This window comes from Zalophus californianus, chromosome 4 (assembly GCF_009762305.2).
Source record: "Zalophus californianus isolate mZalCal1 chromosome 4, mZalCal1.pri.v2, whole genome shotgun sequence".
NCBI classification, from domain to species: Eukaryota; Metazoa; Chordata; class Mammalia; order Carnivora; family Otariidae; genus Zalophus; species Zalophus californianus.
The window spans coordinates 69,499,669-69,643,847 of record NC_045598.1 but is presented as its reverse complement, the minus strand read 5'-3'; the positions used below and the strand labels follow the sequence as shown (position 1 = coordinate 69,643,847).

Sequence of the window (144,179 nt, the reverse complement as noted above, 5' to 3'; positions counted from 1 at the left end):
GTAAAACTCTATTTCCAGATGACATGATACTATGTATAGAAAACCCTAAAGACTCCACCAAAAAAACTACTAGAACTGGTAAATGAATTCACTAAAGTCACAGGATACAAAATCAATGTACAGAAATCTGTTGCATTCCTATACCCTAATAATAAGTTAGCAGAAAGGGAAATTAAGAAAACAATTCCATTTATAACTGCATCAAAAATAATAAAATACTTAGGAATAAACTAACCAAGGAGGTGAAAGACTTATACTCTGATAACTGTAAAACACTGATGAAAGAAATTAAAATGACATAAATGGAAAGGCATTCCATGCTCATGGACTGGGAAAATAAATATTGTTAAAATGTCTATACTACCCAAAGCAATCTACAGACTTAATGCAATCCCTATCAAAATACAAACCACATTTTTCACAGAACTGGAACAAACAATTCTAAAATTTGTATGGAACCACAAAAGATCCCAATAGCCAAAGCAATCTTGAAAAAGAAGAACAAAACTGCAAGTATCACAATCCCAGATTTCAAGACACTACAAAGCTGTGGTAATCAAAACAGTATGGTACTGGCAGAAAAGTAGACACATAGATCAACAGAACACAATAGAAAGCCCAGAAATAAACTCACAATTATATGGTCAATCTTTGACAAAGGAAGCAAGACTATGCAATGGAAAAAAGTCTCTTCAACAAATGGTGCTGGGAAAACTCTAGAGCTATATGCAAAAGAATGAAACTGGACCACTTTCTTACACCATACACAAAAATAAACTAAAATGGATTAAAGACCTTAATGTGAGACCCGAAACCATACAAATCCTAGAAGAGCACAGGCCGTAATTTCTCTGACATCAGCTGTAGCAACATTTTTCCAGAGATGTCTCCTAAGGCAAGGGAAACAAAAGCAAAAACGAACTACTGGGACTACATCGAAATAAAAAGCTTCTGTACAGCAAAAGAAACAATCAACAAAATAAAAAGACAACCTACTGAATGGGAGAAGATATTTGCAAATGGCATACCTGATAAGGAGTTAGTATCCAAAATATATAAAGAATTTATATAATTCAACACCACAAAAACAAATAATCCAGTTGAAAAATGAGCAGAAGACATGAACTTCTTTTCTCCAAAGAAGATATATACAGATGGTCAAGAGACACTTGAAAAGATGCTCAATATCACTAACCATTACGGAAATGCAAAGCACAACCACAATGAGATATTACCTCATACTTTCAGAATGGTTAAAATAAAAAACACAAGAAACAACAAATGTTGGAGAGGATTTAGAGAAAAAGGAACCTTCCTGCACTCTTGGTATGAATGCAAACTGGTGTAGCCACTGTGGAAACAGTACAGAAGTTCCTCAAAAAATTAAAAATAGAATTGTCATATGATCCAGTAATTCCACTACTGGATACTTACCCAAATAAAAGAAAGAACAGTAATTCAAAAAGATATATGTACTCTTATGTTTATTGTACCATTATTTGCAATAACCAAAGTATGGAAGCAACCCAAGTGTTTATTGATAGATGAATGGATAGAGAAGAGGTAATACACACACACACACACACACACACACTAGAATATTACTCAGCCACACAAAAGAAAGAAATCTTGCCATTTGCAACAACGGAGATGGATCTAGAGTTTATAATGCTAAGTGAAATAAGTCAGTCAGAGAAAGACAAATACCATATGATTTCACTCATGTGGAATTTAAGAAACAAAACAAATGAACAATGAAAAAAAACAAACAAACAAAAAGCAGATTCTTAAATATAGAGAACAAACTGGTGGTTACCAGAAGGGAGGTGGGTGGTGAAATCGGTGAAGGGGATTAAGAGTACACTTAATGTGATGAGCTCTGAATAATGTCCAGAATTGCTGAATTACTATATTGTACACCTGAAACTAATATAACACTGTGTGTAATTATAGTGGAAATACAATAAATAAATACATAAGTAAAAGGCAGCCAATAGTATACATATTTTTAAAAGTATCCAAACCTATTTAATAATGGCAGAAGTGCTAAGCATTTACTTTCCAAAATGGTTCAGGCCTCTGGAAAGGGCAGAGATTTTCTAGGAATAGTCACTTTAAAAAACAAAAAAATTGCACTCTAGACTCACTTGGGGGTAGGAACCTTAATGACTCGTTAGATAATTGTAGCATTGCTTCCAGTGCTCCATTGAAATCAAAAGGAGAATAGCTGAGTCTGACTAGAATCATGTAGATAAGTAAGATATGGTCTTTTGGTTAAAAGATCTTCCAGGATGCATTTCAGTGTTATGTTTAACACAATACACTATTATTTCAGAAAAACTTGTTTGTGAGTTTGGGCCATGATATTAAGAGTTCTGTGATATGGAACAAGTTACTTGGCCTCCACAAGTCTCGGTTTTCTCATATAAAATGGTCCTGGTTGGCTACTTTTTTTCTTCAAATGTAGAAAGATGTAAGAGAATGCCATTTTACCATAACATTAAGAAAAAAAAAATCTATGAAGTCATTATTCTTCCTAAAATCATTAGAGAGATGAGAGTTCGAATCACATGAACTGACTTCTAAAGGCTGAGAAACTCCCTCCAAAAAGAGATGAAGCAAATAAACTGTTTGCCCTTCAGAAGAGCACAGAAAAAGAGGTGATTGCTGACTACAGCAGGTAAGGAGAAAAGCTAAGTATGAGTTAGTACGACAGAGTAAAATCCCCAAGAGTTGCAGATACAAGTGAAGTTTGTACATTCTCAAAAGTGTTCTTCTCAGGCTCCCACTGATGCTCTTAAGAAATATTCAGGGAAGAGGAGGAAAACAGAATGAACTCCCCTCAGTGGTGCATCTTTACATTTCTCTCACATGAATTAAAAGTCATAAACTACCAATAAAAGGGCAGGTGATCCCCTTACACCCCATCCTTCAAAAATAGGAAATACTTAAGGATATATCTAACCATATATCTGCAAGATCTGTAAGCTAAAAATGACAAAATGTTGCTAAGAGAAATTTAAAAAGACCCAAATAAATGGAGATACATACTGTGTTCATGGTTCCAGAAGACTCACTACTTTTAAAATAGAGATTTCCCCCAATTAACCTATCAGATTCAATGCGATCCCAATCAAAATCTCAAGGCTTCTTAGTAGAACTTGTCAAGCTGATTTTAAATTCTATGTGGAAAAGCCAAGGGCCAAGAGTAGCCAAACAATTTTTAGAAAGTACAAAGTTGGTGGACTCATGCTACCTGATTTCAAGGCTTTATTTACTAAAAGAGTGAATAAATTATATTTTAATAAATCTGACTTTAAAAAGTGTGCATAATGAAGCACCTATGTCAAAGGGTTGTTTCATGAATTAAATGAGGTGACAGTACCAAGACAGGGGAAGTGCTCAATAAATGGTAACTGTTGTCACTGGTATTGTCATTTGTTAGACAGTCGTAAATTGTAATCCCCGGTTCCCTTCTGTTTCCCCTCCCCTACCAAAAAATGTTCTGGAATTGAAAGAGGCCTTTTTATGTGTGACATTATAAGCTCTTTCTTTTCCTGGGTACTCTCTACAGATTTAAGCCATTGCTATATCTTGGATATGTATTCCAATGTATCAGCCTCAGAAGTGGGCATCCCTCATTTTACCTCATGAGTGCAACTGTGGAGGCTTGGCGGCAAGCATTGTTTTCACGGTGAGATAAGTATTTTAAAAGTAGTGAGTCTTCTGGAACCATGAACACAGTATATATCTCCATTTACTTGGGTCTTTTTAAATTTCTCTTAGCAACATTTTGTCATTTTTAGCTTACAGATCTTGCAGATATATGGTTATCATTTCTCTCTTGTTAACATGTAGGCACCTTGGGGGTTGAAGCAGATTTACTTTAAAGAAGCCTAAGCTTCAGATCCCCTCACTTGCACTGGTTTCTTTCAAGGTCCCTGGAAGGAGCCCTAGCAAAATATTTACCGGGTCACGGGTTGCTGTAAAATTTGTAAAAAGATAATATTTTAACCACAACTGTGAAAACCCATCATCTCTTTCCACTCTGCCCTGCTCTCTGTCATACTTGCCCTCATGTTGGGTAGGATTACAGTGGCAACAGGTCTTTTCTCCCTCCCTCCCTTTCTCCTGCCTTCTCTCCTTTTCTTTCCTTTTTGCATTTTGCTAAGGGGAAGTTGAGTTGGAGGCATAGTCTGACATGTTTAGTCACTTTCAAGTATAATTAATATAGTGTTAATCTGAGCTTGAATGCCTTCCAGGAATACACCTGCAGTCCACTCTGCTGACTTATCTATATCCTGATATAGAGGTACGGGGGCAGGGGGGAGATCATGTTGTGATATGGGCATGAACTATAGAGCCCAGAAAAAAATATTTGGGGAGAAATAAAATTTAAAATATGTGGAGCTAGAAGCTAGTCTTTGAGAATTCTTCTGAACATCAGATATGAAAAATTGTGGGATGGCGGTTGGAATTAACTTTTTGTAGATAGCTAGTCAAAATGGAGCTTCTCTCCTATCAGAAACACACATGAAGTGCATATAATTATATTCTCTGTATATATATTTTATAGGAATTATGTAAAATAGAATTTCAGATTTATTTGTAGGCACAAAAAGTGTGCAAAATTGCTATAGACACAGTTAAGCAGCCTGAAAAAACAAGTGTCCCTGTGACAAAACATCTGTATACATTCATCAATAAGTCAGTGAAAGTAGTATATATAAGAACAATTTGATTACATAGTTATCTAGCTCAATACAATACAGAAGACATTTAAAAATGCATTTGAATTTCTCTTATGTATGTCAAAATTTCAACTAATTTTATGTATTTTCAAAATTATTGGTCATATTATTAAGCAAACTAAGGAGTAAAGATAAGGTATGTATACTATATAGCATGATGCTAGGCACACGGTGCTTCATAAAAAGCAACTACTAATTATTATTTCAATACTGTAAATTTGGTGCATCAATAGATAGCGACTGTTTATTCTGGATAGTGCTGCCTAGTTGATTATTAAGACTCCTTTGGGGAGTTCCAGTGGAAGGTGGATGGAGTACACTGGCATGAGCCTTTGAGCAGCAGACATTTATTTTGGTAGAAGACTTCTGCATCCACAGGAGTACCCTTTCAGACTTGCCCTGCTCCAAGTGTAGTCCACAAACAACCCCTCATTTCTTATGGCTGCCAGCCAGATCAATCTACTTGCTCTTGTCAAATCCCTAAGGGATTTCCAAATGCTTAGATCTGCAAAAGCATTTCTTCTTAATTATTTGGAATATAGGAGAAATGCCGGATGCCATTGCAATTGGTGGAAAGAAAAACAAGAGCAGAATCTCTCTCTTGTTTTCTTTTGCTGGCCAAATACTAGGTCAACAAATAAATGATACTTAATTGTGCATCCTTAGAACTCCAGATATTTTGGCACTGCAACATAACAGAATGGTTATGGAAGTAAATAGCTACTGGATATGTTATAAAAAAAAAGAATGAGAACTATTTTATATTCCCATAACTCTTCAAATTCCTTGATAACTTAACCCTGAAATATCAGAACTGAGTATTCTCCAGCCTTCACATGTCCTCTTACATAAATAATTCCAGCCTCATTAAAGCACACTAGTAATAAAAATGATGATGGAGACACTGAATTATCATTTATCTTTTTGTTTTGTGGCACTTTACATATAGTAATTCTGCATTTGGCTCTATGCAGCCAGGTATAAAACTTAACAATGACTTAAACATTTGGGGGGTTATTTTTCTTAGCAAGAAGTTCGGAGATAGTCCAAGTCTCTGCAGTGGCTCCATGATGGCATTAGCAACTCAGGCTCCTATGAGCTTCCCACTCAACTCTCCTTATGTGTGGCTTTATTCTTAGAGCTACCTTAGAATCAAAAGATAGCTGCTTCACATCCAGCATCACATTTCCTTTCTAGGCAAGAACAGAGGGAATAGTAAGAAGTACAATGTGCAGGTCAGAACTGCCACCCTTCTGAAACGATTTTAAATAGCTTTCTTTTAAAGGTCTAATCTTCTGCTTGTATCTTATTGGCCAGCACTGTGCCAGATATGGCATACCTGTCAGTTCCCTAGCTGCAAAGGAGGTTGGAAGGTAGAGGTCTATGTATGGAGGTATGTATGTACACATGCACGCACACATTTTTAAGGAGAACACACTGCTGCCACAGACAGATTCTGATAGAAGGAGGGGGAGACTGGTACTCATTGAGTAGGAAACACATGGGGTCCGCCATACATAGGAATCTTTATAAAAGTCCTAGAGGATGGGTGTTATACTTATCGTCAAGAACACTAAAAGAAAAGTTAAACATCTTTCAAATAAGTTGCAAAAATTAAGTTTGCACCTAAGAAGTCATTTGGAGGGGAACTCTTACGAAGAACTTATCACTGATATGCTTCAAAGATATAGGGAAGAATCATAAGAAACTTTCACAGGCTTAGAATTGTTTGTGCTTTACAATTTTCTTCAGTTTATGAGAGCTTTTCTGCTTCTATCCTTCTAGGCTTCTCTTGGTTGCTCTAACACCCCTTGGGGCTTTGTTCTTGTTGTTTCCTCTGTTTTGAAATGTTTTATCTGGTGTTTAGGCTGTCCAAATTCTTCTTCTCTTTCAGGTTTCAGCTGAAATGCCATCTGCTCAGAAAAGCCTTCCATGAACTCCCCATCTGGGTGCTGACTATCCTTAAGTCACCATCGTATTACCCTGGCATTTCCTTCCTACATAGCTTAGTACGGTAGTCCCCGCCTTGTCTATGAGGGATACATTTCAAGACCCTCAATGGATGCCTGAAACCACAGGTAGTACCGAACCCTGTATGTACCATGCTTTTTTTCTATGCACACATACCTATGATGAAGTTTAACTTCTATGTTAGGCACCGTAAGAGATTAACAACAATAACTAATAACAAAATAGAACAAGTATAACACCATATGGTAATAAAAGTTTGTGAATGTGGTCTCTCTCAAAATATCTTATACTGTACTCACTTCTTATGATGTGAAAAGATAAAATGTTTATGCGATGAGATAAAGAGAGGTGAATGATGTAGGCATTGTGACATAGGGTTAGGCTACTATGGACCTTCTCATCCTATGTCAAGAGGAGGATCATCTACTTCCAGACTTTGATTTACTGTGGGTAACTGAAACTGTGCAAAGTCAACTGCAGATAAGAAAAGACTACTGGACTACACAGAATTATTTTGTTTATTTATTTACACATTTATCTCTGTATTTGTCTCTACCAGAATGTAAGTTCCTGGGAAGCACAGATTTTTGTCTTCCTTTTTGTTTACTGACCTTTGCCTGGTATCAACTCCAGTGCCTGATAAATGGTAGAGTCTGAAGACATGTTTGTTCAATCTGTGAACGAATACACTCTGAGGGGGAGTGGGCTTGTGGCAGTAGAGAGTGAGACACTAGGCTGACAGCCATTTTTTTCCTAAGTTCTGGGTCAGTTTTTGCATTCCTGTAGAAGCACGTGTGGTGGTAAGTGGCTGGATTTTGGCCCCAGGTAGACGGTTCTACTGAGCGTGGCAAAGGCAGAGAGTGAGTGTGAACTATTAACAGACCAAAGTCAAGCCATCAGAGCCTTTTGGCAAAGAGTGGTCTGGTTATTAATGGTGTTTACGTGGAATGGTGGGAAGAGAAAGCACAGAATGTGCCGTGTCTCTTTGAACTTTCCGAGTGCTTATTGCATAGACATCCGGCATGTCTGGAAAGAAATGCACAACTGAGCAGAAGGCACCAGTTCTTCAGACATGTGGGTGACATGAAGTATAGTTCTGAGAAAAACCTAATTCAACCCAGAAAGCTCAGGAATGAACCCTTCAGAAATATTTAATTTGATGGTTATGAAGCATTTACTTGAGTTGAATAACAACTCAAGTGTTTTACCCTTGCATAAGAAAGGGAACGACCTTTATATTCTTAAGCAACATTTTCTTGCCAAACCAAGAACTGTGACCCAGCACATTGCATTTTGCCTACAGATGTTATAAGGACTGGCAGAAACCAGTGGAGCTTCTGAAACAATTTAAAAGGTTAAAATTTTCATTTAAGAACCAAGTTGGTAAATTGTGCTTTTGTCCCCGATAAACACTTTATTTTCCTCAGATTTGGGGCCAAGGTATTTGCCGAAAAACTGTCTCTTTGTTCCTAAATTATAAGAGATGATTTCAGTGATATCATATGATATTATTATGTTGTCTGGAGTGAGGTTTTTTAGAAGGCAAAACCACTTGCAATATTCTGTATGGAGACTTCCTTCTGGCTTGTGTTGACAGTAATCTCAAGGTAATCCTTTGAAATAAAAACCTATAAAAAATGCTGTGACAGGACAAAGAGATAACATGTGTAGCTGAGGAAATGAAACTAAAGTGTTTATTTTTCTGACAAAATAGGAGTCTCTCCTCTCTCCCAGTTGCAGCATGGTGACTCAGTTCAGTGAACTATATAATCCTCTCTGGAGCTTAATTAGAAACCTTGTAAACTGAGTGCAAGAGGCCAGAATGTATGTTGGATGAACACAGAAAAGCCTTTTTATGAAAACAGTAACTCCCCTAGAATCATCTTACAATGGGATCTAATGACTTTGTAATTGAATTGCCCAATTTGGGTTCAAAAGAGGGAAACTTTTGTTTCTACAGAAGGATGATGAGAAATGTGGACTTCACATGTTTATAACAAAAGCATTCTTCTTTTGCTCCCTAAAGTTCAGAGGCATAAAACACATCGATCCAGATCTTCCTGGTAGCTGACTTGTGGGCTGTGAACTAAAGCCCTGCATTGGTTTCCCCAATGGTATCCTAACGAGCTGAAAGAGTTAATAATGCCCAGCTTCTCTCAGGGTATAGAGAGACTCTGGCTCAATAAAAAGAAAGGTAAGAGGCTCTCAGGAAGGAATCTAAACTTGTTATTTCCCTGCGTAATTGCAGGCAGTAGCCCCTACTTTGGAGGGGGAGGGCACTCTCTTCAAAGGGGTCAGTTGGTTCCTATCTCTTGAAAAGACAGAATCCATTTTTCTGCACTCAGATGGATCCCTTCTAAATATCTTTGTCCTTTAACTTTTTCATTCCCTTTTCCTTTCCTTTCCATTTTGCTCCTCCCACCCATGCCTCCATTAGGCCCCTGCTTCAGCTTTTGACCTGTTTACTCAGTCTTAATGTGAACTTTTATTGTTTTTACTGTTAGTTTATAAGTTTCCATTTTGGAGGTTATTAAGGTTTAATGAAAGCTGGTCTCCATTTTGAATCCCAGCTTGATTTATTAAAAAAACCTGCTTTCTGGGACTGTATTTTTATCGAGCAAAACAGCCATATTCTTTGCCTTGGAGTTACCATCCAATGTACCTAAAAGTGTGGAAGGATTGGAATGACTGTCCTATGATTTTAGAAGTTCTAAGTACCAGGGGTAGGAAATTATTCCCTAAAATTAAAGTACATTTTACTATTTGTATGACTCATGTTTTTATCAGTCACATCCATTTATATACTAATGTATGTTCAACTTCTATGACATGAATAATAGTATATAAATGGATATATATTTTTAAGGGGCAGCTTATGACCATAAAGACACACATAAGGTTGACAACTGTCAAATTCCTTCCATAAACTCATCTTTTCAACTCACCACATCTCCCATTTTCTGAAATAGGTTGGAAGAGGCTTACATTGCATCCACATAAATGTCCTTAAAAATTATTTTTGTATTTTTTGAGCTTTTTACATCACCACATGATTGTGAGGCAAGTATTTCTACGTGTCTTCCGGTGCTGGTTTGGTGTTTTTGATTTTTGTTTTCTTTTTTCTTCATGCAACCCTATAACTGTTAGGCCTGGGGAAGAGGAGAGAAAATTGATGCCCTCTTCCAATTGCAACATGCCATGAGACATTATGTACTCCACCCCCTTTTGCTAAAAAAAAAAAAAAAAAAAGCTTAAGTCCAATGATGATTTAAGATGGATTTAAAAAGTTTTTCTATCCCAAATAAGCTGTCATCATTCTCCAAGTTGCTTTAGATGCCCCACAGATCCTTATTTTGGCTGATGTTTTTGCTTAGTATATTTAAAGATATTAAATTAGCAATTTCCCTAGTATGTTTTACTTGTCATATATTATGCTAGAGATTAAGACATAATTCCTGCCCTTTATAAACTGAGGCAGGATGAAACAAGGACAAAAATGACTATACCACAAAGTAGAATATGACATATGCCATTAGAACAGTGTTCGTGAAGTAACATGTTCAAAGTGTCACACACAGAACCTCAAAGAGTATATGCTCGGTAGATGCTGGTTCCTCTCTCTTCCCCACCATGGTGGGAAATGGCACATCTGATTAGAAGAATAGTAAACCCCTTATAGACAAGATGCCATTTTGCTGAGAACAGTGTGGGGAAATGTCTGTGGAACAGAAAGCAATTTAACTAGACTTGAAAGCAATGTAAGTATAGGAAGGAAGTTGAAATGAGTTTTGGAAAGGTGGGCTGTGGTCTGACGCACAGGACCTAGCATGTTAGGAGAAGACGTTTTAACTTAAATTGATTGATGTGAGGAAGCCATGGAGGGTTTCAAAGTAAAGAAAATCATGTTATGGCCTGTGTTTTAGAGAAATATTCTAAAACTGTGTGAAGAATAAATCAGAGAAAAGGACAAAAATATCATTTGGATTAGTTATATAACAATAATAGTAATTATAATCTTTACCATTTGATTTAACGTCTTTTTGGGGCCAGAAATTTTGCATACACAATTTTCCTCTCAGCCATTTTAGAAGATAGATATCTCCATTTTTGTTGGTTAAGAATTTGAAGCTCAGTGACTTAATAAGGGCATAGTCGATATATATAACATAGTTGTTGATATATATATACATATATATGTATACATATATATATATATCGACTCACACGAGGCATAGCTATAAGTAGTGTATGCAACGTTTAAAGCCACAATTGCCTGACTCCAGAGTCCATGATAGAAAGTGGGACCCACACTGTTCCTAATGAAATGTGACTTTTGCCTAGGTCCCCCAGTTTGCCTAGGACCCACTTTCTCCATATGAGGAGGCAAATCAAACCTTAAAATTCTATAATCTATCTATACTCACACATCCAATTCTTATTATGGCCAGTACTGTGTGTTTGCACCCTAAGTGACAAGCCAATCGGATAGAAACCAGTATGAGATTTTATCAGAACTTATTTTCTAACTAACAGAGCAAACTTTTCAGGCTGAAGTATAATGAATTTTAACAAATTTTCATAGTACAATTTTTATAACTAAAATGACATAGGAAATTTACATTTATAAGTCATACAAATTCTGTAGGAATAAGATGTATTTAACTATAATTTTATAAGAAGTACACTTAAAAAGATCCACTCAATGACATTTCACTTGCGGATATTCTAAAGTTAAAAAGGAAAAGTTTGAGGAAAAATATAAAGGCCCTAAACCCCTTATTACTTCAGTTCAACAAGGAATCAAGAGCAGAGTTTGTCAAAGAGATAACTGAAGACACCCTGGGAAGAGGGGACTGAGGTTTTCAAGTTTATCATAAATCATTCAAAGCCTTTGGCAAAGCCTTGGTGGAAATTAGGAAACTGAATATTGTAATGTAATTTAAGTTTTCACTAAAGACTTCAATTCTGATTCGATGGGAATTTTTACCCAAGAAAGGACTGCAGAACTAAATCCCAAGAGCCAGATTCTATTGATCATGATAATGTTTTGCCTTTTGCAAAAAGGTGAGCTGCTGTTTTGAACCCAAATGAGAAGCATTTTCAGAAGCACCCCATCTATTCCTTTTATACTGAGTAGGAGTAAACCAAGAAGAGGATGTGAAATCTATTCCTCTTCTGGAAAAAGGATAAATCAGAGTACATTTATTTGTATAGGACCGGACTTAGAAATCGTCTCTGAAATCTGTATCAAGTGTTTCTAAATAGTATAGGCGTGTGCATCAGTGATGGCTCAGTAGATCTAAACCTGTCTGAAAATCAGAGCAATTGGAAAATGTTTGTGCTCACTCACCTCCTGACAAAGGAAACAATAACTAACACAGGAGGAAGCTACAGCTATCTTCTGACACATTATGTTTCCAGCCCCAAAATGTCACCTGAAACCACTGAATGGAGATGAATGAAAACCAGCAGTGGTCGGGAAACATGCAAAAGGAGAAAAAGCCCCAGCTACAAAAAAGGCCGAGGTTCTTCAAAGCCCAACAAGCTGTTGACTCAGACCTCTGCAAAGTCGAAAGCGAATGTCCTCTGGTTAAGGCCGAGGGTCTTATAATTGACCAGGCAGGGAAACTTAAAATGTCTAATTTGAGGTTTAACTGCAACATGTGAATTCTTTGCAAGAAGCCCTCAGAGAGAAGAGCTACAGTAAACCTGAGAATGATTTTCCATTTCTCTGGCATTTGAAAATGTAAAGAAAGACTCCGAAGCATGTAACATTCACAGGAAAAGGGACCCAGGAGCCTCCACAATTCAAACTTATTCTGCCAGGGTTGATTCCACAAATTTTGTATCAAGTATCCTGTAACACTGATGAAAGAATCCTTTGGAACTTTGTGAGAGTTGAAGACAGCTGATAAGTGAAGACGCGGTATTAATTTTCTAGCAATATTCTTGTCAGAGCGTTCCCCCAATCACTATTTGGGGGGCTCAGCATGAAGTTTTTTAAAGTACAAACATTTCTTAATGAGTAAAGCTAGAAATGCATGCTCATTTGAAACTGAAGGGGTAAAATGGGAGTTATCCTTCATAGCTTTTAAAAATTCTTTGGCTATTTGAGGCCATAGCATAGTTTGGGACTCTGCTGAGCAAAGTTACTGTGATCAAAGAAATATAATTGAGTTTTATGTACATGCTGGATCTCAGAATTTCTCCATTCTTTCTAGCTTCTTATTTTTATTGATTGTTTGCCATGAATTCATCTAGATTAAAATCTTGGCTATCTTTTGAATAGGTGCATGAGATAACACTAGTGTCTTTTGAGATCCAAGAATGACTGATCTGGCCATGTTTATGTGATCAGTGTGGCCCTGGGTCAATATAAAGCACAAAGTTTTGTAACTTCCTGTTTCAGAATGGAAGTGTTAGTGATTTAAATTATTGTTTATTGTTTTTACTATTGTTTCAAATTATTATTGTCTTTTCAATAATATTAACAAACTCACAATTAGACCAATGTCACATTTTGAAAATTGTGTAGATAACCTCATTAATTGGGAAGACTACGTTCAGTTAGATGACTGGTTTCAAAGGTGAGAAGTTGCAAAAAGAGAAAGGAAGAGCTTCATATTAACTTTCCAGCTGGACTGCCCATGCTCCTCAATTGAATAAACGAATTGCATTTTGACTGTAAAGGAAGTATAAGAAAATATAACAACTTTTAGGAACTTCTTATATTTGTGATAAATCTATTTTAGAATAAGCTATCTTTATATTTATGCACGAGTCCTTAGATTTTTTTTCTTACAACAATCTAAGCTTTCATAAGATTTTTTTTCAACCCCATGGAATTTGGATGCTGGTGAAATACATACAGAGATTAATATATGTGCACATTTTAGCTAAAATGAAGCATTAACATTAAGCTAGGTAAATAGATTCCATAGGTCCAAAAAGATAAAAAAAAAAAAAAAATGGATCTTCTCTGATTTTTTCAACACTTGGAGCTGTCAGAGCTCAATAACTATTCCATGATTCATGATAAAGTGACTCCCTTCAAAAGTGGAAATATACTGACTGTTTTCCCAAGAACTTGAAATCCCTTTGGCAGGATATCCAATTTGATATATCATATGGTAAACTGAAATTCGTATGAAACATTACACATTTACAGCTCTCCCTTTAATTCTGCAAAACTTCATTTTAGTCCTGTAGGTATTATTTTCTGCTATTTTAGCAGGAGTAGGCAAAACATATTATTGGAGAAATATGCTAGAATAGTGAAGAGAACAAGGGTTGGGGCTATTAAGTTATATTAACAGCTTTCTCTAGCTTTATTTAAAAAAATTGATGCAATAAATGTCATTTTAAATATTTTATCATACATTTAATCTGGTAGAGGAGGGCTTTGACAATTTATTCTTGAACATAATGTTTCTTAATGAAGTTTTCATACATGAAATTCATTAGTATTTAGGACAAAGAAAAATAAGTGAATTTGTACTATATTGTCAAGTTTATGATTTGTTGGTACACTAAAGTAAATAAATATGGTTTATACACTACTAGATTAATTCAACATACATTATAAAAGTGAACTCAATTTTCTTGATTTTATTTTTTGACATATGTGCTAATTATATATATGTCTAAAAAGTAATTGCTCACATTTTAGTCATGTGAGGTACTAGTTTATAATGAATTTCAATCTCTTTGTTCTGTGATTTTGAATGTTCCTGGACATCCAAAGATCTAAAGAGACTAACTGAACCATTCATTCATTTCATTCATTCATATGTGTTGCCGGCCTAGTATGTGTCAGGTACTAATCTATGTTCTGGGAGTACAATGGTGAGAGGGCACAGGTCCTGCCCTCAACAGTGCGGCTGCCTCAGAGAATGATGAAAAGATATAATTTAAAGCTTAGCTAATGCCTAAATTCAGGGACTACAGTTTGTAGGGTTGGAATGCTCCTCTTCTGGATGTATATAGTGCTGTGACTGCAAAAACCAGAATACGTGGGTCCAGGAACCAAGAAGTACAAGATTGGCTCCTTTGTTATCACTCAGTGGCCCATTTGTGGAGTCTGCACCTCCCATGCCCATAGTTTAGACTCTTCTGGATTAGGAGTCTGGTTGCCATGGGGCAGGAGAGCACTTCATTAGTGGGGCAAAGTAAGTGTTTCACAATCTTGAAACTATGACTACTGCTTGGCCATTGGGGCTTCTCATTTAAGTGGCCCCAAAGGAAGAGAAGAAAGTGATCATGTTGGTGGGGATAACTGAACCTGATTACCATGAACGGCTATGATTGCTGCTACATAATGGTGCCCTGGAAGGCCATATTTAGAATCCAGGGGCTTCACTGGAGCTTTCCTCGTGATAACAGAAAGTGGACCATTGTAAAGACAATAGCTTAACCAGGGTAAAGTAATTAATGATTCTGACCACTTGGGGATGAAGGTCTGGGTTATCCCTCCAGACAAGTGAGTCTAAACCAATTGGGATGGCAAGTCAGAAGGGAGGAAACAATGAATGGGGATGAGTGGAGAAAAAAGATGGTTAATATCAGTTATGGCCCAGGGACAAGTTGCAACAGCAGGGACTCTAGCTTTTTCCACTAACTTTTCTAAATTGAGTTGATTGTAGAAACTGCTGCTGGCCACTACCTTGAGTGTTCTCTGAAAGATGTGAGTGATGCAAGAGGTGGGCTTTATCGGAAACCTCTTATGTCCCGTCCCACATCCTCTCATCTAACCTTTTTTATTCCATCATTGATACAGCAACTAACTGATTGCAGGTGTAAGCAGCCAGCACCCACTCCCAACCTTTGCTGGAGGGCTATTTTGTGTGGGACACCTGTGGGACCAACTAACCAAACTCCATGGGATGACCCTTGAGCAATGGGGATAAGAGCATATGATTCAGTTAGACAATTCTGAAATGTATTACACAAGGCTCCCCAGAGGATTCCTAATGATGCTGAGTCCTAATTATCCACATTGGTCAGCAATTTGATAATGCACTCCTACATCAGCTCTCCTTTTTTTCCCATTTCACTCTTCTCATTTTCCTGCTTCAGTTTCTTGCTATTACTTCCAAAAATAAGTTACCTACTTACAAGGTCCTGTCTCAGGCTTTTTGGGGAGAGGTGGTGATATAAGAAAGATGGTGAGAATTTTTTCAAAGAAAAGTAAAGCATGGAATGGGGTATAGGAGTCGAGGGAGAGAGAGAGGGAGGAATTGGTGACGTTTAAGGAGAGACCTAAGCAAAAAAATAAACGTGGATATTCAGTGGAAGAACACTGAATGCAGATGGAACTATAAGCACAAAAACCCTGTGGAAGTTTGCCTGACACATTTGAGGAGCAGCAGGTGCCTGGTGTGGCTGGAGCAGAATCAATGTGGAAAAGAGTAATAGGAAATAAGTAATAGGAAGTGGGCTGTTGGAATAGAGGCTTTAGTGGCTCTGTCAGCATATTTAGTATCTCTGGGCTCTCATTTGTAAGTGAGGCTAATAATGCTGACCTCTCATGGTCTTGGGAAATATTCAAGAGAATGTAGTGGCTAGAAAGACTAAGCCTGTTGTCCATCCATCCATCCATCCATCCATCCATCCAACTAATTTATCTGCATTTCACTTCTTAATTATTTCATTCTCTTCCACTTCCTCCTCTAGCATAGCACTCATCGATACATAGTCTACTATGGACTTTGGCCATATGAGCAGTGATGGGAAGGCACTGGAGAGCTGAGAGACTTCAGAGGTTTTTTTTTTTTTTCTTTTTTAAAATTTATTTATTTGAGAGAGAGAGAGAGTGAGTACAGGGCACGGGTAGGGGAGGAGGAGCAGAAGGAGGAGAGAGAGAACATCAAGCAGACTCCCTGCTGAGTGTGGAGTCCCATGCAGGGCTTGATCCACGACCCCACGATCATGCCCTGAGCTGTAGTTTAGACTGAAGAGACAGGTAAACATGAAGAATTTCTATGCTGCTACGTATTCCAACAGACGCTCTCTCTGGCTCAAAGTTTGGGTTGATTAAATCATTGAAGGGTTCATTTGTAACATCGTTTCCCATCAAAGAATAGTAAAAGAAGGATGGGATTCTCACACCTATGTATATGTCACATCACACCATTTCCCTCTTTCTTTCATCCCGTGTCTCCCTTCAGTCTCTGGAGCTCTGTCATCTGTTAGCCTAAACACACCATACTGCAAGGAAAACTTACATCCTGTTCACTTAGTGGGGCATACCTTCAATGATGCACTTTCTTTAAAGGAGCCTGTTGAGCTTGTGGGGACCTAGCCTGTCATGTATTATGAGTAGCAGGAAGGCTCTTACTTGGTTGAGTCTTGTTTTATGTTATCTTTTTCACTGGGGCAATGGAGAAAATGTGAGTCACCATTATTGGAAAAAACAAGGTAAAGTTGAATAAGTTGGGGCTCATCAGAATATGTGTAAATTACTTGACACTTCCTACAACAACTGACTTTATAATCTGTTATGAAACTACTTCCTGTTCCATGCTTTGGCTACTCACACATCTGTTCACTTTGTAGCTAGTGACTTCATTCCTGCTCAGTACTGTGAAGTTTATTGCTTATGGACAAATGAGATCCACTCAGTAATTTATTTTCCAGGTAATGTTTAATTTTATAGAGTTGTAAAAACTGTTATGATTGTAAGTTGGAGAATATTCATACCTTGATATCCTCTGCACAATTTTTTCTGACACTTTTTACTGAGGCAGATTGGACCTCTAACTCTTTTCTTCAGCAGGTATGCAAGTGTGGCTGAGAGAGTGTCAGCTAGTGGGGCGATAGCAACATACAAGACTTGAGCTTCCCTGGGATTCAGAATTTTGGAGCTGGGGTGTTTGAAAAGGAGTTGTGGTAAAGCAGGGATATAGGAGTTAGAGGAGCTAATAACAGAGGGACTGGATGGGCAGGCAGTTCTGGGAGCCTCTGTTGCACTATATTCCTCATTTATCCACTTATCCTGCCACTTAAAGGCGGCCACCAATAATTGGAATTAGTTAGAGATTCAAGCTGGAACAAGAGGCAGTCTGCCAAAAGGCAGTGTGCTCATGGGAAACCTGGTGAGGCAGTTCAGCAGAGGACTTCTGTAATGGAAGAACCCAGGAACCCTTTAAAGGCAGGCTGCTTAGAGAATCGACTTGGGTTCTGAATTACACAGTTGGGTTTAATGTAGAATTAAACTGATAGGATAGTTGCCAAATTCCCTTGTTCTACTTTCTCTTCCTACCTACTCCTATGTCCCCACTAAAACCTAAATCAAATGAAAGATAAGCATTTTCTTAGATAAAATTGGCCTCCTATTTGGTGGTAGTTCAAGTTATAAGGGTACTGATACAACTCCAAAATTGACACGTAAAATCATAGGCAGTAAATAAAGTCCAAATCACAAAAATGTCCCTCGTGGCCTAAATAGTGCAGAGTTCAGACTCTCACAAACAATGTTGGGAGTAGAAACTCTGAAGATGAGACCTTCAACGTGAGAGAATCTAAACCCAGGACAAACAGAAAGTAAATGGTTAACAGAAAATTCTAAAATTGGAGAATTTTTGTAGTGTCAAATATTAAAAACTATACCTGACTGCCCCAAAGCAAGCATACATATATGTGCTTATATTTGATTGACGTTACATATGTGTAACACTATAAAAAGATTAAAGGAATTTCAAAATAGATTTTTGGAATCTCAACAGAATTGGGACACACTTTTGAACGCTCATGACACTATTCTAAATAGATTTCACTATCAGTTCTATGAGTGTTTAATCAGTGATTGTACAACTCAGATACTTTAGATTCTAAAGTAAAGTAAAAGGGGGCGCCTGGGTGGCTCAGTTAGTTAGGCGACTGCCTTCGGCTCAGGTCATGATCCTGGAGTCCCGGGATCGAGTCCCACATCGGGCTCCCTGCTCAGCAGGGAGTCTGCTTCTCCCTCTGACCCTCTTCCCTCTTGTGCTCTCTGTCTCTCATTCTCTCCCTCTCAAATAAATAAATAAAATCTTTTAAAAAAAATAAAGTAAAAGGTTTTTTTTTTGTTTAAATACATTTAAATATATTCACTCTGTTAAAATGTTATGCTATTTGGGAATGAATAAATGATTCATTTTTTAGAAATAAACACATACCTTTTATCATTTCTTTAATGACTTTCTTCATTTGGCTTCTAAGACCCTGCACTCTCCCAAATTCTTTCTTTCCTGACTACGCTTTCTCAGTCCCATTTGTTTCATTCTTCTTATTGCCTTGAGCTCTAAATAATGAGTGCCCAAGAACTTCCTCCTTGCTCTACTCTCCTGTCTGTACTCCTGACCTCACAGTCTTAAGGATTAAGAGGGCTGTAGTGAGGGTTTGCCTAACCTACAGACTCCTATTGACAATTGCTTACTCAATCTCTCCTCCCATATAGCTAATGTCCAAATTTCTGATCTACCTGTCCCCGCCAAATGTGCTTTCCCCCAACTTTTTTCCATTTCATAAATGGCTATCCTTCCATTTGCTCAGGTTAAAAAATTAAAAACGTCCTTGACTTTGTTTCTCACACGTTTTTATCCAACTTGCCCACAAATCCTGTACACTCAAACTTCTAAATCTCTCCAGAGCCCAACTTCCTCATTCAACCTCTACTGCCGACATAAGGCTATCATCCCTTATCTGGATTATTTTAGTAGTTTCTTAACTACAGTCTTCACTTCCATTCTTATCCCCAATAGTCTTTTCTCAAGGTAACTTGTGTGCTCCTAAGTCATAAGGCAGATCATGTCACTCTTCCACTTACAATCTTTTGATGGTTTCCCACCTGAATCAGGGTAAAAGCCACTCAATGGTCCCCTCATCACCCTTTCCTCCACACACACATTCCCCTACCAACACCATCTCTCCGACCTCATGAACTGTGGCTCTTCCTCCCTCAATCTTTCTGCCTTAGCCACACTGACCTCTCCACTCTTCTTCAGACTCCCCAGGGAGGTGCCTGTCTGGGGGCTTTTTCATTTGCTTTTTCCTCTGTGTAGAATAGTCTCTTCCAGTCACCAGCTGAGTGGGCTTGCTTCCTTACTCCTTTAGTACCCTTTGCTCAGATGGCACCTTTACAGAGAGGCTCTCTTTTCTCTTCTCCCTGATCTGCCTGATCTCCTCTTTTCTGCTTTGTTTTTCTCCTTAACACTTATCATCAACCAACAGCCACATGCTGCATCTCCCTACTACAATGTAAACTTTATTGTGGCAAATATTTGGTTAGCTTTTGTGACTGTTGTTTCTCCATGTTGAACTATAATTTTAGAGAAAAGTTACCAATATGCACACACCAAGAAGCACGCATATTACACAAAGAACTGGATGAGGTATATGGTATAGGAGGACTGCATGTGGACTTGGCTTTGAAGCAAATTATATGCAGTTAAGATTCATAAGATGACTTAAAGATCAAGACTTCTGCTTAAAGTTGTTAAGGAGTTTAAAGGTATAATGCTTAAATGATCATGAAAAATGTCACAAAAAATGGCCTCTAAAAATATCATTTAAGTTTAAAATGCTTGCTACTTATGTTAACATGTGATTACCAACAGAATTCAGTGTGTTAATAAATCATCTAAAATGCCCCCCAAAAGTGAAACAAACTTCCAGAGACAAATCTGTCTTAAATAGAGTAAATAGCTGACTATCACAGAAGATGATTCTATAATCCACGGTACGAGACAATTTCTCATGACCATTAAAAATCTCTACAGGTCCTGGGGGACTCTAAATTGAAGCAGGCCAGACATCATGGCATCCATGCAAAATTAGGTATGACAATTCATTAAAAGTATTATTTTTTGGGGAGAACCGATGGTTCTCCTAAATTTGGGACTGAAAAATAAAAGAAAAAAAGATGAAATCTGAATATCATGTTTAGTTGGCTGACATCCTTTCTGTTTTTTTTAAATAAAAAAAAAGATTTCCAGTGGCACAATACCATATTCACATTGTCAAACATAAGAATGGTGTGCCTGCATAGGAAATAAGTGGAGATGAGCATGGTATGCATCATTGTCCATGTGAAATTCGTGAAGTTGTGCATATTTACAAACTCTCACGGCCCTGCACTTGGCATTCCTGGTAATAATAATCCTTGGAATTTGGAACTGTTTATTTATAATTTAGGAATATAGTGTTTCATTTTTGCTGATGGGCCTTATTAGCAATGGCATCGTCTTATTGTGAACACAAACATTTCTCAATAAATTCACAGCTTGGTACTTTGGCAAAGTGGAAATGCCATTTAAAGGACAGAGCCTGCAAACTGAAATATGATGCAGAAAAACAGCGGTGAGGAAATTCTTGAACATGGGACCCATCCCACGACAAGTTTAACAGCATTACTGAACCAATCAGGATTTCAATTTGGGGGGGCTGATTACACCTGCTAATGAGCAAGCCACTCACAACTCCCAAGGTTTTGAGTTCAGATTTTGTATCTTTTACAAATTTAAACACAAAAGCAGGGATTGGACTGCTTTTCCCTGCCCCTATCTGTGTCCTTAACTTAGGTGAAATCTTTCTTAGGCAGCCTGACTCTCCACACTCCTAGATGAAGTCAAATTGCCGTGGAATGATAATTGCTCAGAATTGAACTATAGGTAGCTCTGTCCACACAGCATATCATCACACAAATATTTCAAAGAGAATATTGAAACTTAGAGAAGCACAAATGATCTTGGCTGTGGATGTCTTAGGATTTCAACTCCAATCAAAGGGAACAGGACCTGCTTAGAAATCGTCATCTCCACATGCTGCAGCCTGAAGTTGGACCTGCATAATCACAGACAGCCCCCGTCAAGCCGGGGGAAGGCGCCCCTTAAAGCAGGAATGTACACGCGGCTCACGAGGCAGCACATTTGGATGATTTGTGGCACAGGATCAGAAATCGCTTCAACTTCTTTGAGAGGAAAGAGCAACATACTTTAGAAAAAGAACACAAAATCCCATGTGATCTTGATTCTTGGAAACACCTATTTTCTTAGTAAATGTAAAGCATGGCAGAGAGCATCGTGTGTTATTTATTCCTGGCCAGGAGTGGATGTCAGAGTGGAAGGGCTTTTTTTGTGCTGGCATACAGGACTGGAATGAGACAAACAGAGTAACACAAATATTCCATTGTTTGCCTCTGTAGAGTGGAGGGGCTGGAGACAAAGGTGCTAGAATGCTGGAGAAGCACTTTTGTGGAAATGCTGGTGAGAAGCACCGAAGGCTCTCTTCCCCTTCTCCCCAGCTCACTTTCATTTTTCTGGAGCTAAAACAAAAGATAACTCTAAACACGCACACACAAAATACAAAGGTGACATGCCAAGTCACAGTTATAAACAAGCAGAGCATTCTTTGAACATTTACAAAAATGAGAACCTACTCAGAGCCCCCCTCATCACCATGCATACACCCTCAATTAAAGCAATGCCCCTGATAGCAGGCAGTATAATCTGCATTTTATTTCACTCATGAGCAAAATAACAAGTTACTCAGGCCTGCGGCACTCATGAGTGATATGGGGCGTGTAATATCCTTTCCATTGAGTTTCCTATTATTAAGCTTGAAATAAGGAGTTCAGAATTAACTGTGACAATGATTTTATCTAGTGTTGGCATCACCATTAGCTTTTGCAGTTTACTGCTAATAAAACGTTAAATTTGCTATTACTTCTAATAACCTTCTTGCCACCTTAGCTGTAGAAATTAGACAAAGAACCCTGCTGACATGTGGCTAGTGACATTTTCTGGAAGTGTAGAAAACTCCGATGACAACAGTGACTGTTATTTACCAAAGTATAATAAAGCCAGGCCCTGCTGGCCTTCAGCAGCCTAATTTAAAGCACCTGTTCCCAGGGCTTGAGGAGGCCTATAAAAGAACAAAGCATAAAATTTTGGTTTCTGTTATTGTTGTTCCAAGCATCAGAGTGTTCTTTCATAGCAATCCAATAGAGTTTAAAGTAGGAAAAAACAACAACAACAAAAAAAACAAACTTGTGATCAGGCCTACATGAGTGACAGGGAATATTAAAACAAGTCATTATCTGCTTAACACGGAAGCCCACATGTATTCACCTGAAGCACCGAAAAAAATTTGCAGTGATAGACACATCTGTGGCTTGATCACTTTCCATCAAATCTTTCATCTCATTCAGCTCTTCCTCTGTGATATTGGACATTACCCTTCCCCAATAATCAGGGTCATGGATGCTCTTGCGTTTCAGACTGTCAGCAGAATTAATATACATTTGGATGTTATGACTTTGGTCATAGGTCAGATCTTTCTGGCAATGACCTCCCAACAAAATTCCCCTAAATAAACAAATAAGATACGAATGAGACAATGGACTTAAGCATCCAGGGGAACAAAAATAGCAATAAGTCTTATAAAATATTTTTAAAGCATTTGCTTTTGATCATGGAGAAAAGAATGAGTTGGTCGCCAGCCTTTTATTTGGGAATCTGTGTCAGCATTCCATCAGGTTATGCCTGGCATGGAGATTCCTTCCCTCACACGTTTTCGTCTTGGGGCATGCTCTGCCACTGGAGAGTTTACTGTTTACTCTCAGCCGGCAGCGCGGCTGTTCGATGAGAAAGTCTGCATTCCTGAAAGTTGGGGAATCAAAGTGAAGCTTGTCAGCCAGTGAAAAACGTGCCTTTTGCAACGAGTCCTTTCCTTTCTGTCTTCTTGGGTCATTCTCTTCTCATTTTAAATAGAACTGAATGTTTTTCAGAAACGTGAGGTCAAGAGGAAAAGTGTTTCCCCCAAGACACTCCGTGGGGGGCACATTCTCTTTGCCACGTGAGGAGTCAGCACCTGTAGCAAGGCTCCGGGCAAGACAGGCTGCAAAAGGCAGTGGGGCAAGCTAGGAAGCATTTGAGATTTCCTGGACTGTAAGTGAGTTATCTATAATAGGAGGAACGAGCTCAGACCATTCTCAGCCTTTACAAAGTTGATGATGGCTGCAGCATGTGGGGGCAGTTTCTTCCTCCAGTAACTTCAGGGTTAATCTTCTCCCCCTTGAGTACTATAATCACGTCCTGAGTGAATGTTAGGCACGCACCCATCATGTCTCCTCCTTAATCCTTATTCTCCCTCAGTCCAACACTCAGTGAAGACGGAGGTTCTGCTACTGCTTTTTCTGTGCTGGCCTTTTTATAAAACTAGATAAGAGGGGATGCCAACACTAGGTCTAAGTAAGAGTCTTGGAACACAGGGGAGACGACCACGGGGGGCAAGTTCTCGAGGAAGCACTTGGAACTGGACAAGACACTAAATGATATTCTCTTGTTAAGACTTTCCTCGTAACCCAGGATGTTTTCTTTACGGCTTTTGTTAGAAGTTCCCAATTCCCTCTCAACTCTAGGAATTGCTATCTTGGTGTTCGGAGCCAGGAAGGAATAGTATCTTTCCTTTAATGAGCCAGGACTTCATTCACTGTGCATGTGAACTATTCTTTTCACATCTGGGATTCATCTGTTCAACCACAAAATGTCGGTTAAGAAAGAAGGAATTTAGTAGCGAAAGTGATATTGAGGGCCAGCCCATCTTAGCTGGCTGGGAATTTGGTTATAAGAGATAGAAAGTGACTGAGAACCAGGTGAAAAGCACTGGAGGCTCTACAGTGAGCTCCTGTCCCTCAGGGCTCCCCCCTCTATTCTACTCCGTTCCTTCTTACTTCAGAGCCCCGTCCCAAGTTTCTGCCTTCATTCCAAGCCTCTGTCCCTGACAATTCTATTTTGTTCCTCTCATTTACAGACTTGAGACTAGGGGAAAGAGGAAGGAAGAAGATATCCTGCTTCAGCACCCCAGAGAAACTTGCTTCTGACATGGCCCATTTTGGAATGATGGCAAGTTCCCAAAGTATCCTTGTTGGAAAATTGTATTTAGACTCAAGTCAGAGTCATTAGAAATTAAATTGTCACTAGATGTGACATTAGTCATATGAAATAATGCATCTCAGGTTTCCAAAATATTTCATTTCAATGGAGATTTGGAAAACACAATTGATTCATAAATTGCTGTTGCAAAACTCCTGGTTGTGCTAATTTCTATAGATTGCCTTGGATTTTATGACCTTTTGATAGCTACGAGTAATTCATGTTTGCTCAATTCTTCTTTCTTATTATTCAATTGGAAAAACAAACAAACAAACACAACTTTCCCAGACTAGTTATCGGTCCCATAAGACAGTACTGAAATTGTATGTACTTGTTCCCAAATTGCTTTCTACTCTAGTAGCTACTATCCATTTGGACTATTCATTTTAGTTGCTGAACCACAAAAATAGGTGCCTTTTGTTATATACAAATAGCTTTCAATCTGCTAATTAGGGCTAATTAGAGGGCAATTGAACTTTACTCTCCCTGTGTCTTTCTCTCTTTAAACTGTAGGCTGATCGCGTTTTGCAGACTAATAGAATGAGCAGCCTTCCTGAGCCTCATACTCTTTCCATTATGCTACTGCTACTATACATTTTCTTGTCAGTGTTGGTATAGAGAAACCCTAGGTGTGCAACTGTGCTTATTATACATGCTAAGGGAGACTAATTTAAGGTGACTGGATAGAGCTTGGCTCGTTCTAAAGAAAACCTTCAGTGTGGGGTGGAAGAGGGTGGCATGGCTAGGTAATCCCTTAGAGTTCACTTATTCACTGTGTTATTTGAAGTTATTTTTCTCCCTAACAGTAAAGGCAGTAGACTTTTCTGTTAGTCTGTTCCACATTAACTGACATAATTTCCTTTGTTGCTTTTATCAACTGTGGCCTGGACAGTTTTCTCTGTCCCACTTCTTTGAGAGACAGAGGCTTGGGGAGTTACCTGGAGAGGGAACATGGCCCAATAGAAAAAAGCACGGTCTTTGGAGTCAGTCAGCCAGGCATTCGATTTCTATTGCATACTTTGGAATGTTAATGAAACACTTGGAATTTTATCTTCCCTCATTTGTTTATGGAATGGTTAGCGTCCCAGAATTTGGTCACACCCGGAGTCATGAGTTAAAATGAGTTGAGCTCAAGATTCATTCATTCACCAAAACTCTCACTGGCCTTCTATTACTATGTGCCCCTTATTTTAAAAGAAGTTAGAAATACAAAGAGAAACAAGATGCTGCCCACATCCTCTAGGGAGTTTTGATCCAGTGATGATGGTCAAGGCAAGAAAGAACGACAAGACAGTGGGATAAGTACTGTGGTACGTATGGTGGCTAGAGGTGGGGGTCGCCTGATTCAGGTTGCAGGAATTCAGGAAAGAATCCTGGAGAAAGTGAAGATTAAGCTGGGTGTTAAAAAGAGGGACAAGTTAACTAAATCAAATGACAGGTGAGGGCAGGGCAACAATACTCAGGAAACAAATGAGTAATGGTAGATGGCCATAAAGAGAATTCAGGGAATTATATAAGTTATGGATGAGAACACAGGATTTGGGGGACTGACTAGAGAAGTAGTTGGTGGAGTAGGGATGGGAGAGGATTACGATCATAATCAGGAAGGAGTCAGGATTTGAATGTAGATTTTCTTTTCTTTTTTTTTCTCTCTTTTTTAAGATTTTATTTATTTGACAGAGAGAGAGACACAGCGAGAGAGGGAACACAGGCAGGGGGAGTGGGAGAGGGAGAGGCAGGCTTCCTGCGGAGCAGGGAGCCCGATGTGGGGCTCGATCCCGGGACCCTGGGACCATGACCTGAGCAGAAGGCGGACGCTTTACGAATGAGCCACCCAGGCGTCCCTTGAATGTAGATTTTCTGATTTCAAATCTTATCCTTTCTCATCACACTCTCCTCCCAGCCCAGCCTGTGTGTGCATGTGCACTTGTGAAAGTGCACGAGTGTGTGTGTGAATGTGTGTGTGTGTGTAAGTCATATGTTTGGAATGAGTACTTCACATATATTTTTACCACTCAAGAGATAGTACTTTTCTTTACAGCTAACATGTGGATACACGTTACAATCCTGTTCTAATGAAAAAGAAATGTCAACATACTTTGAAAGAAGCCGTTAACTGTATTTTTACTTCCCGTTATCTGTACTTAAAAAAAAAAAAAGAACAATTCAAGCCATTAGAAGCTGTTTGTGAAATATTTCAGCTTTAAAAAAGTTGTCTTTGATGAGAAAAAGTACAAGCAAAAAAAGAAAGCAAAGCAAACCTTGGCAGCATATAGCTATCACTTTATCTGAGGTGAGAACCAAACATTCTAATAGTGGACTTAAGAACTGTAAATATTGCTCCAGTGATTGGCAATTTTTAGACAGAATTCTGCAAGTGGGCTACCTTTTGCACTTGAATAATTATAAATTTAGATTCATAGATAGGTGGATAATGGATAGGTAGGTAATTTATCTATATAAGGGAAAGAGCTGTTAACCTGTGTCCTTTGAAACACACCCAATATGTTTGACATAGGACCTGGATTCCGTATAAAATGTAAATTTTCTGGTCCAGATTGTTACTTTCCTAATGAGAATTGATAAGTTTGTGTATTTCAAGAGAGACCCTTTGTTATTCTAATCTTCCAACCCAGGCCATTGGTTGCAGAAGGCACAATGAAAACATCTGAGAGGGAGTGTGGTAAGTTTTGAGGCAGTCCAGATGGGGACGCTACCAGAACGAAAAGATATTCCACCGTGGGTGAAAGCTCCCGAAGACTTGAAAGATCCCGAGGTGTTGCAGGTCCAGACGCAGCTCTTGGAAGCTATGTTTGGCCCAGCTGGATCTCGAATCCTGTACATCGAGCAAGTGAGCAAAGTCATGCTCGAGCTAAAGGTTCTGGAATCCTCGGACCTCACCGAGATCGTGGTTTATGGTTCTTACTTGTATAAGCTCAGGGCCAGGTGGATGCTCCAGTCCATGGCCGAATGGCACCGTCAGCGACAGGAACGAGGGATGCTCAAACTTGAGGATGCCATGAAAGCCCTAGAGCTAGGTCCTTGGATGAAGTGAAGCCAGTTTGCAACCAACGTACCTGGAATCAGGATTTAAAGAGTAAACTGTCTCCAGAGCTGGAATGGATGTGGTCTGGTTGAAATTCTCCTCCAGCCTGACAAGGAAAAACCAGCTGATTTTTGGGTCTCCACCTTTGTCTCTGAGTTCTAATGTGGCTCCCCCTCCCAGGTTTGCTAATTAAAATAAAATTTTAAATAAATAAAAAAAAAAAAGAAAACATCTGAGAATAAAAAAAAAAATACATACACAAAAATAATCTAGCCCATATCTAATACTTAACAAATTCAAGTATTTATAGTAAATGGGCTCCTTATAAGGGTGTGATTTAGAAAAAATAGCCTAGAGTTCATATGCATTTTAATCTTGCTCTAGCAAACATATGACAAATATTTCTCCCTTTATGGAAATAATGCGTCATTTAAAAATATAATCTATGATTGAATGTCTAAAGAGAATCCATGTTTCCTGTTGTTTTTCTTGTAAACTAGAATATTTCCATAATCTGAATTAGAAAGTCTTTTTTTTTTTTTTTTTAATGGGATTGGTAAGGGGAGGTAAGGAAGAGGTTAGTCATACCCATGACTCCTGGGAACGTTATCACAGTATTTGTACTTGCTGTCATGTTGTAGCTGGTAAGAAGTAGAGGGCAGAGGTTAACAGATTCCCAACTCTTTTATACTTCTTTGTTTAATTTTGTTTAACTTCTATTCCTCAATTTCTTAACAGTTTCTTCTGTGCTTATATTCTTATTTCATACTCATAACTCCCAAAGCCAACTATCCTTCTAAACTTGGTCAGGATATGCCGTACATACAGTAAAAGGGTTGCATTTTCTAGTTCTACTGCTGCTGAAAAACTGCAATTATATTGCCAACTCTATAAGCACAGAGCATATGTCTAAAGTAAAATATGACTCTATGCCCCTGAATGGGCTATTTTCCATCTGCCCCTCCAGATCATTCTCCAGGTTTCTCCCTTTGTCCCACATTCCAGGAGGCTAATCTGAAGGCAATGTGAAACAAAGTTTCTTTTCCTCTGGCTTTCGGTAGGGCTCAGCCAACGGGAGGTCCTGGTTGCAAAGTGGACAAAAGAAAGGAAACATTGGAGAGTTTCTTTCCTTGGCTCCCTCTGGCTGATTCATGGCTTGACAGTGTCTCTGAGTGCCTCTTCCTTGGGCCACAGCTCCTGTCATGAGACCCTCCCATCAGACACAAGCCCCCTACTCTAACCATACCTCTGTTTGTTACTTCAGCCCTGGTGGTGGTTGGGAGGCTTAGGAATATCTGCTTTACCCTCATCGGTTGGCTTCCCTAAATATTGCCCACCCTTTGTGTCTTCATTAAAACTCTCTTTAATCTTTTCTTTTGAGTGCACCATCTGATTCTTGCCGGAACTCTGACTGATACAACTTCCCAAAGCCAAATGTGAAGAAAACTGGGAAAAATATCAAATTTGGGCAGTAAATCAGCTGAAGTTTATTTTCCTGCCTCTCCATACCCTGCACACAGCAAATACATGCAAATAGGATGTACTTGATTTCTGAAAACAAAAACAAAAACAAAAACAAAACAAAACAAAACAAAACAAAAAAAACCCCGAGATTCCTAGTCGAGGAATTGTAAGTTATTCATATTACATCATGTTTGGCGTTTGCTGTACATCAAAAAGAGGCAAGTGGCATCAATTTGCACTGAAAAGTAAATTGTTTTTCTTCTGTCCTAGACAGCCTTTTTTTTTAAATATGCCAATGTTTTCATGCAAAGAGACATATAAAAGATGGAATAACAGAAGTCAACCCCAGATGACTTCAATGTCTCAGTACTGATCATTTTAGAGGCTCTTCAATCTCTTCTTCAGAATACTCTGATAATGGTAAAATCCTGCTCTCCATCAATGGGTCTGTGCTTGGAAGACAAGATGCATCATGTAACAACTTGTCACTACCTCCATTAATGCAATTTGGGGAACTTGTTTTGTTGCATTTTGTGGCTCATTTCTTACTCCATGCTGCCGTGGTCTCAGTGCTACTTCCTATGATACGTTAGAAATGAATTTTTTAAAATAAGCTCTTGTATTTTGAACCATAAAACAAAATCTGAAGCTAAAATCAAAGGAAGAAGGTAAATTACTTTTAGTGCTCTGCAAAGAAACTTCCACTTGGCTATTTCCTGTTGTTTTGAAACTCTGAAAATCAATACAGAAACATATCATATTCTGAAGGCAGGTCAGCTGTGCACTAGGTGTTTTTAACAGTTGGCTTTGAAGGGGATACTTATGCCCCCTTGACATGAATCTACAGTTCTTTACACTAAGTGTCCCCATGAAACTACATTTTTGCTCGGGCTATCCATCTCAATGGTTATTACTTTTTACTGTTCCAGGCTCCCATCTTCTATTATAGATTCACTGATAGATCAATATGACAGAGGCAAGATAAAAGTCAGTTAGTTGCACATGTCTATTATGAGCCTGAAAATTCAGACACACATTTCTCCCGACAAAAGCCAGGCATGTAACTGAGTCATTATGTGTCTGGGTGGTTTTCTAGTCCTTTCTGTACAAACTCACATTTTTTGACATCTTTCTTAATTTTGAGGTCCTCGTGGCCTGTCAGGGAATTAGGAATGAGTGGTTCCCTAAGGGAAAGAGTGATTTTAAAACACAATCTTCACTTTTGAAAGGAGAGAACAAAACACATTTGCTGCTACACTGAGGCAGTAAAAAGTAGTGCTGACATGCTCAGTTTCTAAACCACAGGCAAGTGGACTGTAAAACCAAGCAATGGTTCAAAGTCAAGGAAAGAATCTTTGTAGTCCTTTAGTGGGTGATGGGAATGACAAAACTGGCTTTGGGTTGGTTGGAAGGCTCAGTTCCCTCTGGGGTTGATCACTTTGGCTATGAATCAGCAACCATTTTGAGAAAGAAGTCGAAATCTACTAAACACTTCCGCCACTGTCCATACGATGGTCTACAATAGCCACAAGCATTGTAGGAAGAGAGTGCTTAAGCAACACCTCAGAGAGGAGTTGGGTAGCAAAAGAGGCTAAGATGCAATGGTTTCATATTTGAAGATTTTGGCTCTTATTGCAATTACTCATGGTTAGATTCCTGATAAGAGATATAAAACTTGAAAAGTCCACCAAAGGTCATTAAAAGTGCAACTAAAATTTAGACCTTTTAATTTAGACCTTTTAATTGATCTCATGAATGGATTTAATAAACATTTACTGAGTTCTTACTGTATCACTTTCTGTGTTTCACTATGCAAGGTGTTCAGGTTAGAAAGAGGATGAAAAGCCACTGCCCTCAAATGGCTTATGATTCAGATGCAGACACAGGCAGGTATAACAGGCAATTAAGTGAAAAATGCACATAGATAAGACAAGACACTACTTTCACACGGACTTAATCTAAAATCAAGAATCCATACACATTTATGGATCCAAAGAACACAATATATTCTTTGGGGGGGGGACGTAGCAGGAAGAAATGGGGAGAAGGGAATAAATGAATGAATAAATGAATGAATGACAGTGAAAGAAGAAAGACATTGCACAGACTGGTAATAATCTGCTATGGACTGAATTTGGAAAATAAAACAACAACAACAAAAAACAAAACAAAACTAGACATCGTAGCACACATTGCTGCTAACAGCTGGATGAGGAGAGGTACTTAGCCCAGATGGGTTTAGGAGAGACCTCCTGGCAAGAAGCAGCACTCAAGGAGATTCTGGAGGCTGAGCAGGGGGTTATCAGGTGAAGAGAGGTGAGTGAAGATATACTGCGTCTATATATACTGATATCTTTATCTATTTTTTATTGTGGTAAAAAATGCATATTATGAGATCTAACCTCTTAGCAAATTTTTAAGTGTGCAGTTCAGGATTGTTAACTCTAAGCACAATGGTGAACAGTAGATCCCTAGGACTTTTTCATCTTGCATGCCTGAAACTTTATACTCCTATAACAGCAACCCCCCAGTTTGCCTTCCCCCCCTGGGGATATTTATCCATTTTCCATTGTAATTTCTTCCCTCTCCTCCATCACCCACAAAGATAAGGGAGTACTTATTTCAAGGCATGCAGGGAGAACATTATGAGTAAGTAGTTTACCATGTCAAAAGGGAGGGTTGGCAAGATTTCATAAGATTGTCAGATCATAAAAGGCCCCACAGATTACTCCAAGAAAATTTTATTTTATCTGGAGTGAAAGGAAGCCAGTGAAATTTTTTGTTAAAGGGTATGAAATGGTCAGGACATCCCCTTCACAACTATCACTCTGGGGACAATTGGGAGGGGGTTACCAGAAGCATGTGAACCAATCTGGAAGAAGTGCTAATTGAGACAAAAATAATGAGGGCCTGAAGGAAGGTGTGGCCATGGTGGGGGTGGAGAGAGGACAGGCTCCTAGATGAGAAAAAACCGTGGAGGTGGAGGTGGGGTCAGGACACGTGACAGTGTGGTGGACTGTCCATTTACTCAGTTTCACGAGACAAAGCAAGTTAAACCTCAAACCTGCTAAAGAGAGGCAGTGACCACTAAATCAGGATCAGGTCTGAGCATGACCAGTTTGCCTACAGTTTATACAATGAAGTTAGCCTCCATATGCAAACCCTAAAAACCTATAGGGGGTGTCCTTTCTTTCCCACAGATCAGTTTTAAGAGCAAGCAGATGATGAAAGAGTATCATAGAAGAAAAAGAAAAGGCAGAGCTGGAGCTCTGTGAAAATCAGTGTCTAGTAATGAATATCAAAAATTCTCCCTTATTTCGTTTTTAAAATATGTTAAATGTCGTCAATAGCATAGTTCTAAAGAAACAATCCTAAGAGTTTGGTTTTATTTTGGCTATACACCTCTTTCAATCAATGAAAATAAATGAAGAATGACTAGGGTCCAGGAATTCAAGAGTGCTAGAATAAGAGGGTTAGTAAGACAAAGACCAAGCTATGCTTTGGTCAGAGATGGGGTAAGTATTTGTAGATACATTTTTTCTTAAAGATTTTATTTTTCAACAGAGAGAGAGACAGCGAGAGCAGGAACACAAGCAGGGGGAGTGGGAGAGGGAGAAGCAGGCTTCCCGCCGAGCAGGGAGCCCGATGCGGGGCTCGATCCCAGGACCCTGGGATCATGACCTGAGCCTAAGGCAGATGCTTAACCGACTGAGCCACGCAGGTCCCCCTAATTTTACACTTTTATCACCCAAAAAGAAATCCTTGTACTCATTAGTAGTCACTCCCATGACTCCCTGTGCTACTCCAGTGCTGGGTAACCTCCAGATCATTATTTCATTCCTTTTTATTGCTGAATAGTATCTCATTGTATGGCTATGCCAAATTTTGTTTATTCATTCATCAATTGATGGCATTTGAATTGTTTCCACTTTTTGGCCATTTGCATGATTATGAGCATCTGTGTACAAGTTTTTGCATGGACCTAGGTTTTCCTTTCTCTTAAATACATATCTAGGAATGGAATTGCTATGACTAACATTTCAATGAACTGCTAAACTGTTTTCCAAAGTGGCTGCACCATAGGGCTCCAGTTTCTCTACATCCCAGCTAATGTTTGTTATTGTCTGTCTGATTATAGTTATTCTAGTGTGTGTAAAGTGGTATCTCATTGTGGTATTGATTTGCATTTTCCTATGTTTGTATTTTAAATCCGTTGACTCAATCTCCTTTTCATTATTTATAGAGCGTATTTCTCTTGCATTTTTTAAAAAAGATACATTTATTTATTTTCTAGAGAAGGAGAGGGGAGGGGCGGAGGGAGAGAGAGAGAGAGAGAGAGAGATTCTTAAAGCAGCCTCCACACTGAGCATGGAATCTGACACAGGGCTCGAGCTCATGATCCTAAGATCATGACCTGAGCTGAAATCAAGAGCTGGACACTTAACCAACTACACCATCCAGGCACCCCATCTCTCGCAGTTTTTTTTTAACCTCATAAAACTTTATGAAAACTCATCAGTCATACATTAGTACAATTACTGCCTAATAAACAGTACAAAATTCATGGGCTTGAAATATTAAGCATCTATTAGTGTGTGAATCCATGATTTAGGCTGGGTTCAGCTAGGTAGGTCTGATCTGAGCTCATTCAGATGTTTGGGGTTAGCTGATCACTGGCCAATCTAGGCTGGCCCAGACAGGACAGCTCCACTGTCCTCCATGTGTCTCCTGCCCTGCAGCAAGTAGGGCCAGCCATGTTCTTCCCAGACAGTGGCAAATACAAATGCTTTTCCCTGCCTCCTTTGCTTCTGGTACAACTGCTTACACCTCATTGGCCAAGCAAGTCGCATGGCTAAACTCAGAACTGGGTGGCAAGGAAATATGTTCATTTCTTAATGGGAAGAACTGCAAAGTCTCATGGCAAAGGGCACGGATACCATGTTGGTGAAGCATCTAGGCCACTCATGGCATCGGTCTACCCCATGTATTATACTATCACTCAGAAGAGAGATCGATTAAACTGGTAGGTCAGTGGCTGTTGCTTCACTGACCTACACCAGGGCCACATTTGTTCTTAGGTCTGCCTGTGTGAAGAACAGATTCATTAGCTACTCTCTAGGGTTAAATTTTCTCCTGGTAACAACAATCTATTTTTAGAAAATAGGAAAGATATTTATGTGTCAAATAAATATGCTATTGTTTGAAAATATCTTCAGTGCCATAATGAGAACTCAGGACACACTTAGATCAAATAAATAGCAGCAGGTACTGTACTCTGAAATATTCTGGGAAGTGTTTAAGCCTAGGATAGATGGCATTATTTAAGTATTTATAAGTGTCATATCACCTGTTTTAGGAAAAGCTAATAGAATGTCTTGCAGACATTTCAGGTTTCCCCCAAAATGCTTCTGTAATCTATTTCTATAGGATTGGCCATTGTGGAAGCAGACGTATTATGGGTCAATACCAGTGAAAGGACTCTCTACACAGATATAGGATTCACAGTCCATTAAGCTTCAGGTCTGCCCTGATGTGGAGTCCTCTGATGTATTACTATTATATCCTATTTTTGTTGACTCAGTTACTATGTCAGCAAAACCAAACATTTTGGCTTGTGGCCCAGCCTCATGCTGTCTATGGAGGGTATATTTTTGCCTCTACCACCATGACCGTAATGAGCAACTGGCATTAGTTTGATTTGCATAATTGTGTGCTTCCAACGTAGACTCTGTCAGTAGGAAACAACTTGTTGTGATGAGACCCATAGCATATTATCTGTTTTGTGCTATCAGCATTTATTTATGTAAATTCCATCATTACAAGGGGTCATTTTCCAACCTTCTATGATGAAATCACATTCTCTGCCAATAAGCAGGAAGAAAATACTATAGCGGAAGAGCTGGGCATATTTTGTCATTCACAGCTGTTGGTCAAGGAGTCGGAAAGGGTATTATTGGTGGTTGCTTGCTTGTTTGTTTGTTTGTTTTAGGCTAGTTTGTCTTAAGGACTGACAGATACAATGACAATCTGAAAGTCTATCTCTGACCATTTAGAACTAATGCCATCAAGCAGACACATTCTCTTTTCGTCTCACACATACATATACATACACCACAAAGGGTGTCCAACTCATTTAAGATTTTCTTTAAGAATAATTTATGGTCGAAAAAAATATTTTGTGTTCCCTAGATGATGAGTTGAATGTTTTCTTTGATAAGAAGCAGAACTCTGTAATTTATTCATGCAAGAGATAAAAAGATAGAAAAACTAACCAGGATATCCCACTTGTAAAAGTAGCTGAAAGAATGGGAAGGAACCATGTGGAACCGAGATTTTGCAAACTAAACCTCATAACTCTGGTCACAAAAAAAATAGCCAAGGTCAGTTGTGCATCTTGTCATTAGAGGTAGATGAGCATCCTAAGTGTCAATGTAAGCGGAGCTGTAATTTATACATTTCTGTGATAGTTTTGCTAGTTAAGCACAAAAAGATGTCAGCGTTTAACCTTACTTCAAGGAATGACAATGCAGAAAAAAAGGGGGAAAAGAGAAAGAAAGCCCAGCAGTCAAGCATTTTAAATCTAGTTGACACCTGTCAAAAAGAACCCTTACTAAAAGGAAGATAATTAGAATATTGCTTTATTGTGAGCTCATACTTTCCAGCCTGGTCTGTATCACGCTTCAGGCTGGTCAGAGATGAGAAAGAAGAGGGAAAACAGTAAAAATGAAAAAAATCAACCAGAAACCAAATCTCATACTTCAGCAACCATACATTTAACAGTTGTCTTTGCAGAGGCTCTGGGAGCCCAGCTGATCATTCAGCTCAAAATGAACTCAGAAATGATCTTTTAAGGAATACAACATGAAAACCATATTTGGTAAAGTCCGTAAAGGAGAATACACGGGATTTCCCAAGAAATCTTTCCAACCCTCTGTGTTAAATTGAGAAAAAAAAAAAAAAAAGAAAAAAAATTCCACTAAGCCCAACTTCTTAGTATGATAATCCTTTCAAAGAGTATCCTTTGTACGTGTGTGCATGTGTGTGTGTGTGTGTGTGTGTTTTCACTTAACTTTTGACACTTTGGCAGGTAGGAGGGCACTTATTCACAAGTGTACAATACCCAATCACATGGAATATTCTTTCCTTTTATGTAAGCATTTAGAGCTTCAATTCATAACTAAGATGTTTATCATGATTTTCTCCCCATTCTCTCCCTTTCAATTTCCCTTCTCAATAACATTTTCCTTATTTTGTATTGTGTGGATGAAATGCCTCCACATAAAATACGCAGAATCTCCTGCCCCTTTGACTTCTACTTTGACCACCTGTGGCAAATGAAACTGAATGAGGAATCAGTGATCAAATAAATGACAGCCGCTCTGATGTACTGCACAAAACATGTGATTAGGAGTGATTAGACAGGATTTCATTCCCAGGCATTTGCACTATTTATGTAACATGTCAGCCTTTTAACATGTTGGCTCCTCAGCTTCTTCATTTGTAAAAGGCAATGGAGAACTCTAAGGGTCCTTTTAATGTGATCTTTGAAATGGCACCAGGATTTATGCTGTCAATGTGCTCAATTGCTTGCATTGGGAATAGAACTAGGAATGGAAAAGTGAGGTCTCTTGATGTTATTTCTTGTGTGGACAAGTTCTCAAAGGGAGAGGAAAAGCTGCTCAAAGAAACATCAAGCCAGGCAAGCAGAACACACATTCTCACTGGAATACCTCCTCAAAAAGAGTTTAAATAAGCGACCTACCTAGAAAGGCAAAGCCGGTTGTGGAAGAAAAGCTGGGAGAAGCAAAGCTCTGGTCATTGCTTCACGGACAGTGGGGCCGTTACACCACACACAGGTCAAAGGGAGAAAACAGCCTTTCTGAAGAGCCCACCACGTACCAGAGAAGTGGAAGTTGAAAGGCAATGTGAAATGTTACCTAAAAGCCAATCCCAAAATGGGGCCAAAGCCCAGAAGGATGTAGTTTAAGGAACCAAACAGAGGGAGACCCATGTGGGAGCAGTTGAGCAAGAAAGACTGAAGTAAATGACAGTAGCAGTTAGAAAAAAGTTAATATATTTGACCACAGGGACTGACAGAGGCATCTGGAAACAATGAAAAACGGAATTTATTTTTCTCTAGAAGTTTTCTTTGAAAATAACCCTCCAGTGGAACAAAAACCACAATAATATCCTTAACATTTCACTTTTTGTGTTTTAAAAAATTGATGTAAGAAACAACACAAAATTCTGGTTTTGTTAATTAAGGGGAAGTATGATTTACAAAACAATCCCTTGTAGCCTTTCTGATTTCATGAGGTCTTACTCCACTTAGAAGAAGCCCTGAGCATAAGAAGAGAGCTTAATAAATACTTTTTCTCTATATTCCCTCTAGCCATGCTTTACTCTGCTCACCCTCTTTTGGACATATGGAAACATAATGGGGAATGAACAGAAGACTCAATGATGTCTTTTCTTGGATAATGACAAAGGAAAAAACCCATGCTGATCATTTATCATATGTAATGTACTCATATCAAAGATAACATAATCAGAGGAAAGTGGGTTACAAACTACCCAATTGACTCAGCAGGTATCACCAAAATATTTGCAGGTTGCTTGGTAACCCAATTAAAAGTCTCTATTTAAATCTCAGATCATTAGTGACTGAAAATCACTATCATTTGATGGCTCATCTCAGTCCAGTTCTTAGGGGAGATTTTCCTACATCAAAAAACTACCAACATATTTGGCACTAATTGGCTCCCCTGGTGGCAATCTCAGCCTATAGGCCAAGAATTGAGTGGACCTGGGAGGCTAAGCTATTTCCCCAGCCTGAGAGTTGGTGCTTCTCAGCACGGGCTGAAGGACATTGGTGGGTTAATATGAAAATTTTACATAGATATTACCTGTCTTTGGATTAATTGAAATGTTCTATATTTAAGTATATCATATTGGTAGCAAGTTCTTTTTTTAAATTAAGTTCCATTTAGGACTTTCTTATTAAAATATCTCCCCTCTCCTCCTCCCCCTCTTTTTTTTTTTTTTCAGGTCCTCTCCCAAACTTGCAATAATTAACAGGAAGAATATGAAACTTTATCATCTCAAAATTAGAAACCTGAATTACAGATATTGATGCTACCCAAAAGACAGACCCAGATTAAAAGGGAAATTGTTTCTTCACTAAAATTAATGGGTTGATGACCTTGTTACTATGCTGGATATGATAAGAACTTCTGTAGTGATAGATTTCCACAGTATTCAAATAAATATATATAAGACGGCATTATTTGAGTACTTTTCTTTTGAAAATCAACCTGAAATTGATCTTTTTTAGATAATGAATTTTCCATAGATTATGGTATTGAAAGTTGTAGAAAACCTCAAAATCGGTGAAGAGACATACATATGGGGAACATACAATTGCAGAATCCTAGGTTTGCCACCAGTAATGACATTTTAACTAAATATGTCTATCTTGGACATTTGACTATGAAGAAAAGGATAATACAGAGTATTGCAAGATAAATTCATTACATTTATGGTACAATATTTGACACAGACACAAAAGATAATAAGAGCTGTGGAACAATGTTATGAAAAATAAAATCGAATACAAAAGAACTGGACTAAGAGAAAAGCTGGGCTCCGGGTATTATTGCTATCTCTTTGGTCCTCAGTTTTTTTACCCGCAAAGCTGGAAATAAGGACCTACAACACCTCTTTTTAGCTCAGGAATTGTGAGATTCCCTTAGAAAAGATACCTTTGCAATTTTCATTCTACTGATGTCTACTTCTGGTGTACTGGGATATGAAGAGTCAGTTACATTTTGTCCTCAAGAATTTCAACAAAAATTCTGAAAGGACAAAACCTGCTGAATTTATTGGATTACAGCATTTTCTAAAATGAATCTCAGAGGATTCACTATGAGAAATATTTAACCAGATACATGGATAGTTTTAGTTTCATCTGGACATAGTGTCACAACGAAGAAAAGTGGACTTGTTGAGTAGTATTGAAAGAAACAGTGGGGGGAAACTCTAACATTTTTATACCAATGAAACTTTCTCAACACAGCAGTCAAGACCACAAACATGCCGTGTCTGAATTGATAAAGTGCAGTAGCTTCCAACCACTTACAAATCAGAAAGATTGAGGTTTTTCCTGAATTATTTACTGAGACTAACAGATCACAATACTTTCTTATTTTCCACCTTTATTGTTAATAATTTTTGTTGAATTTGGGACTAACGTTTTGCAATTTATTTTATGCAGGCAATCTTTGATTCAATTACTTGCAGCAAAGGCTTTGAGGAGGCAAGGTTCCAAGCACTATTCTCCAACTGATGTCTATGAGAATATGTATAGTCCATTTAAGTCCCATAGGCATTCAAATAGACTTCTTTCTTTTTCTATGCCTGCAGTGCATATGTTCAGCTCATATAGTAAAGATGATCCAGTGCTAGGAAAGTACTTGAATGTGTCATGACATCATGGAAGAGACTGCATTGGTTGTGTCACACCATCTTTGGTTCATGAATTCCCTATAAAAACAGAAGAAGTTCACCAAGTAAAGTTTGTAAAATTCTAGACCCAGGAGTGTCTCAAAGAAAAAAAAAAAAAGTCTGGTGTTCTGTTAATCTAGGGAATGTTGTATGCTATACCCTACTGATTATAGAATCACAGACCATAATAAAATCTTTGAGAAATCCTCAAGTGGGAGGCAAGCATTGTTAATTTGCTTAATCTAATCTAGTTTATTTGCTTAATCTACACAAATTTGATCATAAATCTATTTTTCTCTTTAGTACCTATGTATTCGTATTCTAAGGTCTCTAATAAAACAGCCAGGCACCCTTTGTAGTAGGAACACTCAGAGATTTTCCAGAAAATTGTGCTTTTTTGGGGGGGGAGGGTTTCCTTATATTGAACTTCCTTGTTGCCTTCACCTATCCATTGTTACCATGCATCCTAAAGATACACAGTGAATATCGACCTTGTGGCAGTATTCCGAATATTTTAAATCAAGACAAGAATTAATTTTTTTCTCTATGACACATCTCCTGCACACTAAAAATCTTCAGTCCTTTAGACATTTCTTTATGCTACAGTTTCAAGAAGATTCCCCTTCTCTGAATATGCTCCAATTTACCACTACTCTTACAGGCAACACTAACAAAGAATACAGTATCCCACGGGGGTAGAACAGAGCAGCGTAGAGGGAAACTATCACCTCCTCTATGGAGTAGTCAGTAATTTATCATAAGGATTACTTGCTCTGCTTTTGCGAAAGAAGACTTTAACAGATGTCCAGTGTGGTAGGCAGAATTCTAAGATGGACCCAAGATTTCCTGCCTGACTCTTCTTGTTCATTCCCTAAACAGTCCCTGGGACTCTGAATATGATGAGTTTTACTGCTATAATTAATTACTATATGGTACAGTTGACCTTAAATTAGGGTGGGCCCAACATAATCACATTAGCCTTTTAAAAGCAGAGAGTTTTCTCTGCCTGCTCCCAGACCAGTAAGTCAGAGATCCAAAGCCGGAAAAGGATTCAAAGAGCTGTTGCTGGCTTTCAGATGGAGGGGGCCATGCAGCATGGCATATAGGTGATCTTCAGGATTACCTGAAGTGATCCTGAGCAGTCGCCGGCTGATAGGCGGCAAAGAAACAGGAATCATCTTCCGAAAACCACAGAAACTGAGTTTGGCCAAAAAAAAAAAAAAAAAAAAAAAAAACCTGAATGATCTTGGTAGTGGATCCTTTTTCAGTATTTTGAGATGAAAATTTAGGCAGGCTAACACCTTGATTTTGGCATTATGGGAACCTGAGCAGAGAAGATAGTTAACACTGCACCAGATTACTAACCTATAGAACTCTAAACAAATAAATGGATATTTTTTTAAGTCACTAAGTTTGTAGTAATTTGTTACACAACAATAAAACCCTAATAAATCCAGATGACCAAAACTCATCGTCTTTGCCGTATTTTGCTTTTATAAGTGTTTTGTGATATATGTCGGTAATGCATGGTCTGTTTTCTCTGGCGGAACAGCTTTAAGTATCCTGCATAAATATTACTTGCATGCCCCTCTTCTTTGTTTCCAGTAAGATGCTGCCAGCATGCATTCTCTGATTCATGGATTTTCCCTACAAATTCCTATTTTATGGCCATAAAGATCTATCTCACTTTTTTTCTTTTTTTTACTTTCTTTGGACTTTTTCATTAAGATATGACATTGCAAACCTAAATTCTAAGCATGAGACATATAACATAACTGATTACTTATGATAACTATTTACCTTTTTCTATTAACATTATAAAAGTGTACTCTGTTGATTACCTAAACCCTAGTATTGATATGCTGATTGACCTCAAGTATTGATTATGACCTCTTTTCTCATTTGCTTTTTTCCTGAGAAGTGCCAGGCATCTTCTCTACCATTATCTTTCTGACTCATGTTCTTTGTCCTTAATAACTGGTAGTAAAGATTTTTTTCTATTTCTTCTCCTACAGTTTATTTTCAGCTTGTACAGCTCTGTACCACTCATTCTTTGACCAGCTATCTTAGTCCATCATCACTATGTCTTTAGTCAAGATCTAAGACACACCTATTATCTGTTCTATGGTACACTTTGGTATAGAAAGTTCTTTACTGCCCATAACCTCATTTCTCTTTCAAAATCCCAGCCTTAAAATGAATGAAAAGGTGGAGGTGTTATCTGGGGCCCGAAATTCTTCAGTATTATATCCCTGAAGGTATCTGTTAACCCTTTTCTGTTGGTTTTCCTTACCCTGTATAAATAAGAAATTGTAGATAATAGTTTGACAGCCTGGTAATTCTTAGAAGTCTACAATATCGCATAAACCTTCCTCAGGAAGTAGCAACTTCTGGATGAACAAGTCACTAGAAGTTTCCTGCCACATCCTCCTACTTTTGCTTCTAAAAACACTAGCCATTCCTTCTCAGTCTCCTTTGCTGGCTCCTTCTCTAATTAAATCTCTCTGCCCACATCTCATTCTGAGTTCAGTTTGAGCATGTTCATGTATGCACTTGGCTGGCCAACAATAATCTTAGTAAACAATGAAATACCCCCTTCTCTTTTGTACTTTTAATGGAAATTAAGGAGTTATACCTTCAAAATATGATTCCTACTATTTGATTTTAATATGGCTGGTGATCTAGGCTATAAATATCAAAGATTAGTATCTTCATTAGGCTGAATATTTACACCTCCTATTCATATGCTGAAACCTAATATCCAGTGTGAAGGTACTGGCGATGGGAATTTTGGGAGGTGATTAGGTGATGAGGGTGGAGCCCTTGTGAATGGAATAGTGCCTTATAAAAACCCTAGAGAGCTCCCTTACCCCTTCCACCATGTGAGGACACAGCAAGAACACAGCTATCTATGAACTAGAAAGTCATCCCTCACCGGACACTGAATCTGACGACACCTTAATCTTGGGCTTCCCAGCCTCCAGGACCGCATAAATAAATGTTTACTGTTTAAGCCACCAGTTTAGGGAATCCTTGTAACAGCAGCCAGAATAAGCTAAGACTAATTTAGTGACATTTGCCTTAAATTGCCACATGGCTTCTAGATGTCAGGAATGGCAAGAGGTTTGTCTTATTCTCCAGATAGCAATATTCAAGGAAAGTTCTATCTTTGGCCTTATCCCAAAGAGTAATTGAATTCAAGAACCTCAATTAACCCTCGGTCTACTCCAATTGTATCTATCTTTTGTCACTACTATTTAATTGTCTAGCTGCTTTAGATCTGAAAACTTGAGTAATTGGTGGGGGATGGGGGATGGCATGTGCACATACATATATGCGGTGGTTCTCTTTGGTTATTATATTTTTCTAAATATTTTTTGATGCTTTCCTCTTTGTTCATTATGAAACTCATAACTATTATTTTGCTTTCTCATTATCCTATAAACGTAGCAAATACACTTGATTTTTGCTTTAGAAATTTCCCAGTTAATCAACATCTCCCTAATTAGTTCAACATTTTCATTAATATTTACTTTCATTAATATCTATATTCTCCTTCAACTTCAGTTCCAAACCACAAGATCTGAAAACATTTCTTTAACTGCACAAATTTGGCAAGTCATCAGTACAAATTCTCTTCTACCCTCTCTTTTCAATGACAGTAAGTAAAAATGATCTGAATGTGTTTATACTGCTTATACAGCATTTTGCCCTTTCCTATGTTCTCCTGAAGAATAACACGTTATTTTCTGTTCTGTACTTTAATCTTATAGCAAAATGATAAATTAAATGTGAGTAGGCTCTAAAATCTTTGAGAAGATACATGTCCACTATTATATATATATACAATTATTATATGCATATTTTGCATTATTGTATCTATCCATAAAAATCTCTTAGAGAAAGGTCACATTGAAGACTGGCAAACCAATATTTTCATTCAGCATTGGAACAGATTATTATTTCCTTGGTTGAGTTTCCAATGAAATGACTGGGATAAATTTAGGGGGCATGTTGTACTCAAAATAAGTGTCTTAAATTCTTTTTTTTTAAAATTTTATTTATTTATTTGAGAGAGAGAATGAAAGAGAAAGAGAGAGAGCATGAAAGGGGGGAGGGTCAGAGGAAGAAGCAGACTCCCTGCTCAGCAGGGAGCCCGATGTGGGACTCGATCCCAGGACTCCAAGATCACCTGAGCTGAAGGCAGTTGCTTAACCAACTGAGCCACCCAGGTGCCCCAAGTGTCTTTAAATGGTAAAATTGTGCTTCACTCAGTGATAAACAATGATTGAATGGAAAGCCAAATCATGTCTCCATCTCTTGTTAGAAAACTCATGCTTCTTTAATTGGAATGCTGGCAAAAATCTTCTGCTACTATGGAATTGTTGTTTTCTTTTCTCCTTGACTTGCTTATTCTTTCCTTTTATCAAATATAGCTAAATTTACATAATTTAAATCTGTAGATCAAGTAACTACACATGCACAAATAATATATTGATATAATTATTTTTAGTTGACTAACCTTAAAATGATGAGACAAAATAAAATATATTTTATTTTATTTACTTTCATGGTACAGTTTAAGCTTTTTGTTTTGCTTTGTTTGTGAGAAATGAGAACATGAAGAATGGGAGGATGAAAGAGAAATTTAAGATTTTTCGAGCATTTATTCTGAACCAGTAATTCTACATGTTGTATGCCATCAAATCTTCAAAATAATCTCAAAAATTCATTATTTTACCATTCCTATAGATAAGAAAATAGACTCAGCAAAAGCATTTGTTGAAAGCCATACAACTAGTGGGTGCAGATGCTTCTTTACTCTACCAAGAAGTAGACAGGTTCCAAAGCCCAAGTTCATGCCAGAGACCCACCCACCCTCCTGTCCCTTAACCCTACTGCTATTTTAAGACAAATACTTTTAGGACAGTAGGTTGAGGTTTCCAAGGCCTTATTAATTCTCTCCATAGTCCAAGTACAGCCGTTTTTATGCCACTTGAAAGAAACAGGAAATTTATTCCTCGTGGTTCTGATTCATGTATACTTTACTCAGAAAGAGGTCTAATGTTTTATCAAGAGCTTTTTGAACTGCAAGCCAGATGACTTTTTAATTTTTTTTAAGTTACTGGAAGTCAAATGTTGATATAAACAAAATGGAAGCACCTCAGACTATTGGATTAAAAGCAAGACTTAAATCCCTAAGTTTATACTCATAATGATACACTATAAATATAGCAAAGCATATTTTATTGTTTATACTTTGGATTGCTATAAGTTAACATTTTAAACACAAGTGTGTTTTTTCCCCTTAGCACTTATCAGGTGTGTGTGTGTGTGTGTGTGTGTGTGTGTGTGCGCGCGCGCGTGTGTGTTGTTTCTATTTCCTCTTGACAATTCGTGGTAAAGAATCTACTTTAAAAAACTACCAGTATTTTGGGCGCCTGGGTGGCTCAGATGGTTAAGCGTCTGCCTTCGGCTCAGGTCATGATCCCAGGGTCCTGTGATCGAGTCCCGCATCGGGCTCCCTGCTCCTTGGAAGCCTGCTTCTCCCTCTGCTTCTCTCTCTCTCTCTCTCTCTCTCTCTCTCTGTCTGTCATGAATAAATAAATAAAATCTTAAAAGAAAAAACTACCAGTATTTCTAGGAACTTTTTTTTCTATACAAGTCAGCATTGTCTATAGGCCCATGATTGAAGTCCCACTTGAATACATGATACCAATGATTTCATGCAAAGTTAAAGATGTTAGCTTTAAAACTGTAAGAAGTCTGGTAGTTCAGAAACATTAAAAGTAAATTTCCCAATTCTTTTAAAAAATAGTTGAGACTGTGGAGGAAACAAAAATTGTCTGGACTTTGGTGAACTGAGGAAATAAATCCCACTCTGTATAGATTAGCTTCCTAATGTCACAAGCCAATTTAGAAATTATGCACAAGATGAATCTCTTTCCTCTCATTGCACCGATGTATTTAGCTTAATCACGAGCATCAGTGGAGACAGAGATTGAAAAATAAATTGTTCACTGTCTCCAAGACAAACCCCAAAGAGGAAACTTGATATTCTGCATAAACTCTATCTCTGCAATATGCTTTTGAAAAAGACAGTGTATAATTATATGTAGCACCATGAGACTTATGTGTTTATAAATATTTTCAAAAGCCTTTGAAATTGTTTGTAAATCCAAAGTTTATAAATGACTTATGAAATCCACAAATTTGCTAAATATGTTTCTGTATTTTCATATTATGCTCTGTGATTTTTCTTTCTATGTGATGTAAGTCAAAGAAAATGATATACAATATGACTAGATGGGACTAAAATTTCCAAACAAAAGAAGCATCTGTTTTTCTAATTTAGTTTTTGAATTTATGTTGGTTTCACAATTGGTTACACTGCAAACAATGTGGTTCAAATGACAATGACATTGATTACAATTCTACTTTGCACTAAGAGCAGTTTTTATCCACGATTGTCAACTCCTTTAACTAGCAATAACTAAGCTTTTCTGCACCTCTGTACCTTGGGTATTGTTTTATCCAATCTGAAGCACATTGAACTATAACTTTCCAAGAGGCTGACACAGTTTTCATGAAGCCAGAGATGGGTAGAATTTTAAAGAATGTGTTGCTTATCTTTTGATGTGCATTTTAAAAGTTTTGAGCAAGCTACTTATGACTGGTTTCTCTGTTATGCTCATCTTTCTAGTAGTTTGAAATGATTCCTACCTAGTGCAGGGACCACTGGCCAGGTGAGCTTTGTCTCATCATTAATTCCTATTTTCTTTATGTTTCTGTGCGGTGTGTTCCTACTTCCTCTCTTAGCCAATGGAAGAGGCTATGTCATAAATTGGCAACAAGCCTTCCAAGTATCATCCCCCCATACAAATCTTTATTCCTAGGATGGTTTCCATCAATTGCTTTAGTCCAAAATTTCACTTTACAGATCATCAAAGTACTCATGTCTACACCTCAATTCTTAAAAATCTTTTTTACCTCTATGCTGTATCCAAATAGACTGAGTCCTTCAAACAGGGAGAAATCTGCATTCTTTGTATCTCTTTGTCTTAGTCATTTGTTCATTCTGCAAATACTTCTTAACTATTATGTTTAAAATAGTAGCCTCAGTGCTGGTGCATAGGAGCAACCAAACATGATTTCCTGTTTAAGATATTTATTGTTCCAATAAGGTAAGAACTCTAATGAAAACTCATTGGCAACTGAGTTGACTAGTGTACTCTACTGAAATATTTTCACACTGTAATTTGTATCTATAATATTAGAACATTTACATTGTGTAATTTCTACAGTTACAAGATCTTTGGTACTGATGACTACCATTTTGTACTTATTCTGTTGAGCAGGAATTGTATTACTCTATGAACTAGAAATGGAAAACTCTGAATCATCTCCCAAGGGTTTTGTTTTTACTGTGATGCCTTTAATGATTTCATTAGTTTTTAGTTGTATATTAAAATACCACTTTTATCTTATAAGTAAGGTAAGCTTAATGGGCATTTTTTAAAATGACAAGAACAAGATATTATAATAAGGTATTAAATGGAGATCATTTCTCAACAGTGAAACCAGACCAGCTTTAATGTATGCTTTATCAAATGGTATTCTCTCCTATAGCAAAGAGAAATTGCCAGCTAAACTTAATACCTCAGTGAGAGAGCCAAAAATGGCTTATTACCTGAATTCTTTTCATGCAATTTTTTACATTCCCAGATATGTAAATCTTACTTGAATGGCCTTATAATAAAGTGGATAACCAAACCCAATTCTGGAGTCAAAAATAGTTGGGTATAAAACCCATTTTTGCTTCTCATGAGTTGTATAGTTGTGGGGAAATGATTTTGTCCCCTGAAAACTCAGTTTTGCTATCTGGGGAATGGAATGATAAAAAGCATATTAATGAGTTAATGGTGGATACTTAAAAAAGAGCTTAGCACAAAGCAACCACTCAAGAAATGTTAGCTAATGCTATTATAATAAGTGTTAAATGAATTAAATTTTTGCTAAATTTATTGGAACAGTTAAATCAAGTCATATAAGATCACAGATGAATTAATAAATTATTAACTGATTAGGAAGAAACTGATCCTTTTGGTGATTCTCAATCTATCCTTATTATGCAAAGTCTCAGCACAGTTTTACTGAAGTGACTATAGCATTGTTTAGTAACTATAAGAGACATTTAGTCATCACTTCATCACAACACCACTGTCAGGTAGATAATATGGTATCCATTTTAAAAGTGAGGAGACTGAAGGTCAGAATGCAAAAGTGATTTTTCAGGGTAAAACAACTGTGAAAGGGGCTGTCCTGGGATCTAGGTGCATTAACTTCTACACATCATATGCTTTCCAATAGCCTGTAGTTCTCATTAGAATTATTTAAATACAGTTAGCGGGCACCTGAGTGGCTCAGTCGGTTAAGCTTCTGCCTTTGGCTCAGGTCATGATCCCAGGGTCCTGGGATGGAGCTCTGCATAGGGCTCCCTGCTCAGCAGGGAGTCTGCTTCTCCCTCTGCCTCTCCCCCTGCTTGTGTTCCCTCTCTTGCTCTACTCTCCCTCTCAAATAAATAATGTAAAAAAGAAATACAATTAGCAATTAGATTTGTCAAGAGTCAAATCATCATTGCTGACCTAATAATTATTAAGTGTCTATTACTTGCTAAATACTATGTAACAGTCCTTAATACATATTTTTAAAACATAATCCTTCAGTCATTAGCTATACTTATTGGGCATCAATTCTGCTGCTATACTAGCTAGAAAGAATATTCTAAAGATGATGCATTCCTAACTATAAAGAGCTTACAATGTTATAAGGGAAAGGCACAAATAATCATATTATAGTAGAATATAATGTGTCACCATAATGGATTTTCATCCCATTATCCCCATATTATAGATGCAGAAACAGAGGCTTAGTGAGAAACATAAGCAGTTATAAGATAATGATTAATATGAGAAACAGTCTGGATTCAAACTCAAATCACTTTACTGATTATCCTTTTAAAGTTTTCAATATGCCATGCCCATATTCATTGCCAGCAATGGATTTCTGATGCTTAGATACACAGCCCTTTGTGTAGCTGCATCTTTACTGGTGTGGTTTTAGACCTGTCTGGCTCCAACCTAAGGGAATGTTTTATAATGTAGAATGAATATAAAATATGCCAGACACTGTTGCTTGCATACTAACCACCATTCTCCACTTTTTCTTTTATTAAAAAAAGTTGTTCAAGCATTGCATACTCATGCATTTCTGGATTCCCCTTAGCTCCAGATAATAAATCATGATTGGTCACAGGACCAGGGCAAGCTCATCTCCCTTGATAATTTAGGCTAAGGTCCTATCATTCAGTTCTGGCAAATAGGTTCAGAAGAGACATCTGCTGGGAGCCACCTGGATAGAGTCCATTCAAGAGATACACAGAAGGGAAAGACTCCATTTTATACCCTTCTCTATTTTGTGGCCATCTTGGATCCATAAAAGACAAACTTACTCACTGAAGATGACAGATCATAAAGAGAGAAAAAAGTTAGGTCATTGATGATGTCAACATGCCACTGAATTATTCAACTCTCAAACCACTTTACCTCCAGATTTCTAATTATGTGAAATAATGATTTTAGTTATTGCCTAAGTAACTTTGTATTGGACTTTCTAATTTTTTGCATAAAAGAATTGTAAAAAGGTATTTTTGTGGGATTCATCACATAGGATCGTAATAGAAATAGTTTTCTTTTTCCTTATTTGAATTTTTCTCATGTTTCGCCCTCCCCCCTAATATGACATTTTAATGACATGTACATCTTACAGTCATATTAGGGTGTCTAAGATGAAGTTTAAATTATTTTATTGGGCCAAAATTTGACTATCAAGCCATGATTTGTTAAGAAGGCTATATAGTTACTGGGCAAATAGGAGATACTCAAAGATACTTAGGGATTGTTTGGCTTTAAAGACATCTTAATCCAGAAATATGTCTGACTGTCTAAAAGTACAGAGCAGGATCAGGGCAATAAACCTAATTGCCATATATAAATTTGGGTGGCAAATCAATCAAAAAGTGATTCCCTTTTACTCAATTTTATTGCAGGAATAGGAGGCAAATGCAACTAGAAGGAAATAAAAACATTCAAGAGAAATAACAGAATATTTGCTATGTATATGTGCTAAGCTGTATTGTTCTGATACTTAGTCAAGGTGTATCAGTACTGTAGGAGAGGCTGTAGAAAATAAGTACCTATCATTCATTGTGTATGACTCTATGGTAGATGCTTAAAATACAAAAAGGGATGCAGCATAGTCTTTGCCTACGGAGCAGCCAACACATGGAAATGGCAATTAGTGGACAAGTGACTGAATAGCTACAATGTACAGTCATAAGTGCTAAATACAGATGTGCCAGGCAGTACTTCCAGGGATGCCTAACTGTCTGAAAATTGATGGTAGTGGATTACCAGTGGTTTAGAGAAAAGTTCCACAGAGAAAGAAGCACTTGATCTGAATCTTAAAGAACGCACTCAAGGAATTGCAAATAGCTCGGGTAGCCAGAATGCATCTTCCATGTGGCCGTGTGGAAGGAAATTAAGGTGAAGAGGTGGATTAAGAGCCAGATTGTGAACAGGGTAAAAATCATAAGAAACTACATTAAGGTACTGAGTAATGGAATTATGGAATTAGCTAATCTGTAGGGTGTCCATTTAACTCATTAACTGTATCATCCAAACTAGAATAATTTTTAGAGTGAAAGAGAGCATGATTAATAACTGTGATGGATAATAGGTATAAATGAGGACTGTTTGGGGGTAAACTAGGGTGTATACCATGCTAGTTAAACTAGAATATATTCAAGAGCTTTTTATTTGACAGAAATAACAAATAACAGTACATAGTGGCTGATCTGTTCTGGGAGTGGTGACTGAGGATAAAGAGGGTCATATCCTCAGGCTTCTGATGAAGGCGAGACTAATGGTAATTACTTTCACTGAGGTAAGAAATATGGAGGAAGAAACAGGCTTTCTGGGAGGGAAAAGGAGTTATATTTTAGACAGTTGAGTTTAAGGTGCTTGTAGGAAATTTAAGCAGCCATGTCTATAGAAATCTGAAATGTGGATTAAGGAACCAACAGTGAGATATTCAGTACTAAGATAAAAATTGGGCAATCATTAAAGTAAGATGGGAGTTCAAACTGTGGGGAAGGTAACTTTTGTTTTCTTTTCTCACTGTATACAGGAAGGGATGATAACCAAAAAGAGAACTCTCATGAATAGCAACAACAAATGTGTCATATAAAAGGAGAGAATCCTAAGGAAAAAAGGGGAAAAAAGATAATCAAAGAGACAGGAAGAAACCAAATTTTAGGATAGATATCAAATAGCTATCTTTAGTTTTGTCTATATGCCTGTAAAAACAAATAAAGGAAAAACCTCATTCAAAACAAAGCTGGGAAGTCCACAAGGGAAAGCTCTCGTGTACATACCACTCATCAAAGCTAACTACATACTCCAGCAGGAGGAAAGAAGATTTTCTCCTTTCCCAGCAACAAACCAGCCAATGAGAACCATCACAACTCAGCCAATCACAGGTCTCCTCAACTCCAAACTCTCACTGTCCTCCAATGAACTTTCATTCCAAAGGGCTCCTTCCAACTTTCTCCTTTCGTCTATGAAAGAATGCTCCTCTCCTTTGTTCTCCAGAATTATCTATGGTTTGTCATAGTTCGTATGTCCCAAATTGCAATTCCTCACTATTCCAGAAGAAATTCATTTTGTTTATAATGGACTATTTTATATTTAAGTCTGACAGTGCCTATCCACTTTATCTGGTAACAGAGTTACCTTAACTATGAGAACCCCATCCCCTGCACTCCCTGTCTCCTCTCTCTCTCTCAATCTCTCTCCCTCTCTCTCTCTCTCTCTCTCTCTCTCACACACACACACACACACACACACACAAACACACACTTCAGCACCACAATTGATCATTTGATGCCAATTATAGTCCATCTGTTCCAGGTAATGATGATTAATTCAGGGGTAATCTTGTTGTTGTTCTTTTTTAAAGATTTTATTTATTCATTTGTGAGAGAGACAGAGAGAGAACAAGCAGGGGGAGAGGCAGAGGGAGAAGGAGAAGCAGAGTCCCTGCTGAGCAAGGAGCCCGATGCGGGACTCGATCCTAGGACCGTGGGACTATGACCTGAGCCGAAGGCAGACGCTTAACCATCTGAGCCACCCAGGTGCCCCAGGGGTAGTCTTGTAACTTTAATCTATTTCCCCAAGCCATTTTGATCTTGATGTAATTGGCACATGGAGGCATGGTAGTGAGAGGTGAATTATTCTAATACCAGAGTTCAAAAGGGACTATCCATGAAATCCTAACTAAGATCTATGACTCAACCCTGATTCCTGTACTTCTTAAGCCCTGGTTATTCTGTCTTTCCTTAGATTCTAACCTTACCATAAGCTTGTTTTTGTTGTTGTTATTGTTGTTTGTTTATTGTTTATTTGTTTTGGTTTAAGTTATCTATGACTGGTTTCTGCTGCTTGCAATCAAAGAACTCCAAAAATACTAAAATAGGTAACTGGAAGTGGAGTGTTACATTTAACCATGTCTAACGAATTGCTGGTTGAGTAGTACAGGACAATTAATTATTCTCTCCAGAGACATTGGCAAACTTCTAAATAGCAACAAAGCATTTGCTTAACCTATTATCTTTTGCATTTTGTGATTAGATGATTTGCTAATGAAGTTGAAGCTTTACAATACTCAATAACAAAATGTCAGGATGTTGGAATGTACAGGCTTCTCAGTGTAGTCTTTAACATGGTTCTACAAGAAAAGGAAATATTTTTTTTCTTTTCTTTCTTTTCTCACACCCAGTCTGAGTTGGGTCATGTGGAAACAGAAAAGTGAGACTATGTTAGCCTGACTTAAAAAGGTCATTTATGACTTTGGCTAGCAGTTTAAGGTGGTTGAAAGTTTGCTATGCTGAATGGAAACTTTGATATGGTGCTTGTTGGAAAAGCCAGATTCTTTTTCTCTCACTAAAATTAATGTGAATGTAAATAGGGACAAAGGCATTTGGTGGTAGATAAATTTGAGAACAAAGAGGAACTAATGAAGAAGCAAGAAGGGAGGAATTGACCACCTCATTTTTTTACCACAGACCTCCTGCTGTATATCTTCTGTTCTATAAATAAAATTACCACTAACTTAAAAAAAAGAAAGAAAGAAAAGAAAAAGAAATTCACTGGTGTATGGCCTGGTCGCAAGTGAGAATATTAGAGTAAGAATACTTTACAGTTGTTGCCTATTGCTTAGTATTGGTATTTTTCTTGCCTGAGAGAGATTTAAGATAGCACTTAGGTTCATAGGTCTTGACTTATCAAAATTCTGAGTTTGGTTACTAACCCAGGAGTCACAAAAATACAAATAACCCAGCAGTTGTCTAAAATCATAGGGAGGTTATACAGCCAAATCTGGCAAACTGAGGCTATGTTTCTTCAATGCTTATACCATTTCCTGGCTCCAAATCCCAATAGAGGGCAATGGATATGGAGAAGCCTCTCATGGAGGGAGCTAGGTTAGTTGATCAAGGGGCAGATTCATCTGCCAAGGCAGAGAAGCTTTGCAATCCTTGCCCCTCAGGGTATGCTATATGTCCCCACCCATTTACTCAAATATATCACAATCTCTTTTTCCATTTGTGTTGTTGTATACTGCATTTCCTCTATGTATCTCTTTTCCACTTTATTTCAGAGGCAATCCTACACATACTTCAAATCCCAGCATAAGAAAGATGTTCCTAAAGCCCAACCCTCCCGATCCCAACCCCCACTGCAGCTAGTGCATTCCTGTACTTCTGTAACTTTTTTTTTATATGGTTCTTCTCTCCATTCTAAAACTATGTATTATTTTAGGTGAGAATAAGTTGCATTTCCCTTTGTTTTTCCAGGGTTTAGTCCAATATCTGCCTTCAAAATTGCAAATTACAAATATTATTAAATGCTCAACAAGTGCTCTTTGAATGGTAACAAAACAAATTAGTATAGACTATTCATTCAAGAAGATGGGCTGTGAAAGAAACGAGTGAGACTGAGCGCGCAATAATTAAGGAATCAAGCATTAATTCTGAGCACTAATTAAGCTCTTACCACACCCAGGTACTCTTTTATGGGCTTTATATTTTATTAACTCATTGAACTTTCAAAATAATCCTTCTTCAAAGTATCTACAGTTATTATCCCCAGTTTGCTGATGAGGAAACTGAAAAATAGAGATATTAAATAACTTGCCCTAAATTATACAATTCACAAGTGTCACAGCAAAATTCAGTCCCAGGTAGTCTGACTTCTTAACCCACTTCTATTAACCACTACTTTATACTGCCTTTCTTGACTATGAAAAACCTCAGTGCAAAGTCCACTTATTTTTGAAAATTTATTTAAATGTTTATGTGCTGTACAGAAACAACTCAAAGCAGCAGGTTATTTGAGTTTTATCTAATTTTGAGTTTTTTGATGCTACCTAGACAGCTTATTTGTACTTCAGACAGCTTAAAACTTAACCTGTTGATTATATTCTATAAAACTAAAAGTGCCTTTTTATTCTATCTAATATATGAGAAAATAAAGCAGATTATAAGTTGTAGCAAATCCTACCATAAACACCGGTATGAAGTAAGTGATACGTCGTAGGAATATTTCAGCAGCAACTGCATAGAATTTTTTGTGATCGGAACACTGAGGGTTCTTTAGAATTATATAAACTTGGCTGTGTTAACTGGCTATTGGTTCTTCTGACTAAACTTCTGATTAAATAATAATAATGAATTGCTGAATTCTATATCTGAAACTAATGATATTCTATATGTTGGCTAATTGAACTTAAATTAAAAAAATAAAAAAATAAAATACCTAAATGTTCATATATTTTTAAAGGAAATCAAACTAATAAGCAGCAAATTAATTTGAATTTACTGTTTTGGTTAAACTAACCAATTAATTACTGTCATTTACTTTCTGACTTTATAATCCTCCAAAATATCCCCTACTCTCAACATCATTTTGAACTAATCATTTTTTTAAATTTATTTATTCATATGAGACACAGAGATAGAGAGAGCATGAGTAGGGGGAGAGGCAGAGGGAGAGGGAGAAGCAGACTCCCTGCTTGAGCTGGGAGCCAGATGTGGGGCTCGAAGCCAGGACCGGGAGATCATGACCTGAGCCAAAGGCAGACAGACTGTTAACCACCTAAGCCACCCAGGCGCCCCTTGAACTAATCATTTTTTGTGTGAAAAATTTCTTGAATGGTAAAAGAAATATAAATTTTCATTGTTAAAAACTATGATATAAAAAAAATCAAAACCACAACGAGATACACCTCACAGTGATCAGAATGGCTAAAATTAACAACTCAGGAAACAATAGATGTTGGCAAGGATGTGGAGAAAGGGGAACCCTCCTACACTGTTGGTGGGATGCAAGCTGGTGCAGCCACTCTGGAAAACAGTATGGAGGTTCCTCAAAAAGTTGAAAATAGAGCTACCCTGGGGCACCCGGGTGGTTCACTTGTTAAGCGTGTGCCTTCAGCTCAGGTCATGATCCCAGAGTCCTGAGATCATGCCCTGCATGGGGCTCCCTGCTCAGCGGGAAGCCTGCTTCTCCCTCTCCCACTCTCCCTGTTTGTGTTCCCTCTCTCGTTATATCTCTGTCAAATAAATAAATAAAATCTTAAAAAAAAAAGAGCTACGAAGCAATTGCACTACTAAGTATTTATCCAAAGGATACAAAAATAGTGATTCAAAGGGACACATGCACCCCAATGTTTATAGCAGCAACGTCCACTAGCCAAATTATGGAAAGAACCCAGATGTCCATTGACAGATGAATGGATAAAGATGTGATATATATATATATTTATATATATATATATATATATATATATATATATATATATATTTTAAACGAGAGGGAGAGAGTACAAGCTTGGGGAGTGGCAGACAGAGGGAGAAGCAGCCTCCTCACTGAACAAGGAGCCCGATGTGGGACTCGATCCCAGGATTTTGGGATCATGACCTGAGCCAAAAGCAGAAGCTTAACCGACTGAGCCACCCAAGCATCCCCCCCCCTTTTTTTCAGCTACAGGCTTATTTTTTATTCAATATATTAAATGTACTAATCAGAAAAATCACATACTATAAATCCAGGAAAATACACAAATATAAATGTCAGATCTGTCATTTGTCTTCTTCCTAGAGTAAGGTCTTGTACATATGGAAAGAGGGCGGGAAGAGAGAGAAGGTTCAAGGAGGTGGGAAAGACTTGCCTGGGCTGGTGGAGGCCGCCCCTCCCTCTCAACCCCCACTCCCATCTTGGCCTCTTCCTATATTTACTTCCTGTATTTACATTATTTGAATGGAATATTACTCAGCCATTAAAAAGAATGAAATCTTGCCATTTGCACTGACGTGGATGGAACTAGAGGGTATTATGCTCAGTGAAAATAAGACAGTCAGAGAAAGACAAATACCATATGATTTCACTCACATGTGGAATTTAAGAAAGAACACAGATGAACAGAGGGGAAGGGAAGGAAAAATGAAATAGGATAAAAACCGAGAGGGAGTAAGTCATAAGAGATTCTTAATTATAGGGAACAAACAGAGGGTTGCTGGAGGTGAGGGGGGTGAGGAGATGGGGTAACTGGGTGATGGGCATTAAGGGGGGCACATGATGGAATGAGCCCTGGGTGTTATATGCAACTGATGAATGTTCTGCCTTTGAAACTAATAATACACTATAATAACTAACGAGTTTAAAAAAAATTAAAAAACCCAAAAACTATGATGTAAATGGGAATTGATGTTTTGAGATATTTTCTTCCAATCTTTAATTTTGTAAATGTAGGGTTATAGATACCTTGATAGCTGAATGTATTTAGATAGACACAGACATAGATGCAGTAAAAGTATCTATTTTTAGACATCTTCACTTTTCACTTGAATTAAAAAATTTCCATATTATTAAAGACTTTTTAAAAAGCTATCAAATAGAACATTCTAAAATTAATTACACTATTCCTCTATTGCTGTACATGCAGGTCATATTCAGATTTTATTTTTATAATCAGATAAATAATAAAATCACTACACATCAATTTTTGTTCACATTTCTGATTGTTACTTGGGGATTATTTTTATAAACAGAATTACTGGGTCAAAGAATGAAAAGTGTTTTAGCTTTATTTTTATGCATTTTAAAGTTGCTTTTCTGAAAGACTGTCCTAAAAATTGTCTCACCAGAAGTGTGTGAGAATGTTATTTCATACCCTTGTCCAACGGGAAAAAAATAATTAAAAAAATGCTAATTTGGAGAGCAATATTTTTATCATATTCAATCTTTAATTTGCATCTTTTTTGTGTGTTGAACTTTTTCATATATGTATTGACTATCTGCATATTTTCTGTAACATATCTTTTGTTCATGTAATTGATGGTGTTATTCATACTGATTTTTGTGTGCTCATTAGGTAGTATGGCTATTAACACTTGGTTCATTTTTTTGTGACCACTATTTTTATGACATTTTTTAAATCTCATGTAGATATTTTGTGTTTCCTTTAATTTTCCCATGCTAAATGTTTTGACTATTGCAATTATTAATGAGATAAAGTACCTGAGTTGTGTCACTGAAGTTGTGCCAGTAATAAATAGTTTAAACACTGGCAAATAACTGGACAGCTGACTGGATTTTTCATTTTTCTTATTAGTGACATCAGTGTCTCAGTCTCCACTGTAATATTTAGAATATAAGTGTTTAGAATGAGTAAACACTGATTTAAAATGAAAGGAATTGAGCAAGTGTGCTCTTTACTGATTTTGTATTGCAAACATTCTGCTTAGTAGAGATGAAAATAAGGTTTGACCTTCAGTTTTCTGCTCTAATCATTGGCTTTATTCAAAGAAAATTTTAAGCAATTAAAATGATATCAGTTGCAAGATTCAATATAAGCAAATCCTGTGGCTCTGATCTATTTGCTATTCATTTAACAGTGTGATTCTGCTCTCAGAGAGGTTCATACTTGCCAGAACATTGTAAATCTCTCGGCTTCAACCTATAGAATGCTTTCCAGATATGCACAACACAGGTGTTTTTGACTTTTGGAAAGAACTATGTTTGGCTGAATAAACTATTAAAATCATATTCCAAGCTGGGCAGTAATTTTATTAGCCTAATACAGAAAGAATTTAATGAAATAAACGACAAAGCCAAATATATTATAATCTATCTAAATATTACTTAACCTTTCCTAAGATTCATATTCATTGTTCTTAGAGGTTGTTCTTATTTACATGGTGTGCATATCATATGATTGTACAATTATTAAGTTAAGACTTTAATCTGGTCTAATTGAAGTGACAGATATTTTTGACTAACTGCTTGTTTCAGTGTACACAAAAGATATTTGAACCCAAGCATCATAGGGTCCTTATCATCTTAGCTTTCAGTTAAACTCATATTGCAACAATCCTGTGTGGTTGTTTGGAGGGAAACATTGGGAAAGACTGTTGGTAGGCTTATGAATTCTGCCAAATACTTTTTCATTGGGATGTTAATTTATTGTAAATAACTAAATGTAATACACTACAATATATGCGATGTGGGCCACACAAAATAATATTTCTAATCATATTATAATCTATCATTATATTATAGATTATAATATAATTATATGTGTTGCTAGAATCCATAAATACATTGTAATTATGCACTTATCATCACACAATAAATTTCCTGCAATTATTTTAGAACCAAATGAACATACTCTCTAAAGCAGAAGTGCTCAAGCATGTGTAACGCTATGCCCAGGGTACAGCTGGTGAACCAATAAAAGATGACACAGTGATGGTATAAATGTTGTTGGAAAGTTTAGGGCTATATTTGTTAATACTGGATGTTTCAGATGTGAAGACAATAAGCTTATGACCTCAAACCTGTTTTCCTTGGCTCCTCTGGCTAGCTGAGCAGATACCCTCTCTGTCCTCACACCTCCATGAGTCATATTCCCCAAGCTGCACAGCTGAAGGAAGCAAATGACCTTTTCTTATTCAGTAGTGTTGTTCTTCCTGTAAGATGCATCTTCTCCATTCTAGTCACCACTACTAGTCTAGTTCAAGGTTTTTGTGCCTCTCCCCTAGATTACTGCAGCAGCTTTCTAAATGGTCACTTTATTTCTAGTCTCATTTCTAATAGCTATCAGATTCGTTTATTTAAAGTATAAATCCAGCCATAGCATCCCTCTAATTTAAACTCATAAGAAAAGAAATGGAACTCTAATATATTGCTGGTAGGAATGTAAAATGGTGTAGCTATTTGAAAAAAAAATAAGTTGGCAGTTTCTTAAAAAGTCAAGTATATATTTACCGTATGACCCAAGAATTCTTACCACCAAGTATCTACACAAGAGAAATGAAAGAATATGTCTGTGCAAAGACTTGGATGTGAATGTTTTTTGTGGTGTTATTTATAATAACCAAGTAAACTCTTGTAGTATTGCTGGCGGCCCCTTATGCATTCTAGACTCTTTCTTGAGTCTATGCCTTTGCTCATTCTCCTATACATGAAAACCATTCCCCAATATGCCCCCGCCCCCAACTCCTTTACCAAACATGCTTCTTATTCATCCTTTAAGCTTTAGCTCATGCCACATCTCCAAAGAAACTTGTCTTGGTCTCCATGTTCATCCTTCCAAACCCCTCACCACAGAATGAAGTGCTGTCCCAAAGGCTCCCATAATATCTCCAGATACCAAACAATATACATTTATACAACTATTTATTTATGAATCTATCTCCCTCTTTAGATTCTGACTTTATCATTATTATTACTTTGGGTATCTTTAGAACCTAGCACAGTGCTTGGCAACAAATAAATGCTCAAAATGTTTGTGAAATAATTAATATATACAGCTGCTAGAGATACAGAATCCATGTTTATGGGGCATTCTCATCCAATCTGACATGAACTACTTCAACTTTATTTCTGGCAGCTGAATTCCAGGAGAGATGACATAATGACATCTACATGAGATCACAGGTTAAAATATTTCATTTATGGACTCACATCAGTTCATGTTTTCCAAAATGTGAAATGGCAATCTTCTGACCAAATCCATCACTTGCACATAGGATGGATCAAGTGTATGCATGTTGTGACTGGTGACTTGCAATAATGATAGATCACACTGCCTAATAGGCTGTCATTTCCTGACATGATTTACAGTTCAGAGTAGAGACCACAAGAGAAGATGAACGGCCACTTGGGGACCACCTGCTACAGGTGAGGAATGTAATATCATTTTCAGCTGTTAGGAAATCACCTCATCAGGAGGATTTGGAAGCTAGTCGATAGGCAGTGGGTAAACAAATATGCCAGGCAAACTAAACACCACCAAATGACGGATTTCAGACATGGGAGTTCAGGCAAAGCTAGAAGTTTCACACTGCTTCATTTAGTATTACTAGAACTATGTAGGGGATTGTGGCATTACTAAATTCTGCTGTACATCGAAATGAAGCCACAAAAATGAACACTGTTTCCTAGGGCAGTAATACCAAGACAATATCATTCTATACAGTATAAGTGATTTGTTTGTTTCAAGGCTCTAAGGATTATGATTGAAAACAAAATGCATAGCAAATGTTCTAATACAAACTGTGAGCAGAAACATGTTATTTATTCATAAGCCTACAAGAAAATATAATAAAATCTTTTAGAAAAGGGTAGAAAGAACAATGTGTAACCTTACAAATTTTTGGTGTGGGCTCACAGATTATTGAATAAAATTCCATGCACCTCTGTAAGGCTATCTATTTCAGATTTGTGGAGAGGGCAGTGATGTCTTCCTAAAACTGCACAGAATTTCTTAAAAATGCCAAGGGAGTCTGGCTACACAAGGAACCAGAGATTCTATTGGTTGCAACATGGAAGTTTAATTGTTCTTGCTCTGGTTTTCATTTTTAAAATTTATAAGGAATACAGGAAGTAATTAAAGATGGCAGAGAAGAGACATTTCTGCCCTGCTCTTTGAAACCAACTTAAAACCAAAATGCAGAACAAAGAAGCAGAAATGAAAACTTGGAGCGCTGCCAAAGTGTTGTGAAATTTATATCCAGGTGAAATGAGGAAAGCAGCAGGAGGTGCAGGTCTTCATGTTGCAGGAAGCAGGCAGAATTATCCAAAGGTAAGTTGCACTTTCTGAAAGGTCAAGTCAATGACCTCCTCTTTGGAACAGCAAGGGCTCAGTGGCTGTGTATGATGTTGAGCCACCACTAATTCTATTGGGCAGAATAGAATGACAGAAAAGGTGAAGCTAAGTACAGTGCCTGCATATCATCTTTTTTTTTAAAAAAAGATTTTATTTATTTATTTGACAGAGAGAGACACAGCAAGAGAGGGAACACAAGCAGGGGGAGTGGGAGAGGGAGAAGCAGGCTTCCTGCGGAGCAGGGAGCCCAATGCGGGGCTCGATCCCAGGACCCTGGGATCATGACCTGAGCCGAAGGCAGACGCTTAATGACTGAGCCATGCAGGCACCCTGCCTGCATATCATCTTTGCAGCGAAAAAAAAAAAAAAAAAGGTAACCAGCCTGGGTGTGTAGAAGGGCAATCATGGGGGGCAAGCAATCTTCCAGTTGATAATTTGGTACACAAAAGTAACCTAAACTCCAAATCACTACTCAAAAGCTGGTGGCATACTTTTCCATGAGACAGGCAAAGCATATGCTAACCGAAAAATAATCAAAACTCTAGGATTGCCTTTTGTTGGGAAACTTTTCAAGACAAGGGATCTGAATTTGAGCTATCTGAATATCCAGTTCACTCCACTGTTGTCCTTTCTGACTTCATCCTCTAATGCATCATAGGCCTGGGGAAAACAGCAACACTGATAAACAGGAAGCACATGAGAGATACATAAAGCATTATGGAAGAGAAAAACATAGAAAAAAGGCAAAGACACATCAAAATATTTTGTCATAAAAGACATACATATTATGAGAAAACTCGTCCCTGAGAATTCAAAGATAATTCTAAAAATATGGTCTTCCGAAATATGTATAGTCAAGCTAACTTCCAGAAAATCTACAAGCAGAGAATATGCTTTCCAAATGAAGGACTAAAGAACTTAAAAAGACTAAAACATACACACACAAGAAACACAGATATACAGCAAAAATAAATTGAAAAAACAACATTAAACCATCAAAAGTGTAACATGAAATAAAATGCTAGAACTACTTGTTATACCAGTAAATATAAGTGGAATAACATCACCCATTAAAAGTAAAAGACCTTCAATTAGGATCAAAAAGCAACATAGGTGATATATATGATATTCAACTAAAATTAAAATAAGGACTGGATGTAAAATACAGGTTAAAAAATTCAAACTAAAAGCAAGTCCATGTCATTTAATTAAAATTATACAAGGTCTAATTTTAAGAAAAGCACATTAAACTACCAAATGAAAGACATTCAGTAATGAAAAGCCTGGAGTCTACAATTAAGAGATGTTGTGAATCTTCATAAACTAAATAGCATAGCATCAAAATTCAAAATGCTAAAATTTCAGTAAATATAAGCAGTAGACAGAAATGCAATAATAGAAGGAGACTTTAATTAACCTCTCTAAGGCCTTGGCAGATATATTAAACAAATATTAAGTAATGTATAGGGGAAGTCAATAACATAGTTAAAATAATTATTCTTGATAAACAACAAAATTTATACCTACAATTAGACTTTAGTCTTTTTTAATTGCATTGAAAATTTATGTATTGATCATCTTCCAAGCCAGAAAGAAAACCTCAGTAAATTCCACCAAGTAGATATTATACATACCACATTCTTAAGATAATATCAGAAACCAATAACAAATACAGAAAACAAACCCTAAACCACAAATAGAAATTAAAATATATATTAAAACAACACTTAGGTAGAGAAATAAAAAATTATAGTATAAGTAGGAATGTTCATTATAAAACTTCATAATTCTATCAAATCTTATTAAATGGATGCAGTTCCAGGGCTCAAAGTAAATTTTATCACACTAAATAATCGTGTTACTAAAGTAGTACATAAATGAATTAAAATTTAATATAAGCGAGATAAAGCCCAATAAAAGCATTAAATAAGCAGAAAGAATAAGTAAACGAAGACATACAGCATAAGACAGTAAGTTGGTACTATAGTAAACTAGTATTTACTATGGAAATATAATAAAATAATTCATTGAATTAAGAACAAAGATGAAAATATTAGTAACAAAAAATAGTCATCCGTTAGATAAGTTAATTTTGGAAGAAAAAGAAAAAAGTCAGATACTCAAAACTTGTCAAGAGACCCTTCATATGTTTATCAGTGGACCGATTGCTTGGGTGATAATTTCTAACATACATCCTGGGAGGGAGAGATAAAGGAAGTTTCCAAAGGAATTTTTACATGTTAAAGAAGACTTACAAGATCCTGGGTGGGGGAGGGTCGGGATAATGTTAAGCTAAGATTGCCTTTGCCCTTAGCAAAGTATTAACATTGAGGCAGCTATACAAACTGAAAATGGGTATATAATCACAGATACAGAATTATAAAATAATAAGTGTCGATACTCTTTATAGACACTTTAAAAACCTGAATGAAATAAATGATATTCTGGGAAAACATAAATTACCAAATCTGATGCCAAAGGATTTAGAAATTCTAAAAAGGCTGATTATTCCCCGAAAGAGCACCAAAACAGTCAGCCTCACAGGCAAATTCTATCAAAGCTTTAAGGAGAAGGAAGAGGGGAGAGAGAGGGAAGGGAAAGAAAAGAGAGTGAGAGCAGGAGCAACAGAGAGAGAGAGAAAGGAAGACAAGCTTCTAAATTCGTTTTGTGAAACCACCATAATCTTGATTCCAAGACCTGGCAAACAGAGCACAAATAAAGACTAACAAATAGCATGTATGAATAATGGCTCAAAATTCCTAAAAACTACACTGGCAAATAGAATCCAAAAGTACTTTGGAAGAAGCATATATCATGTACGAGAAACGGCTTTCCCTAAGAATACAAGAAGGTTCCATGATGGAAAATATTTACATCTAATTTAGGGTAAAAAAGAAAAAAAAACTTTACTTCTATAGATTCTGAAAACATGTATCATAAAATTAATTTTCTATTAAAATACTTTTTAAAAGAATCTATAATAAAATATTAGTTGATACCTGGAAATTTCCTTAACACACACACACACATTCACAAGCCAACATCATCATCCTTACTGATTAAACACTAGAAAATTTCTCATTTTATTATTATATATTTTTAGAGACAGATGAGGGAGAGGCAAAGGAAGAGGGAGAGAGAGAATTTTAAGCAGACTCTGCATCCAGCATTGAGCCCTATGCAGGGCTCAAACTCAAAACCCTGAGATCATGATGAAGCTGAAATCAAGAGTCAGATGCTTAACCAACTGAGCCACCGAGGCGTCCCCAGAATTTCTCATTAAATTCAGGACGAACAGAAGACCAAACGTGATACAGAATCTCGAAAAAAAAAAAAAAACAAGTTAATAAATATAAGTATTCCAATATTCTTTGGTCATGTCATCTTATGCAGCAAAAGTATTTGACAAAATTCAACATCTATTTATGATCAAAACTCTCAAGTTAGGAATAGAAGCGAACTACCTTAACTTGATAAAGAACATCTACAAAAACCCTAGAACTAACATTATAATTAATAGTGAAAGACTGAATGATTTCTCTCTAAGATTAGAAGAGTAAGATGGGGATAGCCATTGCTATCTCATCACTCTTACTCAACAGAGTACTAGATGTTCTAGCCACTGCACTAAGGCAAGATAAATAAATAAAAGGCATACAGATAGGAAGGGAAAGAATAAAACTGTTCTTACTTGCATGAATGTCTAGGTGGAAATTCATGAGGAAGCTAAAAAATAATTTAAATACTTCTAGAACTAATGGGAGTTCAGCAAGGTCTCAAAATACAAGAGCAACACACAAAAATTTATTTCATTTTTATATATTAACAATGAATATGTGAAAAGAAAAATTAAAAAGACTACTATTTATAACCACTCCAAAGAAAATGAAATGCTTAAGTATAAACTTAAAAATACATGTAGAGGATCTGTATGCTGAAAAAAAATGCTGATGAAAGAAATTAGATAAGACCAGGAGATACCCTATGTCCAAGGAAGGTAAGGATCAACATATTAAAGATGTCATTTCTCCTCAAATTGATATACAGTTTCCACACAATTCCTATAAAATTCCTAGCAAAGTTTTTGTAAATGTAGTCAAAATCATCCTAAAATTTCTATGAAAATGCAAAAAGAATTAAAATAGCTGAAACCATTTTCAAAAAGAATATCATTGAAGAAATTAGTTTTATTAAATAGCTATCGTAGTGGTATGATATTGGCAAAAATAGATAAACAGTTTGGTAGAACAGATTAGATAACTGAGAATAAGTACACACAAATATGCCCAACTGATTTTTGGCAAATGTGCAAAAGCAACTCAATAGAAAGGTAAGTTTTCAATGCAACAATTGGACCTCTACAGGCAAAAATCAAGCCTCAACCTAAACATCACCCTTTATGCAAAAATTAACTTTAAATGGATCAGCCTTAAATGTAGAACATAAAACTAATCAAACTTGTAGAAAAAAAAATCTAGGAGAAAAATCTTCAGCATCTATGGCTTGGCAAAGTGTTCTTAGATTGGACACCAAAATCATGATTAATAAGTGGAAAAAAATAGATAAACTGGATTATTAAAATTAAAAGTGCTCTGTGAAAGACCCTGTGAAGGGTATGAAAAGCTATATATTAGAAGAAAATATTTGACAGCCACGTATTCAACAAAGGATTACCTGGAACATAAAATTACTATCAAAATACAATAGTAAATACAAGATTAGAAATAATTAGCAAATGGTCTAAAGATACAAAGAGAATTTCACTGAAGAGGATGTAAAGATGACAATAAGCATATGAACAGATTTCCAAGATCATTAGTCATTGAGGAGATGAAAACTAAAACCACAATGAGATGTTTACTACATAGTTATTAGAATGCTAAAATAAAAATGTAACACCAAAGGCTGACAGTTATGCCAAAGAGCTGGATCACTCATACATTGCTGATAGAAATGTAAAACGGGGCACCCACTCTAGAAAAGTGAATGGCAGTTTCTACAAAACTAAATGTGTGCTTACCATATCATATGACTCAGCAATTTGCTGAGCATTTATGTCAGAGAAAGGAAGACTTCTGCTCATGCAAAAACCTGGACACAATTGATCATACAAGCTTTATTTGTAATAGTCCCAAACTGGAAACGATGATTAAATAAACTCAAACATCCACACCATGGAATATTACTCAGCAGTAGAAAGGAATGGATCATTGACACATACTCGGCAGGCTCTCAAGGAAATTACAGAGTGAATAAAACAAGTCTCAAAAGATTTCATACTGCGGTTCTATTTATAAAATATTTTTTTTAATGGCAAAATTACAGAAATGGAGAACAGATTTGTGGTTGTCAGGAGTTAGGGAGGGGCGGGGGGTGGAGGCGGCTATGGATATAAAAGGGTAACGGGAGGATCCTTGTGATGGAATTGTTCTGTATCTTGGCACTGTTCACACAAATCTATATATCTGATAAAATGCTTAAATTACACACACACACACAGGTAAATGTAAAACTGGTGAAATCTGAATAAGGTTGATGGATTATACCTATGTCACTTTCCTACCTGTAACATTATTATACTATAGCTATGCGAAATGTCGTTAGTAAGTGAAACTTAGCTGGTGAATGTGTGGAATGTCTGTAATTATTTCATATAACTGCATATGTACCTACAATAATCTCAAAAGGTCTAAAAACTGAAACTATGGTTAAAAATTACATCTGACAGAAAAATAACAAAGTAAAAAAATTGACAAGATGGATGACAACAGGCTCATTGCTTCTAACATACTAACTTTGAGAACAGTAGAAAATCAGGTCAAGATTATGAACAGATAATTCAGATAAAAAGGGAAGCACAAAAAACTTTTAAATATGTGAAAATATACTCATATTTTTCATAATAAGACCAACACAATTTAAACTGCAATAAAGTATCTTTTTGGAAGGGTCAAAAGTTTTGATAATAAATGTCATTGGCAAGTGGTCTGAGGACACTTTAGAGTACTGTAGGTCACAATACAAAGGGATGTAAACATCTTGAAGGATATTTGGCAATATCAAAATTAAAAATTCACTTGCCATTTAATAGAAATTTCACTTCCATAAATTTGTATAGCAAGCATACTAATCCACGTATAAAGCCCATTATGTATAAGCACTGTATATAATAAGGAAGGACTGGAAACTGCATAAATGTACATTAAAGGCCAGTGATTCAATACATTATGACACAATCATACAACAAAATATGCTATTAAGAAAAATGAGGTAGCTCTGTATATTCTGATATGGAATAATATTCAAATTACTGTGTTAAGAGAAAATCACAAGATCATGCATATTATATATAACATATCCTCAGTTGTATAAAATTAAAAGATACATATATATCGATATGTCTGTACACAAACATATATATGTGTATATATGTACTTGCATATACATGTGTTTCTGGAGAGTTCACAAGATAATAAATAGTGGATGGTTCTAGTCTTCATTTAGAGAGCTGTATCGTTCTCTTTTAAGCCTGTTGTCTGGCTTGAAATAGTTAATATGTCTGTCTTCATTATGGATGTGTCCCCCAGAGTCTAACATTTGCTTAGTACATTGTAGCGGCTAAATAAACACTTGTTGAATTGAACAGTATTTCTATGTTACTCACCCTGGAGGAGTAACTCTTAACATTGCAACCATTAATTACTTTTACTTGTAGAATGGGCGCCTGGGTGGCTCAGTTGGTTAAGCGACTGCCTTCGGCTCAGGTCATGATCCCGGAGTCCTGGGATTGAGTCCCACATCAGGCTCCCAGCTCAGCGGGGACCCTGCTTCTCCCTCTGGCCCTCTCCCCTCTCATGCTGTTTCTCTCTCTCTGTCTCTCTCTCAAATAAATAAATAAATAAAATCTTTTAAAAAAAAAGCTCTATACTTTTCACAAACCTTTTCTAGCACGTGATCTTACATGATTCCCAAATGCTTTTCAGTTTACAGAAAGTATTTGTAAGTTTTACCTGCGTGTATATTCCAATTATATCCTGCAATGCAGTCCTAGGTGCTTATACAATTGCACACCTTTTATAAACTCTCTTTTCACATTTTGTTGCCTTTTCTATCTGCTTTGTTATGTTTCACCTTTCTAGCCAGTTCTTCTCTTTATTCTTTTTTTAGAAGATTTTTTAAAAAAATTATTTGAGAAAGAGAGAGAGAGCACACAAGCAGGGGGTGCGGCAGGTAGAGGGAGAGGGAGAGGGAGGCTTCCCGCTGAGCGGGGAGCCCTACGCGGCCTCGATCCCAGGACCTGGGATCATGACCTGAGCCGAAGGCAGACGCTTAACGACTGAGCCATCCACGCACCCCTCTTCTCTTTACTCTTTTGCACGAATGGCCTACCACCTTCTGTATTACCACATTTAAAATATATTATTCTTTTTCTTTCTGCTTTCTTTTTGTTTACAAAACAAGTTGTTTGTTGTTGTTGTTGTTTTTAAGATACTGTGGCTAGTTCTTTCTGTGTCCTTCAAGCACTCCTTTGAAATCTGTTTCAAGGTTGTGTTGCAGTTTCTCTTCACTCCACATTCACCAGCTTTCTACAGAGCAACAATTCCTTCTCCAGCCCAAGAATTATTGGCTCAGGCCAGCAGTTTGTCATAAAATATTCTACATGACATCCATGCTTTGTCCTAGCTCTTCTATTTCCTGCAGCCTCTTAAAGATCTTTTTTAATATCCTTACTCTCAAATCCATCAATTTCCGTGTTATAAGGAGAAAAGGCCTTTGCAATTATTCTATGTAATACTTTCCTGACTTCTTTTTAAAGGACCTCATCCTGTATTCCTCTTTCTGCTTAATTTAATCTATTCTTTTGGAAAGTTAGCCTTTTCTGTTTAGCCCCATTTAATAGTTAAATTTATTATTTACATTTCTGTTTGCATATTCTGGACCTTTTACTTTTCTCCCTAAATTGTTTAAAAACCAAGTACTCTGCTCCTCAAAAATATGAGCATATTGTGTCCATTTCCAGATTTCTTCCCCTGATTTTGATCAGTTGTTTATGGTGAATTAACAACTTTGTACTTTTAGCTGTTTAATTTCTAACTTTCAAATAGTTCCATAAAAAAGAGAAAAAAAAAAAAACACAACAAAACCCAAAAGTTCTTTGAACATTTGCTTTTTTTTTTTTTTTTTACACATACTCTTGATCTGATTGTCCATTTTTATCTTTTAGGATCAGTGCTAATCCAGTCTTCCTGACCACTCTAGGAGGTTTCTAGAAATTTCTTGGTCTTACTTCTCTCATTTGTGCTTTGGGTGTTCAAGAGTTTGTTTAAAGGATTCTCAGGTTGATTTCTATTTCTTTAGCAGTCATGTCTATTGATTGGTTCTCCAAAATTTCTACTTTTAGCTGTAGCAGTTAAGACAGGTCTGGTTGCTTTATTGGCCAAGATGCTGCACAACAAACCACCTTGAAATGCAATAGTTTCTTAAACAAGTGTTTGTTTTTCTTAGTCATGTGCTTAAAGGTCAGTGGGGACATTTCTGCACTAGGCTGTGTTGGCTGACCTTGGTCCCAGCCTTTGGAATTGGCTCTGAGTCTGCTCCACATCTTCTCATTGTTCTTGAACCAACAGTTGCTGGTCATGTTCTTCTCATGGTGAGGCACCAAAGACCCATGCAAGTCTGTTTAAAGTCTCTGCTCAGGTCCCCTCCCTCTCACTTTGCACTAGCCAAAGCAAGCAGAGGTATACTCTATTTCCTCTGCTACACTGCACAGGAGGGAGTGAAGAATTAAGAACAAGCATAAAGTCTGCCACAGCTGTATATAGTCTGCTCCTTTGGATACCTAATGGCTATGCACCCCCTTCTTCCTCTTTAAGCAGAAAAACCCTGATGTCTCCCCTGTAAACACTGCATCCTACTCAGAGTTCAATCTTTCTGGATGGTGTACAGTCTCTTCTATCAGATTTTGATTTGGTGCCTCTTGGTTCAGTTAACTAGATACTTTTATTAATGTAAAGATAGGAAAAGCCTCTCTGGGGCACAACAGTCATCAAAAAATTTGCTGAACAAAAATGCTGTAGGCTCCCTGTCCTGGCTTTGGAGTGAGCTCTTTAGTTAGTCCATCTGGTAGCCCCAGATTTTGTTCTTTAGTAAGAACTCCCTTGTCCATTTTCCTTGGTGGTCCCTGGCTTTGCCCTCTGAAAAAGTCTTCCTTCTCCATTATCCTGTGACCACATCTGAGGTGGACATTCAAGAGCACATCTTTCCTAAGGATCACACATATAGAGCAAATCAATTCCTGTTAGTATGGTTTCAGAATCCAGTGGATTCTTTTTGGACAGTAAGTTACTCTCAAAAATGTGGTAGGCTTGCAGCATTACTGGCTTTTTGGTGATTTCCAAGTGTGTGTAAACACAGTCTAAGTTCTTGAATAAATGGAATTTTTAAGCTCAAGGACACTAGTCTTTTTATTTATAGACCTGTGTGCTCTGCCCATCCAAATGATTCTCAGCTTTTTGTCTGCTGCACTGATGACATCTGAAATAATGTACTATCTTTGCCACCAGGCTAACCACTTGTGAATGGTGGGGCACAAGTCATATTTATTGCCAAGATTAGAATTTGCAGATACTTCTTTTAACTGCTTCAATTTAAGATATAAACAGTTGGTCTTTTCTACCCTGAAAGTTTTCAAATTATCTGTCTCTCAATCATCTGAGGTTGCAGGTTATAGGCAAAAGAGTTCCTTTAATCTTAGAGAAGAGGCAAGTACTTTCTCTTTCAACTCTCAGACTGACCAGCTGGTTACACCTTAAATTCATCATTCTTTTAGGATTTTGCTGACAACCCATGACAACATTTTGCACATATTTTGCCATTTTCCCTAAAACCATATTATAGCCTTTGTGAGCATATGGTTGGCTTCCAGTATGTGGTAGGTGATGATTTGACTAAGTATTTTATTGGTATATAATAATAGTCATGAGATTTTCAGTTTTCATTATCTGCATAACTAATGTGCACCTACCTAGTTCTGCCTCCAAACTCGTACCGCATCTTAGCTTCTGTTACTTGAAGCACCTCCCTTCTGGGTACTATATCAGTTGGACGAAGTGTTAAATCCATATAACTGAGAAAATAAATACTATTGGAAATGATAGTGGCTTAATTGAGATAGAAGTTTATTTCTCTCTCATGTAAAAGAGAATTTTGAAGATAAATCATCCACGACCGCCCTACTGGCATCAGGATGTTATTAGAAACCAGTCTATCTTCTTTCTACTTCTCCACTTTGAGCATAAGGCTTCCTTCTCTGAGGTTACCTCATAGTATAAAATGGCTGCTGTACCTCCATTCATCACTTTGTGATAGCAGAAGTGGTGGGGAAGGATAAAAAAGTATCTCTTTCTCTTGAATCAGTGGGCTTTCTTTCTTTAAGCAGTCTTCCCAGAAGGCCACTGCAAAATCATAAGCTTACATCTCATTGTCTAGGACTTAGACATATAATTTCATCTTGCTACAAGGGATGATGGGGAATGCAGTAATTTATTTGTTAACTAAATACAATTGGGATTTAGTTATTAAGGAAGAAGAGACATAGATATCAGGATTCTGCGATTAATAGTCTCTACCAGAGACTCTGCCTTGAGACTTTTAATTTGTTAAACACATGTTCAGTTAAGCTTTGACATCCTGAAAAGACAGAAAATATTTTCTCTTCTTTATCATCCTCATATCATAATTTAAGTCATCCCTATTGTAACAGCAATTTACTCATCCTTCATATACATATGCCACATTTCCAACCTTTGTATAAATTAATTTCTGTCATTACTCTAGCCTTATTTAAAAAGACAGAATATTTTACTTTATATAGTATAACAGTAATTCTTTTACATAGATCTTTTCAACCTGACTGGTCCATTTCCTTTTCTTTCAAGTACACTTCAAACTGCTACTATGTTTACCTAAATAGATTTGTTTTCTTCTAATTGGAAATGATCTTAGTGATTATCTATTTAACTTGCTCATTTTGTAGATGAGGATACTGAGACCTAGAAAAAGTACCTTAGGCCACTCATGTTATACAGCAAGGAATTTACAATCTTTATGCCTATATCCTTGCATTTGTTTGCAGTTAAATATGTCCATGTATTACTTTTTCTTTTCCCCAATCAAATTTCCTTCTACTTTTTTTAGTTATTGAGTTAAAGTCTACTTCCAACCATTCTTATTATATGCAGGAGATAAGTCATGACCCAAAATAATATTTCCTTTTCAAATTTCCATGAGGATGGAACATAGTATATTCATAAATCTGATATTTCCTCTCACTGAGGAAATCACACATACGATCATATATCTTCCACTTCAAATCTCATATATCTTTGAACATTTACATTTGTGTGGCTGGCAACCCTTCTCCTATTATGATTTTCTTCCCCCTTTCGGCCAGTGTAAAGAGCCCTGAACCAAGTTCCTATCTACGTGAAAGTAAGTTCTCCTTTAGGTCCTTCTTCTAAAATGATTCTATTATCCACCCACCCCATTCATTCTATTTGTTGATTGAGTTAACAATATTTACAGAGTACCTTTACATGCGAGGCTCCAAGAAATCTATGACTTAAGCTGGAAGCATGCAGAACAAATAATATGAAAACATATATTTTGCTTGATCCCAGGAAATCTCCTTTCAACTCCCAGATCTCTTTCCCTACTGTGATTTTCTTCCTACCGCTTCTCTTTATCACCAGAACACAGCATGTAGTAAGCAGCCATACATGTTTTTTGCATTATGTTGAACCTCAGACTCTGCTATGGCAACATCCCTTTCTGCTTTCTTCTTTATGCTTCAACATCCCATTTGCAGCAGATAAACAACTTGTAGCAGTTACTTGTCTGGGAGACTGGAAATTTGGTTTTGGTGCTCCACAGGGCAAATTCAGGACTTAGCATGTATGTGCACACTTCCAAGTTATGCTTTTGGTACCGTTGCTATTGCAGTGTTCATTTTTTTTCATATTAAATTTCACTTGACCTTGCTCACACCATACTGCCATCTTTTTATTCATCTCTTGGAAGGTAGGCTTGACCTTGAGCCACCTGTGCCATTTTCACTTTCCTAATTCTTTTCCCTTTCCAAGCTCCACCCATTTACCCAGGTAGCTTCATAAATTCCTTTCAAACTGCCCTATTGCTTTCTACAATACTGATAATCATCAATATTGAGCCTAACAAAGTGGCTAGCACTCAATAAATGAAAATCGTTTTTCTTATCTTTATTAAATGATCTTCACCATAAGTCTGTATGGTGGATTTGACTGGCCTAGATGAACTAACCACAGCATAAGATACTGACATGGTAGGGGTGCCTGGGTGGCTCAGTGGGTTAAGCGTCTGCCTTCAGCTCAGATCATGATCCCAGGGTCCTGGGATTGAGCCCCACATCGAGCCCCACATCGGGCTCTCTGATCCAGGGAAAGCCTGTTTCTCCCTCTTCCGCTATCCCTGCTTGTGTTCCTGCTCTCAGTATCTCTCTTTCTGTCAAATAAATAAAAATTAAAAAAAAAAAAAGATTGACATGGTAGTTAAATACTATCCTGCAAATTATTACCACATTTGCAATAAGACACATCTGAGTTTAAGGCTTGGCTCTACCAGTCACCATTATGTGAAACTGGCAAGTTACGTGAACCTTTGGAGCTCAGTTTCTTTGGGTGTGAATTAGGGAATATAATACCTACACTTCATTGGGATGATGTAACATTAAATTGGAATAAACACATCCTACTTGCCTGGTGCATGGTAGAAGTGCGAGAAAAGTCTGTCCTTTTTTATATGGAGCTTATTGGATGCTAAACCAGTGGCATTTATCAGATACTCCTCTCAGAGTTTTTATATGTATCTTCTTTTTTTCTTTTCCATACCCATTTATAAAAGTCTTACTAATTATCTTTCACTGATATTCTTAAGAGTTTATAAGTGGAAGAATGTTCTCTCTCATTTTTCAAAAAAAGACATCAAGGAAGGAGAAAATAAACTTAACAGTTTGAGTGAGAAAACATCTTTTAGCCTGCATTCAACCTATTGCTGAGTATACTTATTTCCCTGAAAGTTGAGGTAAAATATGCTGCTTCCTGGTGGTAAGGAATTGATTTGGTTTTGTTTTGAATAAACTTGGAGGGGGGAAAAAGCCATATTTTTTCAGCATTTTCTCATCTTATCTATATAAAATGGAAACTGATTTAGGTTAAAGCTCTTCTGGAACTGGTCTTGTAAACTTAGCTCTAATAAACTAAATGTCAATGTGATAAAAAAAATCCTTACTAAAGAAAAAATATCTACTTCCTTCCAATTCTGAAAAAAAAAAAAATGCTTTGCTGCAGCTCTGAGAGGTTCTTTTTGGTATACTACTGTGGCTCATTCATTTACTTTTTGTTTAACATGAGCTTCCAGGGAGAGTTTGGGCAAAGTAGCCACAGTAGTTCTTTCAGCAGATGATGGCAATGAAGTGCAAGAAATATTTGTGTTCATGTTATTTCTTGATGAGCCCTTTTCTTCCAATGACCCAGCTTGCACAACTGTGAGGAAGAAGGGCTCCTGCTCATCATACTCACAGGTGATGGAAATCTAGGATCTAAGTTTGACAAAAGGACAATCATGTGCTAATTCCAACAAAAGGACATTTTACAGAGAATACTGCAACATAATTTAAATAAAGGTAAAAAATGGGCTCCAGTGGAAAAGGGTAGTAAAGATGTGTCTTAGTAGTAGCAACCTCTGGGAAAAAAAACAAAAAACAAAAAAACACTCTTTTTATTTTGCAGTACTTCAGTTCCCATCTCAAGCCCTTCCATTGATTAGCACAGCTGCTGACCTGCTCCCTAACTGTGACTGGACTTTTTGTTCTCCATTTTGCCCTCACTGTCCCCTTCTGTCTTACTCAACTTCTCTTGGTTCCTGGAGTATTTCCTGTGCTCTGATTTGACTGGGGCATTCACATGTTATTTCCTCCTCCTGAAGCCTTCTTCATTCTCTTTTTTGGCATGGATAACTCTTATTTATCATCAAAGTCTCAGATTAAATGCCTGAGAAAACTACTAAGCTTCCACACCCACACTGGGTTAAGTGCTTACAGAGTATCCCCAACTTCAGCTATTTTATAACTAGGACCTGCTACATCACTTGCAGGTCCCATGGCAAAATGAAAATGGAGGGTCCTACTCGCAGCAGGGGAAATCAATCTCCCCGTCTCATGGGCTGTCATCTCTCTCTACACATGTCGGACAATTACCCCCAAACAATGCAATCTCCACCCTTAGATATACTTGATGGAGGGTGGATGTGAAGTACCCATCAAATCACCAGCTAAACTTGCTATGGCTCTGCCAACCAGGGCAGGGATGCATGCTGCTTACACATACACATATGCCCCCCGCCAAAGATGCCTTGAGGTGTGTATCCGTCTCCGTTTTTCTTTTTGCTCACACATGGGCAACCCCTGGATGTAATAACAGAACACATGCTTTCATTGGCCACTGAGACCTGTTTCCCTGTTGGTGATCAGCAGTGGTTGGGGTGCCAAAGGGAAGAAAGCTGGGAACTAAGAACCCTCCTGATGAAGGGGGTATGCAGTGAGAGGCCAGACTGCATGAGCTGATACAACCTCCATTGTTCTACTGGATTTTACTTATAAATTATAACACAAATTCAAAAATAAAAGTATTAAACATTTCAAGACAGCCACTTCAGAGTTTAAACTTCAAGAAGTCAGCCCTTCTGAGCATAGAGCCCAGTGTGACTGTTCTGGCAATGTGCCTGTAAAACTGGCTCTGTTTGTAACTGGTCACACTTTATTTTTATTGCCATTGAATTGTATCTCCTCCACTACACATTTATAATATGGTCCCGATGTATTTCGTAGGAATAATTTTTAAAAAATTTTTTAAATTTTTATTGTTATGTTAATCACCATACATTACATCATTTGTTTTGGATGTAGTGTTCCATGATTCATTGTTTGTGTATAACACCCAGTGCTCCAGGTAGAACGTGCCCTCTTCAATAACCATCACCAGGCTAACCCATCCTCCCACCCCCCTCCCCTCTAGAACCCTCAGTTTGTTTTTCAAACTCCATCGTCTCTCATGGTTGGTCTCCCCCTCCAATTTCCCCACCTTCATTCTTCCCCTCCTGCTACCTTCTTCTTTTTTTTTCTTAATATATATTGCATTATTTGTTTCAGAGGTACAGATCTGTGATTCAACAGTCTTGCACAATTGACAGCACTCACCATAGCACGTACCCTCCCCAATGTCTATCACCCAGCCACCCCATCCCTCCCACCACCCCACCACTCCAGCAACCCTCAGTTTATTTCCTGAGATTAAGAATTCCTCATATCAGTGAGGTCATATGATACATGTCTTTCTCTGATTGACTTATTTCACTCAGCATAACACCCTCCAGTTCCATCCACGTCGTTGCAAATGGCAAGATCTCATTCCCCTTGATGGCTGCAGAATATTTCATTGTGTATATATACCACATCTTCTTGATCCATTCATCTGTCGATGGACATCTTGGCTCTTTCCACAGTTTGGCTATTGTGGACATTGCTGCTATAAACATCGGGGTGCACGTACCCCTTCGGATCCCTACATTTGTATCTTTGTGGTAAATACCCAGTAGTGCAATTGTTGGATCATATGATAGCTCTATTTTCAACTGTTTGAGGAACCTCCATACTGTTTTCCAGAGTGGTTGCACCAACTTGCATTCCCACCAACAGTGTAGGAGGGTTCCCCGTTCTCCGCATCCCCGCCAACATCTGTCATTTCCTGACTTGTTAATTTTAGCCATTCTGACTGGTGTGAGGTGGTATCTCATTGAGGTTTTGATTTGGATTTCCCTGATACCGAGCGATGTTGAGCACTTTTTCATGTGTCTGTTGGCCATTTGGATGTCTTCTTTGGAAAAATGTCTCTTCATGTCTTCTACCCATTTCTTGATTGGATTGTTTGTTCTTTGGGTGTTGAGTTTGATAAGTTCTTTATAGATTTTGGATACTAGCCCTTTATCTGATATGTCATTTGCAATTATTTTCTCCCATTCTGTCGGTTGTCTTTTGGTTTTGTGGACTGCTTCTTTTGCTGTGCAAAAGCTTTTTATCTTGATGAAATCCCAATAGTTCATTTCTGCCCTTGCTTCCCTTGCCTTTGGCAATGTTTCTAGGAAGAAGTTGCTGCGGCTGAGGTCGAAGAGGTTGCTGCCTGTGTTCTCCTTTAGGATTTTGATGGACTCCTGTCTCACGTTTAGGTCTTTCAACCATTTGGAGTGTATTTTTGTGTGTGGTGTAAGGAAATGGTCCAGTTTCATTCTTCTGCATGTGGCTGTCCAATTTTCCCAACACCATTTGTTGAAGAGACTGTCTTTTTTCCATTGGACATTCTTTCCTGCTTTGTCAAAGATTAGTTGACCATAGAGTTGAGGGTCCATTTCTAGGCTCTCTATTCTGTTCCATTGATCTATGTGTCTGTTTTTGTGCCAGTACCATACTGTCTTGATGATGACAGCTTTGTAATAGAGCTGGAAGTCCGAAATTGTGATGCCGCCAGCTTTGCTTTTCTTTTTCAATATTCCTGTGGCTATTCGGGGTCTCTTCTGGTTCCATACAAATTTTAGGATTATTTGTTCCATTTCTTTGAAAAAAGTGGATGGTATTTTGATGGGGATTGCATTGAATGTGTAGATTGCTCTAGGTAGCATTGACATCTTCACAATGTTTGTTCTTCCAATCCATGAGCATGGAACGTTTTTCCATTTCTTTGAGTCTTCCGTCAATTTCTTTCATGAGTATTTTATAGTTTTCTGAGTACAGATCCTTTGCCTCTTTGGTTAGATTTATTCCTAGGTATCTTATGGTTTTGGGTGCAATTGTAAATGGGTTTGACTCCTTAATTTGTCTCTCTTCTGTCTTGTTGGTGTATAGGAATGCCACTGATTTCTGTGCATTGATTTTATATCCTGCCACTTTACTAAATTCCTGTATGAGTTCTAGCAGTTTTGGGCTGAAGTCTTTTGGGTTTTCCACATAAAGTATATCATCTGCAAAGAGTGAGAGTTTGACTTCCTTTTTGCCGATTTGGATGCCTTTGATTTCTTTTTGTTGTCTGATTGCTGTGGCTAGGACTTCTAATACTATGTTGAATTGCAGTGGTGATAGTGGACATCCCTGCTGCGTTCCTGACCTTAGGGGGAAAGCTCTCAGCTTTTCCCCATTGAGAATGATATTCGCTGTAGGTTTTTCATAGATGGCTTTTATGATATTGAGGTATGTACCCTCTATGCCTATTCTCTGAAGAGTTTTGATCAAGAAAGGATGCTGTACTTTGTCAAATGCTTTTTCTGCATCTATTGAGAGGATCATATGATTCTTGTTCTTTCTTTTGTTAATATATTGTATCACATTGATTGATTTGCGGATGTTGAACCAACCTTGCAGCCCAGGGATAAATCCCACTTGGTCGTGGTGAATAATCCTTTTAATGTACTGTTGGATCCTATTGACTAGTATTTTGGTGAGAATTTTTGCATCCATGTTCATCAAGGATATTGGTCTGTAATCCTCCTTTTTGATAGGGTCTTTGTCTGGTTTTGGAATCAAGGCAATAGTGGCCTCATAAAATGAGTTTGGAAGTTCTCCTTCCATTTCTATTTTTTGGAACAGTTTCAGAAGAATAGGTATTAATTCTTGAAATGTTTGGTAGAATTCCCCTGGGGAGCCATCTGGCCCTGGGCTTTTGTTTGTTGGGAGATTTTTGATGACTGCTTCAATTTCCTTAGTGGTTATAGGTCTGTTCAGGTTTTCTATTTCTTCCTGGTTCAGTTTTGGTAGTTGATACATCTCTAGGAATGCACCCATTTCTTCCAGGTTATCTAATTTGCTGGCATAGAGTTGCTCATAATATGTTCTTATAATTGTTTGTATGTTTTTGGTGTTGGTTGTGATCTCTTATCTTTCATTCATGATTTTGTTGATTTGGGTCATTCCTCTTTTCTTTTGGATAAGTCTGGCCAGGGGTTTATCAATCTTTTTAATTCTTTCAAAGAACCAGCTCCTAGTTTCGTTGATCTGTTCTACTGTTCTTTTGGTTTCTATGTCATTGATTTCTGCTCTGATCTTTATTATTTCTCTTCTCCTGCTGGGTTTAGGCTTTATTTGCTGTTCTTTCTCTAGCTCCTCTAGGTATAGGGTTAGGTTGTGTATTTGAGACCTTTCTTGTTTCTTGAGAACGGCTTGTATTGCTATATACTTTCCTCTCAGGACTGCATTTGCTGTATCCCAAAGATTTTGAACAGTTCTGTTTTCATTTTCATTGGTTTCCATGAATTTTTTTAATTCTTCTTTAATTTCCTGGTTGACCCATTCATTCTTTGGTAGGATGCTCTTTAGCCTCCATGTATTTGAGTTCTTTCCAACTTTCTTCTTGTGATTGAGTTCTAGTTTCAAAGCACTGTGGTCTGAAAATATGCAGGGAATAATCCCAATCTTTTGGTACCTATTGAGACCTAATTTGTGACCTAGGATGTGATCTATTCTGGAGAATGTTCCATGGGCACTAGAGAAGAATGTGTATCCTGTTGCTTTGGGATGGAATGTTCTGAATATGTCTGTGAAGTCCATTTGGTCCAGTGTGTCATTTAAAGTCTTTATTTCCTTGTTGATCTTTTGCTTAGATGATCTGTCCATTTCAGTCGGGGGGGGGTGTCAAAGTCCCCCACTATTATTGTATTGTTGTCAATGTGTTTCTTTGCTTTTGTTATTAATTGCCTTATATAATTGGCTGCTCCTATGTTAGGGGCAGAGATACTTACAATTGTTAGATCTTCTTGTTGGATAGACCCTTTAAGTAGGATATAATGTCCTTCCTCATCTGTTATTATAGTCTTTGGTTTAAAATCTAATTTGTCTGATATAAGGATTGCCACCCCAGCTTTCTTTTGGTGTCCATTAGAATGGTAAATGGTTTTCCACCCCCTCACTTTCAATCTGGAGGTGCCTTTGATGGGTCTTGTTTTTTAATCCAATCTACTAACCTGTGTCTTTTGGGTCTTGTTTTTTAATCCAATCTGCTAACCTGTGTCTTTTGATTGGGGCATTTAGCCCATTTACATTCAGGGTAACTATTGAAAGAAATGAATTTAGTGACATTGTATTGTCTGTAAGGTGACTGTTATTGTATATTGTCTGTATTCCTTTCTGGTCTATGCTGCTTTTAGGCTCTCTCTTTGCTTAGAGGACCCCTTTCAATATTTCTTGGAGGGCTGGTTTCGTGTTTGCAAATTCCTTTAGTTTTTGTTTGTCCTGGAAGCTTTTTATCTCGCCTTCAATTTTCAATGACAGGCTACCTGGAGATAGTATTCTTGGCTGCATATTTTTCTCGTTTAGTGCTCTGAATATATCATGCCAGTGTTTTCTGGCCTGCCAGGTCTCTATGGAGAGGTCTGTTGCCAGTCTAATGTTTCTGCCATTATAGGTTACATATCTCTTCTCCCAAGCTGCTCTCAAGATTTTCTCTTTGTCTCTGAGACTCGTAAGTTTTACTATTAGATGTCGGGGTGCTGACCTATTTTTACTGATTTTGAGAGGGGTTCTCTGTGCCTCCTGGATTTTGATGCCTGTTTCCTTCCCCACATTAGGGAAGTTCTCTGCTATAATTTGCTCCAATATACCTTCTGCCCCTCTCTCTCTTTCTTCTTCTTCTGGGAACCCAAGTATTCTGATGTTGTTTTGTCTTATCGTATCAATTATCTCTTGAATTCTGCCCTCATGGTCCAGTAGTTGTTTATCTCTCTTTTTCTCAGCTTCTTTATTTTCCATCATTTGGTCTTCTATATCGCTGATTCTCTCTTCTTCCTCATTTATCCTAGCAGTTAGTGCCCCCATTTTTTATTGCACTTCATTAATAGCCTTTTTGATTTTGATTTGGTTAGATTTTAGTTCTTTTATTTCTCCAGGAAGAGTTTCTCTAATAACTTCCATGCTTTTTTCAAGCCCAGCTAGAATCTTTAAGATCATGATTCTGAACTCTAGGTCCGACATTGTACTAATGTCCATATTGAGTAGGTCCCTGGCAGACGGTACTACCTCTTGTTCTTTTTGCCTAGGTGATTTTTTCGTCTTGTCATTTTGTCTAGAGGAGAATAGATGAATGAGAGAACAAAATGCTAATAGGTTAACAACATCCCCAGCAAATATACTCTAAACAAATCAGAAAAGACGTGAAACCAGGGGAAAAGCAAGGGAAAGAAAGAAAAAAGAAAGCGAAAAAAAAAGAAAAAGATAAAGATAAAAACAAACAAAAACAGAACAACCGCAACAAAAAAAACAGAATATGATCAAATATGATCAGGCTAGTGTATAGATCAGTGCCACACACTAGATTTGGGGTGTATTTTGGTCTGTTAGAAGAAAGTGCCTCCTAAAATTTTAAAGAAAGAAAGACATATATATGTACAAAATAAGGGTTGATACAATGAAGGGATGGAAGATGACTGTAAAGATGAAAATTATAAAAGATTTTATAAAAGGAATTGATAAGAAGAAGTTGTTTGAAAAAAGAAAGAAGAAGATTTAAAAAAAAAAAGAAAAAAAGGGAGAGAATGTGATCAGGCAGGAGAGTAGAACAAAGCCATACACTAGTGATTTAGGGTATATTTTGATCTGTTAGAAGAAACTGTATTTCAAAATTTTAAAGAGAGAATAACATATATATCTATTGCCAAAAATAAGGGTATCTACTATGAAGGGATAGAATATGACTCTAAAAATGAAAAATAATTTTTTTTTTTTCAAAAAGGGATTGATAAGATGTTGGCTGAAAAGGGAGAAAGAAAAATTCAAGAAAAAAAGTTAAAAAAATTAACTTTGAAAAACTAATGAATCATGGTAAAAAAGCCATGAATTCTATGTGCAGTATTCCCCTAGTGCTGGAGTTCTCCCGTTCTCCTTGATCGGTAAACTTGGTCTTGGCTGGCTGTTGGTGCTGATCTTCTGGGGGAGGGGCCTGTTGCCGTGGTTCCCAAATGTCCTTGCCAGAGGCAGAATTGCCCCGCTCTTATTGGTCCGGGCTAAGGAATCTGCTCGGGTTTGCTCTCAGGAGCTTTTGTTCCCTGCAAGCTCTCCGTACAGCTTTGGAGGACGAGAGTGAAAATGGCGGCCTCCCAATCTCTGCCCAGAGGAGCCGAGAACTCGGGGCGCCGCTCCTCAGTGCGCCCCCAGAGAAAAGCAGTCACTCCCGTGTCCCCGGTCTCCGGCCACACTCAGTGCTCACCTGGCCTGTGATCGAGCATTTCTATCTCTGGCGCCCGACCCCGTGTGGAGTCTCCAAACCCAGCAGATCCCTGCAGTGCGCTCCCGCGCTGCTCCTCCCGGGGGAGGAAGGGGAGTCTCCCCGGCTCTGCCACTTGTTGGGTCCCTGCTGGAGGAGCAGTGGCCCGAGTGGGCCGCAGATCACAGTTTATGGCAACCCCGAGCTGAGAGCCCACACCTCGGCTCCGTCTCTGCAGCCAGCTTCCCCGCTCCGATACCGGGAGCTCTGCCGCACTCAGGCACCCCCGGCCTTTCTGTGACCCCGACGGTCCTGAGACCACACTGTCCCACCAGGGTTCCACCCCCCGCTTAGCCACTGGAGCGACGTCCCTCAGCGGAGCCGACTTCTAACAGGTCCGATTTTGTGCTCCGCGGCTCTAGCACTTGCCAGAAGAGGCCGACGGAGGCCCCCTCCTCCGCCGTCTATCCTCCTGAATATCACCTCAGATTCACTTCTCTCCACGTCCCACCTTCCAGTAAGTAGTCGCTTTTCTGTTCGGAGAGTTGTTGCTATTCTTCTCTTCTCTCCTGTTGAGTTCATAGGTGTTCAGAATGGTTTGATCCCTACCCAGCTGAATTCCTGAGACCAGACGAAATCCAGGTCTCCTACTCCTCCACCATCTTGCTCTGCCTCCCTCGTAGGATTAATTTCTTACTACTTCTGCTTTATATGGAAGCTGACTTGTCCTTCCAGTTCCAGGTTAAATAGCTGATGACCCATCACTTCACTTGTGAAATTTCTTTAGGCTCTAGCATCAGTTTTGGAGGGCAATGTCTCTGTGTACTCTGCATATCAAGAGTCCTTTGTTATGCCACAGCATTTGACTGAATAAATGGTCAGTCAAGTTGAACTGTAGCCTCTTATTCCAGAAACTGAGTTTCCATTATTAGATATCAACTTTTTTGATGCTGCTTCACATTGGTTAGATTCAATTAATATTGAGTTTACCAGTTTAACATGCTATAGATTAAGGGTTTTTATATACCAAGATCTATGTATGTTTCCTCAGGTAAACAAACAAATATGATTGATTATCAATACTCTTCCTTCCCTCCCTACACACATAGAGAAGTGCATAACCTAATAGGAGAAATAGAAAAGTAAATATAAAGTCAAATTCAATACTTTAAGTACTGTACTAGACACAAGAAAAAAGGTGTCTTTGATAGCATATTTATAGAGTTAGGAAAATCATAATGAGGAGACTAGGAACTGAAAACGCTTGAGTGTTTTGGAAAGAATTAGTTTCTAGAAATAGAAAAGTCTATAGAGTAACCTGAAAGTCATTCAACTGAAGGATTTTTTTTCCTCATTAGACATTTGTTTTAACAGGTCTCAAAATTTTGTGACAGATTTTTGATCAAGTTGCTTCCATTAAAAAGTACTGATTTTAAAAACTAATAACTTAAAACTGCCACACACACACACACACACACACACACACACACACACACACACACACACACACAAATGGTCCACAGAACATTCTCTTTTCCTTCTGAAAGTTTTACGATGCATTGTTATCATTAACCAGTCTTCTACTATTAAACTTAAATGGCCAATTGACACAAACAGTTCTGAGACCGTTCTTCCACCACTGATGAAGACTGGGGTGGCAGGTATTGGGGATACTATTCATTTAGCCTTCTGAGCTTTCTGGGCAGACTCGGTGACCTTGCCAGCTCCAGCTGCTTTCTTGTCCGCTGCTTTGATGACACCCACAGCAGCCATCTGTCTCATGTCACAAACAGCAAAACGGCCCAGAGGAGGATAATCAGAGAAGCTCTCAACACACTTAGGCTTGCCAGGAACCATATTAATGATGGCAGCATCACCAGATTTCAAGAACTTGGGACCATCTTCCAGCTTTTTTCCAGAATGACAATCTACCCCTTCAGCTCAACAAACTTGCAGGCAATGTGAGCTGTATGATCATCCAGCACAGGTGCATATCCAGCACTGATTTGGCCTGGATGGTTCAGATTAATCACCTGAGCCAAAGCCAGCTGCTTCCATGGGTGGGTCATTTTTATGGTTATCAGTCACCACAATGGACATCTTTGACAGATACATTCTTGACATTGAAGCCCACACTGTCCCCAGGAAAAGCCTCACTCAAAGCTTCATGGTGCATTTCAACAGACTTTACTTCAGTTGTTAACACTGACTGGAGCAAAGGTGATCATCATGCCAGGTTTAAGAACAGTCTCCACTTGGTCAATAGGCACAGTACCAATACCACAAATTTTGTAGACATCCTGGAGAGGCAGATGCAAAGGCTTGCCAGTTGGACAAGTTGGTGGCAGAATGCAATCCAGAGCTTCAAGCAGTGTGGTTCCACTGGCATTCCCATCTTTACGGGTGACTTTCCATCCCTTGAACCAAGGCATATTAGCACTTGGCTCCAGCATGTTGTCACCATTCCAACCAGAAATTGGCACAAATGCTACTGTGTTGGGGTTGTAGCCAATTTTCTTAATGTAGGTGCTGACTTCCTTAATGATTTCCTCATATCTCTTCTGGCTATAGGGTGGCTCAAGGGAATCCATTTTGTTAACACCAACAATTAGTTGTTTTACACCCACTGTGTAAGCCAGAGGGCTTGCTCTCGGGTCTATCCATTCTTGGAGTTACCTGCTTCAAATTCACCAACACCAGCAGCAACAATCAGGACAGCACAGTCAGCCTCAGATATGTCTGTAATCATGTTTTTGATAAAGTTTTTGTGTCCTGAGGCTTCAATGATGGTCACAGAATACTTGCTGGTCTCAAATTTCCACAGGAAGATATCAATGTTACATGATAACATGTTCATGTTCAGCTTTCAGGTTTATCTAAGACCCAGGCTGAAGGAGCCCTTTCCCATCTCACCAGCCTCCTTCTCAAATTTTTCAATAGTTTTTTATCTATCCCACACATCTGTAAATCAGATGACCAGTAGTGGTAGACTTGTATGAATCTGTGTGTCCAATGATGACAATGTTGATATGAGTCTTTTCCTTTCCCATTTTGGTTTAGGTTTAGCAGTGGTTTTCACAATACCTGTGTTCTGGCGGCAAACCCATTGTGAAAAAAAAGCCAGCTGAAGAAGAATTTAACTTATTTTGCACATTTTTAGAGGACAGAAATAGAGAAATAATAAATGGAAGTTATGAAGAGGTGGATTTTGGATCAAAATAAAGACCTTTCTTAAAAATTAGAGTACTGAACAATGGAATGGATTTCCTCAGAAGGTGAGGATTTCCTCATTGCTGGAGTTACACAAATAGATGTGGAATGGCCAGCATCCCTTGTTGACTCTGTAAAGTAGAATGAAATGAGAAGATTTATGATGAAATGATTTGGTGTAGTAGACAGTGGCACAAAATATCCAAAAGTCAGAACTTTAGTCCTGGCACTTCATTTTCCTGACCACATGACATACATGCTGACCTCTTTGACTTCATTTTCTCATCTGAAAAATGGAGACAAGAGAATCTGCTCCAAATGGTTGCTGTGAGCACTGAATGGGATCAAGTAGCTGAAGGCAATTTTCGAGTGCTATGAAATAGAAATTATTATTATTTATGTTGTTCATAAGAAAAATAATAATAGTCATGTGCATTATTTCAGTCTCTGTGGTCCTAGGAGACAGACAGAATAATTATCTTCTTACACATAAGAAAAGTATCAGATTACAAGTGACCTTCCCATAGAGATATAGCTGGTCAATGAGTGGCAGAACTGGGAGTCAAGACTTCTCCCATAGAGCTAAGAATGATTTCCCCTGCAGCACACCACCTTTATGACGAAGGAATCTGTGACATTTTATAGTTCCCGAAGTACTTTAGACTGAAGTCACTCAAGTAATAATAGACTCTGTTTAGACATCGTTCTTCAAGTGATATGCATATGTGATTTTTCACTCAGGGCACCAGGATAAAAATAACACATGTTGGCTAGATCTACCCTTTCTTTAGTAAACAGCACCTTTCTTTAATAAATGTTGATAGAACTTTTGTCAAATAGGAGCTTTAAAAAAGACACACCCAGGGATTACTCAAGATGAACAGAATACCCACTATGGAATACCGCACATATATATGAAATTATAAATGATATGCCCAACAACTACTATTACTTTTAATGTTAATTACTATCCACATTATTCTGGTGACTGACTGGATCATATTTCTGTTCTTGTCCTTTACATCCACTGTCTTTCTCTGCATGTCTCTTATTTAAATGCTCTAGTTCTTGATCCCACAGTGGGATCATTTCTTTGTGACAAGGGAGATATACTCTCTACAGGATGTTCTCAGTAATGGTTCAGTGTTCAGTCACATAAATGCAGATGGTTTGCCTAAACTATTCACAACTTAGAAACTATTTTGATGTCTATTCCTAATTGCTGAAACATAAATGTTTCAAGGAAGGACATTTAGGAGATGTGACTATCTTTGTTCTCTATAAAAACCCGATATTCTTTGTGAAAATTTTCTGGGGCTTCGATGGCAGAAATTTTTATGGTTTTCTTTGCATTTAAGGGTAGAAAATGAATATCTTCTAGTCTGAGTACTACTTTGTACCCCTTCTGCTATTACTTAAATTTTCTTTCTTCTGTCTTTTCCCATTTTTGCCATCAAAAGTTCCCCCCACGTCCCCACCCATTTATAAAATTTAGGATTAAAAGCTATTTTGCTATGACAAAGTGTTTTCTCAACAGGAGCTTGTTGTTTAACACTTCAGTTGCTCTTTGATACATTTAATCTCATAAATATACACCAGAAAAGTTGAGAGAAAGTGGTTAGATAGCCGCCTTTGATTTTCTTTTCCTGTTAAAAGCTCACAATTCACTAGCTAAGTAGTTTGTGTATATTTTTGTATTATTTTTATCTGACAAAATGTACAATTTTAAAGGACCTGTGAATTTTTTAATCACATGGAGTTTTAATGCCAACTCTCTGCATTGTGTCACAGCATAAGAGGAAGGTCAGTCATGAAGCTTTAGCTCCACCAATAATTCAGAATCTCAATAAACTGGAAAATGCCCCTCCCTAGGAAGTCACAGCAGGATCCTTCATCCCTTTTATACCTGTTCTATATTTTTGATATTAACATAATGGGGTTTATAAATCCATTGAAAAGGAAACATACATAGACTTCCTAGCAGTAAATCTAGTCATTGCCTTTGACTTCAGAATGGAGAAGAGGAAAATCCAAAATTTTTCTATTTTGAGAGGAATAACAATGGCACCAATCCCGGGGCCAGTTCGTTTTTCTCTAAAAGCCTCTGACTGGCAGGAAAAGGCCCACTTCCCTCTACGCGGCAGTGCTGTGCACGTGCCACAGTTTGTACTTTCATGTTCAGGGGGCATTTCAAGTACTATCCACTTATATTCCATTACAATCGATTGAATATTATACATCAAAAAGTAGAGAGAAAATGGTAAAGATTTTATGAATGCAAGCGAAATGATTAGAGCTCACAAAAGCTTTGAATTTTGAAACTTGGCTTCTATCTTGTCCTTACATAAGCATCTTTGATCTTCTCTTCACCCAGCTTTTTAGATGACTTTTATGTGGTCTTATAACTGTTTTATTATTTTAGGAGAATTAGTCATGTAGACTTTTTTTAAAAAATTTTTTCTATAGAGGTTATTTTTAAAAGGAAGTTTCCATTCCAAGTCAGGGGATTTCTCAAACCAGATGGAATTAGCATTTACTCTTCTGTGTGTTGTAAGGAAGAATAGATGGAAGGGTTAGTTAAGTTCTAATCTTAACTCTTCCATAAAATAATGTTGTGACCTTGGGCAAATCATTCATGTGATCCACTTTAATTTTCCTCTTCCCACGATGGGCTACTTGTCACTTTTTTTTTTTTCAGGATTAAAAGAGTTAATTTTGAAGAGACTTGAAAATTATCTTACAAACGTGAAGTGTTATTAATGTAAAAATCCAAGTTTTGAGGTTAGATTTATAATAAACATTGTTTAATAAATAAGAAGAAACTGCACAAAGGACAGTCAGCCTCCCTTCAGATTGTATTGTTTTCCTATTAATAGCCACCCTCAATTGTGCCTTCATGTGCAGTGGCAAGTTGCCAAGGCTTTGCAAACTTTTCCTGTGGGGAACCCCTTAAGCGTAATCTCTCAGAATAGAGACAGGATTAGGAAACACCTGGAACTCTTGGTTTCTGCATGTGGGCCAACCATTGGAAAGTCTCCAAATAATGGAATTTTCACTATTCTTATGGTTCTACAACCATTGATTTACTATTTGCTCTATTGAATAAATGATTTTTGAGCACTTTCTCTGTGATAGACACTGTTCTGCACATTAGAGATACAGTGGCAAACAAACAAGAGACCATGTCCTTCTACTTTGAAAAGGAAGCCGACTCCAAGGGAAATTTTGGTGAAGCAAGTAGCAATTTTCCAGTAAGTCAGAGGTAGGCTCTCTTTGTGATGCAGAAAAATTTACCTTCACCTCCTTTTTCCTTTCTTTCCAGGTGTACACCTGAGCAAGGGTTTTCATTCTATTCCTGCTTTTCATTTTTCCTGACTTGAGTAATGCAGTCAGTCCCTAGCCATGGCACTCCTTGTCACATCTATGTTGATTTCTACCATGTTCTGTCATTTGTCTCTTTTGGTCTTTTGATCAGTGTGTGTAAAGCAATTTTTTCCTAAAGTATTTGCCATGAAAACAAATTTCATTTGAAGGCTCTGAGAAATCCTACAGTAAAGAACTATCTTTAACATAATTTAACAAAGAGTTTTCCAAACTTATTTTGACCACAAATTGTGTCTCACCCCAACTCTCCCCTAATACTATCCCTTAGGGCTTATTATCTGAGTATCACATTCTAGGAACTGCTGCATTAAGCAATCTTCAAAACCCCTACTAACCTCTTTCTCATAACTCTCTCTCAAAGGCAAGGTCTTGATTAAAAAGGTTGAAACAAGAACATTTTTTCCCTTAGCAATATGTTTCCAAATTAAATATATATATATATAGCAAATATATAGCTATTAGATGATTTGTTCTAATTACTGAAAGATAAGAAATACAAAGCATCTGTTTTAAAGATAAGCATATTTATTCAAAATAAATTGAGAATAGAATTAAACAGATCAGCACACTGTAGTATTAGAAAATGTTGATGGTCTGAAAGAAAAAAAGTTAATTGTATGAGGAAGGTGCTAAAATGATAACAGCTATTGAATTATGTAGCTAGGGGAATCTAGTAATATTTCTAAAACCTTTGAAGATATCACCTTGACATAAAACACCACTATTTAACACAAACTAAGGCTTTCGTGGAACATTAAGACATGAGTTGAGGTCTGGAGTTCATGGGTTTATTCCATTCTTTCCCTTTTTTCTAACTTTGTTGAGAAATAATTGACAAATATAATTGTATATGTTTTATGTGTACAATGTGATGATTTGATATAAATATACATTGTGGAATGATTACCACGATCAAGCTAATCAGCATAATCACCTCCTCACATAGTTCTCTCTCTTTTTTGTGTGGTGACAGTGCTTAAGATCTATTCTCAGCCATTTTTCAAGTGTACAATATCATGCTATTAACTATAGTCACCATGTTGTACATTAGGTCTTCAGAATTTATTCTTGTAACTGAAAATTTGTACCTTTGACTTACAGCTCCCTATTTGTCCCTCCCCCTAGCCCCTGGCAACCACCATTGTATTCTCTATTTCTATAAAATTGGCATTTTGTTTGTTCGTTTTTTATATGTTTTTGGTTTTGTTTTTTAGATTCCACCACCATAGACGTGATAGCATACAGTATTTGTCTTTCTCTGGCTTATTTCACTTAATATAATGTCCTTGAGATTCATCCATGTCATCACGACGACGGCTGGATTTCTTTCTATCTCAGGGATGAATAATACTTCAGTGTATATACACCACATTTTCGTTATTTATCTCTTGAAGGACACTTCTTTTGCATTCATCTGTTTTTTATTCTTATTTTATTCTTGCTTTAATTAAAAATCTTATAAAAATGTCCTGATTGGAATGCCAATTCAGTAACTTTTCTTGACAGTATTGTGAACAGATTTTATTCAAGTCTTTTCTGGCATGTGGTTGTGTTATATAGCTGCTTGCAAGGATCTAAGGAATGATGAAGTCTTATCTCTCAGTTATAGATGAGGATATCTTTTGCAAGGACTGGCATCTATGTCCTTGTTTTCCCCTTCTTGTTCCTTAACTCTGCTGATCCTCCATGTTCTGCCATATTTTGGATCTTCTCTCTTTTCATTCTAGACATTCTCTCTGGGGCACTCCAGCTTTCATGGCTTCATTATATTTGTATATATTTGACTCTGAAGAGATAGATCTTTAAGCAAAATGTTTCCCCTAAGCTCAAGATCTAAACATATCCTCCTGTGGATGGCCCTTCCCTGTGCCACAATCCACTCATTTACAACATATCGAAACTGAACCCTTCATTTTTTACCTTAACCCACCCTGATACCAAGCACATAATGCAGAACATGCTTTATTTGCATTTCACTTCTATCTTTTGCAGATGTCTATCTTAGCATCTATAGTATTTTACTCTTTTCTGTTCAATGACAGTCTTCCCTTATTCTAAACTTCTCAAGAGCAGCAATTAAAGATATATTTTTATTCTTTTTTATCCTTATGTAAATATTTTATCCTCAGCATATAGCATAAGGTCTGGCATATAGAAAGTTCTCGATGTCTATTTGCATTGAGTAGATCAGTCCAAGGAAAGAGACAAAATCAGGTGATGGGCTCTAGGGAAAGTGTGGCACTATGGTTTAGGAAGATATATTATCCTGAGAAGATAAATCTCTAACTGTGGGGTGAGTTCCAGGGAAAAAAACATAAGATCCCAGGTATACTATAAAAGTGGGTGAGAGTGAGGCTGACTTCCCATTACTGAACCTAAGAGTCAGGCTTCTGTAGTAGAGGTTTTGCCTCTACTGCCTTGGCAACTAATAGCGTGTATTAATGTTGTGTGTTGCCTTTCTCTCTTCCAAACTGGAACTTCATGGAGGGCAGAACCCTACCACAATCATTTTTGTGTCTGTGATCCTTAGCTTAATGCCTAGAATACCGTAAACACTCAGCAAATACTGTTAGATAAATAAACGGCCTAGTTAGTAAAACTGTTTGAGTCTTATTCTTATGATATGTAACTTAGAAAAGGTAATAACTACCTTAGTGGTTATTTTAATAATTTAAATGGGAAACTGTAAGTAAAGCAGCACTCACAATGATTGGATGGGAAGTGCTATAAAAATACATCACTCTCCTTAATGTTTACTACTCTTAAGACCAGAATTGTTTCCAAGGTTTGGAAGAAGAAAAGGGAGAAAGAAATGATAATGTGTTTTGCGGGCCTACCAAATGTCTGTGCTTTCACATATTTCAGAGACTCTTCTGTGAAGGAAGTAGACCATTTTCCAAGGAAGAAAATGGATGCTTCATGAAATTAAGTGCCCAGCCCAAACCAAACATTTAAAAGGAGCAGTGATGGGACTGAAAACTACAGCTTCTGAGTCCGACTCATGAGCTCTTTTCACTGTAAGGAATAGGAATTAAATTTCCTCAGTAGCCGTGGGCAGGTGGGGTCAGACATGGGGAATCATATAGGAGGTTAATGTTTGGCCTCATATAAGATAAACTGATCATGTTAATTGTGCAGGGAGACTGGTACAGCCACAACCAAGACTTTTCAAAGAAAGTAATATTAACTAATACTTAGCCAATGTTCTCTTCACCAATCACAACTTAATCTTGCAGTATCTCTGTATTCCCAAGAACCTCTCTGAGCTTAAAAAATACATCTTTCTAATATTAATCACTGGAAGAAAGGGGTGGTATTGTGAAGAAGCAGTGTCAATCTGTAAAATCTCTTCTCTTGGGATCTTTGTATAATGACTAGCATATTCTTCCCAATTTAAGGAGCTTTTCCATTCTATTTCCTTGTATGGGAAGACTCCAGTTTTGGGGATGATGATAAATGGATCCTTAATCACTCCCATTCTTACTCCTGTCTTCTCTCCTCCATCTCAGACTTGCTCTCAGGTCTTTTAAGTTTTTCTTCTTGACTTCATTTTTCTACATTAACAGATTTGGCAGAGCAGCTTGGAAAACCTCTGGGAGCAGAAAACCACATATTTAAATGTTTACTGCAGCTGGGGAATTATAGCTACATCCACTCCAACAGATGACAGGGATGCCATATTTAAATGTCTGAGGGGTAGCTTACAGGGGTTTTAATGCATTGTCTTTCTTAGGTCCAAAAGACTGAAACCTATCTAATGTCCTAGGTTAAACTGCAGAATGGTCTAGTCCTGTTAGCCTATGAAATAGAGTCATATTTGTTATTTTACAGTCTACATGCTCATACAGTCACACATGAGGTTTTCCTGAATGATTTTATGAATAATAATTTAGCCATGCATTATGCAGACCCAGGAAAGAATCTCTTCCTTACTGATTCTTAGAGGAGACTTAGGTTCTCATGTGGTAAAAACTGCTTCATATGTCTTTGGAATAATGAAATATAAGGATTTTTTTTCTCCTGATAATTAAAACCTTAAATGAAACATATATCATCTTCTTATAGGATTAAATTAATAATGAAAGTATTAAATTCTCTAGAAATGCTTATTGTGGTATATGTTCTTTATTATTTTAAGGTAGTTTGAAAAGAAGAAGCGGTCTTAGGCATCATAAATGTAAAATTATATTAACTATGCAATCAATAAGAAATTACCAACAGACACAAAAATAGTATTGAATGTATGACATAATATAGACCAAGTCTCCACTGTATTTAAAAATGGAAGCAAGTATTCTTATTGCTGGGTTTAAAGAGAACACAACAAACTATAAGCTCCACGAAAGCAAAATCAATTTTTCATTATCCCCTTCAGTTTATAGTCCTACAGTAACTTGCAGTTTTGGGTAGTACTTAAGAGCCCTAGGTTCTAGAGCTCAAGTGTCAGATTAAAAACAGGGTCTTTGACTTAAGGGCATGATGGCCTTCAACAAGTCACTTCAGCTTCATGTGCCTTGGTTTCCTTGTCAGCAGTAGTGGGAGACTAATACCTATTTCATCTGCACATTGAAGGAGGTAATATGCTAAGAGTGCTTACAGTAATGCTCAGCACATGTAAGACCTATATAAGTGTTTGCTATTATTATTGGTGCTTTTATTGTTGTTACTAAAATTATCACTAGTATTATTGACGTAATGTCTTACAGTTAACTGATGATGAGGAATAAATTAATGAATGTACCCTAAACTACATTTTTTCCCTTTTTGTCACAAAACAAACAAAAACTTCCACTGCAAGGTTGAATGCATGTTAGTTGCTAGTCAGGCCTTAAACAAGAGAGCACACAAACACACACACACACATTGTGAAGAGTTCTATGAAGGAAAAGAATAGGATAAAACAATAGAGACTAAAAGGGAAACTGATTTACACGGGATTGTCAAGAACAACCCCTCGGGGGAATTGGCATTTAAGATGGCACATGGAGGATGAGAAGAAGCCTGAACGTGAAGAGTTGAGGGGAGAAGCTTCCAGGTGGAGGAAAGAGCATGTATGAAGAATGGCAAGCAGTTCTGCTGGAGCCGGCCACAGGATAAGAATGTCAGGAGGGCTGGATCCCTCAGGAACTTGGAGGTGAACTAAGAACAGTGGATTTTATTAAAAGTGCAGTAGCAGACTTCTGAAGGGTTCTGAGCCAGAGAGTGACATCCTCAGGGTTTAAAATGTAAAAGCTCATTCTAAATGCTTCCTAAATAACAAAATGGAGAGGGTAAGAATGGCAGAGACAATTTAGTTAACTATTGCCGTATTCTAATCCCGAGAAAACAGTGTATACACTAGAGCGGTAACAGGAAACAATGGGGGAGGAAAAGTGAGTATGTGATGCACATAGGAGGCAATAGTGACTTACAACTGAAGTTTTCATATAGGGATCAAAGGAAAATAAGTCAAGAAGGACTCCTATGTTTTTGATAATTCCCCCCAAATGAGAAAGCTGAGTGAGTAAAGAGTGTTGGGGTTGTTTGAGTTTGGTTTTATTCAAGTTAAAACCACATGGAGCTGTCAAGAAAGCAGTCTGATAGAAAAGTCTGGTGCTCAAAAATAAGAATCTTAGCTATTTGGGGAATTGTAAGCAAATAGATGGTATTTAAATCTGTGATGCTGGATGAGCTCAGTTAGAGACAGGTGTAACTAGAGAAGAGTTCAGTGAGGGAGACGCTCTGGGACACGAAGTTGGACACAGTGATGCTATGGAAAGAGAATGAGAAGGGCTGATCACAGAGTGGGGAGGTGGAATCTAGGAGGGTGAAGTCATGGGAGCCATGTGATATTTCATGAAAGACTGAATACTCCTGAATGACTTGAATGCTACTGAGAAATCTAGTAAGATGAGAATTGAAAAATACTCTTTAGATTTGTGATGTGGAGGTCATTTGTGATTTAGGCAAATATAATTTTATTAGAGTAGTGTGAGAAGATGCTTCATGCTTCAGAAGAAGCCACTGAATGGCTTCATGTTGACTGGTAAGAGAGAACTGGAGACATTGGTTGTAGACAACATTTGTATTTATGGAAAGCAGTCTTCCTTGTTTTGGGGAGAAAGTGTTTAATCGTAATGTGATTAAAATCATGCTGAAGAAAGCAGCCCTTATTAAACTATACACTCCTCTGATAAGTGTTCTAAATCTTTTTTTTTTCCATTAGGGACCTCTTCTCTCCTGTTGTCTCACATTCCTCCTCCAACAAAAAAGATATATATCAGAATTGCCATATGGTGAGAAGGAGCAGGCAGATAGAAAGATGTTTATAAAAACAAAATAAAACCCTGGAGAGACAATGTAAGCCAAAAGAAAAGGGGCAGATGGATAAGCTTACCCAGAAGAATTAGCCCTTAGCTTCTGCACAATCAATAAATGTTGACTGGCTATTGACAAGAAAGGGGACAGGAGAGCAAGAGAAGCACATTGGGGGGAAAGGCATTTCTTCATAACAGCTGCCGTTGCCACCACCAAGCAGCTGTTCAGGTCCACAGCTCACAACTTTTTGCTTTCCTCTCAACTCTCCTCCAAGACCCAAACTCACACCCTGATACTGCAGTCTTAGAAGAGATGTCATGTGTGATTTATAATGTATTGAGCCAGAAATTGTTAAATCACCGAGCAGGCCAGGAGAAAACTCTGTCTATGCAGTGAGTGGATGGAGTTTACACTCCACGTTCTCTACACCCTGAGCTTTGGTGATCCTCAAAGCCAACTGGTAATATGCAGTCAAGCGGAGTCATAGCCTTTCCAACTGTAAAGAGGAAGCCATATTTTAGAGATGTAGGAAGGGAAAATTCTCTCATTTTCTCAGTAGGATTAGGTTTAGGATGGTTAAGAGGAGGTTAGGTTTAGATTCTTGTACCCTAAATTCACCCACTCATGTCTACTGAGAATACTATTCTTGTAATATGCAGAGTCCAAGAGTGCCGTACTAGAGCAATTCAGTGTCCCAGGTGAAGAAGTTCCTCTATTGCCTGTTACACGGTTCACATGATAATTTTTCTCCTCACCCACAAGGAGCTGAAATATCAAACAAATGCCCTTTATTTTAAAAATAAAAATGCTAATTTGTTAATTACTTAAGGATGTCCTAAACAGGGGCAAGAATATTTCCACCACTATGAAAGGTTATTTTTATATTGAATATCCAATCAACTGCATTAGTAACCAGGTATCTGCTTGGTAAATATGGATGTGGTGGGATACTCATGTCTGGCTGTAGGAAAGAATGAGTGGCTACTCAATCTCACAATAGAATACACTTCTATAGACATAACAATGCCTGTCCTCTGCATAGGGTTGTTGATTTTAATACCAGAGAAAAAAATGACAACACTAAATATTTTGCTGTTTTTTTCACGCAATACTAAAATATCACTAGCAATATTGGTACTTTTGTAACAAACAGGTTAACCACTTGCACATTTAAAAAAAAATGAAAGTAACTGTGTATTACATTTCCACACAAACATTTCACCACATCAATCTAGTATTATCTGGTGGAGGAGGGGCAAAGGGGGATGGCAGAAGGTCAATGGCTTGTAGGAGGTGACTGGGAAGGAGAGGATGAGAGAGGTTGACTGAGGGTGTCAGAGTGGGGAACAGGTAATTAGAAAGCAGAGAAGGACAAGAATGAGAACAGAGAAGAGAGAGTCAACAGAAGTGAACAAAACCGCTGATGAATATCCGAGACTATAGTATTACACATACAAAAATACTACCAGGTCTATTTTTGAAAGCAGCACAGAATATCAGAAGGTCACTATTATATTTAATAAAGAAGTCAGGAGAAATACTGGTGAACATTTGCCTTTTGCTTTCCTTTCTTCAAGATTTATACAAGACCACCCGGAAAACTCCTTTTTATTCATAGTCTATAATTACTAGGTTTCATCTTTACTTATTGCTTCTGACAAATAAAAACATACGTTAACGTGCTCTAGTCTAAATACTAGTGTTCAGCACTAATGACTTAATTACCATGGCATGCAATCTATGTACACATTTATTCTATTCATTTCCGGCATTAAATAAATCTTCCATGACCCAGACCTATCTGGAAAGTGACAGTAAAATGCAAGAAACTAATCCAAAACATTGACTGTTTCATCTGGGAGAATCGGACCATGCAGAGAACAAAAGCTGAGAGAGACGGGATTAATTCACTCCTTGTATATTTATTGAGCACTATACTAAACATGAGGAAAACGCATATAAATTTTGCCATCAAGGAACTTACCGATTACTAGGAAGTGGGGAGGAGTGACCATAATAAACAATTAAATCAGGTGTGACCGGTGTTAGAAAAAGGTGAGATAAGGTGCTATGGAAGGGATTTTATTCCAGAGTAGAGGGTGAGAAGAAGGGAGAAGTGACAGAAATGGCAAAAGGAACCAGTTCTAAGCTGAAGTTTGGACAAGGTGGAGGTGTATTAATATTCTAGGCAGAGATCCATGAACAATGGCCTGAAGTTGAAGAGAACAAGACAGGTTCAGGGAGTGAGATTAGCTGTTCATGTGGCAAGGTCAGACATGGAATCTGTATTGGGGGAAACAGTGAGGGATGCATGGGAAGGAAAGCAGGAGCAAAGGCCTGCTTTTGCTATTTGGACTTTAACTGAAAAACCATACAGAATACTGGAAAAAAATTAAAACAGGAGGGACATTCACATATATGCACTCTAGAAAGAAGCCTCTGGACAATATTAAGGAGAACAGATCGGAGAAAGTAATGTGTTGAAAAATGGTGTGTTCCAGGGTAGTTTAATGAAACAGTAGAGGATGCATGTGTATTGATTAGATACTTGTGTATTGAGCAGGGTAATGGGCCATGGGTGTTAAGCTAAAAGGATGAAGAAGAGAACAGAGTGACTGAACGATGAGAAGAGAATCAGGGATCCAATCATGTATCCATGAGCTCAAAGAACAAATGTTGTAGAATAAGGGAAGAGATGTGTGTGTCATGGGGAAAGATGGCCTAGTTATGGGAAGAGTTAAGTAGGATCAAGGTGAGAAGGTGAAGGGGAAAACCTGTGAAAACTGAGAATATGAAAGAATTTATGTGCTTTAGAATAGAGATCTCAAAAGAACAGCATACCGATGGGAGGTTCAAAGAGAGGAAGCTCAGAGTAGTATGAGTGTTATGCTCATTGATGAGGACCAATGGCCGGAAGAGTTTGACTCTGGCTATGACAAAAGATGACAGGGATGTGAAGCATCTTGGGTTCTCTAGTAACTCTTACATGGTCATGCAGATGGTGAACAAGAGAGCTGGTTGTAAATCTTTGCTTTCTTTATTGTCAGTGCTGGTCTATTTATAGGTTTGTCCTTATAAGATATATATATATATATATATATATATATATAATTTATATATATATATTATATATATATAATTTAGTTTCAGGATTTATCAAAATAAGGCAAACACACATCCTTTGAAAAAGATAAATGTGAAACTAATGAAAAAATTTTACTCTAGTTTTCTAAATAGACATATTTTTTTTAAAAATGTAGCTTCTTTTTTCCCAAATCCGAACACTTTTAAGAGAACTAATTATACATTAGAGAAACTAAAAAGGAAAGAAGTTTCTTCAAATATTACATATATCAAAATAGTTGACAGGCTTCTAAAGTCTTTTATTTTAAACAGTACAATTGGTTTTATTAATCAAATTGCTTTATAAAAGTTTATGGGAAAATGATTTGTAGGCTTCCAGGTAAGGGTGAGGGTATGGGCTGAAATTAAATTTATAATGACAAACAGTATTGAAGTAGAGAAATGTTGGCATCTATACTGGAAACTAGAGAAGGTTGCCTTCCTCAGAGAGGACCCTTCAGGGAACATCTAAGTGTATGCAGGTGGGGACAACTGAATACTGGAGCATCCTACTATAAACCAACTGCTTCACCACTAGTTAATCCTGTCTGTATTCCCTGCATACTCATCTTTTGTATGTACTTCACCAGAGATAATTTCCTATATTTTTATTTTCTTAAGGTTTTATTTATTTATTTGTGAGAGAGAGAGAGCACAAGCAGGGGGAGCTGCAGGCAGAGGGAGAGGGAGAAGCAGGCTCCCTGCTGAGCAAGGAGCCCGATGTGGGACTTGATCCCAGGACACTGAGATCATGACCTGAGCCAAAGGCAGACTCTTAACTGACTGAACCACCCAAGTGTCCCAATTTCCTATACTTTTAGAATAAATTTAGCAGTTTTAAATTTTTTTCCAGTGAACCACTTATATCTATTGTTAGTTCATTTGGTTGGGATGGTGCTGACGTATCTGTATTAAAAAGGATTGGATTTAGCTGCTAATGATGAAAACCCAAGATAACAGTTAAAACAAGGTTGAAATTTATTTTTTCATGGAAAGTAAGACTGAAAAAAAAATCAGGACCTGAATATGTCCTTTAACATTACAGCTCTAAGCTCCATTATTTCTGTTAATCTACCATCCTGTCCCATTAAGTTCACTTTTCTGAAGGGGCATGTACCACTTCTTACTTGCTGTTGATCAGAACACAGCCACAAGCATACATCTACCTGTAACAGAGGCTGGAAAATTAAGCCATGAGGCTTAACTAAAATCCGAGGGTTGTTTTTATAAGGTAAGAAATGGAGAATGGATTTTTGGTGAAACTAGCAATCTGCCACACCACTTTTGGTTCTAGAGTGGGCAACCAGAGTACTGTATCCCCTTGGCTGCTCTGATTGGTTCAGAGATAGGTTCATGTCCAAAGCCTATATACTACAAAGTATGCCAGCGATTTTAGGAGAAATGGTAGATAACTAAGCCAAACAGATATGACTAAATTCTGGGAAACTCTCTTCTAGACTTAGTGGTGGGTCAACATAAGTCTGGAGCTGCTGGACACCACCATAAGAAAAAGAAAGAAAAAAGAAAACTGATCCAACAGACGAAGAGATGAGGACTGACAATATCTAAGCCTGGAAGAGAGCCATGCCTGAATTTTGACTAACTGAGGTATTTCAATTAAGTGAGTCAATAACCTTTTGTTGGGTTTTTAATACATAGAATGAAAACTTTATTGACGAAAAGAGAAGGCTGGAGATAAGGGAAATACAAAGGGACTATGCCACTTGTATTTTATTTTGCCACCATGAATCATCTCCAGTTAAAAACTGAATCTGAAAAAACAAACAAAAAACTACATCTGGTTCAGGATGGTGCACTTCTACTCACAAAAATAAAAGAATAAAAGATCAAAAAAGCTCACATCCAGACACATTCTTATAAAGTCTTAGAATATTAAGAAAAACTAAAGCATTCTAAAATTTTTCAGAAAGAAAAGAGAGATGCCTACAATGCCCACAGCATTGAAGGAATATGTTTTATCCTTGAACTCTAGAGTCACAATAAATTACAACCAAGTATGATAAAAATTAAGATATTTATAGGTATTTAAGAGCCTAGAAATCTTACCATGATTTTCAATACATAATTGTATTCAGTAGTTAGCAACTGAGATCAGAAATAACAGTTGCTCAAATGGAATATGTTTTTCTGTCCATCAAATGTATGTGTACCCAGGATCCATATTTGTAAGTACAATATATTGTAACACAGCCAGTAGAGAGTTCTATGACGTCAATGAGGACATAGATTTCCCTCTTTTTGTAGTGGTATTCTTGGTGCATGGCTTCAATTCTCAGGATTGCCTCATGTTTTAGATAACTGCTGGAGTTCCTCCCATCACTTCTGCATTCTGGTTAGAAGTAGGTGCATGTGTATCTGCGGAGTTCTTGCCAGCTATCTCATCCATCTAAGGGGTGTTCCCTGAAGTTGCACACAATGTGGCCTTAAATAATTAGAACTACCTAGCTGCAGGGTAGAATCTTTCATTTGTGTGCTTTGCAGCCTAAGAAATAAATTGGGACTGTGCTCCTAAGTCAGAAAAGGAGGATGGGTGTTGAGGTCACTAGGTCACACACCATCTAATGAGCAGCCACACCTCCCAAATCTCATTCTGCAAAGTTAGCTGAGTTTGTACTCTCGATAAATGAGCGAGTAGATTAAGAAGGAAAAAAGACATAAGAACAAGGAAACAGAGAGCAATAAAGAAAAAAACTCAGGATGACAGTGGTCTATCAGGTCTAAAAGTCGCTGTTTTAGAATGCAGTAGAAGCATGGTGCGCTCTATGAGAGTGGTCTCTGAAGGCAAAAGTCTTAAAAGGAATTGTGTGATTAAGAGGATGGAACAAACTTGAGAACAAGATAAAGCATGTTATTCAAGACAACAGGAAAAACAATGCAAAATTCCAGGAAAAAATTAAATTGTGTATAAACAGTTGATTTCAAGCAGTTGTTGGAATATAAGAGAATTCCTCTTTGTCTTGATGCTCCTAATATTCTCTTCTAAGTGGCTCAAGAGTTATGGTATTGTTTACATAGGAAAAAGAATGTAATCCTAGTGCTTACTCATAATAATATGATAATGTCTGAATGGTTTTCAGCTTTAGTCAGCCCATGGATAAATTGTGTAAGACTTAGTTGTAAATGCAGAACTTAAAATGTAAATACTAACAAAATTCCAGTACAAATGTAAAATAATAGCACACACTGGGATGTGGAAGGGCAGAGGAATTATGAAAGGGAATAGAGGAGCACTAATATTTAAAATACTAAATAAAATCTAATAGCCAACAGAAGAATCACACACACACACACACACACACACACACACGCACGCACACACACAAATGTTACTGATAGCACTGAGAAGCGAAGGAGGGGAGGTTAAATGTTTACTAAGGAAAACTATTTTTAATTTTAGGAAATCAATACTCATTTGGAATATTTAAATTGAAACAGAGATAGAAGTATATATTATTTAGTGTTTTGAAGGTAACAGAAAGTAAAACAGCTTGCTCCTGGGGAGTGGGACTAAGAGTTTGAACAGGTATGGGATGGGGAGGTATAGAAATTATGATAGGCTGAACTTATTATTTGATTTATTCACACATAGCTTTATAAATATGACAATAATAAAAGCAGCAATACCAAAAGGCTTCAATTTTGCCTGGGAGTCTTACAAAGCACACATCTCAGCAGAGAAGCAAGGTAACATGGGCTTCTCTCTTATGTGGTGGGTGACAGGGAGGCAGCTGGCTACACAGAGTGAACCTACTCCAGCCAAACAGAAACTGGATACCAAAAATTGACCATTGGTGAAGTAGCTTTACTAAACACAGGAAATGAGCCGAGAAAATGTTCATCTGCAGGGACTATATTCAACTTGGACTCTCTCCTCTCAGGTTGTTGCATAACTTAATTATTAACTGAATTTAGATCTACCAGTTTTGTTAGCATGTCTGAAAATTCTAAGTATAGCCAGGCATATAGCGAAGGGGGACAAGGATATTCTCTGTTTAAAGATGTATACCTGTGAGATAAACACCATGTGGAACCAATGAAGAGATTCACAATATAAGGAAATAGATAATAGCAGTTATGAAGAAACAGATTACAATTTTAGAATAATTATGAAAATCAACAGAATTAAATTGTACAAATTACTTGCTGATATGTTAGGAAAATATTAGGAATGTTTATATAGTATGCTAGTCAGGATAGGCAGGGTTTTGCTGCAGTAACAATCTAAAATCTCAGTGATTTAAGGCAGGAAGACTTTATTTTATTTTATTTTTTTGTTTATTCCACAGACTTAACATGGGTTGAAAATGGGCTCTGTCCCAAGTTGTCATGAACAGATCAATGAATTACTCCCTGAGAAGACAACTGTGTTCACTACTCAGGCTAAGAAATGGAACATTCCCTGTACCCTTAAAGATATCCCCATGCACTCTCTTCCCCAAAGGTAACCACCATCCTAACTTCTAAACCTATATCAGTTTTGCCTATCTTCAAACTTGATATAAATGGAACCACATAATGGAGGTTTTCTTATATGACTTTTTTTCTCTTATCATTATGTTGAGATTCCAACACGTTGCTTTATTTTAACTGCAGTATATTCAGATTCATTGTTGTATATAATTCTACCACGTGAATATACTAAAATTTTTCTTTATTCTAGGGTTGATATACTTGATAAAGTTGTTTCAAGTTGTTTCCTATTACAAATAATGATTCTATAAACACTCTCATACATATTTTTTGCTGCACACACATATTTCTGTTGGATGTGAAGTTGTGAAATTTATTATTACATTGTTATCTTTATTGGAGGCCATCTCTGGCTGCCATGTTTTTAAAAGTGAAATCTTCCCCTTTTCTCTTAGAGCTCACATTCTCTTTTCTCTGCTTTATTTTCTTCACAGCACTCAATCCCTTTCAAATAAACTATGTTCTAATCATTTATCTTGTCTACTCATTTATATTGTCTATAGTTTGCTTATTGAAATATAAACTCCATTAAGGCTGAGATTTGTGTTTATTTTGTAAATGGCTGTCTTCCCAACATATAGAAGAGGTGCTTGATAACTTTTGCTGAATGAATGAATTATTTTGTATCATTATGAGTGAGGCTCAGTATTGCATCACATATTTACTGCATATTTGTAATTGTTTTCCTGTACACTGCCTGTTTGTAGCTCTTGATTCCTCTTTAAGATTTTATACATCCATTTTGGGAATTTGGAAAATTTACTTTGTGTCTGTTATACATGTTGAAAAATTGTTTTCCAGTCTGCTGTTGGTCTTTTGACTTCATTTAGGGTCATTTTTTAAATATATGTTTTATTTTTGTGTGGATGATAATATCTTTCTTTTCTTTAAATCTTCTAGATTTTATGTCTAAATTTAAAAAGGCCTTTCTTATTTCACTAATATGAATAAATTCACAGTGCTTTCTTTCTAGGTCTTTTATGCTTAGTTTAACTCTTTGCTCCACTGAAATTTATTATGTTTTGAGGAATGAGGTGAGGATCCAGCTTTACTTTTATCTCACATGATTTATAGAATTATCCCTGCCTTCCCCACTAATCTGAAATAGCTTCATTACCTTAAAGCTAAGCCAATCATATTTGAATCTATTTATTTTCCTTCTACTCTGTTTCATTGTTTGGCCTAACTTATCTCTAGTGCCATTATAAACACTCATTCATCTCTAGTGCTCAAGTTTCAAAAATTATTTTATATTTTTAATATATTTTAAAGTTGTATATCTATCTCTATTATTAAAACTTTCTAATTTTCTTAATTGTTAAAAGATGTCCTAGCTATCTTCACATATTTATTTTACAAGATGAACTTAATATATTTTGTTTATATGCAAAATCAAATCCCAAACTAAAAACCACAAAGAAAGAAGCATGCAAGCAACAACAAAATCTTCTTGCTTGTTAATTAGGTTTGTGTTGAATATATAGATTAGTTTAGAGAGAAGTGACATAACCAGTGGATTATATCTTCCCATCTAAAACCATATGTCTTTTCAGTTATTTAAATCCTCTTTATGAGTCTTCATAGATTTTTAAAAGATTTTTAAATTTGGTCTAATGCAATAATTATAACATTTATATCTAAGTATCTTACCATGTTTCCTTGCTTTTTTGAAACAATATATTTTTTCTAATATTCTGTTTTCTGACTGGTTATTATGCGAACATAGGCAATCTAGGGATTTTTATAAACTTTCCATTCACCTTATTAAATTCTAATATTTCTCTAACAGATTTATATCCAGTTCTCAAAGCATTTGGCATTATTTTCTAGAACTAGGATAATGAGCTGATAAAAGCAGAATTTTATTAATACAAAAGAGAAAAAAATATATATAGAATTGATTTATAAGTCTGAGATTTAAGAATATTGAAAAATCCAATGAACTTAAAAATATTGATCACGTAGGTGCATATTAGGGAGGCTTTCAAAAGAAAAAATACAAAGAGAGGGAAAATAAGCAACATACACTAAGAGATTTAAAATATCACTAAATTGCTAAGTGTAATTCTTTAATTGATTTTTTTGCTTTGATTTTTAGGTCTATGATCCATTCTGAGTTAATTTTCATGTATGGTCTGAGATAAGAGTCAAGGCATTTTTTTTTTTCTATTGGGACATTCATTCATTCCAACACTATTTATTAAAAAATACTATTTGTCCCTGGAGCGCCTGGGTGGCTCCGTTGGTTAAACTCCTGACTTCGGCTCAGGCCCTGATCTCATGGTCCAGGGATGAGCCCTAGCTGGGCTCTGCACTCAGCAGGGAGTCTGCTTCTCCTTCTCCCTCTGCCCCTCCCCCCACTTGAGCTTGCACCTGTGCATGTGCTCAGTGTCTCTCTCTCTCTCAAATAAATAAATAAAATCTTTAAAAAAATACTATTTGTTTCCATTTTAATGTAATGCATCAATGGATTCTCTTCTTATAAAAACACAAATCCTATTGGACTATGTTGTTATGCTTATGACTTCATTTAACCTTAATTACATCTTTTTTTAAATTTTATTTTATTATGTTATGTTAGTTCTTTAAAGGCTCTATCTCTAACTACTGCCACATTGGGAGTTAGGGCTTCAACATATAAATGGGAGGAGGGGGAGGCGCCTGGGTGGCTCAGTCGTTAAGCGTCTGCCTTCGACTCGGGTTGTGATCCCAGGGTCCTGGGATCAAGCCCTGCATCAGGCTCCCTGCTCAGCGGGAAGCCCGCCTCTCCCCCTCCCACTCCCCCTGCTTGTGCTCTCTCTCTCGCTGTCTCTCTCTGTCAAATAAATAAATAAAATCTAAAAAAAATAAAAAATAAAAACATAAATAGGAGGAGGGGGCATAATTGACTCCAGAACAGTGCCCAACCCAAAGGACTTTTGCTTTCTATGTTCTTCAACAGTTCTACTTTTCTTCTTTCGATCTCTTAAATATAGGACTAATTTAGAGCTAAGTATCAAACCTTCTTTGTTTCTCATTCTGACCTAGCTCTTCTCTCACACTCTATTTCACATTCCATCTGAAAACCATTTCCAAATACATAACTCTAGTCTACTGTACTCCCTTAACCATGGGAGACATAACAATTTCTCTAAGTGGCAAAATCACATCAAATTGTAGGGTCACATCACACAAGGGGTAGATGTGGGACTATTTCCAAGGTGACCTTTGGGTTCAGTCTTTAATAACCAAAAATGCTCATCTGGACTTGTGTTAGTAAGTGCTTCATTTTATATTCCATTACACAAAAGGACAACCAACATTCATTGAGTGTTTACTATCTACCAGGCACTCTTCTACGAGCTTTACACACATTAATACATCTTTGTAATCCTCAAAACAATCTTATCCTAACATTATTCCAATTTTACAGATTAGGAAATTTAGTCATTGAGAGATTAAATAAATTACCTAAGGTCACAGCTTGTAAGTGACTGCAATTACCTTGTAGTCTGACTTCTGGGCCCATACTACCAACTCCTGTGCTAGAACTATGATTATATACAACACATCTTATGATAAAGGTGGAATTTCAAAACGAGACAAGGAAGTTTTTAGTAAAAATTAAAAAAAAGAAAAAGATAATTCGAATATTATTTGAAAAAAGTTAAAGTATTTTTTTCTTCATGGTATATGTCAAATGAACTAAAGACTTGGATATAAAATACAAATCTTTAAAAAGTAGAAAACATACAAATGTCCTTTAAAATACTTTCAGTGGGAGAGAGGCATTCCTACACATGGATTTACAAACTGAAAACAAAGATAATTCTAGCAGATTTGACTATGACCACTTATTTAAGAAAGTCCTATGCTATCAAATGCCACAAATGAAAAGGCATGAAACAGGAAGAAAGTAATTGTGGATTAACAAGAAAAATAAATGCTACAATAGAAAAATAGTACATAACATGACAAATACCTCACAGGAGATGGACATATGAAATCACCATATAAATAAAAACTAAAACAACATGTTTTTCCTTTCAAACGGTAAATCTGTTTTTTAATGAAAATTCCCAGTGTGGGTGTGGATGTCAGAAATTTTATAATCCTACATTGCTGAACTGGTGGGTGTATAATCGGTAAAGCCTTACTAGAGAACAATTTTGTAATAGATATTTTGCCTTAAAAATTGTTCATTTGTCTTGGAAACATTGCTACCTTTATCCTAGCATTTCTACACTAAGAAAGTTACTCTAATGGAATATTTGCATCTCTATTTGTTGATTTTGTAAGGACATTTACTCAAGTTAATTGTAACAGTGAAATGTTGGTAATAATCGAAATATCCCATATGAGAGGATTACCACAGTGGGTTGGAAAATTAATTTTGTTAATTTATCCTCAAATATATAACAGTTCATTGCAGGGTTCAAGGTTGCTTTCAGAAGTAGAATCTCCACATTGCCAAGTCAAGGCTTGAATTGAGAACATAGATGGTGGAACATTCTGGACTATGTCTGGAAATCCTATGGCTTTTGACATAATGTGATTTTATTGTATCACTTAACTTGAACTCTGTCACACACTAATTTAGTGTACCATATGCTGAGTAAAGTAAAGCTTCTTTATGTCTTCCTGAACTGCTACAAAGAAGTAGCTTCCTTTGAGAAAACACCCATATCATTGTCATCATCATCATCATCATCACAGGGGTGGTTTTCACTATTGTCAATTTGGTTAAGCCAGGATGTACAGTTCTCCAAACTCCCTCTGCTTATAGTTCTGGGTTACAGTTAGCCAAAAAGAGATATTTGCTTGAGATCTGGAAAGTGGAAATGAAGCACCCGTCATTAGCCTTTAAAGGTTGCTTTAGTCAGATGTCATGATGGACAGATGCAGAAATGGGTTCCTGTTTTTTCTTACTCTCTTCTGTTCCATGTCCAGCTCCCTTTCCTGATTGATGACCATGCTGACCAAGAGCAGCTCCAGGCATAAATGCTAGTCTATGGTGGTAAGACCTAGATAGAGAAGATAACTTCTCATAGACTTCACAGAGAACTTGCCCTTCATAGCCTAGGATTGCCATATAAAATACAGTTCAGAAAAACAACAAATAGTTTTTTTGTCCAAATATGTCCCCATACTTCAAGAGTTGATTATAGCAGTGAAACATTGGTAATAATCTAATATCCCATAATAAAGGATGCTCCTGAAAGGGTTGGAAAATTAATCTTTATATTTTATCTGCTACTGTAAGTACATATTTATCCTTAAAAAATATTTGTTGTTTATCTGCAATTCTAATTTAATTGGGAATCCTATACTTTGTATTTGCTTCATCTTACTATTCTAACTTTGGTGGATTGATGTGGTTGGTTCTTAGACTGACTAATTGATGAACCCCTTTCCTATCCTCCATCTCCTCTTCCAAACTTGAACTCCTCCAGCTCCTTGTAGAATTGTGTAAGGTCTAATTCCTAAAAGAAATTGCTTTGCTCACAATATTCATAGGGACTCTGCTCCTCCGATTCCTACCTTTTTAATACTAGTCATGCTGATAATAAAAACAATAGCAAATGCTAAGGTTTATTAAAGCTTACTATGTGCCAAGCTCTGTTTTAAACAATTTATAATGATTCTACATTATTTAGTTATTCCCATTTAAAGTTAATACATCTCAGAATTTGATTAATACACAGCACTTAGACACCAATTTCCATTGATCTCAGATAGTTCACACTCCTCTCTTTCCCTTCTCTACTTTTCCTTAAAGGAAATGTGAAGTGAGTTAGTTACTTCAGACATCTGTATCTGATAAGAAAGGAAACTGAGGCACAGAGGATTTTCAAGAAATCCTCAAGGTCATACATTGAGTTAATGGAGCACTTGGGAGTAGAATTTATCATCTCTGAGATTGTAAACTGTTGTCTTGACTTGTTCTGAGCAAAACTATGTATCTCCAAAAGAAAAGGAAAAATAAATCTAGACATTTCAGAGAATCAGTCTCCATTGAATTTCTATATCCTGCATGAAAACATTTATGATTGATCAAAAATGTCCAAATGTAACTCACTCCACAAGCTTTAATATTTATTTTTAATCCAAGAGGCTTACACATCCCTTTGTTATTCTTATAAAAATCAGATTTTATATTCTTTATCAAATGTGTTTGAGTTCAGTTTCTAAACATAAGCCTGGTTTTCACATAAGTGCCTCACAAGACTTGAACAATGGGTTTTAGATGTAACCCAAAGAAGATATTTAAAGTAATCTCTTGGAATTTCTTGCTTTATCAGAAGTTATTTCTTTGAGAGGGATTTTGATGAGAAAAGTTTGGGACAAAAATTAAAGAAAAAAGAAAATGGCAAATATTCAAAGAAGTGAAATGAACTCAATGGATATAAAGAAACTGATATAAAGAAAATGAAAGAGTAACACTTATCCTTAACAAACCTGAAACAATCTCATGGAGAAAATGTGATTTCTATATAATTCCGAGGATTGGTACAAAATCTTGAAGCATGATAAAGGTATTTTTCATTTGTTCCGTAACTGATCAAATATGGGATTTCCAACCACAGGTGTTCACTTTTCCCTCTTTTTTTCTGACTTGGGGGCTATTTGGCATATGCAAGTCCTTTTCCCCTAGAGGCCCATTTCCCACATAACTCTCCCTATGGTCCATGTACAGTAGAGTATTTGTTTTGTAAGAACTACTTGCCCGGTAATACCCTACCTAATGTCCAGAATGGAAGCCAGAGGAAGAAAGAGGACAACCTTGCCTAGACTATGAGGACTGATATCAAGGAGTTTGCTTTAGCTTCATGAATTATTGTTTATTTTCATAGTATTCATAAGCACATTCATTAGCTTAAATTAGGTATATTAATTCATAAAACTTAACTTCCGATTTCCATAGCTAGGCTATCTTACAAATTGTCCACAATATTCCAATGAAAGAATCAATTACAACTGTACTGTGTAGTGACTTAGAGCAGTGTTTCTTGAACTATCTGTAATGAAGGCTAGTTGTTATTTCTGATCCACTGCAAACCAATATTTTGTAAAATACAAAAAAACACAAATGACTATAAAAATAATCATGTACTTGGATGTTGAGACAATATCAAATAGTTACAAAAGTTTTAAATACTTATTCTCAGTTTCTGCACTTATTTTGTTATGGACATGCTCCAGCTGAAGGACCATTCTTTGAGTAACATTGCTTTAAAGTACAATATAGTCTTTGGTACTCAGTTGCTTGGATTCAAATTCCATCTCTGCTATATTCCACTCACCTTGTAACCTTGATCAAGGGTTTTTTTTTTTACCATTTTACATTTACTTAAATGTAAAATGAAATGAAAATAACACTGATACCTCCTTCAAAGGTGGCCATGAAGATTTAATGAGATACTACATGCGAAACACTGGGAAGAATGTCTAGCACACACTACAGAGTCAATAAAGGTAAGTCATGATAACTACTGCATACAGTTTTATAATATACAAAGTGCTTTCCTATACATTTCATTTATTCTCATAAAACCTTTGTGATTATGATTATCCTCTACTGTACATTTAAGAAAACCAAGGATCAAGTGTTTAAATGGTTCCTCAAGTGTTCAAATGGTTGTACAGCTGGTAAATGATAAAGCCAAGAGTTATATTTGATGCTAGTTCTCCTTTATTCTATCCTCCCCACCTCATCCCTTCTTCAAGGCATGTCAAAAGCTACACAAAATAGTTTTCTTCATACAGAACAAAGTCTTCCCACTGGATTCCCAAGCCTCTTGGTTTTATGATATACCTTGACAAACAAAAGGACCATCCTAGCAATATCCTTGATTGCCTCTCCTTGAATAGCCTCTCTCTTCCACAGGACCGTGCACTTACGTTTCCTTTTCAGAGCTACTGAAGAACAAGATGTATACAATTTATGCTTTTAGCACAGATTGCTATATATCTGGTGTTAATGTGATGGGAGCCATATTTTAGATGTGGAAACACTGCTTGGAAAGTAATTTCCAACCCAAAGATGAAAGATATGACCATTGCGTCAGTGAATGGTTTGGCTTACCTTTTTTCCTACTTGAACATGTTCAGATGATATGAAGGTTTCTTTATTCAAGGTTTGGATGTTTTACTCCTTATAGGTCCAAAGAAATGTTTACTTCTTCCTGTGGGTTAAATTATCCATATGAATTCTCAGAGAGTAAGGCATTTAAGAAATTCATATGGGACATTAAATATTCTAGTAATTATGATATCTATTTGATTCAGAGACAAAGGAAGGAACCAAACTCAAGATGTGTTAAAAGAATAAAATTTCCCTGTGTTAGTAAATTAAAAAGGGGGTTACAAAAAGCAAATACTGCAAATGTATTTTCTCTAATAATGCCTTCAGGGAAACTTACTTTCAGAAAAGAAAACTCAATTATATAGCAGCACAAAATGAGCTTAGTGTAAACAAACCATTGTCCACTATTCTAAATAAGGTAATGAACATTCCCATTAGCTAATTTAAAAACCAAATGATGAAATGACTTTTAAAATTGTGTAGAATAAAGAAACATGGGTGAAGGTAAACCCAAAGCATTCAGAATTATGTCTAAGTGCTACACTTGTGTATATCAAACCTCTATAGAAATTAGTCCTGAAGAATGAAACACTCTCTCTTCTGTTAAAAGTGTCAAGTAAATGAAATAACTCAACCACACTTGTTTGGGAGCAGCTTTGTGCTCTCAGAATTCTGGGCTGAGGTCAGGAGTGCTATAGCAACCATGATGAAATATGAGATTCCATTGTGCCCTAGACTCTTGTTTACTGCACATAAAGGACTACACTAGATAAATATAGAGTTCCAGGCATTGTACTGTTAGTGGCCAAAAAGCAAATAACCTTAGTTGGAAAGTAAAGCTGTCCCAGACCTAAAAGACCGGGATTGAGAAACTGACTTCAGTGAGCATGGTAGAAACTTTATTTTATTGAAAGGGAAGAAAGATTACCATGGTGGATACAACATTGCCTGCAATCTGCTTAAATATTCTCTTTGTTGTACTTTCTCAGTAGGTGATCCAAGATTTTGAAGTCAGAACAAAAGCATGGACATATATGAGAAATAAGAATCCTAGTTAGAAATAAAAAATCCATGATTAACTTGCGTTCCCTCAGAAGTAGACCCTGAGGCTAGGGTTTAAGAACTAGGCTATTTGAGCAAGTGATCTCAGAAAACATTGTTAGGAGAGTGGAGAAAGAAGGCAGGAAAGGAAAAGCACAAAGTAAAGGGTAAATTTTCAAACCAGTACCACTGGGGAAAACCAGAACTCTGTGGAGTCCCTATAGGACAGATTCTCCTACAGTTAGCTCACTCCAGGAGCCAAGGAGCTGTGCTATTTGTATACTGAATCTATCATGGGTTGCGGGGAGGAGAAGAGATTACAGTTTAACACTACTGATTTGATGTGTTGGTACCTTCAGGCAACTGGGTGTCCAATAGAGTCTTTAAATGGTGAGGCCTCAAGGTTATAGGTGGGGCATGAGCTACAATTTATGAAACCGGATTTCTTTTGGATTTTATAGTCATTGGTGCTATATCTTTAGGAAATTAAACACATATATACACACACATTTGACCTAGGAATTATCTTCATTTGCTTTTAAATGTAGATGTGTGACCGGCATAAAGGCAGAGAACTGAGACAAGATGATGCACAAGATGATAAAGTGGAAAGAATGCTGTGGAGTTAGATAGACCAAGATTCAGATCCTAGCCTTACTAGTAGCCAAGTGAATTTGGGCAAGTAATTTAATGTGCTTATCTTCTAAAGCAATTCCATTTTCTTTGTTGGCAAAATGAGTAACTAATATGCATTTTGCAGAGTTGTGATAATGTAGTTCAAACTGCTAGGCTAATGCTTGTGATATAGTAGTATGTCAATGAAGATTAGTTATTGTCACTAACATCTGCATAAAGAATGCCACCTTATTCGGTAACAGTATCACCATCATTATCACTATCTTCATCATCATCATTCTCATCATCATCATATCATTTTTTCTTGCTCAAAATGCTTGATGATTTCTCTGCAAAAAAGAAATACACCTCTTCTGATATAATGGGAAAAATCAGAACAATCTTCAGCTTTTAAAAATATGTGAGAAGAACTCAAGACGCCTCTGAAATGAAATGTGTCATATTTTTTATTGCATTTAGCAATGGGTGTACAGCTGTTTATGCTGGAACACTTAGACAGGTACTAATTAACAGGCACTAACAGCTTCAAGGGAAAAGAGTCATGTAAATACTTATTTAGAAAATATTTAAAGTAGTCATTACAGAGATTCTCCAAATTGCCACATATTTTATGGTAATCTATTTTCTAAAATGAATCAACAGGACTAAGCCATTCTGTTAAAATGCCATTTAGTAACACCTCCATACAACTGGCTGCACCATCGTATGGATCCAAATACAGATTTAACGCAGTAATTCCTTTTCCTCTCTTCTGAAAATTATAGCATTAAAGAGAACACTAGTCACTTGCATAAAGTAACTATACTATGTATCACTGACTGAGTCTACGTACATGAAGAATTTGGATAGTTTAGGTTCTCAAAGGCACTATGACCTAAGTATATTATTAACTGACTGACGAAGTCACTCTTTGATCCCTCAGCGATTCAGATGTGAGAAACCCAGGAATTGTTCTACCTTAACTGAAAAATCCAATGATCCTGGTAACGATAACTAAAGATTTCCCTTTATTGACCACATCTAGCTCCATAATTTTAAACACCATCCTTGTGCTGATAATTCCAAATTTTTATCATTAGTTCAAACTTGGTAATCTAAATGTCTCTCTTCAACCTCTCTCCATCTCAGTACCTTTATCATGATGACTAACAGGTATCTCAATATTATATAAATTAAAGTAGTGGAGTTTATTTAACATCCTCTATTACCACGGTATTCCTCTTCAAAGCAAATCTTTGGGAGTCTTCTTTGATTTTTCTCTATCCCTCCCCACCTCCTCACTTCTAATACCTCAGTAAGTTCTAAAGCTTTGCCTCCAAAATATTTCCTGACCCTGTCTACATATTGTCACTCCACTGCCCCCATCCATTCCAAACCACCATCTTCTGTTGTTTGAACTTCTTCAATGATCTGTTCATTGGACTTCCTGCTCCAAACTATCTAATACTTTATCAGCCAATGTAGAAAGATATCTTTTCAAAAACTTGAACCAGACCCTATCACTTTTCTACTTAAATCCTTCCAGTGGTTTCAGCTTATACTCCAAATAAACTTTAAAATGCTTACCAAGACATACACAGACCTACACAGTCCTTTGCCTCATGGAATTCTTTTTTTCCCCCTAGTAGTCTCCTGCTTACTTTCCAGGCATAGTAGCTTCCTTTATCAGGGTCATACCAAGTTTATTCCTTACTGTTGTTTTGCCTTTCTGGCCATCTAAAATGCTCTTCTCCCAAATCTTTTTTTTTTAAGATTTTATTTATTTATTAGAGAGAGAGATTAGAGAGAGAGAACATGAGCAGCGGGGAGGGGTAGAGGAAGAAGCAGACTCCCCACTGAGCAGGGAGCCCGATGCTGGCCTAGATCCCAGGACCCTGTGACATGACCTGAGCCAAAGGCAGATGCTTAACCAACTGAACCACCCAGGTGCCCCTCCCAAATCTTTTTATGACTAGCTCTTTATAATTCAGCCCTGAGCTCAAATGTTACCCTTTAGAGGAGCTTGTTTCAGCAACCCTATTTAATATCTCCCCCACATCCTCTTTAGTTACTCTATATATAATTCCTTTTTTCTTCATATCATTCACAAGTCCTTGAAATGGTCTTGTTTATTTATTAACTCCCTATTGTCTGTGTCATCCACTAGAATATAAGATCCGTGGGGGCAGTCAGTGACTGGAACTTCACGACTATAAGTGGAATTCTCTGAGTGGGATAATGTTTTTCCTCTCAGGTTTTTCCTATGTAGTTGGATAGGGTTACCCTGTCTGCTTAAAGAGACTCTGACGTGATTCCCAGAACTGGTTATCCAGCCACTCTGAGTTTTCCAAGACTTGTTTTCTGGTATCAAATAAGCCTGAAGAGGAGTGGTGATAATTGAAGTTATAATACTTCACAGCCTCAGAATTGTTTTATTCCCATGTAGAGATGATTGATTGGACTGCAGCTGGAATGTGTCAGTCATGCTGATCAAATGCTCAACTGGGTGAGGCCTGGGACTTGGAGACACTGTTGACAGGCTTAGACTCTGGCCAGGGTTGTTGTATACAACAGAATGACTTTGAGTGTTGGCTACCCAAGAGGATACTACACTCTGACCAGCATCATATTTGATACAGGTTATTACCAAGTAGAAAAGTAGAACAATCACGTTCTACATATAGTAATGAGCAGGGTGGTTATTTAAGATACCCTAATAAGAATTCTGGGACCTCTTCTCTTGGTCAGGTCAGGGTTCCCACAGTTTGATATAGTGGAAAGCTTGCAGGTATTATTGTTTGAATTTTTTCTTCTTCTATTTACTGCTGTATTCATCCTCCAGAGTCTACTGTAGCCATATCTGTGACTAGCACTGCAACTATTTTGGGTTGAAATTGTACAAGTTGCTGATATATTAGTATGTGTTCTATAAAGTCCCCCTTTTGTGATCAGAGAGAATATATAAGTTGAGAATTAAAAGTTAGTTTGTCCAAAAATTCTTTGCAAGTTGACCTCCTAAAAAATTCTAAAACTGGCCACAATTGAATGCTTAAGGCAATCATTTTTGGTAGAGAAATGAGGGGGTAAATCAGATCACTCATTTACCATGCTGTACAAGCTACAGTTACAAGGCTTAGACCCCAGCTCTCCGGTCCATTAGGTATATTAGTTATCTATTGTTGCATAACAAATTACTTCAGAACTTAGCAATTTAAAACAACAAATATTTATTATCTCACAGTTACTGTGAGTCAGAAATCCAGAGTGGTTAAGCTGGGTGGTTACAATTCAGTGTCTTAGGAGGATATAATCCAGGAGAGGTACCAGGCTGGTAATTTCAAGACTTGACTAAAGGAGGATTTACTTCTAAATTTCACTTATGTGGCCTTTGTCAAAATTCAGAAGATCTGTTTCCAAGGTCACTCATTTGGGCTTCTCCACAGGTTTGTCCCATGACATGGCAGCTGGCTTCCTCTACAGTGAGCAATCCAAGAGAGAGTGAGAGAGAGAACCAAAGATTGAAGCCACAGTCTTCTTATAATCTAATCTAGGAGGTGACATTCTATTGCATTCTGTTCTTTACAAGTGAATCAATAAGTCTAGTCTATACTCAAAGGGAAGAGAATTAAACAATGGTTTGAACACCAGAAAGTATGAATCATTAATGGCCATCTCAGAGGCTGTCTACAACACTTTAGAAGGGTAGGTGATCCCTATCCATAAACAGTGTGCATATAGAATAGGGTTGGTTTCCTTATCATCTTACTGCTGAATCCTTGCCACTGATAATGCCAGTAAGTGTTGGTGTTTCCTTAATCATGCAACTTAGAAGTCCCTCTCCCAGTTTGATTTCTGACTTCATTAGATACCTGTGTGCCATCCATTTTATTGATGAGGAATCTGAGCTTCTACTACTGCTTCTGTCTCCATGATTTTCTCCTTTACCTACCAGCAGCCCTGTTAAGAGTGGCTTGTTGCTACTTAAGCAGACATGGCATGGATTCTTGTCCCATCATTTGCTTCTATTGGTGCATCACTTAGTTTTGTTGTTGTTGCCTTAATATTATATATACTGTCAGTATTTCAAACCCAAATTTTCCCTAAATTGTGCGTATTTCCTTTACTAGATTAAATCCTATTACATTTTAATAGAATTTTAATAGGATTTATTGGACATTTTCTTTTTTAAAAAAATCTCTCCTGGAGATTTCTGACGTGTTACACAGCAATTGAATTAGATTTTCCATTACCATCAGGCTGGGGATTAATTACTTTAACTTTCATCCTGCGACGGATTCTCTTTCTTGGATTACTTTTTCCCTTTTTCTTGTATTTTGATGTTGTTTAAATTACTGGGTTCTGTTCTTTACTAGCTGCTGGAAAAATAGTATACAGAAGCAAAATTGTAAGACTTTGGTATGCAATTCTAGATTGGAAATTGTTTTTTTTCTCAGAATTGTGCAGCCTTACTCCACTCTCTTTTAAGTGAAAAATATTACTCTTTAAAAGTCCATATTTTTGTATAAGTCATGTTGTTATTTTTGTTTTACCTCTCTCTGAAAGCTATTTGTCTTCAGTGGTTTGAAATTTCATAATGATGCAGGTTAATTCATCTGTGTCTTTTGGTTGTTTGGTAGGCTCTTTAAATCTGGAAGCTCTTATCCTTTATTTCTGTGTAATTTTCTTGACTTACTTTATTGATGATTTCCTCCCCTCTATTTTCGTTTTTCCCACTTTATGGAATACACATTTTAATGCTGTTGTCACCCCGCATATTCTCTTTGATTGGGCAATTAACACCTGAAACACCATTTTGAGCAAAAAGGAAAAAAAAAAATTTGCTCTTGCTTTAGTGTGTTTATATATTGCAAGTGATGAGCAGAAATTAAACGTCTGTATTTAATCAATCATCTTTATCTGGGCCTACTGAATTGTTTTTTTACATTGATATACTGGCATCTCTATATAAATTTAACTAATATTTTATTAAAAACTTTTAATATAATTATTGAGTTTATATCCACTATCTTGCTATATTTTTTCTCTGTACCCTTTGATTTTTGTCCCCCCTTTTCTGCCTTCTATTGAGTTAATTGGGCATTTTTTTAGTATTCCTTTTATTGTCCTACTTGATTTTTAGCTGCTTTTCTTTGCATTATTTTGTTACTGGATTACTCTAGATATGTTACAATGCACAGACTTAACATTCTCTTATGAATTAACATTATACTACCTCCTGTAAAAGTAAGAACTTTGGAGCATTACAGTTATATTAAAATGTCCTCTTGTCTATTATGTTACTGTTATAGTAAATTTTACTTTAGATGTAGGATAAGCTCTACAAAAAGTATCACTATTTTTTGTTTAAACTATGGATTAACTTCCAAAGAATTTAGTAAAAGAAAAAATGCCTTTTAAAAATCTTTTATTTTTACCCACATACTTACCATTAAATTACTTCTTAGAGACTTGTATTTCTATCTGGTATTATTTCCATTTAACTTGAGGGATCTCTAGTATTTCTTGTACTGTAAGTCCATAGACAATACATTCTCTAGGTTTTTATTTTCTGCAAGTGAATTTATTTGACTTTTATCTCTTAAGGGTGATCTCCCTTTTCTATTATCTTAGGTTAACATTTATTTTTTTCTTACAGCACTTAAAATACGATGCTTCCTCATCTCTGGTCTCCACCATTTGTGATTTTAAGTCATTCTTAATGTTGTTCCCTTGTAAGTAATGAGTCCCCACCTCCTCCTCAATAAATTATTATTTTCCTTTTCTTTGGCATACATAAGTTTGACTCTGATGTGCCTAGTTTTATTTGTTTGATTGTTTTGTTTTGTTTTTATATTTGTCCTGCCTAGGGTTCTCTGAACTTCCTTGATCTGTGGATAAAAGAAATTATCTTTTCTATCGTACTTTATCTCTATTCCCTTTCTAGAATTCCAATTACATGTATATTAGATGGCTCAATTTTGTCCCATAAGTCATTAAGATTCTGCTCATTTGTTTTAATCTTTTTTTCCCGATGATTTAACTCCACCTATTCTTTCTTTTGTTATGCAGTATGCTGTTAATCTTATCTAATAAATTTCTGATTTCACATATTGTTTCTTTTTTTTTCCTTCAAGTTTAGACTTTCCATTTGGTTCTTTTGTTGAATTTCCAAGTCTTTCTAAACTACCCCATATCTTTTCAATTTTCTAAATCTTTATAAAGTGTTACAAATTTTGTTCTAACATGCAGATTAACAACTGGAGGCCTAGTTTAAAACTTTGTTAGAATGAGTCTAGTTTGGTTTTCATTTTGTCCTTGGGTATAGACTTTTGGTATAAATTGAAAGCACAAGGTATTTACAAAGTCCATCTAAGTTGGCAGGAACTGAACTCTAAACACTGTTTCTTTGGTAATTGGCAACTACTGAAATCTCTACTCAGTTCTTTAAGTCTTCCATGTGTTGTTTTCTGCTAGTGTACCTGAAGTCTTGAGTTATGCATATTTAAGGTCATCCCAAGATCTGAGGGGAATTTGTACGCATATTTGTCGCTGCTCTTTTTGAAGCTTCATCTTCCTTAGGTGTTCCCCTCTCAATTTCCTACTGTTGGGGCTGTGAATTCAAATATATGATTTCCCAGCCCAATAAAATTGCTGCTTTCTGCTTGAGTTCTATCTCTTCATGAGCCACAAAACTCACAGTGTCCTGAGAGAAAATGTCAATATTGAGTGTGGATCTCACCCAGTGTGCTTCCTTTCTTTCAAGGGTAATACCTTCTCCAGGTTCTCTTACTTATATAGGAAGGAGATTTATCATAAGAAATGGGCTAAAGGATTATGGAGGCTGAGAAGTTCCAAGATTTGTAGTTGACAAACTGGAGACCCAGAACTGCTGATGGTATAGTTCTAGGCTGAGCCTTAAGGCTCAAGAACCAGGAAAGGCAATAATGTAAGGGTCAGGCTGAATGCCAGTAAGCTCAGGGCCCAAGAACAGCAGATGTTTCAGTTTAAGTCTGAAAGCAGGAAAAGACTGATGTCCCAGTGCAATGCAGTCAGGCAGGAGTAATTCCCTCTTATTCAGCCTTTTTGTTCTATTTAGGTCTTCAATTAATTGAGTGAGGCTAACTCACCTTGGGCAGGGCAATCTACCTTAATCTATGGCTTCAAATGTTAATCAGATATAGAAACACCTTCACAGATACACCCACAAAAATGTTTGACCAAATGTCTGGGCACCCTGTAACTGAGTCAAGTTAACACAGGAAATTAACCCTAAGTAGATTTGAGTTCACTGAAAGAAGCAAATTTTCCAAGCACTTATTTCTTACTTACGTTGCTTTCTCTCAGATATAACTTGTGCCACTCTTTGAAGGGCTCAATATATTGTTATGTAGAAAATTATGTGTGGATTTTGGCATGGCATGTATACACGACTGATAGATGGCATTCCTTAAAATAGGATCAAATTTAGGCTAAGGCTTAAAAAGAGTGGGCAGGCATTTTATAGTTAGGTATCATGAAAATGCAAATAATATCGACTTAAAAATTAGAAATAAAAGGGTATACTGGACTTCATTCATACCTTACTCAAGGCTGTGGTATTACATCTCGGTGATTCTCTTTGTTCTACCCTGCTTAGTGTGTCACCTTTGTTCTCAGGGTAGTTTATTTTATAGGATTATGATGGCTAAAGAAATTCCAGTCTCAGTAGCCACTATCAAAAAAAGTAGAGTATTAGTGTCTCAGAGTTATCCCATAAATCCTTTATAAATGTTCTAATTAAGTCATCCCTTACATAATTTATTAAATAAAATAATACATGTAATGAGTTTGTTTTAGTGCCTGGTACATTATCAACAAATGTTATCAGTTGGCACCATTGTTTCTTTCTCTTCTGAGTGAAAAGGCATTTAGTGTGACTTCAGGTCACACTTCTTACCTTATGCTCCCAAAGCAGGTTAAAAGGTGGTGATCTTGATCTCTCCTATCCTGTACCTGACATTTTAGTGTGAATAAAATTTTGCCCACTTTCTCTGCCAGGAGTAATTTGTTGGGAATGGGACCAATTTATGATAATGATGGTGGTGGTGATGATGACAGTCTCAGGTGGTGAGTGAATGATTCCTTACCAAGTGCTTTCTTACATGTGATCTTATGTAACCCCTATACCAATTATAAAAAATTGATCTCTCTTGGAACCTGCCTATTTATGGAAATGCAAGGATTGCAGTAGTACCTCTCAAATCAGAGGGAGGCAATTGCTTATTCTGCATGTCTATAAGAACCACCCTACTAGGGACTCCAGTGAACATTAGAATCCCAAAAGCTACTGCAACTGTCTGTGATTGTCTCAGAATCAGCTCACTCTCTGATTGGGTCCTCGGGATTCAATTTTGTTCAACAATATGTGGATTTTCCTGCTCTCTATTTGACAATTAATTCCTGAATTATCTTCCAAATTTAAGGTGAATTACAATTCAATAATTTAGTCTGAAGTAGAAGCTAATATGAGCTCAGATTTTTGGTCACACAAATAAGAAAAAATAATGATATTTATCTTAGTTAAATAAAGCACATTTATAGACACTATCTCCACATTGACCACCACAATTCTGTCAGATAGGAAGGGCGAGTGGAATAAATATTTGTTAACTGCATAGTATGTGCTAGGCTTAGACATTAAAAAAATACATATAAACAACTCTAACTCTCAGATAGTCTTAATGCCAAATGTGTGACTTACTAATTATTGATCTCAACTTTAGAAATTAGGAATTTAAGGCTCAGAGAGGGTAAGTGACTTGCCCAATAGCATGCAGCTAAGAACAAGTGAAGCTAGAACTCAGTCTGGGTTTTCTGATTCAGGTCCTGAGGATTTTGCATTATCACAATTGCTGCCTCTGACACTAACGATGCACATTAGAGATATATTTCCGCAGCTTTTTCTGTTGGTTGGCATTTTAAAAATAGGCTCAGAGAATAATTTACTGTCTCCTTTCGTATATGTATGTGTATGTGTGTGTGTGTGTGGAAAGCCTTTCTCCATTTACATATGCTTTTATTTGCAGATTCATAGTCTAGATGGCCACGGCTGCAAGTATTCACTGGTGGGCCATTATGATGATGTTTGCTCTTTCTCACTAATATCATAAATGGGTGTAAGGTTTGATAGCTCTAAGTGACAGAAAAATATTTTTATAGGTATAGCAGGCACCCAAGTCTTTGTAATTAAGCTTGCCTGAAATAAGACCAAATGCATCAACATATTTATGCCTTGGATTGTGCAGTTTCTTTTTTGTGCAGTGTTGTTTTATTAACATAAAGGGTGCCTTTAATTATGCAGAGCTACAAACTGCATTATTGATATTCTATAAACAGTAACTATACCCAACTCTAATGAAGCAAAAACAAAATGCAGTCTCTTATTTTTTAAGATTCTTAAAAGTGTATGTTATGAAATGAAAGTAGTTGGAGGTATTAGCTTCCTTGAGTTGTTACTATGTATGGATATGGATGTAGTCATTTTCATTGTTGGAATTTCCCAACTCCATACCTTTGTTCAAATTTGCCTGAATTACAGTAATGTTTAAAAAATACTGGAGATTTGTCATCTGACTCTACCTCACACACTTTTATTTTTTAACTTATCTTATTCCATGTAGTCTGCAGAGACATTTCTGAGACTGTATCAAAGGAGTTGACTTCTACTTGGCATTTTATTTGGGACTCTGAAATCTGTCACTCAAGTTAAATTCTTAATGGATTTAAAGGAAGTAGCTATTCTCCAGGATTAAGTACACTAAATGCCTTTCTACCCAGATTTGTATTGCTTTGTATTGCTTTACCAGTTGATTTAGGTTTTGAAAGAGAGTGAGAAATATGGATGGAAGGAGGGAAGGAAGGAAAGAAGGAGGGAAGGAGGGAGGGAGGCAAAGAAAGAGAATTAACTGCCCACTTGCAGTTACATGATCCTAACCTTAATAGTCTATTTATATATAAGTCATATGGGATTTATTGCCATTAGAAAATATTATGGAAGATCATGAAAAAGGGAATCATAAAAATAATGACTATTGTCTTCCAAGCTTAAGGAAATTATAAGAATTGAAAAATCAAGAGACTTTGTCTTGTTTCACTCTGCTACATCTATGATACTTCCAGCCAAAAACCCTTTCTATACTAGTATCAACTGAAAATTTAAAAAATAATTTGAATAAAATGACTTCCAATATTTTATAGTCCTGGAGGTGAAAGATATATATGCCATTGGAACCATCTTTATATTTTGTTCTTGGTTCAAAATTTTGCTACAAGTGTATTTATGAGCTTTTTTAATGGCATTGCTCTCGCAGAACTGTGGTATTTAGGTGGTCTGATCTTTTATTCATTCCCTCTCTCAGTAAATACATAATAGGTATTTTCTCTCTGGATAAAGAAGAGAAACAACCAGCCATAATCTCTACATTTCTAAGGTTTATGGTCTTCTTGGGTAGAAAGATATTATAGAGAAAGTCACAAAAACAATTGCAGATTTTGTGATTAGCAGACAAGGACTTTAAAATAACTTTTAAAGGGACGCCTGGGTGGCTCATTCAGTTAAGCATCTGCCTCCAGCTCAGGTCATGATCCCGGGGTCCTGGGATCGAGTCCCACATCAGGCTCCTTGCTCAGTGGGGAGCCGCTTCTCCCTCTGCCTGCCGTTCTCCCTGTTTGTGCACTCTCCCTCTCTCTCTCTGTCAAATAAATAAATAAATTTTTAAAAAAATAAAATAACTATTAAAAATATTAAATAAACTATAAGTAAAAATATATATGATGGTTGAATATGGGGAATTCTGGAACAATATGAAAAGTAAAAGGAAGGAAGGAAAAAGGAAGGAAGGAAAGAAAGCAAATGGAAATTCTAGAAATGAAAAATACAGTGTTTAAAATGAAAATAATCCATTCAAGAAGATTAAAAGCATATTGGGATACTGCAGAAAAGAGGATCAATGGACTTAAAAAGATTTATCAATAGATATTAATAGACTGGGGCCAGAGAGTATGATAAAAAAGAAATGATGAACAGATGCTCAATTACCTGATGAGGTCATTTCAAGCCATTTAAAATATATGCAACTGGTGTCCCAGAAGGAGAAGGGAGATATAATGGGGCAGAAAAAACTATATACAGAAAAATAATGCCTGGAAAGGTGGTTCAAGATGGTAGCATAAGAAAATCCTGAATTCACCTCCTTCCATGGACACAACAAATACATAGCTACAAATGGAACAGTCCCCTGTGAGAAGAACTTGAGAACTAACTGAACACCTGCTCCACAGCAAAGGGTAAAAGGACCACACCAAGAAGAGTAAGAGAGGCAGAGACATGCTCTTGCCTAAAAACCTACCTCCAGTGCAGCAACCCACAGTCAGGAGAACCTTAAACAAAATAAAACAAAAGAAAATATAAATGGAGCTTCTCCCTAAGGAGAAAGAGGTTTGTACCCCACACCAGACACCCCAGCCGTTGGGTCCTGCACTAGAGAAACAAGCCCCCAAAATATCTGGTTTTGAAAACCAACAGCAATTATGTTCAGGGGAACAAAGGGCTATATAGAAAAGATTTTGCTCTTAAAGTTCTCCCACACAGATCCACTTGCCCCAGGACCCAATACAAAAAGCAGCCATTTGAGAAAAGCCTAGACCATAGGTTAAGTCCATTGCTCCCCCCAAGTCCTGCTTGCAAAACAGGACAGGTGAATAGTCCCAATTCCCAACCCTACAGGCATGGAAATGCCGGGCACAGCAGTCAAGCTGTTCCATCCCCCCATCACTCATAGCCCCAATAAACATAGTGGGTGGGCAGCCCTATACACCCCTCATCATGCTGTGCACCATCTTATCAATATCAATGATCATGTGCAACTCACACAGGTTGCCCCTGAGGGCCAGGCTCAAGTTGCTGGGGGGATCGCCTTTCTGGACCCCTTTGGTCAGAAACAATCAGAGAGACAGCTCAATTAAGGTATAGGGCAAGGTTAAATGATAAGGCTCATTTCCTACACAGACCAACTCCTCCAAGACAGGGAGAGATAGCTGTTTTGCATCATAAACAGAAGCAAACACAGGGAGTCAGCAAAATGAGGAAACAGAGGAACATGTTCTGAATGAAGGAGCAAACTAAAACCCCAGGAAAAAACCTTCATGAAACAGAGATAAGTGATTTACCTGGTAAAGAGTTCAAAGCAATGGTCATAAAAATGCTCACTGAACTCAAGGAAGAAATAGATGAATCACCAAGAACTTCAACAGAGACAGAAAGTATAAAAAAGTACCAAACAGAACTCACAGAGCTGAAGAATACAATAACAGAACTGAACAAAGCACTATAGAGAACAAACAGCAGACTAGATGGCATAGAAGAATGGATCAGTGACCTGGAAGACAGGGTTGTGGAAACCACCCAAAGAGAACAGCAAAAAGAAAAGAACAATTTTAAATGAGGATAGCTTAAGGGATCTATGGGACAACCAAACTAACATTCACAATATATTCACAATATAGGGATCCCAGAAGGAGAAGAAAGAGCAAAGGGGATGAAAACTTATTTGAAAAAATAAATGGCTGAAAATTTCTCTAACATGGAGGAAGGAACAGATATCCAGGTTTAGGAGGCATGGAGATTTCCAAACAAGATGAACCCAAAGAGATCTAAATGGAGAAATATTATAATTAAAAAGTTAATAAAGAATCTTAAAAGCAGCAAGAGAAAAACAACTAGTTACATAAAAGGGAGCCCCTATAAGACTATCAGCTTACTTTTCAGCATAAACTTTGCAAGCTAGAAAGGAATGGCATAATATAGTCAAAGTGCTAAAAAGACAGAAAGTTTGAACTAAGGATACTCTCTACCCAGCATGGCTGTCATTCAGATGGAGAGATAAAGGCTTTTCTAGACAATCAAAAACTAAGAGTTCATTACCACTAAATTGGCCTTACAAGAATTACTAAAAGGACTTCTTTAAGCTAAAAGGAAAAAGCCATAACTAGAAATTTAAATATATCTATCTTTTGATTGGAGCATTTAGTCCATTTACATTTAGAGTAATTATTAATATGTATATATATAAACATAAATGTAAATGAAAGATAAAATCTCACTTGTAAATGCAAATATATAGTAAAAATAGTCATCAACCACTTAAAAAGCTACTAAGAAGATTAAAAGACAAAAGTAGTAAAACCAACTGCAACTATAATAATTAGCTAAAGAATACAAATAAGAATATGGAAAATATGATGTCAAAACATAAAACATTGAAAGAGGAGTAAAAATGTAGTGCTTTTGGAATACAGCTGAACTTAAGTGACTATCAACTTAAAAAGGATACCTATACATATATAAGTTATTACATATAAACCTCATGGCAACCAGAAATCGGAAACATATAAGAGAACACAAAAATAATGAGGAAGGATTCGAAACATAACACTAAAGAAAGTCATTAAACCATAAGGGAAGATGGGGGGCACCTGGGTGGCTCAGTCATTAAGTGTTTGCCTTTGGCTCAGGTCCTGATCCCAGGGTCCTGGGATTGAGCCCCACATCGGGCTCCCTGCTCAGCGGGAAGCCTGCTTCTCCCTCTCCCACTCCCCCTGCTTGTGTTCCCTCTCTCGCTGTCTCTCTCTGTCAAACAAATAAATAAAATCTTGAAAAAAAAAATAAGGGTAGAGAGGACGAGAAGAAGTAAGGAATAGAGAAGAATCCCAAAACAACCAGAAAACAACAAAATGTCAATAAGTACATGCTTATTAATAATTACTCTAATGCAAATGGACTAAATGCTCCAATCAAAAGATATAGGGTGGCTGAACTGATTAAAAAAAAAAAAAAAAGACCCATCCTTATGCTGCTTAAAGGAGACTCACTGCGGATCTAAAGACACACACAGATCAAAAGTGAAGGGATGGAAAAAGATACTCTGTGAAAAAAATGAATAATAAATGGAAAAAAAGTTGGGGTGGCAATATAAAACACAAAATAGACTTTAAAACAAAGACTGTAACAAAAGTTGAAGAAGGACATTATATAATGAAAAAGAGGTCAGTACAACAAGAGGATATAACAATTGTAAATATTTATTCACCCAATACAGAAGCATCTAAATATATAAAACAAATACAAAGAGTACAGAGGGAGATACTGGCATCAATACAATAATAGTAGGGAACTTTACTACTCCAATTACATCAATAGATAGATCATCAAGACAAAAAGATCAATAAGGAGACATTAGTCTTTTTTTTTAAGATTTATTTATTTATTTGAGAGAGGGAGAGGGAGAGGGAGAGAGAGAGAGCACACACGCACACCGAAGGAGAGGGAGGGAGAAGAAGACTCCCTGCTGAGCAGGGAGCCCAATACAGGGCTCCATCCCAGGACCCCAGGATCATGACCTGAGCTGAAGGGAGACACTTAACCAACTGAGCCACCCAGGCACCCCAGGAAACATTAGTCTTAAACACCATATTAGAACACATGGACTTAATAGATACAAAGAACATTCAATTTCAAAACAGCATAACACACATCATCTCAAGTGCATACAGAACATTCTCCAGGATAGATCACAGGTTAGGCCACACACAGAATAAACAAACAAAAAACACCTCAATAAATTTAAGACTGAAATCATCAAGCATCTTTTCTGACCACAGTGGTGTGAAACTAGAAATCAATTACAAAAAGAAAATTGGAAAAAAAAAAAAAACCCACAAATACGTGAAGATTAAACAATATGCTACTAAACAACTAATGGGTCAACAAAGAAATCAAAAGGGAAATCAAAAAATACCTTGGAGACAAATGAAAGTGGAAACACAACATTTAAAAACCTATGTGATGCAGCAAATGCAGTTCTAAGAAGGAAACTCGTAGTGACACAGGTTTACCTCAAGAACCAAGAAAAATCCCAGGATGCCTGGGTGGCTCAGTCTGTTAAGCGACTGCCTTCAGCTCAGGTCATGATCCCAGGGTCCTGGGATCAAGCCCCATGTCCGGCTCTCTGCTCAGCGGGGAGCCTGATCTTCCCTCTCCCTCTGCCTGCCGCTCCCCCTGCTTGTGCTCTCTCTCTCTCTCTCTTTGATAAATAAATAAAATCTTTACTTCTCAAACTCAACAACCAAAAAACAAATAATCAACTCAGAAATGGGAAGAAGACATGAATAGACACTTCTCCAAAGAAGACATACAAATGGCTAACAGACACATGAAAAGTGTTCATCATCATTAGCCATCAGGGAAATTCAAATCAAAACCACATTAAGATACCACCTTACACCAGTTAGAATGGCAAAAATTGACAAGGCAAGAAACAACAAATGTTGGAGAGGTTGTGGAGAAAGGGGAACTCTCTTACACTGTTGGTGGGAATGCAAGTTGGTACAGCCACTTTGGAAAACAGTGTGGAAGTTCCTCAAAAAATTAAAAATAGAGCTACCCTTTGACCCAGCAAATGCACTACTGGGTATTTACCCCAAAGACACACATGTAGTGAAAAGAAGGGCCATATGCACCCCAATGTTCATAGCAGCAATGTCTGCAATAGCCAAACTGTGGAAAGAGCCGAGATGCCCTTCAACAGATGAATGGATAAAGAAGATGTGGTCCATATATACAATGGAATATTACTCAGCCATCAGAAAGGATGAATACCCAATTTTTACATCAACATGGATGGGACTGGAGGAGATTATGCTAAGTGAAATAAGTCAAGCAGAGAAAGTCAATTATCATATGGTTTCACTTATTTGTGGAACATAAGGAATAACATGGAGGACATTCGGAGAAGAAAGGGAAAAATGAAGGGGGGGATTTTGGAGCGGGAGACAAATCATGAGAGACTATGGACTCTGAGAAAGAGACTGAGGGTTTTGGAGGGGAGGGGGCTGGGGAGATGGGTTGGCCCGGTGGTGGGTATTAAGGAGGGCACGTACTGCATGGAGCACTGGGTATTATACGAAAACAATGAATCATGGATCACCACATTAAAAACTAATGATGTATTGTATGGTGACTAACATAATAAAATAAAATAAAATTTAAAAATAAATAAATAAATAAATAAATAAATAAAATCTTTAAAAAAAAAAAAGGAACCAAGAAAAATCCCAAATAAACAATCTAACTTTACACCCAAAGGAACTAGAAATAAAGAAAAGAAAAAAAAATGAAGTCTAAAGATAGTAAAAGGAAGGAAATAATAAAGATCAGAACAGAAATAAGTGAAATAGAGACTAAAAAAAATAGAAAAAAATCAATGAAACTGAGAGCAAATTCTTTGAAAAAATAAAACTGGCCAGACTCACCAAGAGAAAAAAAGAGAGAGAGCCCAAATAAATAAGATCAGAAATGCAAGAGAAGTTACAATTAATACCACAGAAATACAAAGAATTATAAGAGACTAAATTGATTAATAATACACCATAAATGGAACAATCTGGAAGAAATAGATAATTCCTAGAAACACACAATCTTCCAAGACTGAGTCATGAGGAAATAGAAAATCTGAATAGACCTATTATCTGTAATGAGATTGAATCAGTAAAAAAACAAAAACAGAAGAAAAAAACTTTCAACAAAGAGAAGTCCAGGACCAGATAGTTTCACTGGTGAATTCTACCAAACATTCAGAGTTAATACCTATTCTCAAATTATTCCAAAAAAATTGATGAGTAGGGAATGCTTCCAAACTCATTTTACAAGGCCATCATTACCCTGATACCAAAACCAAAGACACCACCAAAAAAAAGCAAATCACGGGCCAATATCACTGATGAACACAGATAAAAAAAAAAAAAAATCAACACTATATTAGCAAACCAAACTAAAAAAAGTAAAAGGATCATACACCATGATCAAATGAAATTTATTCCAGGAACATAATGATGGTTCAACATTTGCAAGTCAATAGTGATTAATCATATTAACAAAATGAAGAATAAAAATCACATGATCATTTAAATAAATGCAAAAAAAGCATCTGGCAAAATTTTAACATCCATTTATGATAAAAACTCTCAACAAAGTTGGTATGAGGTAAATGTACCTCAACATAATAAAGTCATATATGACAAATCCACAGTTAACACTGTACTCAGCAATGAAAAGCTGAAAGCTTTTCCTGTAAGATCAAGAACAAGACAAGGATGCTCACTCTCACAACTTATATTCAACATAGTATTGGAAGTCCTAGCCACAGCAATCAGGAAAGAAAAAGAAATAAAAGGCATCCAAATTAAAAAGGAAAAAGTAAAACTATTACTATTTGCAGAAGACATAATACTATATATAAAAAAAACCTAAAAACTCCATAAAAAAAAACCTGTTAGAACTAATAAAGGAATTCAGGAAAGTTGCAAGATACAAAATTAATATGCAGAAATCTGTTGCATTTGTATACAGCAGTAATGAACTGTCAGAAAGAGACAATAAGGAAAAAATCCTATTCAGAATTGCATCAGAAAGAACAAAATACTGCTTTGGCCCCAGAGATAACTTCTATCCCTGTTCCTGTTTTCTGCTTACCACTAACCTTCTTTGTGGGTTGTTTTGTTTTGTTTTGTTTTTTAGTGGGATTTGGGCTTGGTCTGTTTTGTTCCCCCCAGGAATCAGGTCACTTACGCTGGTTTTATCTGCTAACTTCCTACAGGTTGGGAGCTCTGTGAGCCACAGGGCAGTAAAGAGATTGATGCAGCCTGATGTGCTTGGTTCCTTCTGTCATGTAACCGGAGTTTCTCAGCTATGGAGTTGTAATACAAGGCCTCTTGAAAAAGATTGACCCTGTGCTTTCCTGAGAAAGAGTAATGAACAGTTCTGGTTGAATCAGTCTCACAAAGCTTTTGTGCAACTTGAGGACTGTCTAAAGGCTGTTCCCATTTTGAAAAATCAAGGATTATTGCTAAACTTTGGAAAATTTCTGTTTATCCTCCCTATCTGGAGAAAGAAATTAAAAATCTTTTTAAAAAAAATAGAACAAAACACCTAGAGATAAATCTAACCAAGGAGGTGAAAGACCTGTACTCTGAAAACTTAAAGTACTGATAAAGGAAATTGAAGAAAACACAAATAAATGTAAATATATAGCATGCTCATGGATGGATAGAATTAGTATGTTAAAATGTCCATACTACCCAAGGCAATCTACAGACTGAATGAAATCTTTATCAAAACACCAATGGTATTTTTCAAAGAACTAGAACAAAAAATCCTAAAATGTCTATGGAACCACAAAATACCCTCAATAACCAAAGCAATCCTGAGAAAGGAGAACCAAAATGGAGGTCTGATTTTAAACTATACTACAAAGCTACAGGAATCAAAACAGTATGGTACTGGCACAAAAACAGATAGGTGAATCTATGGAACAGAATAGAGAGACCAGAAATAACCCATGCATATATGGTTATTTAATCTTGAGGAAGCAGGCAAGAATATATAATAGGAAAAAGAAGCTTCTTCAATAAACAGTGTAAGGAAAACTGGACAGCTACATGCAAAAAATGAAACTGGACCACTACCTTACACCATACGTAAAAATTAACTCTCAATGAATTAAAGATTTAATGTAAGACCTGAAGCCATAAAATTCCTAGCAGAGCATAAGTGTAAGCTCCCTGACATCAGTTTTAGCAATATTTTTTTGGACTTGACCCCACATGCAAGGGCAAGAATTTTAACAAGTGGTACAAGGATCATGAGCTATGGGTTTAAATATATCTTGACTTTAATGTCCGTTATGTGATTTGTAAGCAGGTAACCTTGGACACGTTTTGAAACCTCAGCCTCAATTCCTTCACCTGCAAATAAGAATAATAGTGCTAATCACAAAGTTTGATATGAAACGTAAACTAGCTTTTTTATTCAAAAATCATGGGTGTGGACATTCAAGAACTGTTAGTCTCTTCCCTTGCCCCAACACGCCCCTACACACTAAGTTACCAATGGTCTCTGACCGACAATCGTTCAATTTACGATTTTTCAACTATACAATGGTGCAAAAGTGATAATGCGTTCAGTAGAAACTGCACTTCAAATTTTGAATTTTCATCTTTTTCCTAGGCTAGTGATATGAGGTACAATACCCTCTTGTGATCCTGGGCAGCGATAGGGAGCCCCAGCTCCTGGTCAACCATGTGCTCAAAAGGACAAAACACCAACACTTACAACCATTCTGTACCTATACAATAATTCTGGTTTTCACTTTCAGTATTCAATAAATTACATGAGAGATTCTACACATTATTTTATAAAATAGGCTTTGTGTTAGATGATGTTGCCCAACTGTAGGCTATTAAAGTATTTTTTTTTAAATTGTATTTATTTATTTGACAGAGAGATAGAGAGCACAAGTAGGCAGAGAGGCAGGCAGAGGGAGAGGAGAAGCAGGCTCCCTGCTGATGTGGGGCTCAATCCCAGGACCCTAGGATCATGACCTGAGCCGAAGGCAGCTGCTTAACCAGCTGAGCCACCCAGGCACCCTGAAAGTATTCTTCTTTTTAAGATTTTATTTATTTGAAAGAGAGAGAAAGAGGGAGAGCACAGAGGGAGAGTGAGAGGGAGAAGCAGACTCCCCGCTGAGCAGAGAGCCTGACAAGGGGCTAGATCCGAGGACCCTGAGATCATGACATGAGCAGAAGGCAGACGCTTAATGACTGAGCCTCCCAGGTTGCCCTAATGAAAGTATTCTGAGCACATTTAAGGTAGGATAGGCTAAGCTATGGTGTTCAGTAGGTTAGTTGTATTAAGTGCATCTTCCACTTACAGTATTTTCAACTTATGATTTATCAGGTTTACCACAGTTTATCAGGACATAATCTATAAATCAAGGAAGATGTATATATAATTTAGACTACTCATCTATTCATGCTGGCATTTGAGACCACATAATCTAGTTCTATGTAAACTCATACAATATCATTCCACTCCTTTCTATTAAGCCAATGTTCTAACTTCATTCACTTTCAGATACCCCATCAATTTTTTCTTGATGATTCTTTGCATATGCTGTTGGTTCTACTAGGAATAGTCTTCTTTTTCCTTACTACAAAATAAACCCTTTAAAATCTGACTCAGTCTTAAGGACGTTTTTCTTGTCTCAGATAAGCGAGTTTCATTCTTCCTCTATTCTTTCACATCTGGGACACTTCTAGAACATGCGTTGTGTTGTAATCTAGTTTGATCTAAACACATAAATCATGAGCTACATTCTAAGTCAGGAGAACAGTGACTGAGTTTTCATGTCTCCGAGTCTCAAATTTTCCTGTGATCTTGACATATAACATGTGTACAACAAATATTCTCTGAACACATCAATAAATGGATAAATAGCATTGGTGAGGCAAAGCACAAATGAAAGGATCAGCTACGATTTCAATCTGAAAGACCTAATTTCAAGGCTGAGACTTGCAAATTTATAGCTGCATGAAGCCTCTGCCAAGTCACTCATCTCTGTGTTTTAGTTTCAACTGAAGGAAATATCTTCCTGCCTGAATTGTTAGAATTAGTTAACACTAAATACATGGAAGTAATTTGTAAACTTTAAAATGGTCTGTGCATTTACATTACATTACTTCTTTTATTAAGGATCAGTAGGAGAAATTTTTATTTGAATAATTTGTTAAAATGATTTCCCAAAGCAGGCAATGTCCATTTTGCAATATACCTTGAATGTATAACAAGTTTTACCTGTAGACTCTACTATTGGAAGAGTGGGTAAGTGGGTTAGGAACAGCCTTGAAAGAAGGATAATTTTTGACATTTCTGTAAAACATCTTTAATGAAGTGAATAAAAATTTGGGAAGAAAAAAGACAAAACAGAAGAAGGAATATTCAAAGATGAGGAAAACTGTTTTGTTTTGTCTTCCTGGAAAAGACTTTAAGTGAACACTTGTTTACAAATATATTTTGTTTTTAATTATGTGCCACACACACACACACACACACACACACACACACACACACACCCTTTCATATATATTATTTTATTGTACTCTTAGGTAGAAAAACTTTTAGTTTTATTTTCTTTCTTCCATTTCCCTCAGTCTCTAGGCCTCAATTCTCTCACCTCTAAAACAAGAGAAATAATATCAGTCTCATAGCACTTTGTGTATATTAAATGAAATAATACATAAATGTGCCTAGCACATGATAAAGACTACAGAAAACATTTTGTTTTGTTATTTCAGAAAAAAATATTTTTCAATACTCAATCTATTCATTAAGTAGGGTATTTCTCTGTATCAGGACTAAATGCAATCTCTCTCATTCTTAGTCATCTTTGTTGTTCTCACTGGGAGCAAGAAATAAAACTTAAGAGAAAACAATTCCAAAGTCTCTCATATACAAGAAAACAAGTCTTTGAAGTTACCTCATGGACTTCAGAAATCTGAAATGAAAGTGGAGATAAACAAAGGAAGCTCAAAAAGAATGAGAGACAGAAAGCTATGGACAATAGTGACAAACCATGGAAATCGAGGGCGGGGGGGAAGAGATAGAATTTATGATTGAAGCACACTGAATAATTCTGGTTTTGTTTTTGTCCCGAGGCTATAGATAGCTTATCCTAAAGGAATAATGCATGATTTTCATTGTTCAAATGGTTAAGAACATTTGGGTGACAGAGGAATGGATTATTAGTTGAAGTAGAGACTTCATACCTTCCCAAGTGGGCTTTAGGTGTGAAATGCTTTAATTAGAAGTAATCTGGTTACAGAAATGATTCAGTCTGACTTTTTTTTTTTTTGCAATAAAACAGCCCACTGGAAAAAAAAAAGTCACTTTTTAAAATTGTTTGTTTTAAAGCAGAAGCAATTACAAACGACCAAAAACATATAATAAAAGATTTCACCTTACTAGCTATCAAAAATTACTAATTAAGATGGTGTTTAACTGTTTTTCCCACATATCAGTGTGACAAAAATCATGTTAAGTGACTATACCTAATATTAGTGAAGAACAAGGAAAATGAGCACTTTTAAACACAACTGTTAAGAGTATACATGGAGGGCGCCTGAGTGGCTCAGTTGCGACTGCCTTCGGCTCAGGTCAGGATCCTGGAGTCCCGCATCGGGCTTCCTGCTCGGCAGGGAGTCTGCTTCTCTCTCTGACCCTCCCCCCTCTCGTGTGCTCTCTCTCTCATTCTCTCTCAAATAAATAAATAAAATCTTTTTTTTAAAAAAAAGAGTATACATGGAGATCAAGGAAAGAAGCATCAAAATCTGGATGGAGTGAGGCAGAATTTGGCAACTGCTATCTACATAGACTCTATTCTTTTTTTAAGGAATATGTCTTAAGAAAATAAATTACATCATAAACACACAATAACATAAAAACAATATTGCGTTAAGAATATCTAATGAATGAAGAAATGTTTGTAAGTCCATGTTTTAAAAACAGTTTTTCACTGTATGTAAAACATTTATGTACATACAGTCATGTCAATGTTGCTCTGGATATAGAGAGAAATGAACGAGTTGATAAGAACCTATTTTTGAGTGGTGGGAATACCCGTGATTTTTCTTCATTTTGCTTGCTCCCTTTCTCTGCCAAAGTTTCCTATTATGAAAATGAGTAACTTCTGTAGCCATGAAAACACTGTGTTTTTCATAATGGAAGTGTGTTTTCTCCTTCAACCTAGTCTTTACATCCTACTTCCAAATCAGCTTTTATTGTTTTTAACATATTTCATGTAACTTATTTCTGTAGATTTCAAATCCCTATTCTACATCTGAAAACAGGGCTGTTGGTGACTTGGATGGGCTGAGAGCATCCCAAGTAAATTTTTTTCATAAACTAAGAACCAAAGCCCATTTTTTTGGTCATTCAAATAAGGAAGTGATTGTTCACTGGGAAAAAAACAAAACAAAACGCTACCAATTTTTGCAAAAGTTATTGGGTCTTGGAGCCTTTAATGGGGACCGTGGAAAGCACAAAAAAAGTAGAACAAGAGTCTGCAGTGTGTCAATGAGATGCCAAGGGACGCAAAGCGACAACATAATGAAATGTGACGTGTCTCTGCAATGACATGTCAAGCTTGTACAATTCAAAGGCCGGGGTTTGTCTAAAACCTTGGCAAAAGCGTGGTTCCAGTTGGTTGCATGTAAGGGACCTTCAACATTAAAAATAATGTTTATTAACAAAATGGTTTCACTATGGGAAAATCTTCCTGTGACATATATTACCAGTGGAAAAGAATGGTTTGAATTGCAATTTTATAAATGAAGCAGATCCCCCTAAGGACTGCATTCCAATAAGGAAGCTTCACCAAAGTAAAAGAAGACACCATTATTTCTGCCTTTTCAGTGCCTATATTCAAATGTTCTTTCAGTCTGATAACTACATCTGTTTACTGTCCTATCTGTTTTACTTGGAGGGCAAGAAATCCTGGAAGCTTTGCTTTTCTGATTATTTACCTTACATCACGTTATTCTAAAATCAAATATTATTATGCCAATTTTAGTACTAGTCCTTCAGGTGTTTGTTTTTGCTTTAACGTTTAAAAAAACTACATGAGAGATGAGGCAATGCTTTCCTTTTTCACTTGCACATTAATGTTACAACTTCTTCTACAGTTGCTTTATAAGAAAATGCCAGGATTCCATCAAATGATAAATAGATACACATTTTTCCCTTTCTCCTTACTAGCTCTATTCATGGAAGTTTATTTCACTGTTTCCCAAAATATAACACTTTGTTGAAACCACTAAAGTTAGTGACTTTTTCATTCACTTTAGGTTTTCTACAGATATTTTATAATACGGGCTCTGGATATTAGAGCAAATACTGCACATTTTCAACAATCCATATGAGAATTGTCTGTGTTTAAGTTCTTGGAAACATCTTTTCCACTTTTGATTCGTTTAATGTGGTCTTAAAAATATATGTAACAGACCACAAGGAACATGTTTCTTAAGAGTACCTACATTAAATACTCAGAAGTGAGTAGGTAATGCTATGCAGATGTTGTCATGGTAAATACTCATGATAACATACTTGAAAATGGCCAGAACTCAGGTTTCGATCCAGGCCAGTCAGACTGAAATTACTGGCTGTTATTTTTCAAAACATTTTCCTTTATTTTAGTCTTAATGAATAAATGTTTTCAGATCTGATACAATAATGTTTGAATTCTGTTGAAACCACAATTTTCTTCTATTCCACACTCATCACAAATGGTATGAAGGAAGAACTAGGAGGTTGTGCTTTTCTACAGATCTCCCTTCAGTACACTGACATGGTTTGGGTTATTTTTCTCACAGTTTCAAGTTGGTCTGCTAGAGAAATCTCATAAAAGTAGTCTGGAACTGTTTCCTAAAAGAGAAGGTCTTTTCTCTTTAAATGATTTTGGACCCATTATTTATTGGGAAAACAGAATGGAATACTAACTAAATGCAGAGTTGCATTTAATTCATGACAGACTTGCTATTATATAGAAAAAAAAAACTATTTTTTTTAAATCACTGGACAAAAAAGCCACCGAGGTTCTATCTCCCTGAATCTTTTATAGCTGAAATGGAATTACTAGACTCATGTTGTGTTTCATTAATACCATCAAGCGAAAGGCGATGAAAAATCTCAAGATGTCTATTGCTTAAAAACTGACATTTTATGCTAGCTTAAAACTCATATTTGCAGTTACCAGCTAAAGGGTTCCCTGGGGATCTTAACTGCGGCTAATACTCATCCCAGAAGGATAAAACTGGAAGTTCTTGTGGTCAGGCTCTAAGGTATCTGCTAGATGGAAGATCTCAAAGCTCCTGGATTCTTCTCCTAGCCTTTCATCACTCAGAAGATAGAGTAAATAGCCTTGCTCACACTTCTTACAGACTTTGTATCCCCGAGTGAGCCTCATAATGGGCAAGGACCTCAGTTGTTTTGACTCTTAAATGGGATTCATGTGTCTTTATACACTTCAAGGCATATAGATTATTGATTGACTGCTTTGAATTGCTTGCTGTTTTACATTGCCTATGAAATACATTATGGCATGATACATATTTCTTCTTAGTACCTGATACAGTGCTCAGCACACAGCAAGCACTCAGCAAATGTTTGCTATTGTTGATGGTGTTCTGTACCTTACTTTTACCTTCATTTCAGAGAGCAGTGTTAGAGTTGACACGCATTAACCTGCCTTATCGAAAATGAATGCTTTCTTTTGCCTTTAGTGATAGCACGCTGTTAACAGCATGCTCCGTTACCTAATATAATATGTGAAGCTTAATCACCAAAAGTAGCTACTTCAGAATACACCTAGAGGAATGACCTGATTAATGGGGCTTATTCCCAAAGCAGAGGCTATGCCATCAATAAATTCTAAAATGCAGAACATGAGTTTACATGAGCAACAAGCTTCAGAATACAAGTCCTCATTCTGTTACTCATTTTGTTCAATCACCTGTGAAAAGAGCCTTATCCTGTGATTGTTTATGACAAAACATATTATAGTATGTTTATGTCCTTCAACTTTAGCATGTGTAGCAGTCAGTCACTTTGTCCTGGACAATCAGCACTTGTGAAAAGCAGCTGAAATATTTCCTTTCACATGAATGCAAAAGTCCTTCCAAAGAATCCCCTCTGGGAATGTGCACAATAATATCAGAACATGGTCTAGCTTGAAGTCACAAATGCTGACAGTTCCTGCCTTTGGGGACAAAGAGACAGTGGAGACTTCCTGACAAATGCTGTACTTGACTTACTTCCCCCTTATCTGTTCACAGAACAAGTGTCACACAAGGGATTACAAAGTCAATGTCAATTTCCCTATTTAAATACTCGAGGTATTAGGCTGCGTTCCAAGACGGAAAGAACCAATCATCTACTAATGCTTCACAGCCTGTCAGGCCCAGAGCAGCTCAACCCTACAGTTAAAAGTTGTATATAACATCAAGGCATTGGTTTTTAGCACAAAATAAAACTGATGTATTTAGAAAACAACCAGTAGGCAAGATTGCTGGATTGATGCAGGAAGACGAAATTTCTACAGATTTAAGTTACTTAGTGATAATTTTAGAATACATTGAAGAAAGTTGCTTTGCTTGGTTTGGTTTTCAATAGAAAAACTAAAACAAACATAATAAGGTAGAATGTATGACTCCACAGGCTCCTCTAAGCAGCCTGGTAGCCCAGACATCCAAGGTAGTCAATTTCATTCTCCTAGCCCATTGCTACTAAAAATGTGCACTAGAAACTGCAGAAACATACATAAGGATGGGAAATGTTGTTGACAGAAAGCCAGCAAATAATATCATGGTTTCTTTCTGATGGCCTGCAATTTCACAGGTTTTTAAGTATTGCAGGGATAAAGACTTTTATTTTTAATGAAACTCATCCACTCTGTAAAACTTATGTTGTACAAATTTCCCTGAGAAAAATTAGATGGAAGTATGGTAACTTACACTTCTTTCCCAAGTGTATTTGGAAATGCATCAGATTTAGAAACCAAGGAAATAATTACCATATGTTGGGCAGGAGGGGGGAGGGATGAAATGAAATTGGATGTTTTTCATATGTGAATCTAGTTTTGCTTGAGTTAGTGTAAAAAACATGGAAAAGCCAGTACATTTGTCTATTTAATTTAAAATATCTTTTTATTTCACATAAACCTGCTCTTAAACTTGTACTGAGCAGTCATATAAATTTTCACATTTTATGGTATCAAACCAACACATATAAAAATTCCTCTATGGGAATGAACACCTGAAAAACAGTGCATATGGGCCTGGCCTTCCAATATGTGTTACTAATTAGAATCAAACAAATAATGGTTTCAGAATTTTTTTAAACACAGGTGTAATGCAAAATCAAAAGCACTCTAGGCAGATTACTCTAATCACAAGATTACTACATTTCTTTGATATCTGCCCACGTGGGACCTCCTGCAGTGGTGAAGGTCTTGATAATATGAATGCCCACATAGCTAATTCACAGAACCTTGGTGTGGAACTCCCTAATTCAAGAACCCTAAGGAAATACTGGCTTCCCTGGTGAAAAAGCCATAAAATGACTGTTTATTTAAATGAGTCAATCTCCAGTTCTTTGAAAGTATCCAAAAAAAAAAAAAAAAGTGTCTATGGGATTCTCATTGTGAAGCCTGTGCCGTCTTCAAGATATTGGCTCTTTCACAAAACAAAAATCCACTTGTTTTGAGTAGGTGCCTAATAGTTCCAGAGCATTACACTTTTAATTACCTTTATTTAAATAACAAGCAATTTTATTAAATAGTTAAAGGCACAGCTTCTCAAATGCTTTCCCATTTCTAAACCTTTTCTTATTCCAATGAATTGGCTTGAGACATGTAACTTGGATGAAAATATTTCAGTCTGTAAACTCTTTACTAATGGTTAAACACACTGCCCATTTGATGCCTAGCCTGACACTCAGATAAGACATTATCTGACTTCATTACCACTAAACTCACCTATTTTATCAGATGAGTTGAGCTTCAGTAATTTAGACAATGATTAGATGAAGAGCAAAACAGCCCCCAGCAATTAAGAAGCATATTTAAAAGCACTTTAGACCAAATGTACTTCTTGTAGGACTTTTTTTTCTTCATTCTTTTTAAAGCATTTTCAAGACTCGGTCTATAATTGAAAGAAAATTTAATCCTGCATTAACCATATAATCATTTTGCAAACTAGGTTCTGGAACTCCTCTTTATTAAAGTGGGTTAGTCCAGAATTTGTGGATTAATGATTTCAGACCCTATTTAAAATCTTGTAGACTTAGCATACTTCACAAAGTCTCTATTTTCCTTATTATTAAATCACCGGAATACTAATTCTCGGCATTTAGCATCTTTCTTTTAAAAGCACAAAGTGTTATATAAGAACTCTAGCAAAAGAGAGTGAAAACTGTATTGCAAAGCAAAGCAGATATATTCCTATTTCCTATTCAGCAATCAGATAATATAGAAACAAATCCATAGCTATTAGGCAGGCTTCTTGACCATGAGGTAAATCAAGCAAGCTCTCCTAAAGCTGCAAGGATAAGGGTGCAAGGAATTAGGTGCTTTATTTAAGATAGTGTTTATTTGAGTAATAATGCCAATAGAGTATTTTATTCTTAATTAAAAGAAATGTTCTATATTTTGTTGTATAAGAATGAATAAAAAATAATAGTGGTAAACATTTGCATAGTTATTTGCATTTTTAAAAGCTCTTTTACATGCTTTATCTCATTAAAAATTTCTAATAAGTTTCCAAAGTGTTATGTCAGTAGATGTTTTGCAGATTTAGTGATAAATATCCAAGGAAAATTACTGTCTTCAAGGAAAAAAAAAATATTGGCTCATGAAACATACCAAAAAAATAAATTGGCTTCAAGCATCTGAATTCAGGGATTCAAGATGAAGTGTTGCCAACTCCCCTCCCTGTCAACTCTCTCCTCCACCATCTTCATTCTCAAAAAGGATCACTCCAAGCAGGGGCAAGATGGACACTGGCAAATTGAAGTCAAATTTTTCTACTTGCTCAGAGTCTCAGAAAAAGGGAATTTTTTTGCTGGATAGACTCACCAAAAGTCCTAGGATGACATTAATAGGTTTAGCCTGCTTCAAATGTCTATTCCTGTACCAATTGCTGGTGCTATCCCTGATTGGCCAACCCATGTGTCCACCTTGACAGAATTCCCGCAACTTCTTTCCAACCACCTGAACTAAAACAAACAAAACAACACAAACAAACAAGCACCTGAACTAATGAGTTTACTGTAGGACAGGTGGTAACAGGCGTGGGGCCGAAGTTGGAAGGAAGCAGGCATGGTTCTCCAAAAAGGGGGTCTAGGGCAGACATACCTATAACCACTGCTGGTATTTTATACTTCTCTTTTACAGATGAGGAAGCTGAGAGCCAAAGAGATTAGGTATCTTTGTTTGTGTTTTCAAATTCCTGAAAATAATTTAAAACTGTGAGTTACCTTACTGAGAGAACAACCAGTTGTCTCATTTGATCAATGAGAAAACTAAGGCTTTCAAGGAGAAGTAAAGTTTGAAAGTTATAGAACCAAAACACAAGCTCAGGTTTCTTGATGTCCACTTGTGTGCTATTTCCATCATCCCAGACTGTTACTTACACTCCTCTTTTTTAGAATTAATAATTCATAATTGTATATGTACTGGCTCCATATTTGCCAAAATGTTATTAGCAATACTCTCTACTTTCACTGTGCTATAGTTCCATGCTTTATAAGGGATTACAGAACTAGCCCAAAAGTGTGAGATTGTTTGTCCTTGAGCTGATATTTTGAAAGTGAATATTTTTTTTTCGTGATCAGTAATTGAAGGGTAAGATATTTAAGTGCTGAATAACATGTGATAGTCTTAACTGTTCTTTTGAGATCTTTCATATCTAGAACAGAAGTGAATTATATTGGAAGAGCAACTGAAGCATTTTTTGCAGCAGAAATCACCTAATAGCAAGTATCTATTAACACTGTGAGATTTTTCAGGTCTTTCTCCTCTGGGCGGAGCACCAACTCTGATATCCTGTCATCTACCAGGGATCGGTCTATATCAAGAGGGTGCTTAACATCAGGACTCTATCCTCTCATGGGATTTAGAGCATCGTACTTGTATGGACCTTTTCCTATATTTCAGATCTAAAGATGCTTCTGATCCTAAAACCATTCATTTCTACCGCTCTTCAATCATAGATCATGGTCTTACTCACATGAAAATGTCCCACTGACTCAGAAACATTTCCTGCTTGCAAAGGGGCTGGGCAGAACCTAAATTCCATTACCGATTGAGAAGAATTGAACTGATTCAGAAGGAAGCTTCTGGTCATACTTGGGGATATTATTTTGTTGATGCAGTATCCTAAGAATATCTCCTTGATAACTAAGCCAAGTTCATGACAAATTGGAAAAAAAAGAAAAACTTTTAACTTTTAATTTTTTTGCAGCTAGTTCTTGTAGGAAAGGATCTGACTGTTGGGAAAATTCTCTGGTGTGTCTCTGGGAGCAGACAGGTAAGAGAAGACAAGAGAAGAAATGGAGTGGCATGTGCACCATTCATGTAGGGGAGGATTCACATTCCTTTCTGATAATTCCCCAAATCATCTAAAAAATCAGCATTACAGAATGCTCTGTGATGGTGTGTGTGTGTGTGTGTGTGTGTGTGTGTGTGTGTATGCGTGTGGGCACACAGTGAGGTGGATGGGCTGTGATGGAAAATAGCATATGCAGAATCAAGAGGAAGAATATAAAGAAAAAAAGTTAAGGAAGTAAACTCCTTGAAAACCACAGAAATTTCGAGGAGGGCAGAGGCCTCTCACAGGTGGGAGAGCTGGGATTCTTACCAGGTGTAGCCAGAGAAGATTCTATCTTTCCTACCTCACAGTTCTCTGATGGCCTAAAGGGACTATGTCTTTGGCCCACATATCTACAATCTGAACACCTGCAACTCTCTATCCTACAAGGTCCAAGCTCTATTAGAAAAAATCTTTTGTAAAGTTCTTGAAACTGTTGGGCTACCTCTCACGGTAAGTAACAAAACCTGAAACAATGTTGTTTAAGAACAGATCACTTACTAGCTCATGTAAGGGGAAATCAGGTTCATGGGGTTAGTGGTGACTGATCCAGCAGCTCAACAATCTTCCCATTGGCTTCATTCTCTCAGTTTTTCAAAGATTTAAGATGGATACCAAAAGTAATAAGGACTACATGTTTCATCATTCACAACCATAGGGGAGAGAAAAAGCTTTCTAATTCACTCTGAGAAGAAAGAAAGAACTTTCCCAAGGGCCTTTCATAAACCTTCCTGCATGGCTTATTGGCCAGAAATGGTCACACACCCATTACTAGACCAATTTCTGGCAAGTGAGCTGGTATTATACTAGGACCTACCCACCTCTGGTTCTGGGGTCAATTCCCCCAGCTACAGTCAGGCTACTTGAGGGGGACATTAATGCAACCACACCATCTCCAATACTGTTTATTATACTCCAATACTATCTATTATCATAGATAACAGAGAAAACAGTGGTACCCATTTGCTTTCTGTCCAAGAAATTTCCAAATAACTACAGGACAGGATTTCAACTGCTAAGACAAATATGGAAACCTAACCACATACCTAATTGCTTTTTCAGTTCCAAATATATTAAAGAATCCCACTCACAGTGAAAGGACTGAGAAAATGATTCTGAATTTTTTTTAAGATTTTATTCATTTATTTGAGAGAGAAAGTAAGAGAGAGAGAGAGAGCATGAGAGGGGTAGAGTCAGAGGGAGAAGCAGACTCCTGCTGAGCAGGGAGACCAATGCAGGACTCAATCCTGGGACTCCGGGATCATGACCTGAGTTGAAGGCAGACGCTTAGCCGACTGAGCCACCCAGGTGTCCCTGAAATATTATTAGAAATACTCTATAAATTAGCAATTTTTTGAGTTCTATAAAGATATTTTTGTTATGTCAAATTGTTTAATTTCTTTGCACCTTGATAAAACAAAGAGCTTTTCTGAATTGTTCACCTATAAAAATGACAGAGCTTAAACTTGAAACCTTGATATAAACAAGGAAATTAGGAATGTTCTTGTATATATCATATTTCCTGCAGAAAAAATGGTCCACAATGTAAAGGGAAGTCAAGATGAACATTTTCCCTCTCACCCATTTAAATTGCAAGAGACCTCATCAGGAAGGATTATG

General features: G+C 37.0%; 1 protein-coding gene and 1 pseudogene across 1 annotated transcript; one reads left to right on the top strand and one right to left on the bottom strand.

The window, feature by feature from the left end:
- The first annotated feature begins 25,856 nt into the window (after positions 1 to 25,856).
- LOC113908791 (developmental pluripotency-associated 5 protein-like) lies at positions 25,857 to 27,848 on the top strand. The gene is made up of 2 exons (XM_027569237.2): positions 25,857 to 25,944; positions 27,271 to 27,848. Exon 2 carries the CDS (start codon positions 27,339 to 27,341, stop codon positions 27,687 to 27,689), a length of 351 nt encoding a protein of 116 aa, XP_027425038.1. The 5' UTR covers positions 25,857 to 25,944; positions 27,271 to 27,338; the 3' UTR covers positions 27,690 to 27,848.
- A 1,092-nt stretch (positions 27,849 to 28,940) lies between these two features.
- On the bottom strand, positions 28,941 to 85,314 carry LOC113908786 (annotated as a pseudogene).
- Between the last annotated feature and the right edge of the window lie 58,865 nt (positions 85,315 to 144,179).

Coding starts and splice junctions, on each gene's coding strand:
- LOC113908791 (XM_027569237.2), top strand. CDS start 27,339: ATGGGGACGCTACCAGAACGAAAAGATATTCCACCGTGGGTGAAAGCT.